Source organism: Hyla sarda, chromosome 6, assembly GCF_029499605.1.
Source record: "Hyla sarda isolate aHylSar1 chromosome 6, aHylSar1.hap1, whole genome shotgun sequence".
Lineage (NCBI taxonomy): Eukaryota > Metazoa > Chordata > Amphibia > Anura > Hylidae > Hyla > Hyla sarda.
Window position 1 is genome coordinate 48,881,613 of NC_079194.1, and position 144,179 is coordinate 49,025,791.

The following is a 144,179-nucleotide window of genomic DNA, read 5'->3' on the forward strand; positions in this document are numbered from 1 at the left end:
TGGTAAAAGTTTAACATGCCTGACCCTTCTCTCAGGAGGCCATATTCTTTAGACCAGTGGTCTCCAAACTGTGGACAACTAGATGTTGCAAACCTACAACTCCCAGCATGCTGTCCGGGCATGCTGGGAGTTGTAGTTTTGCAACATCTGGAGGTCCACAGTTATTCAGACCACTGCTTTAGACAGCTGGCTGAAGCCACCAAAGTTGGTTAGTTTGGGCACCTTAAATAATACAAGAAACTCTGAGGTTTTAAAGAGATATTATTTACTGCTACAATGTAAGTGCAGAAGAGACAACAGAACATCTTTGTTTTACAGGTTGATACACAGTCTGGAAATATCGCAAAATACTGGGACCATCACTACAATAACCTATCGATTTTTATTCACAAAAAAAAAAGTTTACATTTTCAAATATTCCATAAAAAAAAAGAATGACAGCGATTGGGAATTCTGCGATTAAAAAATAAATATTATTCCGAATGAGGAAGTATTTTTTTTTTCTTGTAGCGGTATAATAAATACTATACTTGTTTTCAGCATGGATTAGAGCGCTGCATTGGTTTCGGAATAAAAAAACAAAACAAAAGCAAAGTCCTTTACAGATAATGTAGTTGAGTGTGATAGAAGCAGCAGCCTCACGTGTCCTCTCATTCTTTACACTTGTACCAGTCCTTTGTAGTTGTCTGCTCAGCGCCAGGTGGCTGCTTCACTGCTACTTTGCTTGACATGTTGATGTTGTAGTATTTGTCTGAAAACAAAGATGATGCACCGTTATAGGTGAAGAACTGAAACAAACCCTCTTCCCCCATCATTCGTTTAATTGTGAAGGGTTTTTAGTGGGGTTTTTTTTACCCCTTTTTTTATTTTATTTTAATTTAGCCCTTATTGATGATTAAAAAAACAGTCTTTTCTATTAGGTTTTCAAATATAACCTCCCTCCCTATGAAGAATATTTGATACAGTCCTAATCTCAGTATCTAAAGGCAGACAATGTCATAGTACAACACAAATAGAGAAACATAGCCACACATCCACCATTTGTATTTTGATCTACTTGCTTCTCAGCATAATTTCAAAAACTAACAGGTTGTTAGTATACATTTTGATCAAAAAGTACAAGCCCACTCACCACGTCAAGGCCACCTAGTCAGAGTGGGTTTGTAACCTAACACTGGCGTAGCGCCGGGCAGCGACCACTGCCTCTGAGACACCATGCCCACAGGGGGAATGCCCCACTACTGCCCGACCAAGCCCCTGGCTCTGGGCCACACCACCCCACAGACAAAGCATCACAGAAACAATGGCCGCCACAAAGATTCACACCAGCGTGAACACCTACCATGTGCTCACTGCCAGAGGCCTTTAAGTTGCGAGTGGGCTTGTACTTTTTGATCAAAATGTATACTAACAATCTGTTAGTTTTTGAAATTATGCTGAGAAGCAAAAGTAGATCAAAATACAAATGGTGGATGTGTGGCTATGTTTCTTTATTTTTGTTGTACATTTGTAGTCTCTCCTTCCTTCCATGGCCAGCACTCCACTTCACCCATTCGGCCCAGGCGTTTTTAATTAGCAGGAGACTGCATAAGGGTTCCTTCATACATTCTCCCAGCCTTCTGGCAGGGAGCACATGGTAGGTTTCAAACTGGTGTGGTTCTCTGTGGCGGCCTGTCACAGCGAGCGCTCCGGTCATTACCTCTGGACCGGAGCGCCCGCTGCCTCAGTCCTCAGTCTCTCTGTCAGACGCACTGACCGGGAGCGCGGGTTCCACAGTTTCAGGGACGCGGCTGGCGTGGCGGCTGGGTCCCGCTCACGCGCAGCGTCCCTGCCCGACTCACCTGTTCCTCGGCGCGCGGCTCCCGGCACTCCTGCATCCCGGCGCGTGCGGCCCTGCTCTCTAGGGCGCGCGCGCGCACGCCGGCTTCAGTAAATTTAAAGGGCCAGCACACCGGTAATTGGTGCGCTGGTTCCTCACCTCCCACTGTGTCCTTCTTACATAAGCTGCCTCCCCCTTCCTGCCTTGCCGGATCTTTGTGCCTTGTGCCTCTGAGAAAGCGTTCCCTACTGTGTTGTTTGCCCTGCCAGTTGCCAAACCCGTTGCTACCGTCTCCTCGCCTGTGAACCCTTGCCCTGACCTCTGCTACATCCGACTACGCTCTTGCCTTCTCCCTGTGTACCACGCCATATCAGCAGCCAGAGAGGTCGAGTTGTTACTGGGGGACACGACCTGGTAGTTACCGCCGCATCAAATCCATCCCGCTTTGTGGCGGGCTCTGGTGAAGACCAGTAACTGCTTACAACCGGTCCTCCAGTACAGCCCGCCGCCATCACCTCTCTGGTCCAGAGGATCCACTACCAGTCCTGCCGGTTCCTGACACGGCCATTGTTTCTGTGATGCTTTTTCTGTGGGGTGGTTTAGCCCAGAGCCAGGGGCTTGGTCGGGCAGTAGTGGGGCTGCCTGGACACTGGGTCATTTCCCCCGGTGGGCTTGGTGTCTCGGAGATGGTGGTCGCCTCCTAGCGCTACGCCAGTGTCAGGTTAGGGACTCACTCTGACTAGGTGGCCTTGACGTGTGAGTGGGCTTTTACTTTTTGATCAAAATGTAAACTAACAACCTGTTAGTTTTTGAAATTATGCTGAGAAGCAAGTAGATCAAAATACAAATGGTGGATGTGTGGCTATGTTTCTCTATTTTTGTTAGACAATGTCATAGAGCAGCAGGAAACACTAGCAGAATGCTTGGATGTATAGGGAGAGGTATAAGCAGTAGAAAAAGGAAAGTGCTCATGGGTGTATAGGAAGAGGTATTAACAGTAGAAAGGGAAGTGCTCATGGGTGTATTGGGAAAAGTATTGGCAGTAGAGAGGGAAGTGCTAATGGGTGTATAGAAAGATGTGTTAGCAGTAGAGAGTAAAGTGCTTGTGGTGTGTAGGGACAGGTATTAGCAGTAGAGAGGGAAGTGCTCATGGATGTATATGAAGAGGTATTAACAGTAGAGAGGGAAGTGCTTATGGGTCTATAGGGAGAGGTATTAACAGTAGAGAGGGAAGTGTTCATGATTGTATGGGGAGATGTATTAGCAGTAGAGAGGGAAGTGCTCAGGAGTGTATAGGGAAAGGTATTAGCATAAGCATTTAAGGGACAAAGGTTTCTGCAGTCATTTTAGTAAGTATTACTTTACTGAGAGAGTAGTGAATTCATGGAATAGCCTTCCTGTGAAGTGGTCGCTGCAAATATGTTGATGGAGTTTAAGCATGTATGGGATAGGCATAAGGCTATCCTTCATATAACATAGAGATAGACATAAGACTATCCTTTATATACGATAGGGATAGGCATAAGGCTATCCTTCATATAAGATAGGACCAGGGACTATTGATAGTATTCAGAATATTGGGCAGACAAGATGGGCCAAATGCTTTTTTATCTGATATTTCATACAGAGAGACTGTTGGGACCATGACACTGTCAGTATAATACCAATAACTCCTGGGCCGAAGCCCAAAGTCACTAACACCTCTTCTATCAACCCACCCCCTAAACAAAAAGTGAGGTTAAAACTAATACTGTGATGCACACCATATTCCAGAGATTTGGATACAAACTAAGGTATACAAAGGTATACAACGTAACGCACATAGCAGTTCACCGCATGAATTAGCATCACAGAAGGACTATTAAAATGTAAACTGGCCTCCTCTACATGTTTTGCTGCAAAAACAGCATTATCAAGAGTGAATGGTCATAAAAGCTTTCCAATTCTCCTATTCAATTCCTTTTATGACCATTCACACTAAAGAATTTCTCACACTAAAGAATTTCCGAGCCGAGCAATTCTGGTGCAGCACCCTCCCATTGTTTTCAATGGTATTCTGCTGCACTGTGCACACTGCAGTGTTTCCCCACATGGAAATTCTGCAGTGTGCATGGTGCTGAAGAATTCCGAATTCTGGGCACTGCCAAAAGAATATTTTAATTATTTTGTCGGAATTTCCTGTACACTGCATTGCCATGTATAGGAGACGGCGCATGTCCGCGCGGTCAAAGATCCGATTGCATTTCGTCATGCAGTGTGAATAGGCCCTAAAATAATCCCAGAAAACACTTTTGAGAATAAACTAAAAAATAGCAAACATCTTGGACAATAATAAATGAGGATACATTTTTTAAAATTATCAATAATAATGCACTGGAGATACGTGGTCATTACCTTTAGTGAAGACATAATAGTCAAAACCATCTGGCTTCTGATAATTTGGCAGTGATACAGCAGACACAATGTTATTGGGAACACCTCTCCAGGTTTGACGTACTGTAGTCTCTTGATGGAGTAGACCTAGATATAGACATCAAATGGGCGCTGTCAGATTCAAAAATATTTTTGTCTGTTGTACATCTTGGCAAAACGTTAATCTTTCTAATATACTGCATAAGAAAATGTTATTTCCTTTTTATAGAAATCATGGCTTATAAAAAAAAAAAACACCACTATGGGTCCCCATACCATCCAGAATATAATCCTTTCTGGCTGCAGCATCATGTTTGTCCCAGCTGAAGCACAGGCAGGGACAGAGTCCAGGAAGTGAGGGTGGGACTAGCACTCCTCTGTGCTCACTCCTTTTCTATCAGACTGCAGCAGGCAGGAGGGGGTTACAGAGCAGCATGCAGTGATTTCATAAAGAGACCCAGCACAGCAGGCTCAGCGCTTGCCTTCCTGAGCAGTGGGTGTCAGAATGAGTGAGCAGCAAAACAAAGGGATTTGTGAGCCAAATACAGAAGCTAGACACATAGGGGGACATTTATCAAAGCATTTAGTAGTTTTTTTTTTTTTGCTTAAAATTGTCGCAAAAAAATCGCACGTGCGACTACGCTCTTTTTTCTGCGACTTTTTGCATGTTCAGTGTCCTAAGCAAAAAATAAAAATCTTGCTTACCAAAGCAAAAAGTGATTTTTGATTTGCAGTGGTCAGAGATTTATCAAGTGTGAAAGTCGCAAAAAAAACCTACTAAATTTACTCCAGCCCAGACATGGAGCAGAAAAAGCCACCACCAAAGCAAAAAAAGAAAAAGTGCTTAAGTGAAAGAAATTTATCAACAGGCTGAAAGCAGTTGATAAATAAGTTGCACATAAGCAAAAAAATTGTAAGAAAAAAATTACTAAAAAAAGTATGTCCCCCATAAAGAAGACATAGAACTGCCTTTTTTTTTTTTTTTTTTTTATATAGAAGTGCTGAATCACTTCCAGCTGTGTGCGGATCTGTGCACAACCATGGGGAAGTTCACTTTGCCAATCTAAATCTTCCTGACATCTGTGGAGGAAGATTCCAAAGCCTCAATACACATTAAATGGTCAGCTGGTCCTGCCAGAATTTGGTATGCATTTATTTAATGCAGTGTTTCCCGACCAGGGTGCCTCTAGATGTTGCAAAACTACAACTCCCAGCATGCCTGGGCAGCCTTTGGCTGTCCAGGCACACCGGGAGTTGTAGTTTTGCAACATTTTGAGGCACCCTGGTTGGGAAACACTGATCAAACGCAATGTTTCCTAACGAGGGTGCCTCCAGCTGTTGCAGAACTACAACTCCCAGCATGCCCAGACAGCCAACAGCTGTCAGGGTATGCAGGGGGTTGTAGTTTTGTAACAGCTGAAGGGTCCTTGTTTGGGAAACCCTGATATAATGTGTATGTACAGCTTAATGGCCAGTGTTTGTTAGGGAAGCAATATACTTTATAGGCGGCAAAACTAGCTTTTTTTAATTGCTGTATTTTTTTTGGGGGGGGGGGGGGATAGTGGCAAAACAGAAGGGTCTAGAAACTGCTGCTTATATTTAGACTATTAGGAATTATATGGAGACATTCATATGGACGCACAATTTAGTTTCATATTCAAAAATGCTATTACTATTCTTATCAAAAAAGTGCAGAAATAATTTGTATATTGACAAGTTAGCAAAGTCATGAGCTATTTCATTAAGAGGCAGCACAGTAGTGGTTATTCATTCATGTATCTTATGTCGTTTATTACAATCCAAGTAAATTACCTAGAGGCTGCTGGACAGTAGAAAACGTCCGATGTATCTGGATCCGATGTCTCATTATAGCACGTGGATACCGATACCTTACTGTCTGAACTCTTTGTGTGTAGACGGGGTATTCAACACTAGGGCGCTTCTTCTTTGTGCACCGTTTGGTTTGTTCCTGACGGAATGTGTATTTTTGAACAGTACCACCTATGAAACACAACAGTTATAAGACTCATAGGCAGGAATATAAATTCACGGTATTACATTGTGCCATGTTTCTGTAACTATGTAATAAGTCTGACATATCTAATGAACTGTCCTCTCTTGTCTAATCACTGGCTATGAAGCTTTTCTATGGACTTCTGGCAGCCATTTTTGTTTATCCAGAAATACAATTATGTTTAATCTAGGTACACAAGTTTATTTTTTGAGTAAGTTACCTAATGTAGAAGGTGGATGAAATTATATCATGTAGATGAGCAGATCTAGCTTCCTTTAATTTCCACGTTGAGATTGTAAAGTTAGCATATGAGCCTCCCCTCCTTCTACTGCAGATGAATGAGGCTTGTTTTATCCATATCAATGCATTCACATGATGCATATAAATTTTGTCTCTGATCTTTCTCTGCTCCACTATTTCTTATATCCCCAAGGAAACCTATATTAGTGTTTCTCTTAGAGTAATATAGTTAGTACTGTATCTTAATACCAAAGAAAGTTGTGTTGTTAGTAACAACTTGGCGGAGTGTTTACACATCACTTCCACTTTATTAGATTTTTGCCCTTTCAATGTCATTTAAAGGGGTACTCCCCTGGAAAACATTTTTTTTTAATCAACTGGTGCCAGAAAGTTAAACAGATTTGTAATTTACTTCTATTTAAAAATGTTAACCCTTCCAGTACTGATCAGCTGCTGTATGTTCCAGAGGAAGTTATTTTCTTTTTGAATTTCCTTTCTGTCTGACCACAGAGCTCTCAGTTGACACCTCTGTCCATTTTAGGAACTGTCTGGAGCAGGATAGGTTTGCTATGGGGATTTGCTCCTACTCTGGACAGTTCCTAAAATGGACAGAGATGTCAGCAGAGGGCACTGTGGTCAGACAGATAGGAAATTAAAAAAGAAAAGAACTTATTCTGGAACATACCGCAGCTGATAAGTACTGGGTTAATATTTTTATATTGAATTCATTTACAAATCTGTTTAACTTTCTTGCGCTAGTTCATTTATTAAAAATGTTTTCCAGTGGAATACCCCTTTAATGTGAGGTCCTCTTTTAAGAATTATACCAATATATGATATCTGAACTAACCAACTTCTGTGACTAAATTTATTGTTGGTGTACTGAAGTGTAGTACTAACTTAACCTATTGATGCGTGACTGACATTTTAAAATATTTATATCTAATATTGTGTCATTGATTTTCTTAAATATATCGTGTGTTCATATATTCTTTTAGGATAATCAATTATAAAAAATAGACCTGCATATTTTTGTAATAACTGATACTATAGAACTTATCTGGGTAAATAGTTGGGCCTAGATAAGGGGAATTGCATTGCTTGTATATTTCTGGCAATTCATAATAGTCGTAAATATTTGTATAATTTTTGTTGACCATCATTAATCATCCTAATTGAATAATGATTACTATTTTTCCAACATAATGGAGGCCCTAGGGAGATTACCAATTATGGGTAACAAGCATTCCTAAGAATGCTCAATTTCTCCATAATCAGCCCATGTAAAAGGACCTGTAGGCTTATTTGTACACCTTTTTAGCTGTGTTCTCAACTTTACGCGTTAAATTGCAATTATTGAAATTAAATCCAGAAGCAGATCATAAATACAGGACATATATAAAGCAAATAAAAGAAACGAAAAAAGGATTGACAAGCGGCGCCTCGTGTATTACCCCAAGATATACGTGGGAGGTGTAAGGTGTGGGGGATGTCCCCACGGGGCTTATAGATGGCCGCTCACCTCAATGTGGAAATAACAAGCGTGTAACCCCTATGTTGAGGGGTACCAGCAATGATGCGTCGCTGCTCAGCCAGTGGGTGGCAGGAATCGACCAGGTCGTCCTGTGGATTTGATGAAGAGGAGTGGAAAGGAAACCCCTGAGTACCGGCGCTGCGACTTTAGAGAATGAAGACAATCACGTCCAGGTGGGGTAAAAGATCCTAGGCAGGACAGTTTATTAAACAAGAATGATAGAAAACTATAAAAAAAAAAACAGTGGCTTACGTGTTTCGGGAGGATCCCTCCCTTCCTCAGATCAGGGTACACAAACACAGACTAGCAAGGTTTTTATAAGGCTCCAAAATGGTTGCCAGGGTCAGGGGGAGTGGTTAGCAGCATAATGAACATAAGAGACTTTATACATAAATTATGTACACTAATATGGAATAAAGCATAATCAGTGCTGTAATACATAAGGACAATAAAACATGTAAAGAATAGGCAGAAATATTAGAGTATACACATATATCATGGGTAGTGATGTTTGTAGGCAAACGCCGTGGTCCAGGAAGCAGACCCAGCGATGCCTGTAAACAAGAGCACGTGGCCAGTGTGATATGTAAACATTGCGATTGCGCATGTCAGGGGCCGCTGACAGGGCACGATCGCACTCAGTGCTGTATTAGAATGAAGCGAGCATCCTGGCTGGGTATCCAGGGACGCATCGCTATGTAAGCAGATCACATGTGCCGGGAGCGAGACACAGGCGAGTCCTGACCGCACAGCTTAGTCCTGACCGCACAGCTTATAGGCAGAACATAGTATCACTGTGCGAGGCACGAGCAGATCTAGCCTGTGTCTCGCTCCCGACACATGCGATCTGCTTACATAGCAACGCGTCCCTGAATACCCAGCCAGGATGCGATCGCTGAGTGCGATCATGCCCTGTCAGCGGCCCCTGAAAGGCGCGATCGCAATGTTTACATAACACACTGGCCACATCTGCTCATGTTTACAGGCATCGCTGGGTCGACTTCCGGGACCGCGGCGTTTGCCTAAACGTCACTACCTATGATATATGTGTATACTCTAATATTTCTGCCTATTCTTTAACTTTTTTATTGTCCTTATGTATTATAGCATTGATTATGCTTTATCCCATATTAGTGTATATCATTTATGTATAAAGTCTCTTATGTTCATTATGCTGCTAACCACTCCCCCTGACCCTGGCAACCATTTTGGAGCCTTATAAAAACCTTGCTAGTCTGTGTTTGTGTACCCTGATCGGAGGAAGGGAGGGCTCCTCCCGAAACACGTAATCCACTGGTTTTTATTGTTTTCTATCATTCTTGTTTAATAAACGGTCCTGCCTAGGATCTTTAACCCACCTGGACGTGATTGTCTTCATGCTCTAAAGTCGCAGCACCGGTACTCAAGGGTTTCCTTTCTACTCCTCTTCATCATATATAAAGCGAAGACTGAGACTTCTCCCTTTTGTATTCACACATTCAGGTTTTTAATTGCAATTAATGAACACACCATTTAGACGCTTTCACCCTAAAAGTGAAAGTATTTGAAAATGGAAGAAAATTTCAAAAAGATGTATTTCATCTGAACCTTGAATAATTAAACACAATAATGTTGGTTACTAATAGTGCTAATTCCCTACTGTAAAATTAGAACATTTCTGAAAAAAAATATTTTTGTTGTAGTTACGTTATTTTCTATATCTGCAAATTTACAAGTTCATTTTATTAACATCAATAGATCAATCGGCAACAGTTGTAATAAAATATGTTGTATAATTCTACTTACTTGGTTTGAAAAAATAGACTGATTCTGGTCTTGTTCTAAATCCAGCAACGGGTAGTACAGCAGTCACCTTCCCACTGAGTCCACCAAACCCTTTAATGATTTCTTTTGGATAACCTGGGTCCACAACATCATTGGTAAAACGCCAATAACGGGGACCCTGTCACGATGAAGGAACATAAACAATAAATAAGTACTTTGCATAATATCTGTACTTAAATTTTACTTCTATAAATAAAGCATGCCTTCCAAATGAATTTACTGTGCTCTTCTGTCTTAAATTGTATACCAGCATAAAATTGCCCAAACATAGTCATATATAGCCTTTGGTCGATCTATTAAAGTCTACAGTGATGGAAAAAATTATTTGATCCCCTGATGAATTTGCCCGTTTGCACTGACAAAGAAATGATCGGTCTATAATTCTTCTGATAGTTTTATTTGAACAGTAAGAGACAGAATAACAAAAATAAACAGAAAACACATTTCAAATAAGTTATTAATTGATTTTCATAAAATAAGTATTTGATCAATCAGCGAGATTTCTGGCTGCCAGGTGTCTTTTATACTGGTATAAAATTAGGAGCACCCTCTTTAAAGGGAGTGCTCCTAATCTTGGCTTGTTACCTGTATAAAAGACACCTGTCCACAGAAACAATCAATCAATAAAATCCCGAACTCCTCACCATGGCCGAGACCAAAGAGCTGTCCAATTCTACTTCTAATTCTGCCTTGTCGACCGCACCCTGTTTGGTGGGTTATGAAGGAATCCAGTTGTCTCACTTGATTGCCTTTGATAGGGATATCTCTCCTGAACACTAGCTTACCTTCTCGTTGCTTATTGTGATCTCTGTTTTTTCTGACTATGGCTTGTTATACAATTAACCTGTTGTCTCCTAACTTTGTGCTTTGTGGTCCTCTTGGTTTAACATTCTCTTTCTGTGTGTTTGTTAGCCTTTTGCTTCCATCTCTTCCCCTGACTTGTACTGTTGGCTTTGCTCTAACCATTGATGTCTCTGCACCTTAGGGACTTGCTTCAAGTTGTGGAAGCATCGCCTAAGGCGATTATGCAAGCAGTGTAAGAGGGTACGGGGAGAGCTAAGAGTGCACTCTTCCCTGACGTGACATGACACATACATGACATAAATGTTAATAATAATATGAACATGCTAGAAGATCTGTTTGCCGTATAAAATGTTCGAAAGTATTATTCTACCTTTAAAAACTTGTGCAAAAAAGGTATAAAAATGTATTAGTATCAGTGTTGATACTTTCTGACCTTATATGTTATTGGGCCCCTCACTAACAGTATATACTTTCTTACCTTAAAAAAGAAGGTTTTGCCACCACAGTTACATCTAGTAAATACTGTATCAATTGGCGATGGGATGCCCCATACTTCAGTAATTTTCCGCGGACTTTCTATCACACCTCCTTGATTTAACATCCAAAAGTATTGACCTGAAATTACCCAACATTTTATCATGAGGAATTGTTAAAAATGGAAGCATATAAAGAAGTGTATACAGAAGCAGGCTAAGCTGGGAGCCTACTTTTATGTGAACGTGCAGTGGCCAGTGAAAACAGGGGGTATCTGTAGCATGGACTATGTATACGTTTTTTTGAAGACATATAGCAAAAGCTCAATTTAAGAGTGTTTATTAAAAATTGGTATACGGAGCAGGGGAACAGGAATCAATTAATAAGCAGAAATGTGTCACAGAGTATGCCAATAAAGGGTATACATGGCACACACCTTTTTGTTTTCTTTTTAAGGTTCAAGTACATATAAAGGGCAGTGTGTCACACAAAAAAAAGAGCAAAGGATGTGATTTTTTTGCAAGCTCTCTCTATACCTTCCCAAACCTTCTAGGCCAAAAGGCTCCTGCAAGATTTGGGTATCAATGGCCATAATTTGAGGGAGTCTGTTTTGTTTATGGCTTGGTGCTGACCAAGGAGCCATACATTTATTGGGGACAGGGAGCCAAGGGTGCAGAAAGGTATGGGAACACCTAGTTGTCAGTTTAATTTACAAATGTTCCTAAGACAACATGCTCCAAAATTGAGACAAGGGTTCAGTAATGTTTTTGTTTTCCCTTAAAGTAGAACCTTTGGAAGCAATTCCAAGCATACCTGTTGTTTTAGGTGACTTTTTGGGATAAGCTACCATGTGTGTCCATGAAGAATAGCGCTGTTACTGTTAATTATATAACTGGTATATGGAAGATTTAACTGTTCTGAAATTTCCATTTCCTGGAATTCGTGGCAGCACACAATGGGGTTAATGGATATTAATTAACCTGGAACAGAAGATAGGACAAGCAATGGCATAGAGACAAGCAATTAACATAATCCAGGGTCCGACCCCCCCCCCCCCCATTAAGGCTATATGTACCCCACAGACACACAGTAAGGAAATTAAAATTTCAGAAAAGGTAAATCTTTTCCCAGCAGTGAAAAGTAAAAAGTAAAGGGGGGGGGGGGGGGGGGAAGAATCAACAGCTAATGGCTCCTTGTATGACACTCAAGCCGAAGGCTGATCCCGGAGAGGCTGCAATGTCCAGCCTGTAGTGCTTGGTGAAGGTCGTTGGCGATGCCCATGTAGCCGCTTTGCAGATCTGGTCCAGGGGGAAGTGATATCTCTCTGCCCAAGAGGCCGCCGTAGATCTCATAGAATGAGCTCTCAGGTTTAATGGGGACTGTATTCCCTCTATGGAGTAGCACATTTTAATAGTGTCTCTCAACCACCTCGCCAGGGTAGATTTACTAGCCGCCTTCCCCTTGTTTGGGACTTGAAATTGAAGGAACAGTCCTTCTGACTGTCTGAAATTCTCCGTCTTCTCCAGATAGATCATGATTGCTCTTTTCGGATCCAGAAGATGCATGTTACCTTCCTGAGAGGAGAGAACGGGTAGAACAATTTCTTGATTGAGGTTAGTTTCCAAAGGAACTTTAGGCATAAACCCCGGTATGGTTTGAAGGACCACAGCATCAGCAAGTAGTCTTCAGTAGGGTTCTTTGCTGGATAACGCTTGCAATTCGCTGACTCTCCTGGCCGACGTGATGGCAATGAGAAAGATGGTTTTAAAGGAGATAAGCTTGATAGAAGCCATATCCATAGGTTTGAAGGACTGTTCACCAAGGCATTTGAGAACCAGCGGCAAGTCCCAGGAAGGGATGGGATCATGGTAGGCAAGGACACAGCTTACTGATGGCTCTAAAGAATCTGGAAACCAGTGGGATGTTTATGAATGCTCCATTCAGCTGAGAGTTAATAGCTGTAAGTTGCACCTTATTCCAGGCAAAACCTTTTTTTTAAATATATATATATCAACTGGCTCCGTAAAGTTAAACAGATTTACTTCTATTAAAAAATCTTAATCCTTCCAATAGTTATTAGCTTATGAAGTTTTCTGTCTAACTGCTCAATGATGATGTCACGTCCCGGGAGCTGTGCATGATGGGAGAATATCCCCATAGGAACTGCACATCTCCCGGGATGTGAGTCATCAGAGAGCAGTTAGACAGAAAACAACAACTCAACTTCAGAAGCTAATAACTATTGGAAGGATTAAGGTTTTTTAATAGAAGTAATTTACAAATCTGTTTAACTTTCCGGAACCAGTTGACATATAAAAAAAAGTTTTGGCCTGGAATACCCCTTTAAGTGTAATCGGCTTCAGGCCTTTGTCAAAACCTTCTTGAAGGAATTGCAATAGAGAAGAAACTTCTGACACCAAAACTTTTTGTCTGGAGCAACAGCTAGAGTACAAACCCCATACCCTAGAATAAACTTTTCTAGTTGCAGGTTTTGTGGTTTCCAGTAAGATGTTAAAGGGGTACTCTGCCCCTAGACATCTTATCCCCTATCCAAAGGATAGAGGATAAGATGTCTGATCGCGGGGGCCCTGCCGCTGGGGACCCCCGGGATCTCGGTTGCAGCACCCCGCTGTCATTACGGCCGTCACACCCCCTCCCATAGACTTGCATTAAGGGGGTGGTCCGTGACATCACGATGCTCCGGCCCCTGTATCACCAGTCATTACGCACAGAGCGAGTTTGCTCTGTGCAGTAATGACAGCATCCGGATGGAACATCCCCGAATGAAGAAGGAGATCTTTGCAAACTGGAAGCTCCCAAAATTCCCCCTTCAGAAGCCTGGACATGACTTGAAACCAGGTCCTGCATGGCCAAAATGGGAGAATCACTATGACGTCTGCCTTCTTGTTCTGGATTTTCCTCAGAATTTTGGGGATTAGGGGAATTGGCAGGAAGGCATAAATGAACTCCTGACTCCAATTGATGGATAGACCGTCCAGGAAGGTCGGGTTGTCTGTCTTCAGCAGGGAGAAGTCTTTTTGTTCCGGCGAGTTGCTATCACATCCAACTGTAGCAGATCCATTTGGCTGTTAGTAGACTGAAGACTCTGGGATGCAATTCCCATTCTCCCTGGAGCATGGTGTTCCTGCTCAACCAGTCTGCCCTCACATTTAATGACCCTTTGATGTGAACAGTGGATATGGAGAGAAGAGATGATTCCGCCCAGCTCATTATTTGGGCACATTCCTTCTGTAGCGCCCTGCTCCTAGTTCCACCCTGCTTGTTGTTGTAGTAAGCAGCTGGAAGATTGCCTGTCTGGACTAGAACAGCCTTGTGGGATTGCAGAGGCTTGAAGTGGAATAGAGCCAACTTGATGGCCCTCAATTCTCTCATGTTGGAGGATAGTCCTGCTTCTCTGAGAGGCCAGGCCTGTTGCACCCAGAACATGAGCTCCCCATACTATAGATGAGGCATCTGTAGTTCGGACTATCGGCTGCATACAATCCAGAGACTTGCCAAAGTGAAATCTTTCTGGAGCAAACCACCACGCTAGGTCTTCCTTGAGGGATGGAGGAATATCAATTAGGCAATCGAGACTGTCCTGATCTTTGTTCCATGACTCCAGGATGTGATTCTGGAGACCTCCGATATAAGGAGACAGAGGATTCTCATAGCATATCTGATGGAACAACTGCTTAGAGACAGAAGATAACTTAACATTTGAGTGATGTTCAGTCTTCTTTCGCTGGAGATCCTTAGCTTTATCGAATTCCCTGATGATCCCTGACTGCTATGTGATTTTTCAGAATCGGGATATGCAGGTATGCATCCTGCAGATCTATGGAGGCTAGATGGTCCCCCTGCTGGATGTTGAGCACTGCAGACAGGATCGACTCCATTCTGTCTTCTTGACGAAGTATTGATTCAGGAAGGACAGATCTATAATGAGACTCCAGTTGCCTCCTGACATGGGGACTGTGAAAACTGGAGAGTAATGCCCCTCGCCACACTCTTATCGAGGAACTTCTTCTAGGGCTTTCTTGCAAATAAATTGATTCACCAGATGTAGAATCACCAGACTGGAAGTTCTGCTTAGCAGAAACCTGTCTGGAGGTCGTTATCTGAACTCCAGGGAATAACCTCTTTTTATACTGGCCGCGACCCAGGCATCTGAGGATGTTACAGACCATATCTCTGAGAAAAGAAGAAGCATGGCACCTACTGGAGGGCTGGCATCATTGGTCTTCAACCTTATTGGAGAAATACTTATTTTTTGCAGAAGTTCCCTGGTCTTGTTTTTCTCTGTTTTGCCTTTCCTTGTCTGACCTCCGAATGGAATACTGCCTTCTAGGTGACCTCCTAAACTTTCTCCTGTAAGGCTTGAATGTAGGCTTCTTTTTATGTGGAAATGATTCACCTTTATCTTCACTGAAGGATTTTTAAAAATGTCATTGAGCTTCGGCCCAAACAGCGAAGAGGGATGGAAAGGCAAGGATACAAAATTATATTTAGCTGGAGAATCGCTATCCCACTGCCTAATCCATAGCGCTCTTCTTGTGGTATTAGATAAAGCCATGGATCTAGCAAAGAATTTCAGCAATATCCAATCTGCAGCGGCTTTCATAACCGACATATTGCTTAGGATTTCCTCTCTTGGAACATCCTTCTTGAATATCCTGGAACAGCTGAGAGAGCCCAACCCATAATGCTCTTGGGATAGATGATTCTGCCACCTTGGCTGCAGCGAAGGCTGACAGATAATTTTTCTTACACATGGCATCTGCTTTCCTTTCCAATGGGTCAGGAAGCCTGGAGGAATCATCTGAAGGAAATATTGACTTTTTTTGCCAACTTAGCAGCGGCATTATCTACCTTGGGAGGATTCTCCCAAGATGAACAGGAGGCATGGTTGAGTCTGTAAACTGACTTTAATTTAGCGCCATGGTCTGTGCACTTCTCCAGCTTATCCCAGTCTTTCTCACGCCATTGAGAGATTAACTTGAGAGGGAGGAAAGTAAAACAGATGGTCCTTCACTTTTTTTGACTCCAAAACTCCCTTCACTGCAGAAATGAGTTTAGACACCTGCTCTTTCTACAGGAGATAAAGGTCTTCCATATCTTCCTCCTCCTCTGAATCCAACAAGGTAACAGTGCTAGAAGATGCAGATGATATCGGGGAAACATGGTCCCGGGAAGACTTGAACTATTTTTTGTTCATCACTGAAGAAACCACTTCCATGAAGGCCGAGGTAAGTTACCCTTTAAACCAGCCCAGGAACGCACCTGGTTCCATAGGAGATGGTTGATCAGGGGATAGGCAACCCTCACATATATCTTGCTCCCAAGATTCCGGTGAGGGTTGAGAACATTTCAGGCAGGCAGTGTGCCGAGACTTCCTCTTTCCTCCTAGACCTGACATCCTAAAAAATAAAAGGGGGAAATTATCAGGCAAACAGAACCCCAGAAAGAGGGGAGGTTGGGGAAAGAGCAATACCTGAACCTCTCAGAAGATCTGCTGCCCAGGCAGAGTTTCAGGCTCAGAATGAAAATTCCCAGCAATTTCAAACTTCCCGCCGAGAATTCAAACCTTTCGTTTGCGCACAGCGGATTTGCATCTGTTCACATGCACGGCTTCCTCCCCCGTAGCGCAAACAGCAGCGGAGCTCCTCAAGCAATAAAGCCAGCTCCACGCTGCCTGGCACCCCCAGGAAGCTCACCACATATTCCGGTATCATCAGGGGAGGGAATGGGGCTGAGGGACCAGAAGAACTCCTGGTTTGCAGATGCTGATATGAGGGCCCCAGGTATTTGGCAACGCTCGATTTAGAGGCAACTTGTCTCTAAGGTCCTCTTCAAACTCCAAGAAGAGAAAAAATATACACCTTATTGTGTGTCTGTGGGGTACTTATGGTCTTAATAGGGGCGTTGGACCCTGGATTATGTTAATTGATTGTCTCTATGCCAATGATTGTCCTATCTTCTGTTCCAGGTTAATGAGCATCCATTAACAACATTGTGTGCTGCCATGAATGATCAGGAAATGGCATTTATTACACCTCCATGTTCTATCTCTGAGTTTCAGTTTCCCTCAATGAGTGAAGCTTAGCCTCTACTGTGTCCCTCATACACTGTATACACACACAAAACAGGAGATCCTGCTCCTCCATGTGTCTATAGCACACCCTCAGAAGCAACAGCAGCATGAAGGACATTATAGAAAAAGAAAGTCTATGCTTTGAATCAGGTACATGGCATGAGCTCTAAAACTGCAGGCTGATACTCTCACTGCAGTCTCCCTTTCTGCCTCTAGCTCCCTTCAGACTCCCTTCCCTTTCCTCTCCTACCTTAACTTTCCATAGTTTTCTGTGGTAAATATCAAACCTGATTCCTCAAGAAGAACTTGTGCTGTTTGTAAATTGTTTGGGAGGAGCAAGGAAAGACACCTGATAAGAGTACAAATAGATCTTTTTTTCTGGTAAGATACATTACAAAGTTTCTTTTTACTTGTGCTATTTATTTACACTCTGACCGTTTTAAGCAAAATCTAGGGACTTACCTCGAAACACCACCATAGATCCATTCTGCAGAGTAGTCATCCCATCTGCTGGCTGCCCAATGCACAAATTTTTCTGTGGGTCTAGAGTTTAATATTTACATTGTTAGATAGAAATCCCTTTCTCACTCAATACCTATGCTCTCGGATTGAATATACAGCCGCACATTATTTCATCTAGTTTTTCAGAGAGAATAATAATGTCACACAGTTTTCATCTATCATCACACATATGACAACTAGACTTGTAAGTGGTTCTTGGGGACTGCATGGACTCTTGCAGAATTCATAGATTAAAGGGGTACTCCGGTGAAAACCTTGTTTCTTTTAAATCAACTGGTGGCAGAAAGTTAAACATATTTCTAAATTACTTCTATTAAAAAATCTTAATCCTTCCAGTACTTATTAGCTGCTGAATGCTACAGAGGAAATTCCTTTCTTTTTGGAACACTGATGACATCACGAGCACAGTGCTCTCTGCTGACATCTCTGTCCATTTTAGCAACCATGCATAGCAGATGTATGCTAAGGGCAGCATGGGGGCTCAGTGGTTAGCACTGCTGCCTTGCAGTGCTGGGGACTTGGGTTCAAATCTCACTAAGGACAACAATAAATAGAGCGTTATTATTATTATAATAACGTCAGCAGAGAGAACTGTGCTCGTGATGTCATCAGAGAGCATTCCAAAAAGAAAAGAATTTCCTCTGTAGTATTCAGCAGCTAATAAGTACAGGGAGGATTAAGATTTTTTAATAGAAGTAATTTACAAATATGTTTAACTTTCTGCCACCAGTTGATTTAAAAGAAGAAAGGTTTTCACCGGAGTACCCCTTTAATGTTGTAATATTTTTCAATATTTGTTTTATCATTTACATAGACCGAGAAAGACTGTCCATAAACCCATATTGATTTAAGTCTTCAGGAAAGTGGAGAGAGGGGCTACAGGCTGAGCCATCATAGACCATCTGAAGGAATGAGCCCAGAATAGCATTGGACAGCCTGCATTATAGGGTATATAAATGTGAAAGTGTAGAAGATGATTTTTTTTTTTTTAATTAAAGCCAATTGCAAACCTGTATAATTTGTAAATGTACGCTAAATGCAATGCATTAATAATTGGGTTTGAAAGTATCCACAACTGTTAACTTTTCCCTCTTAAATCTAAATCCAATATAGCATTAAGGCAGAGTTTCCACATGGCAGTTTTTAAGCCAAAGCCAGAAGTGGATCCAGCAGGAAGATGCATAAGTCCTACCTTTATATTTCTATTCCTGTTGAATCCACTCCTGGCTTTGGCTCAAAAAACTGCAGTCTCTTTTATCCAAGAAACTGCCAAGATAAAATCCAGCCATAAATGTAAAAGAGGTTTCTGGAACTTTTCAGATGCTTCGGATTCTGTCTTAATTTGTGCTCAGCAATTGGAATACACAGTTATGGTGGCTGTTACCAGTTTTCTGATGGTTTATGAATGTCTAACACCATGGGTCCACCAGTAACCATGTAAACAGAGATGTTTTTGCAGTATAGACACTGAACTGGAGCAGAAGGGTACATAATGAAGAACTAGGCATGCTTTTGGTACATTAATACATTACAATTTTTCACACGGCCTAGCCATCAAGTGGGAGAAAGGAAAACATCTGTTGGTGCAGCTTGATAACCTTACAGAAGGCTTTAGCTGTGAGGTGTAAAATATGCTTTGTCTGTGGACCAGCGTCTTTTTCAAGACTTAAAAAGAATGCTAATCAAATTTTCAAAGAGGCATCGTATGTGTTACAAGGAAGCATTCTGCATCATCTCTTTGGCAGCAGATGTCTACCACCGTGTTTGGGTCCACAAGCAGCACCAACAAAAGTTTTCCTGGTCATTTGAGTCTGAGATTAAAAGCTGTCAGTTCCTGTCTTCAAATATAACAAAACGTAAATGAGATCAGTTGGGTTTGCTGGTACCTGTTTTTAAAAAGTTCTTACATAGTTAGTACGGTTGAAAAAAGACCCATGTCTATCAAGTTCAACCAAAGAGGAAGGGGTATGGGTATCAACAGAATCCATGATGCATTTGTCAACAAAGTCTTACACAAGATGGACATTTCCGTATCACCAAATATAATACAGTTATAGAGTGAAAATATTTTGAAATAGTTAAACTATGGAAAAGAATAATGAGAGTGAACTTACCATTTGCGCTTTTGATTGTATTAAATAGCAGTTGCCATTTTGATGGCCTATGTATAGTGTAGGTATGCACTCCTGTTATATTTGGCATTGGGTAACCATTCATCCTCCGATTTATTTCTTCCACAATCTGAATAATTCTTGCTCCTGGTTGTGGATTCCCGTTGGGTATCACATATGGGATGCTGGTGGGAATGTTCCTATCATCTGCATTAGGCTGCTTTACGTCTGGAGAGGGTGTACTTACAAGTGGATATTGTTGCTGCATCTCTGTACATATCTGGATGATATTTTTGAGGTCGTAATCTGATATTCTCAATTTGATTGCTTCATCTTTAAGCAAGTCACAAACATGATATGGGTTAGTTGTAGGTTTGTTGGTTTTAGTATCTTCCATGTCTTCAGGTTCCATTGGCCTGCTTGTAGTATAACCTCTAGGCTTTGGTGTTTTTGTTGGGCGTGCAGTCTTGGTGGAGGTCTCAATGTCATCTTTACCTGTAGGTTTAGTTGTTGTCTTTATCGCAACTCTTTTGGTTGGAGTTGGTCTTGGTTTTCTAGGTCTCATTGTAGTAAACTCAGGCTCCTCTTCAGGTATTTGTGTTGTCTGATAAACAGGTTGCTCAGTTGTTATTTTTTCCTTTGCTTCAGCACTTGGCCCTTTAGTGGTGATTTTTGGTAAAGTAGTCTGATCTGAAATCCTTGTGGTTGTTTCTGTTATGACTGTAATTTCCTTTTGGGTTGTAATTTCCTTTGTTTGTGCTTGTTCACTTTTCTGAGTAGTAGCTGCAGTAGAGAAAGGCATCGTATTAGTATTTGCCATGAAATGGCCAGCGCTTTGGTCAAGTGGGTTATCGGTAAACTCTGAAGGGACATTTTGCCATGTGCCAGTCGCTTTATAAGAAGTGAAATATTTACCGTTATCAGTGATCGGAAGTGATTGTTTTGTTGGATCCACTGGATTGGTACTATAGGACGGGGAATTGGTTGTTTCCTGTGAGACTGTTGTAGGGGATTTACCACTAGAATCTGTTGTGCTTTGATCTTGAGGAGTTTTCAAAGTGCTCACTGTAAAATTAAAAGAAGGTTTGTGTAAATTCAGATATGTGGTGCTTGTATCTATTTCACTTGTGTGCTTAGTATTTGTAACAATAGTCTCAATTATTGAGGCTGTATTTATAGGCACATTTTGTGCAGTACTACCATCTAAATCTTGCCTACCTATACTGCTTTCCTCATAGTCTTGTATTTCACTTGTGGTATGAGGAAGCGTTGAATGTGTATGTAAACCCTGTGATATAGTGGTACCCATATTAGACAAAGGCTTGTCACTAGAAGGATCTGCAGTTCCTCCAGTTGCATAAAGTTTGTCTAACAATTTAAAAGATGTGGAAAGCGGTGTATCATTCTTGGTTGGGGCTATGGTGGATTTTGCCATGTCTACGATTGTATAAGTGGAGTCAATAGCTATTTCTCCTTGGTTGCTGAGCTGTGTTGTCATAGGATTGGTTTTATCACTTATTGAAACTTCTGCATTTCTGGTCACAGAATCTGACTGGTCAGCAGTTGAATCTCTATCCAACATGGTAGTAAAGCCATCAGCACCCTCAGTAGTAACAATGGCTTCTTCTGCAACTATTGTGGAGATGCTAGTTTGCAGCTGGTCTGCTGTGGTCTCCCCTGTAACCAACCCATACTTGAGAGTATTTTCCTTTGACACAAATGGATGGTTGCTTGTTTCTGACAACGACATTCTTGAAACTGGGCTTGTTTCTTGAGTGTCTTGGGTGCTAAGCAACATAGGAGCTTCAGTAATTGTTGACATCTGTTCTTTACTTAATGGCAATTCTTCAGTACCTACTGCTACTGTGCTAGGTCCAACAGGGGTTATCATAGGTTCCTCACTGGACCCAATGGATAAAGTAGGATTAATAGTCCTTGCTGTCTCTCCCGTTGATCCACTAACCGTGGGGACATTGGATAATGGCTGGTCACTGATATCTGTAGATGTACTCTCAGACTGCTCTTTACTGACCTGACCCAGAGTGTGTGGCCCTTGTGTCGTGTGTAGTGTTCCAGCCACTGAAGGTGTTGGATTATCAAGTGAAGAAGAACTGAACATGCTACTCGTGTCTGTTTCTGTAGGGGCTAAAGTTGTTGAAGATTGCGTACTGTCAGTAGATGTACTCGTCTGGTCTTCGGTGGGTGTTACCGTGGACATTGATGTCTCTACAGAAGAGACGTCTACTGTTTCTCTGGACACTACACTAGATGTGACTCTATCAACTGCTGTTACACTAGAAAATGTTTCTTCTAGAGGTTCAGTATTTGTTTCTTTAAACAATGAATCTGTAGGTGACACATCTGTCGTTTGGGATTCTGGGGCATCCGATGGTGTTGGTTTGTCTGATGTAGCAAAATGAAATAGACTATCTGTAATTCCTGTTAAGGGTATAATTGTTGGGTCTTTTATAGTTTGTACATTTATTGTTTGTTTCTCATTGGGATCTTTTGAAGTATCATAATCCGTGTCACCGGTAGGTGATACTGTATGACTATCGGATTCTGGTTTAGACACTGTTGATAAAATATCTGTCTGTATGTCATTGGGCAAGGAAGTAGGGTGCATAGAGCTACCATGAGGGTGCTCTGTAGCATCTGACACCAACAGGGATTGCATGGTGGTGCTGGCTATGCTTTCCAGCTCCATTGTAACATGTGGGGTTTGATCTGGCATTTGGGAGGTGTCATCTATTCCTTCTGTCTGTATTTCATTTGTCGTTTTGGTTTCTAAAACAGAAACTTCTGTGTCAGATATTGTGCTATAAATATCTTTAGTGTTTATTGTAGCTGTAGTAGGAGTTAGTGCTTGCTCACTAGAAGATGAATGAGGACTACTATCACTTGATGTTGTCGTGCCTTTCTTTACTTCCATATTTTCCTCAGTTGTGGCTAATTCTATTGAGGTTATTTTTGTGGGGAGCAAAGTTGACTGTATATCATCTGCGTTTTGTGGTTTAGTGATATCTGTGGTCTGTAAAGTAATTGTTTGTTCTGCATTAGATGTTACTGTATTGTCTTTAAATGTATCTGTAGGATCACTTGATGTTGCTGTGGTGACTTTTTCTTCTATATTTTCAGCAGTTGATGCTAATTCTACTGTAGTTATTTTAGTTGTAATTAGAGTTGACTGTATATCATCTGTGCTTTGTGGTTTAGTGATGTCTGTGGTTGGCATTGTTATTGCTTGTGCTGTGTTAGATGTTATTATATTGTCTTTTGATGTATCTGTAGGATCACTTGATGTTGCGGTGCCTGTTTCTGTATTTTCATCAGTTGTCGCTGATTCTATTGCAGTTGTATCACTGTCTGATCTATCATCTGTGCTTTGTGGTATAGTGATGTCTGTGGTTGGCAATGTAATTGCTTGCGCTGTGTTAGATGTTATTATATCGTCTGTAGATGTATCTGTGGGATCACTTGATATTGCCGTGGTGCCTGTTTCTGAATTTTCAGCAGTTGATGCTAATTCTAATGAAGTTATTTTAGTTGGGAGTAAAGTTGACTGTATATCATCTGTGCCTTGGGGTTTAGTGATGTCTGTGGTCTGTAATGTAATTGTTTGTTGTGCATTAGATGTATCTGTAGGATCACTTGATATTGCTGTGCTACCTTTTCCTTCCATGTTTTCAGCAGTTGAAACTAATTCTATTGTAGTTATTTTAGTGGGGATTATAGTTGTCTGTATATCATCTGTGCTTTGTGATTTAGCTATGTCTGTAGTTGGCAATGTAATTGTTTGCTCTGTATTAGATGTTATTATATTGTCTTTTGATGTATCTGTAGGATCACTTGATGTTGTTGCGATGCCTGTTTCTATATTTTCAGCAGTTGTCGCTGATTCTAAGTCAGCTGTTTTACTGTCTGGTACAGTTGACTGTATTTCATTGTCTTGTTGTTTAGTGATGTCTGTGGCTGGCAATGTAATTGTTTGTGCTGTATTAGATGTTATTGTGTCGTCTTTGGATGTATCTGTAGGATCACTTGATGTTGTTGCGATGCCTGTTTCTATATTTTCAGCAGTTGTCGCTGATTCTATGGCAGCTGTTTTACTGTCTGGTACAGTTGACTGTATATCATTGTCTTGTTGTTTAGTGATGTCTGTGGCTGGCAATGTAATTGTTTGCTCTGTATTAGATGTTATTGTGTCGTCTTTGGATGTATCTGTAGGATCACTTGATGTTGTTGCGATGCCTGTTTCTATATTTTCAGCAGTTGTCGCTGATTCTATGGCAGCTGTTTTACTGTCTGGTACAGTTGACTGTATATCATTGTCTTGTTGTTTAGTGATGTCTGTGGCTGGCAATGTAATTGTTTGTGCTGTATTAGATGTTATTGTGTCGTCTTTGGATGTATCTGTAGAATCACTTGGTGTTGTGGTCCCTTTTCCTTCTGTATTTTCATCAGTTGACACTAATTCTATTGTAGTTATTCTAGTGGGAATTATAGTTGACTGTATATCATCTGTGGTTTGTGGTTTAGTGATGTCTGTAGTTGGCAATGTAATTGTTTGCTCTGTATTAGATGTCACTCTATCATCTTTAGATGTATCTGTAGGATCACTTGATATTTCTGTGCTGCCTTTTTCTATATTTTCAGCAGTTGTCACTAATTCTTTTGTAGTTATTTTAGTGGGGAGTAAAGTTGTCAGTATATCATCTGTGCCTTGTGGTTTAGTGACATCTGTAGTTGCCAATGTAATTGTTTGCTCTGTATTAGATGTTACTGTATTGTCTTTTGATGTATCTGTAGGATCACTTGATATTGCTGTGCTGCCTTTTTCTTCTATATTTTCAGCGGTTGTCGCTGATTCTATGGCAGCTGTTTTACTGTCTGGTACAGTTGATTGTATATCGTTTTCTTGTTGTTTAGTGATGTCTGTGGCTGGCAATGTAACTGTTTGTGCTGTATTAGATGTTATTGTGTTGTCTCTGGATGTATCTGTAGGATCACTTGATGTTGCTGTGCTACCTTTTCCTTCTTCCATGTTTTCAGCAGTTGACACTAATTCTATTGTAGTTATTTTAATGGGAATTATAGTTGACTGTATATCATCTGTGCTTTGTGGTTTAGTGCCATCTGTGGTCTGTAATGTCATTGTTTGCTCTGTATTAGATGTTACTGTATTGTCTTTAGATGTATCTGTAAGATCACTTGATGTTGCTGTGCTGCCTTTTTCTTCTATATTTTCAGCAGTTGACGCTAATTCTATTGTAGTTATTTTACTGGGGAGTAAAGTTGTCAGTATATTATCTGTGCCTTGTGGTTTAGTGATGTCTGTGGTCTGTAATATTGTTTGTTCTGTATTAGATGTTATTATATTGTCTTTAGATGTATCTGTGGGATCACTTGATGTTGTGGTGCCTTTTCCTATATTTTCATCAGTTGTTGCTAATTCTATTGTAGTTATTTTAGTGGGGAGTAAAGTTGACTGTATATCATCAGTGCTTTGTGGTTTAGTGACATCTGTGGTTGTTTGTGCTGTATTAGATCTTATTATATTGTCTTTAGATGTATCCGTAGGATCACTTGATGTTGTTGTGCTACCTTCTCTTAATTCTATATTTTTCACAGTTGTAGCTAATTCATTTGCAGTTGTTTTACTAGGGGGCAAAGTTGTCTGGTAGTCATCAGTGTTTTGTGGTATAGTGATGTCTGTGGTTTGTGATGTACTTGTTTCTGCTGTGTTAGATTTTGATGTATCTGTAGGGTCACTCGATGTTGCTGTGGTGCCTTTTTCTATATTTACATCAGATGTGGCTAATTCTGCTGTAGTTATTTTAGTTTGGATTGTAGTTGTCAGTATATCATCTGTGCCTTGTGGTTTAGTGACATCTGTAGTTGGCATTGTTATTGTTTGCTCTGTATTAGACGTTATTGTATTGTCTCTAGATGTATCTGTAGGATCGCTTGATGGTGTTGTGGTGCCTTTTTCTACTTCCATATTTTCAGAAGTCATTGCTAATTCTTTTGCAGTTGTTTCAATGGCAGGTGAAGTTGACTGGATGTCTTTGGTGACTTGTTGTCTAGTGGTGTCTGTGGTTGGCAATGTTATTGCTTGTGCTGTATTAGATGTTATTATATTGTCTTTTGATGTAACTGTAGGATCATTTGATGTTGTGATGCCTGTTTCTGTATTTTCAGCAGTTGTCGCTGATTCAATTGCAGTTGTATCACTGTCTGGTACAGTCGAGTGTATATAATTTGTGCTTTGTGGTTTAGTGATCTCTGTGGTTGACAATATAATTGCTTGTGCTGTGTTAGATGTTATTATATTGTCTGTAGATGTATCTGTAGGATTGCTTGATGTTGCTGTGGTGCCTGTTTCTAAATTTTCAGCAGTTGACGCTAATTCTATTGTAGTTATTTTAGTGGGGATTAAAGTTGTCAGTATATCATCTGTGCCTTGTGGTTTAGTAACATCTGTGGTCTGTAATGTAATTGTTTGCGCTGTATTAGATATTATTGTATTGTCTTTAGATGTATCTGTAGGATCACTTGATGGTGTTGTGGTGCCTTTTTCCATATTTTCAGAAGTCATTGCTAATTCTATTGCAGATGTTTCAATGGTAGGTGAAGTTGACTGGCTGTCTTCGGTGTCTTGTTGTCTAGTGATGTCTGTGGTTGGCAATGTAATTGTTTGTTCTGCATTAGATGTTATTGTATTGTCTTTAGCTGCATCTGTAGGATCACTTGATGTTGCTGTGGTGCCTTTTTCTATTTCTATATTTTCAGCAGTTGAAGCTGATTCAATAGCAGTTGTTTTACTAGGCAGCAAAGTTGAATTTACATCATCAGTGTTTGGTTGTTTAGTGGAATCTGTGGTCTGCATTGTATTTATTTGTTCTGTGTTAGATGTTACTCTATTGTCCTCTGATGTGGGATCACTTCTCTCTACTGAAGGAGACTTATTGGTCTCCACTGTTGACAGCTGATCTTCTTCTACAGTTGAGGGCATAGAAGTTGTTGGCTTTTCAGTAAATTGTACATCTGCAGCTTCAGACAAAGTCTCTGTTGTTATGGTGGGTGTTGGTTGGTCTGCTGTTGACTTTAAAGCTTCCCCTATTTCTACACTCGTAGGAACAGGTGATTTATCTTGTGTGGGTAACTTTTCTGTGCTTGTTGTGCCAATTGATGGAGTCCCTTCTTGTAGATATGTGGTCTTATATATGGACTCTGTAGGTTTTGCATCTGGTGAAACGGTGACATCTATAGACACGGTGATGTCTGGGGAATGTGTACTAGTTTCTTCTATGTTTATAGCTTCTTCCTTTGGTGTTTCTTGTGTAATAAAGTCCTTTGGAAGTGGAGTGCTGTGTATCTGAGCTGTGCTCTTTTCATCTTCAGTGACCATTGCTGGGGAACTAAATTGTATTGTCTTTTCAGTAATAGAATCTACATTATTTATACTGGTTAAAATGGCAGTCCTGTCTGTAGTAGACTCTATCACTTTCATGGTGGTGGTGAAAAGAGTTCCTACTTGACTTGTAACATCTTCTGTCAAAGGTTTATTTTCTATTGTCGTGCTTGCAGATGTTTCACTTGTTAACCTACTCTCTCTTGTATCTTCGGTGCTATGCATGCTCGAGCTTGTTTTAGCCACTGTTGGACCTATGCTTTTAATATCTGTTCCTATAGTTTGACCTGTACTTTGTTTTGGTGTGGTTTGCATGGATGTTATATCAAATGGTGTTTGTTTTTCCTTTAACGTCTCAAATGTTGAAAGTATTTTCTTCTCTGTTGGTAGGTGCATCGCCTCAGATGTCAATCTAGATTGCTCTGAGCTTGTTTCGGACTTTCTGAGGCTTTCAGCTGTTGTCCCAGCTGTGGATTGTACGGTTGGTTTCCCAGTTGGAAATGTTTCTATGGTATCCATTGTGTCTGGCGGGATTGTCTTTTCATCCCTAGGGGTATTTTTGTCTATTTCAGTTTTTGAGTCTTGACTTGGCTCTGTTGGTACCAATGTGCTTAACATTTTATTTGCATTGTTTTCTGTAGGAATTATGCTGTTCTTTGATTCTGTGCATGTTGGGCAGGGATCGGTGCATGTTGGGCAGAGATCTGTTGTAACAGTAGAATGAGCTGGTGGAGGGGATGATTTATTTTCTTCAGTAGAATGTATTGTCGGCAATGTTACTAAATTTTCTGTCAGCGATGATGTGGCCTCTAGACTGACCACTCTTGGTTCTAATGTTCTACTATCTTCTGGTGTTGCTCTTATAGATTCTGTACTGCTTTCAACAATTGTGGAAGTTCTTGCTGTTGATTCTGCAGTTATGTCTTTACTTATAGGATATGGTGATGTTTCCTTGTTTATTTCATCATGCGTCTCATCATTTAATAAAATGTCTGTATTTGATGTGCTTTCTATACCATATTTACCATCAATTGTTTCTGTTGTAGCAATCTTCGTCAAAATCGGTGGGCTTGTAGCACTGGTTCTGGTATTAATCTTGGATCCTTCATCTTGGGATGGAATTGTGGTTACATCATTTATGTTTCCAGCTACTGTACTATGTGTTACAATATCTGATGCTTCCATCTCATTCATTGCAGTTGTGTGTTTAGTATCCTTACTTTGTGGCGTATCTGTTGATGTGCTTTTTGCTGTGGTTATATCCTCTGTTGTTGGGCTTTGAGTGGAGGCTTTCATCACATTTGTAGTTTTCTCAGGTTCTTCTTTAGTTGGCAGAATACTGGCTGTAGTAGGCTTTGCCTTGTCTGAGGTTACATCAGGGTTTCCTGTTGGTGACGTTGTTGCATTTATTGTCTCTTTAGTCGAATTTGTTTCTGCTGTAGTCGGTGATGCTGCAGTTGTTGAGTTGACCATCAAAGTCCTCGTTGGTGTCGTTGTTGGTAAAAAGTCCATTCCGCTGCCGTTGTCTCCAGAGCCTTCATCTGGAAATGTGGGTTCAGGGGTTAAAGGTGAATCTTTGTCTTTTCTTTTCTTTGGAGGCATCAATGGATCTTCTGGAGGATCTTCTTCTCGAATAGAAAGAAAACATGTTGTTATGGTATGGATTTCGATTTTCTTGTTAAACAAATAAATTTCATATGCTTTATTAATTGTACAGTGTTCTATTGAAACCATATTAACAGTTAGTTTTCATTATTTAAATATATTTTAGTCTTTATAACTTACCGGGGAACTTCTTTTTTTTGTCTAAAAGGTTTTTCTTATTTTTGCCTGTTAACCTTCTGGAAGTGGATTTACTTCTGGAATGTGAGGATGATGACTGGGAAGAACTTTGGAACTCACTCTCTACAGTTTCTAAAATGAGCGGTTAAATTAAATGTATTAACAAACTAGAATATTTATTGTATGTATTTTATATATTGCAACAAACACACCACAATTTAAGCCTATGTTTACATATCCATATTATGTACATTTATTTTTTTTTCCACCTCTGAATTGCACTGAATTCAATAAAATATCGCCTGGCAGTAAACAGGTAGTTACATTTTTTGGTAGGGATAAGTATCTGATCCCAGGGGGTCCAATCAATGGGACCCCCCCCCCCCCCTTAACTGGATCTAGCTCTCTAAGAAGAACATGTACTACAGATGGCACATGCTCAATTAATTACAATGGGACTGCTGGAGATGCCAGAGTACAGCACTCTAGTCTCTTCCTGCTACAATAGAGAATGAATGGAGTGTATGCCGTAAGCAGTAGTGTTGCTCGCGAATATTCGCAATTCGAATATTATTCGCGAATATCGCATATTCGCGAATTCGCGAATTTCGCGAATATAGCGCTATATATTCGTAATTACGAATTTTCATTTATTTTTTTTATTTATTTATTTTTTTTCTTCACAGTACACATCACAGTGATCACCCCTCTCTGCTTCCAGCTTGTGTGGTGTAAAGAAGGCTGTAATACTACTGTGTGAGACTGGCGTGCGAAAATTCGCATATGCGAAAATTAGTATATGCTAATTTTCGCATATGCGAATGTTCGAGTATGCGAATTTCCTATATGCTAATTTTCACATGTTAATTTTCGCATACACGAAATTTCGCATATGCGAAAATAAAACGAGAATATAACGAATATGCGAATATTCGCGAATATATGACGAATATTCGACCATATATTCGCGAATATTCGCGAATTCGAATATGGCATATGCCGCTCAACACTAGTAAGCAGCACATGCTCCTCTCAAAAAGCCAGATCCTGTTCAGGATGTCATGAGGCATCCCAGTGTTCGGACCCTCCCCCAACGATATAATACTTAGTTGATTTTAACCTTTAAAAATTGCAAGCCAACTTTTCACAAAATGTTTCATAAAACACATGAAAGATGCCTGAAAAAGTGCAGACAAAAATCTTTAAAATAAAAAACATGCATTAAAACACTTCAAAAAGCAACACAAAAATGCTTGAAACTTTAAGGCTCAGTTTACTCATAAGACAAGTGTATTTTTAAGCCTCAAAATACACTGTGTGAACATTGCCTTACAAGTAAATTCACGTAAATTATAATGTTAAAGATAAGCATCTAACAAACAAGGTGCTCACCTTGTTGTTTCTGCCTCCTTTCTTCCACTGACAACCTCCATTATAGACATATAAATAGTGCTGCTTCTTTATTTGAAAAACACATTTATGGAGAGTAACCTTGAATGCATTGTGTTAAAGTTGTACTCAGGAGGGGTAAAAATTCTATTCAACTGGTGCCAGAAAGTTAAATAGATTAGTAAATTGCTTTTATTAATCTTAATCCTTACAGTACTTATCAGCTGCTAATTTATCCAGAGGAAGTTGTGTAGTTTTTTCCAGTCTGACCACAGTGCTCTCTGCTGACACCTCTGTCCAGGTCAGGAACTGTCCAGAGCAGGAGCAAATCCCCATAGCAAACCTCTCCTGCTCTGGACAGTTCCTTAAATAGACAGAGGTGGCAGCAGACAGCACTGTGGTCAGACTGGAAAGAACTACACAACTTCCTTTGGAGCATACAGCATCTGATAAGTTCTGGAAGGATTAAGATTTTTTAATAGAAGTTATATACAAATCTGTGTAACTTTCTGCCACCAGTTGATTTGAAATTTTTCCCCTTAAATATATCCCTTTAAATAGGAGGACGCAAAACAGTAAATGTATTGTAGGGTCCTCTAATAGAGGCAAGTACAACATCTGAGGCTCCAATAATGTAGTAGGTTGACCACCACAGTTTGGAAAATACCTAATCTGATATATATACTCTTTCCTTTTTATTTACTCTTATGACTTACCTTGTCTTTCTTCCTCAGAGTCAACCTTCTTTTTTATTTTTGAAATTGCTTTTGTATTTGGCTTCCTTTTAGGGTTCTTTCCTTTCCCAGGTTTTGAAGGTTCTGGTGAAAAAAAAGTGGCGCGTCAATACAGTTTCGCTTTCATGATCTCAAATCGAAGTGTTAACAGTAACGCTGGGCATTAATTCCACTAAGGCTATGTTCATACGGCAGAAATTCTGTGACTCTGCACAAATTCCCAAAGCTTGCTGCAGAATTTTATGCAGTTTTGCAGAATGGGAGTGGAATTTGAGCGTAATTTCGGCATAATTTCTGTGTGCTCAAAACACAGAATTCTGTCAGAATTCAAAGCCCCAATTGACTTCTGCCCGGAATTCTGCAAAATGTTAAGACATGTCCAATGTTTGTGCAGAATCCAGAAATTCTGCCATGTGAATGGGACAGTGGAATCCACATTCAGATACAAGATGCAGTAAATTTAGCAGAATTTCCTAGCTGAATTTTTCTACCAGATTCCGTTAGGAAATTACATAGCCTAAAAGAGTTTCCTGATCCTATAAAGCAGTCGTCTCCAAACTGTGGTCAACGAGATGTTGCAAAAACTACAAATCTCAGCATGCCTGGACAGCCGAAGGCTGTCCTGGCATTCTGGGAGTTGTAGTTTTGCCACAGCTAGATGTCTACAGTTTGGAGACCACTGCTTTATAAAATTAGGAAACCATTTAAAGGGGTATTCCAGGAAAAAAACTTTTTTTTATATATATCAACTGGCTCCAGAGAGTTAAACAGATTTGTAAATTACTTCTATTAAAATTTTTTAATCCTTTCAGTACTTATGAGTTGCTGAAGTTGAGTTGTTCTTTGCTCTCTGATGACACCTGTCTCGGGAACTGTCCAGAGTAGAAGTAAATCCCCATAGCAAACCTCTTCTACTGTGCAGTTCCCGAGACAAGCAGAGATGTCAGCAGAGAGCACTGTTGCCAGATAGAAAACAACAACTCAACTTCAGCTGCTGAGAATTATTGGAAGGAGTAAGATTTTTTAATAGAAGTAATTTACAAATCTGTTTAACTTTCTGGAGCCAGTTGATTATATATATATATATATATATATATATATATATATATATATATATATATATAGTTTTATCCTGGAATACCCCTTTAAGTGCAATCCTTGCCTAACATTACTGTCAGCACCTGGCCACCATGTTTGTTCATGAATGCTTTTCATACCATCATCTTCATCTGTAGGCCTGTCCTTTTTCCTATTTGGACTGTTGGGATTCGGCTTCTTTTTCCCTTTGTCTGAAGGTGATGGGTCCTCGGGAGCATCATCTTAAAAAAAAATTTAAATTAATCAAATAATAATAATAATATATAACTGTGAAAAGCTTCAATTATCTAGCTCCAGTTATGTATATATGGTCTTCAGTTCTGAATTAGTTTCTATAATCATGTAGTCATGTGGTCGCTTTCCATCCATTTACATCGTATTGATCTAGTCTATATCTTTAATACTTTTGTATCTGTGTATGTTTAAAAAAAAAGGCAAATCATGTGTACAATACATCACATAGGTATCAATTTGTCCTTTTAAACATATATAGATCTAAATGTATTGAAGGTATAGAGTAGATCAATGTACATAAAGATTAGAATAAAAAGTGATACAGTGTTCCCACACACCTCCGGCTAGTCTGAACTATGTTGTATTCATTTTGTCTGATGATTTATGTTATTGTTATGTGTAATACTGTACCATAAGCATCTGCCCATCTCTGTAGGCTACCATATTGCCTCAAGAGCCATCTTGAATCAGTAAACTAGCTCAAGAATAAAATTTCCTTTCCTGATCGTCCTACCCAAGCAAAATATAAAGCTTGTGCTGCCTACGGACTCCAGGAAATAACTATTTTGATAAGTACAGCAGCAAAAGCTTCTTATCGTGCTTCCCACAGACTCCAGGAAATGAAAATTTCTGAAAGTAATTTTTTTGGTAATATAACTACTGTTTTTCACTTTTTTTTCTTGCAGGCTGAACTTTAGGGTAAGTTCATACATAGCATATGGGCAGCAGATTTTCCATCCAGATTTGTGCATAGAAAATCAGTATCAGAATAAAGTAGCAGCAAAAGGGGATGAGATTTCAACAAAACCAGAATTTTTTTCTTATCCGGGATTTCACCTGAAGTCTAGAGAGTCAACTCATATTGATTGGTTGCAGATTTGTTGCAGATATTTTCCCAGAGTCTTTAATGGGTAAGTCAAAATATGCAAAAAAATATTTAGATTTTAACAATTTATTTTTCCTTAGGAAATCTAACCAAAATTTGCAAGATTTTCTGCAGATTTTCCTTCGGTAGATTTCCTTGCAGATTTCTGCGGATTTGCTGAAAACTTTTTCCACATCAAATTCGCTACAGGGGAACTTACTCTTAGGAGGCTTTCCTGTATCGTCATGATTATCGCCTTCCTTTCCTATGGGGGATTTGGGTTTTCCTGGGTTATTGTCATCATCGGGGTCTCTTTGATTTGGTGCTGGAAACAAATTTACATTCATATGTGCAGAATAGATATAGGCGTAAGGCTAGGTTCCCCATTTCTGCCCCTGGGGCATGAATATGTTGGGAAACTGTCAAAATTAAATATCTGGTGCGGAAATTCTGTGGTGTGCAGGGTGCAGCAGAATCCTATTAAAAACAATGGGAGTCTGCTGCAACAGAATTTCTGCACCAGATTCAGCTAGGAAATTGTGCCATGTAAACAAGGCCCAGGTCTGTAGCGAGTCAATTTATGTTGGTCAATTTGGAGATATTCTCCTTTAAATGAAGTCAATACCTGCAGTAAAACCAGAAGATTTTAATAATTTTTATTTTCTTAGGAAATCCAACCAAAATTTGCAAGATTTTCTGCTGATTTTTCTTCAGTGGATTTCCCTGCAAATTTGCTAAGGAAAATTTCCACAGCAAATTTACTTCAGGTGAACTTACTCTTAGGAGGCTTTCCTGTACTGTCAGGATCATCGCCTTCCCTTCCTTTGGGGGATTTTGGTTTTCTTGGTCCACCGTCATCATTGGGGTCTCTTTGATTTGGTGCTGAAAACACATTTAAATTTAAATGTGCAGAATAGATAAAAGTGTATATTTGTAAGGCTAGGGTCACCATTTGTGTCTTGGAGGATATGTTGGGAAACTGTAAAAAAAAACATGCCAATGTATCCATGACCGGGCAGGCATGGGCCCCAACTATCTCAATGGCCTAAGTGTATTCAGCTAGAGACTAAATTCGGGTCATTTTCCAATGATTTACATGTCTTGGCGACGCTTCTCCGCCCGAACCAAAACATTTATGCTCAGAAAATGTCTCAAACATAATCACCTCGGGGGAGATTTATCAAAACCTGTCCAGAGGAAAAGTTGCTGAGTTGCCCATAGCAATCTATCATATGACTAAGAGCGCTTACAGTGCTTGAAACGCGTTACTTGTTCCTTCCTTGTCCTATGGATTAAACCTGATTTTACCTGCATTGAGCTGGATCCGATCTCCTTCATTTTCCCAACCTATCATATCACATCTTTCCTTTTTAATAAGGCCTCTGCAAAATGAAAGAAGTAATCTGCTTGGTTGCTATGGGCAACTTTTCCTCTGGACAGGTTTTGATAAATCTCCCCCTCCTGACTACAATTGGGCCATTGAAATGAACGGAGCCTGTGCCTGTCCTGGTGAGGACACCCCTGAAGTGGACTTGAGCCTCAATGCATCAAATGGCTTCCCCAAGATCTTATTGAATTAGATAATCATTTTAAATATGTGTCCTATTATATTATGTACAGTGTAGTTATTTTGATTTACTGCCCACCTCATGTTTTTTGATTGTCTTTTTCCCTACCTTGTACCTGTGATCATAACAACTGATTGATTTTTATTTCCTTTTATCTGTATGGTCACCTCTGAGGAAGGGCTTAGCCTGACACATTGCTATATGCTGTACAAAATCATGGCAAAACAGGCTGGATTTTCTGTTCACGAGCAATAGTGACAGGGCTTATAAAAGTGGAATTCACTGAGCATACAATTCACCTGGAGTGCTGATTTATTGTTGTCTCTTTAAAGGGGTATTTTGCCCCTAGACTTCTTATCCCCTATTCAAAGGATAGTGGATAAGCTGGGGACCCCCGCGATCTCGGCTGCGGCACCCCAGACATCCGGTGCACAGAGCATGCAGGGTGGGTGCTCATGGTGTCACGCCCATGCCCCCTCAATGCAAGTCTATGGGAGGAGGCGTGGCCGTGAAGTCACGAGCCTCCAGCACTGCACCCGACGCTCTAAACGAATGCCAGGTGCAGCAGGGAGATCAGACATCTCATCAGACATCTTATCCCCTATGCTTTGGATAGGGGATAAGATGTCTAGGGATGGATTACCCCTTTAACCCTTAGGGTAGGTTCACACATAGAATATGAGCAGCAGATTTTCCATCCAGAATTTTGCATGGAAAATCCGCAGCAGAATTCAGTAGCAGTTCAGTTTGGAGATAGTCTCCGTTTAATGGGAAAATAAAAATCTCCATAAAAATCTGAAAATTCAAAGTATTTTTTTCCTATGAAATCCAAGCAAAATTTGCAGATTTTCCTCCTGTGGATTTCCCTGCAAATTTCTGCAGATTTGCTGGGAACATTTTCCACAGCAAATTCGCTTCAGGTGAACTTACTCTTAGGAGGCTTTCCTGTACCGTCAGGATCATCGCCTTCCCTTCCTTTGGGGGATTTGGGTTTTCTTGGTCTACCGTCATCATTGGGGTCTCTCTGATTTGGTGCTGAAAACACATGTACATTCATATATGCAGAATAGATACAGGTGTCTTGTTGTAAGGCTATTTATGCCTCCGAGGCATGGATATGTTTGGAATCAAAATTTTCTGAACACTTAGAGATGGTGCCAGGGGCTCATGACATCACGCTCCACCCCGTCAATGCAAATCTATGGGAGCGTGGCGACTGCCACGCCCCCTCCCATAGACTTGCATTGACGGGGTGGAGCGTGATGTCACAACATTTTGTTCCGAACACTGAGCAGCGGAGTACCCCTTTAAATATTATTTTTTGCACAAATGTACTCCTGTGTCCAGCTGATGTGGGAATGCGTGGGAGCATTTTACCCTTCTTTACACAATCCAAGGACTTTTCGCAAACGTATGACCTATTTCGCAACATAACATATTTTGGCAGCAACTTGAAAAACCGCATCCTTGTCCAGCAGGTTGTACATTGCGCAAAAATTTGTGTTAATGCTAAATTCCTCCCTATGTGTACACAGTGGCGTCTCCAGCATTCAATTTTAGGGGGGGCACATGGGGGGCCAGTGACAAAAGTGGGGGGGCAATTTTAAAACGTGTGTATGTGTATATATATATATATATATATATATATATATATATATATAAACACACAATGATTTTTTTTCCGTTTTTGCCATAGATTTTTGGGTAAATGACTGATGTCATTATAAAGTAGAATTGGTGGCGCAAAAAATAAGCCATCATATGGACTTTTAGGTGCAAAATTTAAAGAGTTATGGTTTTTAAAAGGTAAGGAGGAAAAAACAAAAGTACAAAAACGGAAAAACGCTCGGTCCTTAAGGCGTTAAAACTTTTGGACACTACCATCAACTTTGATATCGGCATCTAAAGTGTTAATGTCAGACATCAGCCTGATTGGGGATGTCTGGCATTAGCCGAGGGTTCTAGCTAATGATTTATACAACACAGTGGGAGCGGGCACTGTGCATACACATACGCCTTGTGTCCTTAGGTCTCATTTACACGGATGGATCCCCAGCATATTTTACGCTGCGGATCCCCTGACAATGCACACATCATGGCTGCTCTCGGCCTAGTTCAGAGAGCAAGAGGAGCGGCCATGATGTGTGTGAGTATACACATGAAAGTGTGTCTGCTCGTAGCGGAGGATAGCCGCCATTATGAGCAGGCACAGATAGAGGCAGCACTGTAGGGTCCATTGTCGGCGGATCCGCAGCGTAAAATACACTGTGGATCCACCCCTGAATGAGCCCTTAGGATACGCTCACACGTACAGGATCTGCTGCATATTTTCTGCAGCTGATTTTGCTACCTATTGAAGCTAATGCGTTGCAAAATCAGCTGCACAAAATATGCAGCAAAAATATGCAGCAGATCCTGTACATGTGAATGTACCCTTGAGGGGTTAATGAGGGGTTAATGTGTTCACATGTTGTCCTTCCAGAGGGGTCACTTTCCCTCCTCCAGTGTCAACAGGTCACCAACAGGTCACATTACCAGAACAATTTATGGAAAAATCACGGCAAAAATTGCGCTGTTTTACCGCGATTTACGAAAAATCGCGGTAAAAGCGCGCAATTTTTGCCGCGATTTTTCCCAAAAATTGTTGTGATAATGTGTCCTGTTGGTGACCTGTGGACACTGAAGGAGGGAAAGTGACCCCTCTGGACTGCTATCATACACATTACTCAGCCCCGGGATATACTGCTGATCAGGGGGGAGAGAGGGAGGACACGGGACATCACTCACCATCACATGATGAAGCAGTGGCTCTGCTGTGTGACCTGTCAGATCTCGGCCCGTCCTCTCCTGTGCTGGGGGCGGAGCCATCAATGTATCGGGACATCCCTATTTATTTTAAATTGGGGGGGCCCAAGGGGGGGCACGGCCTGATCTAGGGGGGGCCATGGCCCCCTCTGGCCCCCCCTAGCGACGCCACTGTGTGTACATAGGCACATGCCCATCTGCATAGGCTAACTAAACACAAAGGAACCCAGGTAAGTCTGGGACCAATTATATATATTCACATTTACCCTGAGAACCTAGGTCCAGGGCACTAAGGTCCCATTTAGAGACTTACTACCATAAAACTTAGCTTTTAATTAATTAACGTAACTAAAACCTGGTGAATTAGTAACTGTTAAAGTTAGCGCCTTTCTAATCTCTATATATGGATTGATTATTAGGACCAGCCGGTCATAGCAACATAGGAAGCAATCTAACTTCTATTAACCTATTTAGCTGGTGGGGCCTACAGGCTCTTCCACCTTCGTAATAGATGTAATTGAGTGGTACCTTTTGGCTTTTACCACCCACTATTGGTGGGGCCTACAGGCTCTTCCACCTTACAAAAGTGTGTAGAAGAGTGGTGCTGCAGGCTATTATTCCTTTCTGCTGGTGGGGCCTGCAGGCTCTTCCACCTTATGTGTCCAGATGAGTGGTACCACCGGCTATTACCAGTCCCTGCTGGTGGGGCCTACAGGCTCTTCCACCTGATCAGTAGGTATAGGTGAGTGTTGCCCAAAGGCAATTACCACTCACTACTAGTTGGGCCTAGAGGCTCTTCCACTGAGATTATCGCAATCCACTATCTTAGTATTGAAATATGTTATTAAAGGCAGATTAGACACAATAAAAAACATATTATTTGCCCCCCCTCTACAGGTATCGGTGCCACCACACCATCTTTAGGAGGAAATTGAGGCAAACCACCTACCATGTGCTCCAAACGGGTATTTATGGGATGCCACCTACTTCGTCATCATTCTGCACCCTGTAACCACTCTTCTACACACATTCATAAGGTGGAAGAGCCTATAGGCCCCACCAATAGTAGGTGGTAAAAGCCAGAAGGCACCACTCAATTACATCTATTACGAAGGTGGAAGAGCCTGTAGGCCCCACCAGCTAAATAGGTTAATAGGAGATAGATTGCTTCCTATGTTGCTATGACCGGCTGGTCCTAATAATCAATCCATATATAGAGGATAGAAAGACGCAAATTTTAACAGTTACTAATTAACCAGGTTTTAGTTACTTTAATTCATTAAAAGCTAAGTTTTATGGTAGTCAGTCTCTAAATAGGCCCTTAGTGCCCTTGACCTAGGTTCTCAGGGTTAATGTAAACATCTGCATAGGCTACATCTTGACTTGAGAGTCATCTTGAATCAGGATACCAGCTCAAAAAGTAAAATATCCTAATTACTACTGTTTTTCACCTTTTTTCCCCAGCAGTATAACTTTTAGTTCACACATAGGGGGAGATTTATCAAAACCTGTCCAGAGGAAACGTTGCCCAGTTGCCCATAGCAACCAATCAGATCGCAGGTCTCCTTAAAAATGAAAGAAGCATTCTGATTGGTTGCCATGGGCAACTGCACCATTCTTCCTCTGCACAGTTTTTGATCTCCCCCATAGTGTAATAGCAGCAGATTTTCCATTCAGCTTTGTAAATGGAAAATCTTCAGCAAAATTTCAATAAAACTGGAAATTTTCCCCCCCAAAAAATGAATTTTTTAAAGTCCAGATCTTTTAGTCTATAATGAGTCAATTTATGATGATCGGTTGCAGATTTGCTGCAGATATTTCCTATTGACTTTAATCAAGATCGGCAATAAAAGATTTAACTTTTTTTTTTCCCTTATGAAATCCAACAAAATTTGCAAGATTTTCTGCAGATTTTCTTCAATTGGATTTCCCTTCAGATTTCTGCGGATTTGCTGAGAACATTTTCCACAGCAAATTCACTACAGGTGAACTTACTCTTAGGAGGCTTTCCTCTATTGTCAGGATCAACGCCTTCCTTTTCTTTGGGGGACTTGGGTTTTCGTGGTCTACCGTCATCATCAGGGTCTGAAAACACATGTACATTCATATGTGCAGAATAGATGTGTCTATTTGTAAGGCTAGGTTCACGATTTGTGCCTCTAAAGCATGGACACGTGAAGAAAGGCCATGATCACATGGCGTAAAATATGCGGAATGTCAGCACAGAAAACAAGTACGGACTGGCGCTAGGACCGCTTTAAAATGCACGGTCTCATAGATGGCAATGCTTTTCCATGCGAAATAGAATATCATTTTATATTATAAAATTATTTATAATATAATAAATAGAATAATCTATTCTTTTTGTGGATGCCGGAATGAGGATTTCCGCAGCAGGTATCCCAGTGAAATTAATAGGACTGCTGAAACGGAATGTTCCATCGTGTGAACATACCCATACTGTCAAAATGACATACTGATGTATCCCTGATCAGGCTGGCACGAGATTCATTTCAATGGCCTGAGCGTAGTCAGCTAATGACTATGGGGGAGATCTATCAAAACCTGTGCAGAGGAAGAATGAAGCAGTTGCAACCGATCAGATTGCTTCTTTATTTTTAAGAGGCCCTTTTAAAAGTGAAAGAAGCGATCTGATTGGTTTCTATGCGCAACTGCCCCATTCCTCTGCACAGGTTTTTATATCTCCCCCAATATTAGGGTAATTCTCCCAAGCTTTGGCTTGGATTGAAAAGTGACGGAAATCATGGCTCTCCGGCCAAGCCAAAACTTGTATGATCAAAAAATGACCAGAACATGGGGAAGGTGGGGGTAACATGTAGGTGCACCAATTTTAAAGGGGTATTCCAGGAAAAAACTTTTTTTTTATATATCAACTGGTTCCAGAAAGTTAAACAGATTTGTAAATTACTTCTATTAAAAAATCTTAATCCTTTCAGTACTTATGAGCTTCTGAAGTTAAGGTTGTCCTTTTCTGTCTAAATAATCTCTGTTGACACGTGTCTCGGGAAACGCCCAGTTTAGAAGCAAATGCCCATAGCAAACCTCTTCTAAACTGGGCGGTTCCCGAGACACGTGTCAACAGAGATTACTTAGACAGAAAAGAACAACCTAAACTTCAGAAGCTCATAAGTACTGAAAGGATTAAGATTTTTTAATAGAAGTAATTTACTAATCTGTTTAACTTTCTGGAGCCAGTTGATATATATATATATATATATATATAAAAAAAAAGTTTTTTCCTGGATAACCCCTTTAATAAATGTCGCAGTGCATTTGATACATTTTGTGTAGGTACGCATTTTCTGAAATTTCAGTAACTTGTTGTGAACAATTTTGGGACTTTTTTTTATCCCGTTGTGCAAACATTTGTGACTTTTCTACACACACACACACACACACACACCACAAAGCTAAGTCTGGGCTAGTCTGCTAAAAAAAAAAAAAAAAGTGCGAATGAAAAAAAAAATTGTAAACCAAAAAGTCACAAAAAAGAGCCGTGTAGCACCAACTGTGAGACAAATAGTATGCACACAAAAACAGCTCTAAAGACAATAATAAATGCCCCCCATAGCCACTATCTGACTACGCTAGGGCCATTGAAATAAATGGGGTCCTGTCCAATCATACATGTGCCGCCATGTCATTTTGACATTTTCTGGACATATCCGTGCCTCTTTGGCACAAATCTTGTTTTAAATGAAGCCAAATGTGGAATGATATTTGAGGCTAGCCAAATACACGTTACTTAGCCAGACACAGTGACGCCCACATAACCAGGTAAGGTAATCCTGGCCTTAGTCACAAACATGATGGTTATATCATTACAGGGAATCTGTCAGCTCTGTATCATAAGGTAAAGGTAAATCCGCCGGTATCAATGTGTTGTGTTGTATTGCACAGAGATAAGAATAAAATGTGATGCAGCGTGATAGTGTCGGCCAATAGGCCCCAAAACAACTTCAATAGCTTTTGGTCAACAGTTTTTCCTCCCGACCCCACTACACATGTATACCCAAGTGTGAACATGTTTCTAATGCAGAGAATGAAGAAAGCAGTAATCCACTAGAACACAGGGCTCGTTCACACAGCCGCTGCAGTAAAGGAATCTCTGTCAGTCCATCGGAAGGACGGGTGTTTAGTGGAGAAATAAAATACTGCACATCCAAGTTTTTTTCCCCTCTGGTCCACTCCTGTAATACACCATAACACCGCTCTGCAACCACTAGTGGATCTCCTCCAAGGAGCACCTCAGTCACCCATGCACTCATTCCAATACCTGCAACTCCATCATTTTTACTCTGCTAATGCCCGATCCCTACCAATACATAGACCCCTCACCAAATGTTAGCATTTATGCACTCTGCAGGAAGTCCTGCCCCACACTATTAGTGTATTGTACCCTCTGGTGCTTGATTCATACTCAACTAAACCACTCCCGTATAGGCTTGGCTGGGAAACTGAACTGGGCCACACAATTCCTGAGGTAGCGTGGACTGAGGCTCTGACCCGATGCCACCGTACCTCCATCTCGTGCAAGGCCCAGGAGTCTAACTTTAAGGTTTTGTACAGATGGTACAGAGTACCGACGCTCCTGGACAAATTTTATCCTGGAACCCGGACACGTGCTGGAGGTGCAGGGGACCTGGCGGCTCGATGCTTCACATCTGGCTGTTATGCCCCCCCAGTCTCTCAAACTTCTGGAGACAAGTCCATGAGATAGTATCCCGTATTACATCCATCTGCTTACCACACACGCCTGAGACTCTACTCCTCTCCATACTACCACAAGACTTGCCTGAGGATATGGCCAAACTGATCTCCTTCCTCCTCCTGGCAGCCAGGGTTGGGATACCCCGTCTGTGGAAATCCTGCATCCCCCCAATGCCTCATCCTTGCTTCGGGAAGAGGCGCACCTTCACAGGATGGAGGAGCTACTAGCAGACTCCCCTGCCCAATTATCTAAATACACCTCAATTTGACTTCCCTGGACCTTGTTCCTCCATTCCCCAGACTATACATCCTTACACTTAGACAATTGATTATTGATGGCCTCCCTCCACACCCTGCCTGACAGTCCCACATTTCTCACTGCACTTAACTGGACATGTTCCCTATCGAACCGGGTGTCCTGAATGTCTGAGCACAACTCCCCCGTGAGGTGAGTTCACCTTTTTATCTCTGCTTACCTCCCTACACCTTTACATCATCTTTTGCCCGTCCAACCCCCCCCTCTTCTGTCCCCTTTAACTATCCCTATCCCCCCCCCCCTGCCTTTCCATCCCGGCTGCTCTCAATCTCTGGTTTGATTAGTGCCCATGACATGACTGATTCCAATGTGAACTCCTATACAAACTGTAGGTATCCCTTTTTTCGCACGCTCCCATTTCTGTGACGTGCTTGTACACTAACAGTGTTAGTGTAATGTAATAATGCATCACTTGTACTTACCTCGCCTCTTGATGGTTATAGGCCTACTGTTCCAGACTACTGTTTTACCCTTCTATGTTTAGTGAACGCTGGGGTGTTAACCCCCATTTCTTGATTTCTACCTTTGTTTTATATTGTATTGTAAACTAATAAACTTGTATTTTGAAGAAAAAAAAAACATACACCCGACAGACTCCATTCACATTCAAGTCAATGGGATCTGTCAGGACCCGTTGGTTTCAGTTGTTCTCCGGCCCATCCAGGGTTTCGCACAAAAAGTAAAAAAAAAAATGAACAGATACAGAACAGGTCAGAGCACAACAGCAGTGTAAACGCCAGTCTTATCTCCAGGGAGAACAAAAAGTTTGTGCATTGAGGTTGTGTATGCCCCATTCTACTTTCCCCAACATCATGTATTAGCAGGATATCGGAAAGCCGCCATACACATAATATAGCCATCTGGCTTTGGAAAAAAAAAAAAAAAATATAGCCATCTGGTTCTGCCAAAATTGTCATGCTCAGCCGGCTTTTCTCCAACGTGCATGGGCACCTTAAAAGGGGTACTCCGCCCCTAGACATCGCAGGAGGTCCCTGACGCTGGGACACCCCCAACTCCCCCCCCCTCCCCCCCCCCCCCCCCCCCGCGCGATCTACGTGCAGCACCCAGTGTTCTGAAAGTTATTTTCAGAACGCTGGGTCTGGGCAGCAGCAGGACCCCCGCGATCAGACATCTTATCCCCTATCCTTTGGATAGGGGGGGAAGAGGTCTATGGGCAGAGTCCCCCTTAAAGTTAGCTATAGAAGATGGAAGATATTACAAAAAAAAAAAAATGTTCTTGAAGATTATTAAAGAGGTTGTCCAGGGAGCAGTAGGTACAGCTTCTAAAATGAGAGGGAGCGAATGCCAGTCACCATCATTGTGTGTGGGCAAAACCACCCCATGACCAAAGGCTGCACAGTGTTTCCAATGTTGCAACAGCATTGCGCAGCTAATGGACATCATGTACGAACGTGGCTTCACTCATACGTGATAGTCGTGACTGGCATCTGCCCTCTCTCGTCTCAGAAGGTAAAGTGCACTCTCAAGATGGGGCAGGGGGCGGAAGTAGGCACCAGAAAGCAGATGGACAACTTCTTTAAATGTGATATAATATTTAGCAATGGATGTATTTTTCTTCATGAATATATATCAAGTAATAGAATATGGATTGCTTATAAATACACCTATTATTTAATGATAGGAACATACCATCTGTATCATCCCCCAGTCTCTTTGGCTTCTTCCTTGCTGGAGAACGTTTCCTTGTGCTCCTTTGGTTGGACAGAGATCTGCTATCTTCCCTATTGGCTATGGAAAGAGCAAAGTCAACGTCAGTCTTTATACCAGTGTTTTCCAACCAGTGTGCCTCCAGCTGTTGCAAAACTACAACTCCCAGCATACCCGGACAGCCATTGAAAGTTGTAGTTTTGCTACAGCTGAAGGCACCCTGGTTTGGTAACACTGCTTTATAGTGATGATAATAATAAAAATAATGATAATATATTTCATTATTAATAATATTTATCATTAATAATAATATTATTTTGTGGGTGTATTCCCCCAATTTTTCCCCCCACCGCAAAAATGTTATTTTTTTTAAATAAAACGTGCACCACAAATTACCGGCTGCACAATTAAAAAAATAATAATTTAAATAAATTTGTAATTTTTATTTTAGCTTATAGTTATGTTTTAATTTACCCCTCCCATCCCAAAAATGTATTCATTAACATTTATTAAAAAAAATATTTCATTTTAGGAAATAAGAAAAAATATTATTGCTCTTTATTTCTGTGAAGACCACATTGTCAGTGTAGAAATGGTTTTGTGAGAACATTTCTAATCACCTTTTTCTAGGTCAGATTATTCCAGACTCACAGTGGTTTTCCATGATTTTGGAACTTTTAAGCTATATGTCCCCTTATACCATGTAATGTATATGTTTATGTACTACCAGTCTGATAGATTGTCGTTTGTTTATTTTTTTTTCATGCCCCCATAAGCTCAGCATTTTTCTGGGATACTAATTACTGTAGTCTCAAGACTTTCCCATCTTCCTGTGCGGCTCGAGGCAACAGCTGATCACACAGCTAATGACGCATTCCGCCCATCTCTACGTCCCACTGTGCCTGTGTTGAATGCGTCCACACTAACTGCAGATCGTGTTGATATTAAAGGGGTACTCCGCTGCTCTGCATTTGGAACAAACTGTTCCGAACGCTAGAGCCGGGAGCTCGTGATGTCATGAGGGGGCGGGGCTATGACGTCACAAGCTCCCGGCACAGGCTCCAGCGTTCGGAACAGTTTGTTCCAAACGCTGAGCAGCTGAGTACCCCTTTAAGTGCCAATGGGGGAAGCAGTCAACACAGGCACGATGGGACATAAAGATGGGTGCCACAGGTCATCAGGGGGCTGGCTTGTCAGGACAGACGAGAAGCACAGCTCCCTGTGATCACACAGGAATCCGGGAATGGCTCGAGACGACAATAATTCCAAGAGCAGAAGAATGCAGAACCTAATGGGGGGGATTTAAAAAAAAAAAAAAGGTTGATCCATCACTGACTGGTAATAAATGAATATATAAAACATGTATAAGGTGTCATCAGGGGCACATAGCTTAAAAAACCAAAATACCTCTTTTAAATTACCCATTAGTAGGTATAAACTTGATGTGAACATGCCTCTTTTGATGGTTTTCCAAAGGTAATGTCGGGCCCATCTGTTTTTCGATGCTCAGTGTTGCACGTTTGTTGCACAAACTGATCGAAACATGTCGGGAACCCTTAAATCAGGGCCAATGAGTTAATTGGAATTTTATGAACAATGAAACTGATTATCTCCTGAATATGCACAAAGCAGACTAAACTAGCTGGGATGAGGCTCATTGTCTAATGACTTATTGGGCAGTTGTAAATGCAATGCACAAGGTGATACAAAAGGGGGGATGGCACAGCGAGCAGGACTAGACTAGAAAACTTCATGTGTATCTAGGAGAGCACTGTCACCAGCCAGGGACACAAGAAGCCTCCTACTAGCCAGGACCTTGTATCCACCACAAACACTAGCCCAGCTGGTTGACTAAAGTGTCTAGTTAGTTTCTACAAAAATACTAGAGAAATTGTCACCTTAAAAATTCTATCAGATGCATATACAAGTCATAGTTTAGTCGTCATGTTGCAATAGTCTAGACTATTGGTCTTCAAACTGAGGCCCTCCAGATATTGCAAAACTACAACTCCCAGCATGCCCGGACAGCCAACGGCTGTCCGTGCATGCTGGGAGTTGAAGTTTTGCCACATATGGATGGCCACAGTTTGGAGACCACTGGTCTAAACACACATTGGATCAGGTTTGCAGACCTACCATTGTTAGCATCTGAGCGCTCTTCTATATTTTCTTCAATTTCAAGAGAGCTTGTTTCTTTGGGTTTCTTCTTGTCTTTAGGGTTTGGTCCTGGTAATAAAAACAATGATACTTGGTTAGTAGTCAGTATAAAATGTTATCTTTAGATACTCATATATTCACGTCACTGTGTAGCCTAAAATTTCATAATATTAATACAATTTAGGGATCTAGCAGGTGTCATCTGGACTATTCTATATTCATTTTGCTTGATGATCTATGTTTTTGTTATTTGTAACACTGTACCATAGGCACGTTCCCTTCTCCATAGGCTACATCTTGACCCAAGAGCCATCTTGAATCAGTAAAACAGCTCAAAAAGTAAACTATCCTTTCGCAATCTTCCTACGGCAGAACAATAACAAGCTTGTGCTGCCTACGGACTCCAGGAATTGAAAATTTCGATAAGTGCATTTTTGTATTCCTGATCATCCATAAGTTTTTATTGTGCTGCCTAGAGACTCCATGAAATACAAATTTCAGTAAATAAATTTTTGTAATATCATTGCTGTTTTTGACAGCCTTCCCCACAGACTAATCTATACGGTAAATTCACACACAGTTTATGAGCAGCAGATTTTCCTTACATATTTGTGCAAACAAAATCTGCAGCAGAATAAAGTTGCAGCAAAAAGGGATTAGATTTCAAACAAAACAAAATGTGTCACAAAAACCGACATTTTTCATCAGGGCATTGATCTTAAGTACAGATTTGCAAGTCTGTAGAGTGTAGATTTATGTTGATTTATTTATTTATTTTAATATTCCTGTGGTTAGGGTGTGATGAGGGCAGATGGAATTACCCTAGGGGCAGATGGCATTAACCCCTTGTGTTCGTGACGCCAGGGCATAGTTTATCTTCTACACCATCCGAAGGAATATCCCTGGATCCTGGGCTAGGCACGGGGCCAAATAATGAATCAGACTTAAGTTATGGAACAACGGCAGCTTTACGGAGTCAGACAAGTGTAACAATCTATACAGCTTGGTTAGGCCCACAGAGGTGACCAGTGACTTCAGAGACCTTAGGGCTTGCTGGGACTTATAGTGGATTTGGACACTGTAGGAAGGCTGCCTGACAGAGCAGCAGGTGTACAGGGGTGCGACTCCTGTACTTGACCACCACATTCCTTATTGACTTTAAGTGAAAATCTGCATTAAAATCCGAAGATTTTAATCATGTCTTTACCTTAGGAAATACATCCAAAATTTGCAAGATTTTCAGCAGATTTTCCTTCTGTGGCTTATCCTGCAGATTTCTTTGGATTTGCTGAGAAAATTTTCCACAGCAAATTCGCTACAGGTGAACTTACTCTTAGGAGGCTTTCCTGTACCGTCAGGATCATCGCCGTCCTTTCCTTTGGGTTTTCGTGGTTTATTGCCATCATCGGGGTCTCTTTGATTTGGTGCTGAAAACACATTTAGATTCATATTTTGCAAAATAGTGACAGAATGGTACTTGTGTTTAGCCACAATGCTGCTTTTGTACCAGCGGAGATGGACAGTAACTTCTGAGGTTTTCCCATACACAATATGAATGGCTATAGGCGGCTCTCTAATAAGGCTAGTTAGGACTCGTTGGCATCTAATTCACACCCCTAACAATGTAAAATGAAAAGTGATGCGAACAGTATGCAATTTATATAATTCATTTTTATTACCACTTTGACACCTTTTTAATTATGAGTGTCAGTAAGGGCCTCAGGTTTGACTTTCTCCTAAGGCCTCTCAAAGTCTTGAGCTGCCTCTGGCTATAATAGATAAGCACCTCTGATGTTCAACAATCACACAAGTTTTTTTTAATATAATTGATAGCTAAGAAATGAATGTGACTTAGCTAGATATAGTACAGCATTATAACCAGATAACCCTAGCCTTAGTGACAAACGTAATAGTTATATCATCAATATACACTTGTTTTACATGCAAAATAATCCTTAAATTCTTTTTTTTTTTTTTTTTTTTTTTTTTTAGTGCTTTATGTCTGTTTCTTGTTAAAGGGGTACTCCAGTGGAAAACAGTTTTTAAATCAACTGGTGCCAGAAAGTGCCACCTGAGTACCCCTTTAAAGAGGACCAGTGGCTATCCCCCAAAAGACAAGATAGCATTTTCATTAAAAAGCTTAGTGTACCCAGATCACACAACTTTTAACTGTTTTTTGATACTCTCTTCTGTTCCTGAGATATGAGGGTTTATAGTTTAGGGAATCAGTCGAATGGACTTCATTTTAAGAATGGGAGTGATGGGCAGGATTATACAGTCAGGTGATGTGAGGCATGCAAACCCCTCAATGTACAACATTCACACCCCCTGATGGTATAATCCTGTCTATCTTTGTGCAAATCAAGTCCTTTCATCTAGTGTTTTAAATCATTTACAGATGAAAAAACACATTAAGTGCACAAATAAAAAAAATAAAGTTTGGTAGTTTTTTTTGGGTATAAGACGCCCAAAAAGAAATTCTACATGTGAACCCATGGAATCCAATATAAATCGATGGGGAAATAAACAGGACATAATGTGAGGCATTAGGTTAGGTTTCCACACAGGTTTTTTCTGGCATTGTTCTTTTTATACTGCCACTGGAGTTTTTGAGCTGAATCTAGAAGTGGATTCAGTAAGAAGTAGTATAAGTCCTTTCTTTGTATTTCCCATTCCTTTTGAATACACTTCTGGCTTCAGCTCAAAAATTACTGTAAAAAAAGCCTGTGTGGAAACCTAGCCTAAAACAGACATAAAACTATGTGTGGAGTCAAGATGTAAAAACCTTTAGGAGGTGAATTGGGGTCATCAGGGTCATCTCCAGTTCCTTTAGGCTTTTTAGGGTTTTTATCTTTGTCATCGGGAGTTGGTTCTGTTGATAGAAAAATAGTCACATGAGGATTGATTTTTTTGTAAGGTGTCTGTTTGTGTTGTGCACTGCATATATGACTAGTATGACAAACGTTAGAAACGTTATATGAATAGAAGAGCCTGACTTAGGCTACTTTCACACTGCCATTGCGCCCCGTCCTTAAAAGGCCGTTAGGCCCTTTTTTTTCAGCCTTTAACGGCCGTTATCGGGACAGGCACAACAGGCATTAACGGGTCCCGATGGATCCCATTTACTATAATAGGGTCCTTAAGACGCCGTTATTTTGTAGTGGGAGAAAGACGGCGCAAGCAGTATTTTTTACTCCCGATATTCCCCCCCCCCCGGCTTCCCCGACAGCTGTCACACTGCCATGTCCCAACGGCAGTGTGAAAGAATCCTTAGTGTAAAATACACAGATATCACGTTAGTTTATATGTGTGTAACTCCACACATTGGGCAATTGTTTCCTACAGCAGAGGTTTATCATAAGCAATGATCCCGTATTATGTCCATAGAACTGGACATTATTGAAAAGCTTAGACACCAAATAATAATCCATCTTCTACATCAGTAAAAAAATTAAATAGAAAGTGTAGAAACACTAAGTACTCTAAAACCTCTAAAGAGAATAGTAAACTCAGGGCCCAAGTCCTGCAGGAACGCAAGACTCAAGTCCATGGCAGGAACACTGTTGCCATTAGCAGGAGTCCTGCAGGACCAGAAATCATGGGTGAGTTTTCACAGGTTTTTTTCCCCAGGACTTGATCCCTAAGTAAACTTATATGCAGACCTGGAATCAGGGGGTTGAAGACTTTGTCCATCCCTAGAGATGACTATTTATGGTGTATACTTCAGCGCAAGTTAGTGTCCTCAGTAGCTGAGCACTTAGGGCTTCAGTCTTTGTTTCAAACTCAGAGCCCAAAATTGCACCCAGGCAGATTTCTATCTACACCACACTAACCACTAAGATCAGTGCAGGAAGAGGAAGTGGATCAGGATCAGCTTCCTGTGCCTAAAACTGGCTGAACAGCAATGAAGCCTTATTTACCCTTGACCATCCTTAAACAACATAAAAATCAACCTTTTTATACTCCATTCCCATCCTAGACCACACAGGAGAAATAATATTACCCCTTGACTACTCTAGAACACCAGGGAAATGAACCACTTATCTTCACCAGCCAAGATCACCTGGGGATCTATTCCTTACACTAGACCACGAGAATAACAATCCCTTTTACTAACCTAGACCACCAGGGACAAATAATCCCTTCATCCCTCAAGACCACCAGGGACATTAATCATATGCTACCATGATAGTGGTTGTATTTCGAATAGGTTTGCACATGTGGACCAAGGAATGATAGAAATTTAATGGAACTCAACTTAGGGCAAATACATTTCTATGTTTTTTTATTTTCAGTAGATAAATACTATTTAAGGGCTTGTAAAACAAGCTAAATCTCTAGGAAATCTACAGTTAATACACAATAGACCAACCGGATTATTTAAACATGATAACCGTGACCCACTGAAAGGGTTATTCTCATGTATAAAGCGATGACATATCTCTTGGATACACCATCTCTTTATGAGTGATGAGAGTCCGGCACCTTTATCAGGTCTATCTCGGTCTTTAGGGTCATCTCCAGTTCCTCTACCCCTTGTGGGGTTCCTATCTTTGTCCTCAGGAGTTTTCTCTGGTGATAGAAAAGCAGTAACAAGTTACATTACTATTGATTTTTATTTCCTCTTGTTCTAAAGAGCAAAACAACTGAATGTAAAGAGTGCTTGTATGTTGATGGGTTATACGTTGCATGTATGTCTACTTTGGGTGATCTTTTTGTAGGCACTGAGTGGGAGATTTATCAAAACCTCTGCAGAGCAAAAGTGGTGCAGTTGGCCATAGCAACCAATTAGATCGCTTCTTTCATTTTTCAGAGGTCTTTTTTTTTTTTTTTATTAAAGAGGAAATCTGATTGTTGCTATGGACAACTGCACCACTTTTGCTCTACAGAGGTTTTGACAAATCTCCCCCTGAGTATTTTACTTCAGAAAAGGCAGTGGCACAAGTGGTTGAGCACCCAGGACTTGTGCACTTATCCCAGACGGGGAGCCGAAATAAAACCACTGATCTCAAAGATCAGTGTCAGAAGAGAAAATGGATCAGGATCAGCTTCTTGCACCTAGAGCCTACTGAACAGCACAGGAGCCTGGACAGATTAGTTTCCCTTCACCGTCCTAAGGCAAAGGGTAAAGTTAACCCTTTCCTTATTGTAGACCCAAGAAAAATAAATCCTTAAACCACGAGGTATGATAATTGACCCATCAGGAATATGAAACGTTTTATTCAAACTTTTAAAGTGATGACATATCTCTTGGATACACCATCTCTTTATGAGTGATGAGAGGACAGCACCTTTATCAGGTCTATCTCGGTCTTTAGGGTCATCTCCAGTTCCTGTGCCCCTTGTGGGGTTCCTATCTCTGTCATCAGGAGTTGGCTCTGGTGATAGGAAAACAGCAACAAGTTACATTACTATTATTTTTACTTTCCTTATTTTGTTGTTGTTTGTACTCTTAAGTTTGATGATCTTAATGTAGATATAAAAGTAGATTTTTATACTTACTGTAAAATCTGTGTCTTAGAGCCTCTATTGGGGGACACAGGAACCATGTGTATATGCTGCTTGCCGCTAGGAGGCTGACACTAGGCAAAAAGCTAAAGAAAGTCGGCCCCTCCGGGCAGGATATACCTGCCCCCTGGCTCTGAGCAACTCAGTTTAGTCCCAAAGCAGAAGGAGAACCGACCAGAAAAAAACAGTCCGAACAAACCCAGACAAACCAAGGTGACCGACCACAAAAAAACACCCACGCACAACAGCAGCCAAAACTGGCTGGCCACAAACAAACCAATGGGCAGGTGCTGTGTCCCCCAATAGAAGCTCAGAGAATGAGATTTTACAGTAAATATAAAAATCTACTTTTTTTGAGTGCTTCATTGGGGGACACATGAACCATGGGATGTCCCAAAGCAGTCCCTGGGGAGGGAATGATCAGCATCTCAGCCAGAAAAAGAACTCAGGTGGATGGAGGGGTTAACGGGCCATGCAGCAATGCACTGTGCCCCTAGCTCGCAGAGGGGGGATCAGGCAGCGCCATGCTCCCATTGCCTCATGCTAGAAAAAACAATAAAGGAGAGAAATTCTATCTAGAGACTGAAATTAGGAAAAAAGCTAAAGAAATAAGACCAGGTCTGGAGAACTACTGCTGACACTAAGCTAAAAACTGAGTTGCTCAGAGCCAGAGGGCAAGTATATCCTGCCAGGAGGAGCCAACTTTCTTTTGTTTTTTGCCTAGTGTCAGTCTTCTAGTGGCAAGCAACATATACCCATGGTCCTGTGTCCCCCAATGAAGTGCTCGAGAAAAATGTGCATCTTAATATCATAGACGGGGCAGTGTCACAAGTGGCTGAACCCCCAAGCCTGTACCCTGATCGCAAATTAAGAACTCAAAATGATACCTACACAGACCTCTATATACACTATGCTGATCTCTAAGATTCAGGATCAGCTTCCTGTATGTAGAATCTGCTGAACAACGCTAAAGCCTGGACAGAGATGTTTCCCTTCACCATCCTAAAACAACAAATAAAGCAATCTGTCCCCTACATAGATCATAAGGGAAATTAACTTATCTTCCTATATCAAAGACTACATAAGAGAAATAATCCCCTAAATCATGAAGTGTAATATTACCAATTGACTACACTAGACCACCAGGGAAATGAACCTATTCACTACCATAAACTGCCAGGGAAATACTCACCTTTACCAGACTAGATCACCTGGGTTATTAATCTCGTCATAAAACTAGACCACCAGAAACATTTCCCCTTTCTCTAACCTAAAGGGGCAAAAATCAGAGACATAAAGAAAAAATCTTTATCCCTCGAGACCACCAGGGGCATTGGGGGAGATTTAGCAAAACCTATGCTAAGGAAAAGTGGAGCAGTTGCCTATAGCAACCAATCAGAACATTTCTTTCATTGATAAAAAGGCCACTGAAAAATAAAAGAAGCAATCTGATGGGTTGCTATGGGCAACTGCTCCACTTTTTCTCTACAAAGTTTTTGATAAATGGCCTCCATTATTGCTTATCCATTTTTGTGAATGTTTGAATAACAGACACTATTATGGGATTTAAAACATCATATAGTACTAGAGATATTTACTGTTAAAGGGGTATTCTGGCCAAAGACATCTTATCCCCTATTCAAAGGGAGGGGTTAAGATATCTGATTGGGACCCCGCGATCTCCATGCAGCACCCGTATTCTATTCCGGGCTTCTGCTCTAGTCTCAAAAACCTCTGTGTTTCCGGGACTGGAGACCCCTCGCAAAGTCACACCACGCCCCCTCCATTCATAGAATGGAGATGGGGGGGGCGGTTCCAGCGGCAGGCCCTCCGCGATCAGACATCTTATCCCCTATCCTTTGGATTGTCTTTGGCTGGAATACACAATAGACCACCAGAATAATTAAAACTTCAAACCCAGAAACCTCAAAGGGTGTATACTAATTTATAAAGTGATGACATATCTCTTGGATACACCATCTCTTTATGAGTGATGAGAGTCCGGCACCTTTATCAGGTCTATCTCGGTCTTTAGGGTCATCTCCGGTTCCTCTACCCCTTGTGGGGTTCCTATCTCTATCCTCAGGTGTTGGCTCTGGTGATAGGAAAACAGCAACAATGGGGAATTACTATTGGTTTCTATTTTTTATTATTCTTTTATCTTAACAAAACATAGAGGGTGCTGGTATATTGGTAGGTTGTTTGTTCGCTACATGTATGACTACTTTGGATGATCTTTTGTTGGCAGCAAAAAAATGATTTTAGTTGAGACAGAGGCATTAAAATTTAGAGCCCAAAATAACACAAACATAGACCTCTATATACACTGTGCTGATCTCTAAGATCACTGCAGGAAGAGGGAATGGATCAGGATCAGCTTCTTGCGCCCAGAGCTGACAGAACAGTTCTGGGGTTGGAAAGATTAGTTACCCTTTATTTCTATAACAACAGGAATTACCACCCCTTCCTTGCCATAGATCTTTAGGGGAATTAACACCTTCTATATCCTAAACTATACAAGATAAATTATTATGAGGTCATGAGGTATAATGTTAACCCCTGACTACACTAGAACACCAGGGAAATTAACCTCTTCACTACTTAAAGGGGTTCTCCACCATATGGTGAATATAGTACTTACCTGGCAGACAGTAATGGACATGCTTAGGAAGGATCTGCGCTTGTCTTGGAGCTAAATGACTATGTTGTGAGATTATCATAATGCTGTGGCTATCTTTTTGTGAACTGGCTATTTCCTGTTAGTTTCCTTCCTCCAACTACAAGTCCCAGAATTCCTTGTTTGTAAGTGTGAGGTCACTTTTCTTCCTCCCAGACATAAGCCACCCCACCCGTTGAAGCACAGCTGAGCTCCCATGCTGTTCTGTAAACAATAGACCATTTTTTTCTAACCAGGAACATAAAACGGTGTATACTTATGTATAAAGTGATGACATATCTCTTGGATACACCATCTCTTTATGAGTGATGAGAGTACGGCACCTTTATCAGGTCTATTTCGGTCTTTAGGGTCATCTCCAGTTCCTCTACCTCTTGTGGGGCTCCTATCTCTATCATCAGGAGTTGGCTCTGGTGATAGGAAAACAGCAATGTTAAATTTATTTTATTATAAAGAAGAAACCAACTAAGCATATAGGAAGCTTTTATGTCAGTAGGTTGTGTGTATGCTGCAAGTATGATGAGTTTGGATGTTCTTTCTGTAGAGGTAAGAATTCCTTTTGATCTCAAGGTTAAAGTTAACATTACACCCACAAAGACCTGTATATACACTGCGCAGCACTAATTTCTAAGATAGCCTTCTATATCCACAGGCTACTGAACAAGCCTGGAGCCTGGAAAGATAAGTTACGATTCACCAGCCTGAAATGATAGGGAAATTAACCCCTTCACTACCATAACTCAATAAGGAAACTAACCCTATCCATAATGTAGACCACATAACAGAAATACATTTATAATTCATGGAGGTGTAATATTACCGATTCATTACACTAGAGCACCAGGAAAATTACCCCCCCCCCCCCCCCTCATAAGTGCAGATCCTTAGACCACCACTAGACCACCATAACAATTACTTGTTCACCAATCTAGATCATCTAAAACCAAACAATTTCTTTGCGCCAACCAGACCACCAGGGACATTATTCCTTACAGTTAATTGTTGGGCCTGTTCTAAGCAGTCTTACCACCCATATCATGTTCCCATGACAGTCATTCCATTCACAGGAGATGTCACATCACTACATTTCGTTGTAGACATGTGCAAATTGTAACTGAATATGTAGGGTACATAAAATTGCAATATTGTTTAATTTTCAAGGACACTATTATGGGCTTTTACAACAGGATTGACCACTAGAAATATTTACACATAATACACGATAGACCATCAGGATCATTGATATTTAGCACACCATGACCCAACAGAAATATTAAAAGGGTTAATTCTCATGTATAAAGTGATGACATATCTCTTGGATACACCATCTCTTTATGGGTGATGAGAGTCCGGCACCTTTATCAGGTCTATCTCGGTCTTTAGGGTCATCTCCGGTTCCTCTACCCCTTGTGGGGTTCCTATCTCTGTCCTCAGGAGTTTTCTCTGGGGATAGGAACACAGCAACAAGTTACATTACTATTGATTTCTATTTCCTTTTTCTGCAAAAAGCGAAACAACTGAACATTTAAGGTGCTTGTACGTCGATAGGTTATATACATCGCATGTATGACTACTATGGATGATCTTTTCATAGGAAATTGTTTTTCAGGCATGGCAGACATTTTAAAACAAGAAAGATATCTTGGCCCACACAAGAGAAATAATAATATAATAATAATAATTTAATATCTTGGACCACAGAAATAATAATATAATAAATAATACCCTTAGTCATGATATTATACCTTGACTCCACTAGAACACAAGAGAAATGAACCTCTTAGATCATTTCTCTGGTAGATTATAATAGCTATCTCACCAACCAAGATCACCCGGTAAAATAATCCATTCATTACATTAAACCCCCAGAAAAAATAACCCTTCACTGACCTAGATCACCAGAGACAATCCCTTCACCTCTCCAGACCACCAGGGAAACCAACCCTTAAAGGTTGGAGCTGGAGTCGCGCCGGGAGCTCATCAAGGCCCCGCCCCCTCATGATGTCACACCCCGCCCCCTCAATGCAAATCTATGGGAGGGGGCGTGACGGCTGTCACGCCCCCTCCCATAGATTTGCATTGAGGGGGCCGGGTGTGACGTAATGAGGGGAGGCACTATGACATCACGAGCTCCCAGCACCGGCTCCAGTGTTCACAACAGTTTGCTGAGCAGCGGAGTACCCCTTTAAGTCAATATTTGGGACTTGCTAAGTGCTATGTGATATCACATGATCATAATTGCTCCTCTTGGCATGTTACTGGGATGGTTATATTCACTGTAGACTTCATATCACTACACTCAAATGTAAGACATAGGGCTTGTATGTGGACCAAGAAATGGTGGCAGTGCAATGTATCCGAACTTGTAGGGTAAATATAATGCAATATTGTTTGATTTTCAAATGACGGACACTATCATTCTACAACAGGATGGACCACTAGAAATATTTACTGATAATACACAATAGACCAGCAGGATTATTGATATGTAACGCACCATGACCCAACAGAAATATTAAGGGGTTAATTCTCATGTATAAAGCGATGACATATCTCTTGGATACACCATCTCTTTATGAGTGATGAGAGTCCGGCACCTTTATCAGGTCTATCTCGGTCTTTAGGGTCATCTCCAGTTCCTTTACCCCTTGTGGGGTTCCTATCTCTGTCCTCAGGAGTTGGCTCTGGTGATAGGAAAACAGCAACAATGGTGAATTATGATCAATTTCCTTTTCTTATTATCGCAAAGAGCAAAAAAACTAAACATACAGGGTGCTTGTATGTTAGTAGATTCATTGTTTGTTCAATCGCTATAGGTTTTATTGCATAAAGCAAACCAACTAAACATATAGGAAGCTTTTAGATCAGTAGGTTGTGTGTATGCTGCAAGTATGATGAAGTTGGATGATATTTCTGTAGAGGTAAAAATGTTATTTTAGGTGAGTTGGTGCCACAGTCGGTCGAGAATTCCTTTTGATCTGAAGGACAACTGTAGTGGAACACTTTGATATATGCCCTTGCCCCGGGCCACAAAAATAAACAAAATAAACTCATACATACCTTCCTACAAGCCCCCGTTGGTCCGGCACAGGCCTCACGGTCCGGCAGTGCTGGCGTCATTCCACTTTCTGGGGACGGGGATGCCGCAGAGCCGTCGGCGTATCACCGGCCGTAGTGATGTCCCACCCCGGCCTGTGATAGGCTGAGCCCACTGTCATGTAAGGAGCTCTGGCCGGCTTCTTACATGACAGTGGGCTTAGCCTATCACCGACCGGGGCGGGACATCGCCACGGACGGTGATACGCCGACGGCTCTGCGGCGTCCCCGTCCACAGGAAGTGGAATGACGTCAGCACTGCCGGATAGTGAGGCCTGTGCCGGACCAACGGGGGCTTGTACGAAGGTAGGTATGAGTTTATTTTGTTTATTTTTGAGGCACGGGCACGGGCATATATAAAAGTGTACCACTACACCCACAAAGACCTGTATATACACTGTGCAGCACTAATCTCTAAGATAGCTTTTTATACCTACAGCCTACTGAACAAGCCTGGAGCCAGGAAAGATAAGTTACGATTCACCAGCCTGAAATAATAGGGAAATCAACCCCTTCACTACCATAACTCGCTAAGGAAACTGACCCTATCCATAGTGTAGACCACATAAGAGAGATAAATCCATGAGTCATTATAAGGTATAATATTGCCCATTCATTAGACTAGAACACCAGGGAAATTACCCCCCTCCACCCCCCACCAATGCAGATGCTTAGATCACCATTAGACACCATAAAAATTACTTGTTCTCTAATCTTGATCACCAAAGACAAATAATCTCTTTGCCCCTTCCAGACCACCATGGGCATTATCCCTTACAGTGTCTTGTTGGGATTTCCTAAGCAGCCTATGACAAATGCCCCCTTAAAGGGGTTATCCAGGAAAATATTTTTCCTCCAGAAAGTTAAACAGATTTGTAAATTACTTCTATTAAAAAAAATCTTAATCCTTTCAGTACTTATGAGCTGCTGAAGTTGAGTTGTTCTTTTCTGTCTAAGTGCTCTCTGATGACACATGTCTTGGGAACCGCCCAGTTTAGAAGCAAATCCCCATAGCAAACCTCTTCTACTCTGTGCAGTTCCCGAGACAAGCAGAGGTGTCAGCAGAGAGCACTGTTGCCAGACAGAAAACAACAACTCAACTTCAGCAACTGATAATTATTGAAAGGATTAAGATTTTTTAATAGAAGTAATTTACAAATCTGTTTAACTTTCTGGAGCCAGTTGATATAAAAAAAAAAAATTTTTTTCATGGAATACACCTTTAAATTGTTACCGTGACAGTCATTCCATTCACAGATGTCATGTGACTACATTCAGTTATAGACATGGGAATTGTACCTGGGGACATGAAGGTGGTAGCCTATGAATGAAACTAAATATGTAGGGTACAAATAATGGAATATTGGAATATTGTTTCATTTTCTAATGACAGAAACAATTATTCTACAACAGAATCAGCCACTAAAATATTTACTAATGCACCATGATATCTAATGCACCATGATATCTAATGCACCATGATATCTAATGCACCATGATATCATGTATAAAGTGATGACATATCTCTTGGATACACCATCTCTTTATGGGTGATGAGAGTCCGGCACCTTTATCAGGTCTGTCTCGGTCTTTAGGGTCATCTCCAGTTCCTCTACCCCTTGTGGGGTTCCTATCTCTGTCATCAGGAGTTGGCTCTGGTGATAGGAAAACAGCAACAAGTTGTTACTATTGACACAAGAGAAATAATACCCCAAATCATGAAGTGTAATATTACCCCTTGACTACAATAGACCACCAGGGAAATTAACCTCTTCACTACCCTAGTCTACCAGGAAAATTATCCATTTCACCAGCTGAGATCACCTGGGATATGTATCTATTCATCACACTAGACCACAAGAATAACAACCCCGCTAACTAACCTAGACCGCCAGAGACAAATAATCCCTTTCTACACTGATTCCCAGTTATAAAGTGATGACATATCTCTTGGATACACCATCTCTTTATGAGTGATGAGAGTACGGCACCTTTATCAGGTCTATCTCGGTTTTTAGGGTCATCTCCGGTTCCTCTGCCCCTTGTGGGGTTCCTATCTCTGTCATCAGGAGTTGGCTCTGGTGATAGGAAAGCAGCAACATGTTAAATTATTATTATTTTATCTTCTTCCCTTATGTATCGATAATTGTGTAAGGACCTATGGGAGATTGTGTATGGATGATTGTGTCCACCTACTGGTTTCCTTTCTTTACCTTTTGGACGGGATTCAGGGTCATCGTCTCCATCCTTTGGAGTCTTTGGCTTCTTGGACTTATTATGTTTGTCTTTAGGTGTTCGGTTTGGATCTGTAAATTGTAAACCAGACTCTATTAAAGTGGGAACAAATTGTTTTAATATCTGCCCTTTAGATTTTCTGGGTTGCAAGCTTAAAGGGGTACTCTACTACTATAAAACGAATCCCCTATCTGCAGCCGTGTCTGCACACACTCCAGGCGTTCTCTATGGGAGCACCAGACATGCACAAGCATTGTACTGGTTTATCGCATGCCCGACACCGCCCCATGCACAGGTAAATACAGGCCAGGTTTTGGAGATTGAGGGAGTCTCAGAGGTCAGACTTCCAACCATCAGACACTAATACCCTATCCTGTGCATAGGGGATGATGTTTATATTTGCAACCCAGAAAATGTAAAGTGTGGATATAGAAACTTTTGTTTCCGCTTTAATTTTTCACGTATAATTTTTCAGGAAAAACTGTAGGTATGGTTTATTTCATTTTATTCGTCTATGAGCGGTATTATTTTGAAACTAGTAGCAATATCTTGTCCTTTTGTCTAATTGGAAATAAACACATTGTTTGACATGTATTGGACAATATTCTCAAGATTGTATTTTTTTTTAATTTATTTACGCCATAACTTTTGGAGTCAATTTATTTTGTACGTTTAGTTAACGAGAAAAAAAAAAAAAAAGACTGTGATTTAACTTAGGAAACAAGACATTCTTCTTAGTGACTCCAAAAACATACCCATGTCTTCTACTTGTTTGGAGACCAGAGGAAGCTATCAGATTTACATTTATATATTCATCCTTCAAACCACATGACGTCTTTTATTTATTTATTGACCAAGTATATACATTGAAGTGCATAAAGCTAGATACAAAACTAATACAGTAATTGCTTCATTATCATTTAGGTCTCCAGTGAGCAGCATCCTCCTCCTTCTAATCCCACCTACTATTAGTGATCAGAGCCCTGGAACCCTGGAATCAGCATATTATAAAATGCTGTCACATAAGAAAGGACGGAGCATATATACAGTACTTGGGTTGAATGGCATTGCACGTAAGCATTTAGGTTATGGTCACACTTTGCAGTTGTGCTGCAGTAATTTAGCTTTTTTACAAAATTGTGTTTTTAATGCGATTTATAAATGCATTAATTAAAAAAACAAACAAAACAAAAAACACCTTACTATGGCACAACTACGATAGTGAGTTTAAACAAGAATTATTCACAGGCCTTGGAAAATGGACATAAAGTAGTACACTACTGATGGAAATTAATTAAAAATTAAAATTTCTAAAATTGTGATCACAACTAAATGCAGCCGTATTAAGTTGCATTTAGTATTTTTTTCTTTTTTTTTTTTTTAACAAAAAGTTGTTAAAAAAAAAAAAAAAAAAAAAAAAAAGACTGTATACCTCTAGGGTCTTTATCTGGATTGTCCGGATCATCCTCATTTTTCCTTTGATTTTTCCTAAGTTTTTTAGTTTTTTTGCTTCCCTTCACACTTGATGAAGAAGATGAGGAGGAGAACGAGGAAGAAGACTCATTTTCTTCTGACTCTGTAAGCAACATTTATCAACAAACTATGATGCCAGAAGATTGGTTTTTATATCTGTATGCATGAAATGGAATATATATGTGCAAGTTGATCCATGCTCGTAGCTTCTGGATAAATGGCGCACACCAGACAAAGTCCAGTAAAGTGCAATTTATTCCATGGTGTAAAGGTACAACGTTTCAGTAGCCTCGCGCTCCTGAAAAAGGTGGCATAAGGCTACTGAAACTTACCTTTACAACATGGAATAAATTGCACTTTAATGGACTTCTTTGTCTGGTGTGCTGCATTAATCCAGAAACTATATATATATATATATATATATATATATATATATAATTATTACCTTTTTTTTTCTCGCGGAAGACCTATTCTTCACACTGATGTTAATGTTCACTGCGTGTTCTTTGTCAGTGTAAACATACCCTGAGATAGGTCCCTTCTGAGACATGTGTATTGCATCTGGAGCATCTTACTAGCCTCAAAAATTCAGCACTGCAGTAATCCTAGCTTCTTATGTCCAGGTTAAGGGGGTACTCCGCCCCTAGACATCTTATCTAAGGTAAGATGTCTGATCGCTGGGGACCCCTGCGATCTCGGCTGCGGCACCCCAGACATCAGGTGCACGGAGCAAACTTTGGTCTGTGCCGGATGACTTGCAATGCGGGGCAGGGGCTCGTGACATCCCAGCCACGCCCCACTAGTGATGTCACTGTCACACACCCTCAATGCAAGTCTATGGGAGGGGGCGTGACGGATGTCACGCCCCCTCCCATAGACTTGCATTTAGGGGGCGGGTGTGACGTTATTAGGGAGCAGGCCTATGACGTCATGAGCTCCCGGCACCGGCTCCAGCGTTCGGAACAGTTTGTTCCAAGCACTGAGCCACAGAGTACCCCTTTAATAGGGGTCCGTAGATAAAAAATAAAAGAGTTATGTCTCTTAAAAAAGCGAGAAAGAAAAATTCTCGCCCCCTCCCATAGACTTGCATTAAGGGGGAATGGACGTGACATCACGAACGGGGCATGGCCGTGACATCGTGAGCCTCCGGCGCTGCACCCGACGCTCTAAATTAATGTTGAGTGCAGTAGGCAGATCTCGGGAGTCCCCAGCAGCGGGACCCCTTTCGATCAGACATCTTATCCCCTCACCTTTGGATAGGGGATAAGATGTCTAGGGGCAGAGTACCCCTTTAAGGACCAAGGCAACACTCAGAATGACAGAGAGTGCGCTGTGGTTGAAGGAAGTAAAAAAGTGGAAGCAGTGGCACCTAGTGGGTAGAGTGGCCAAAAGGCTGGTATAGAGGATCTATGTTCAAACTGATTTATGTGGTGATTTGTAAGTTAAATTTGAATTGCTACTCTTAAAGGGGGAACTCTGGTACTTAACTTCTTATTCCCTCTACACAGAATAGTAGATAAGTGTCTGTTTGGGGGGACCCCCCACGATCTCCTGCCCGATGCCACGGCTTTCCAAATGCAAGAAGCAATGTCGACCACTGAGATGCATCTCTATAGGAGAGACGGAAATACAGGGCGGCTCTCCCACAGACAGTGCATGGATGGGAGGTGTCGACCAATGCCTCTCCGTGCACAAGGAGAGTCGGTGTTCTGAAAACAAATCCAGAACATCGGGGCGCCATGCAGGAGATCGCTGGGGGTCCTACCTGTGGATAGAGGATAAGTAGTTAAGTACCAAAGTCTCCCTTTAAAGGAAATCTTTTATCATTTTCATGCTGCAAGAACCTTGAGTAATCGGGGTGATCCCCAGGGTCTCTTCCTGTTTATGTGTAAGAAGCAAATCAGGGCTAGTGGGGTGCGAAGAAGCCACCAGGGACTGCCCCCAATTATTCATGGATTAGACAGTATGAAAGTGATGATTAGGTTCCCTTCCATCCAGGTGCAAAAAGGCATCGATTATATCCTAATGCACATTATAACTATACATGAACTTTTAAACAGAAAATGCAGTGTGAACCAAACCTTAATAGAATATCAAAGATAAATATATGTTTACCGTAAAATACTGAAAGCAAAGACTATGACTAAAAAAGTGGACAACCTCTAAATACAGTATAGGAGATGCAATGATTGTATTAAAAGGGTACTCCGCTGCTCAGCGTTTGGAACAAACTCTTCCGAAGGCTGGAGCCGGCACCGGGAGCTCGTGATGTCATAGCCCCGCCCCTCATGATGTCATGCCACACCCCCTCAATACAAGTCTATGAGATGGGGCGTGACGGCTGTTACGCCCCCTCCCATAGACATGCATTTAGGGGACGGGACATCATGAGTGGGCGGGGATATGGTGTCACGAGCTCCCAGCGCCGGCCCCAGCGTTCAGAAGAGTTTGTTCCAAACACTGAGCAGTGGAGTACCCCTTTAAAGTGTTTTTGTCAAGTCAATGAAGTTCAGGGGTGCAGAAAGTCCCTACTTTAGTCCTTCTGAAGACAACATTTAGGGTATGTTCACACATTAGGAAAATGTGAGGAATGTCCGCCTCAGAAAACACGTACGGACATTCCACACATTTTAAAGTCCAGTGGGCGTTATGACCCCTTGGAAATGTGCTGCCTCATAGACGCCAATGCATTTCAAAATGAAATCCGCAAAAAGAATAAACAAGTCGGAAGTGCGGATGCCGGAATTGGGAAATTCCATCATGTGAACAGTGCAGCAGAATATAAATCAATGGGAAATTGATTCTGCTGCAGATTTCAGTGCGGAATATTTCTGCGGAATTTTGAGAAGTGGTGTTCAGCACCCCCGAATTCAAGTCCTGGAGACTTTTGCACCCATGGTTTTAACCCTTTTCCAGGCATTGTATAAATGCCCTAATTTAAAGCAGCACTGCCCCATGACAGTGGTACTTTAAATGTTGCACTACCTTCAATTTCTTCTTCTGACTCAACAACTACCTTCTTCTTTATAGGAGTTTTTGGGGACTTTTTTGATGGACGTTTTTTATTTTTTGGTGGTGACCGCCTCTGATCGAAATCTAAAAATGCATCAAAGTAAGACAGTTATAATTATACATAGACTTTATATAAATTATACACATAACCAAGATTACATTTTACCTGTACTAGTGTGTGCACATGTTTTACATCGTTGTATCCTCATTTCACAAATCCTTTTTTACTGACAAGGAGAGATACCTTATTCATAACTACCGTATATACTCGAGTATAAGCTGAGTTTTTCGTGCTGAAAATGCCCCCCTTGGCTTATACTCGAGTGAACTTTCCGCCTGTCAATTCCTTCTCAGTGGTCTTCAACCTGCGGACCTCCAGATGTTGCAAAACTACAACTCTCAGCATGCCCGGACAGCCATCGGCTGTCCGGGCATGCTGGGAGTTGTAGTTTTGAAACATCTGGAGGTCCGCAGGTTAATGACCACTGAGAAGGAATTGACAGGCGGAAAGTTCACTCGAGTATAAGCCAAGGGGGGCAGACCCCCTTTAGATTTCTACTCACCTCCCCTGGGTGGGAAGGAAGGGTGAGCTGGTCAGGGCCATCTATGCTGCAGGGACCATCCGGTGGGGAGGGTTAGTCATTTTGAGCTGTCCATCTTCACCGGGAGGCCCTCTTCTCGGCTCCGGGCCCAGCCCCGAACTAGCGACGTTGCCTTGACGACAATGCACAGGGATGTCCGTGCGCAGCAGACGTCCTTAATGTCCCTGCGTATAAACGTCCCTTTGCGTCGTCATCAAGGCAACGTCACTAGTACGGGGCTGGGCCCAGAGCGGAGGAGAGGGCCTCCCGGTGAAGATGTACAGCCCGGAACGACTAACCCTCCCCACCGGACGGTCCCTGCAGCATAGATGGACCGGACAGCTCACCCTTCCTTCCCACCGAGGGGAGGTGAGTAGAAAACTAAAGGGGGGTCTGGATGATGACGAAGGCAGCAGTGGTTTTCAACCTGTGGACCTCCAGATGTTTCAAAACTACAACTCCCAGCATGCCCGGACAGCCGATAGCTGAGTTGTAGTGTTGCAACATCTGAAGGTCCGCAGGTTGAAGACCACTCGGGATTGACAGGCGGGGAGTATGACGAGGGTGATGGTGACAGGGTGATGATGACCGAGGTGTTAATGACGGGGGTCTGGATGATGACAGGGGGGGATGATGACATGGGGGATGATGTATTTCCACACCGAGGCTTATAGTCGAGTCAATAACTTTTCCTGGGTTTTTGGGGTGAAATTAGGGGCCTCGGCTTATATTCGGGTTGGCTTATACTCGAGTATATACGGTATGTAATGTGTTGGGGGGGGGGGCTCAGCTAATACAAAGTCAAATAGCCATGGGGTGCAACCAAATGTTCCCCAATAGGAGAACTCAGAGCAAAGCAACCAGCAAAAAACATCAATAACTGGCACACACCAAACTGTGGTCATCAAAAAACAACAAAAACTATCTTTATTGCATCAAATTAAAAAGATGATGATTGAGCACAATGTAAAACAGAGAGGGCAAGACACCCATGAAAAAGATAATAGAATACAGTAAATGTGGGCTTACACACCATATACATACAGAAATACTAAAACACATGTATTGCACTAAAACACATATATTGCACTAGAAAACTATTACACAAATATAGTCTTTCAAGTCCAGGGTTTTAGTGCAATACATGTGTTTTTGTATGCCTGTATGTATATGGTGTGCCAGCCCTCATATACTGTATTCTATTATGTTTTTCATGCGTTCCCTGAGGTTGAGTGTCCTGCCCTCTCTGTTTTGGAGTGTTCTCAATCAGCAGCTTTTAAATGGTTTTAATCATATGTCCTATGTATCATCTCTGATCGTAATAAAGATTGTTTTTGTTGCCTTTTGAAGACGACAGTTGGGTGTATACTAATAATTGGCATTCTATGCTTTTTACTTTGATTTGAGACCTATTTATTCCTAGAAATATGTCCTCTATCCATTCCACATAAAATATGCACAGTTTGTAGAATGTAGATAAAGTTACTAGTCAAAACAGTTCAAAGGGTTGTTTCATTAAAAGTGGTGGTGACCGGCCCCTTTGCAGTCTATGGAGTTGCAGCCTAAGGACTTTCAAGGGGGTGGTCACCACTTCTGAGACTATTTCCTCTGGAGACCACCCAGAGTCCAATTTAGGCCCTGATTACTGTATTGGGTGCTAAAACTAAGGTCACCAATAATTTGTGAGAGGATTTAGAAAGGCCACTTATCCTCTTTATCCTCTTTTTTTGCTTATTTTAGTGCTAGATGAGGTTTGGTTTCTGCAGTTATTAGTCAGCAGACCGTGAAAACTAATCATAGAAGACCTAGGAGGGAAGAATGAACTGACTTGTTACGGAGGTGGCTCCTATTACAGTACCGCACTGGAATTCAGTCAGATCTTCAAGAATGATCCATTCTTTCTCAAATGTTTATCAAAGGGACTGCATTGGTCAGGCTGGATTTTATACACCAGTCGCAATGGGGCCAAATGAAACACCTAAATTCAGTTTTTGAAAGCTGGGGCCCAATACTTTCGTCTATATAGAGTATTTTTAAGCTATTTTAGTGCAGAAACACTACGTATGCAGCTTAGAAAAAAAAAAAAAAACAACATATTATTGTTCATGGTAAAATAAAAAATTGTGCAAATGCCTGCCTACTTACCTTATCTTTTTGCAAGTAATTTTTTTCTAACATTTTCTCTAAATCTGCTAGAGACTGGCAGGGGTTTGAAGTTAATTTCAACAAGACTTTTGACATTAGGGCACAGAGATCCAAGTCACTTACAACATGACTCGAATCTATGTTCTTTGGGTCTGTGCACCCAAACACGCCCGTTTTACAAAATACCTTCTTCTTCGTCGTCATAGTCTACATAATTCCTCTGCTTCTTCTTTCTTGGTCTTTTGGGATAATAATATTTTGGATTCTTTTTATTCTTTTTTGAGAGAATTTTTTTACGACTTGCAGATGGTACTTTTCTCTCATAGGGATCTAAATTGAAGTGAATACACGCTCTTATTTGTAGAGTCAACACGACTGAGCAAAAACAGTCAACCATGCTGAAACTAGATCAGATAAGATCATAACTTATTTTTTTATTGGACAAGAAATGTCAATAAATAAAGAGTAAAATGGAGAATATAATTTAACAATTAAACATATTAAAGAAACTTCAAAGCAATGTTATATTCCTTGTGGCCAGCAAACCCAAAACAAGAGAAAACCTTTAAGGGTAAGTAAAAAAAAAAAAAACTTGATTTAAGCCAAAAAAATTCAAAAAATTTATTTTAAGACCTAGAGGCTATCCATGGCAAATACAAAAGGGGCATTTGCTAAGTGGGGTGTTTTCATATGCCGTGCTAATTTGAAGCTCCACCCATTTTCAGTTTACAAACAGGTGCACTTCCTATGGCAAATCCCGTGGCCATTGCGCTCAACTTAAAGATCTAAAACAGCTAAGCAGGCGTAGAATTCTACGACTTTTGCTGTCACAAATCATGCAAGTTGCATTTGGGAAGGGCATGCCCCCTGCAGACCCGATCCATGTAAGCTGTCACCCCTTCCAGTTCTCTTTCAGGCTCCCTCCCTCCTTGGCCCAAGTGGTGTATTTCTTAAAAATGTGTTAATTACTGCTATAAAAAACATTATTTTTTGCATAAAATATGCAACTTTTGAGTTAATACGCTACTGGCTCAGCTTCCTTTATGTCCCTTATATACTGCAGTTTATTACTTGTTGTATTCCAAATCTGTGGGTTGTGGTTGTAGAATGATCTAAGTAGGCATGCTTCCAGGTTCTGGAGATATTACAATGGTGCCAGTCTATGAAACCATTGAATATCATCGCAGAAAAGGTACCTTCATATTCATCATCATCATAATCTTCATCTTCTAGAGAAATTATTTTTCTATTTTTCTTCTTTCCTGGTCTCCTAGGGATCCTTTTTCTAGGTTTTTTTGGTGAGCCCAATGATGATGTCGGACTGCTCTGTGAAGGGTCTATAAACAATTATAAACTGTTTAACCCATGTTCTCATTTTGAACATTTTTTTTTACATGTAGAGGTATTCCTAAAGTTGACAAAATTATCGAAGGGAACTAGTCATGATGTACATTCAGTCCTATCTCTGGGCAGCATTGTATAAGAAGAAAAGGTTGAGCAAGTTTACGTATAGTTTTGTGGGAAAAGATTCCATATAACTTGTACTTAATTCCTTTAAAGGAAAACTGTCAGCTTTCTCCCCCCGCACTAACCAGTGGTACTGGCTGGTAGTGCGGAGGACGCTGATCAGTTTCATGCTTACCGTGCCCGGATCCGCCGTGCCGTTCTGCCGTAATCTTCTATTTTCGGTATATGCTAATGAGTTTCTAACTGGCACTCTGACGTCAGTGCCGCCTGCCGCAGCGCCACCCAGCTCATCAATATTCCTCCCCTCCCTCTTCTCCCCGCTCTGTAATGAAGAGAAAGGGGAGGAATATTGATGAGCTGGGTGGCGCTGCGGCCCGGCACTGACGTCAGAGTGCCAGTTAGCCCGTCCAGTGCCAGTTAACAACTCATTAGCATATACCGAAAATAGAAGATTACGGCAGCACGGTGCGGTGGATCCTGTTCTTTTTAAAAATAGGAGTCCAGTGGGCTGGAGTTCCTTTTAAACTCTTTTTGGACTCTTAAGCAAGGATAGAGCAGGGATTTAAAGGAATACAGTAACAAAGTAAACATTTAGCTATACAGAATATTTCCACAGAAAACTACATACTGTATGAATCTGCAGAACTACTTCTGCTCAGTAAGATGCTGTCTACAGATCAGACACCATATTCAATGAGACAGGTTTCCTGTAACATACACCCCAACTATTAGTGTATATTATATTCTGGGTCTTACATGTACCATCAAATAAGATAATGCTTGCTGCTTTTTTTTAAAAATTTTCAGTGTAGCATGTGCAGTATTCTTTACCTCTTTGCAAGCATTTGCGCACAGCTACTGAATATTGCCAGGTATGCCTGATGTGGTTTTCTTTAACTTATTAATTGGAAATGGCAAAACAAAGTTCTCCCTACACAGGCAAAATTATCATAGGTATCACAAATACGGTGTGGTGTTGATAATTCTAGCACACAATGTGAAAGCCTATATACTGTAGTGGCTCTATATCCAACATTTCTAAAGATTTCATCTCTGGTTGCTTTGGGTACTTAGACTTATATTTTGCATAATTTAGTCAATTTAAAGCCATGCCTCTTTCTTCCCACACATATGAAGTTGTAAAAGGTGTCAGAATATGTGGAGAAGATTTGATAAATGAAGCTAAGAGATAAACACCAGTATACAGAGGTGGTATTACATCTAAGCCTTTTCCTCCCAATAAGCATACAAATGCAAAGGCTTCACCCCTGGTTGCCTTGAGTACTTAGAATTGTATTTATGACCATAATGTATAGTAAAGTCAATTTTTCGGAGTATCCTGTTGAATTTAACATGCTGATGACATTATCATGATTCTGATTTTTAACCAGCATTATATGTCATCACTGAAGAGTACCTTCTGTGTCCTCTCCAGGACTTAAATTATTTCTCTTCTTTGTTGTTCTTCTTGGGATCCGTTTATTTGTTTTTTTAGAAGGTTGAGCAACATTTGGAGTTGACTTTGAAGGGTCTATAAAGTAAAAGTAAATTCAATAACCTAGCTTCACTATTCATTACATTGGGTAGATATGTAATACGCTTTGATAAAGTGGCACAGGTTTGTTTGCAGAGAGTTGAATTAATATATGCCTTAACTGTATGGTCAGAAATCTGGTGTTAGCCTTAAAGGGGTACTCCGGTGGAAAAACAATTTTTTTTTGTTTTTTAAATCAACTGGTGCCAGAAAGTTAAACATATTTGTAAATTACTTCTATTAAAAAACCTTAATCCTTCCAGTACTTATTAGCTGCTGAATGCTACAGAGGAAATTCCTTTCTTTTTGGAGCACTGATGACATCACGACCACTGTGCTCTCTGCTGACATCTCTGTCCATTTTAGCAACCGTGCATAGAAGATTTATGCTAAGGGCAGCATGGTGGCTTAGTGGTTAGCACCGCTGCCTTGCAGTGCTGGGGCCTTGGGTTCAAATCCCACTAAGGACAACAATAAATAAATAAATAAAGACTTATTATTATTATAATAACATCAGCAGAGAGCAGTGTGTTCATGATGTCATCAGAGAGCATTCCAAAAAGAAAAGAATTTCCTCTGTAGTATTCAGCAGCTAATAAATACAGGCAGGATTAAGATTTTTTAATAGAAGTAATTTACAAATATGTTTCACTTTCTGGCACCAGTTGATTTAAAAAAGAAAAAAAAATGTTTTTCCACCGGAGTACCCCTTTAAGGAGGTTCTACCACCATAGACACCTAGGGGGAGATTTATCAAAACGTGTCAAGAGGAAAAGTTGCTGAGTTGCCCATAGCAACCAATCAGATTGCTACTTTCATTTTTCAGAGGCCTTTTTAGAAATGAAAGAAGCGATCTGATTGGTTGCTATGGGCAACTCAGCAACTTTTCTTCTGAACAGGTCTTGATAAATGTCCCTCCTATTCCCTATCTTCAAGTTCTCCTAAAATCTCTGAGAATAGGACTCCTGAACAGGACTCTGAATAGAAATGCAAAGCGTAGACCCGGCTGCTCCATTCTTTGTTGATATGAGTGTTGAAGATAGCCGAGTATAGTTCTTGGTTCTCCTCAATACTATTATAGACACTGAATAGAGCTGCAGTCAGGTTAATAAGACTGGGCTAAATAAATGAATAATTAATAAATCTGTCCAGTCAAGATATGTTATCAAATATTATTTTCACGCCCCCTCCCATAGTCTTGCATTGAGGGGGTGGGGTGTGACATCATGAGGAGGTGGGGCTATTACATCACGAGCTCCTGGCGCCAGCGTTCAGAACAGTTTGTTCCAAACGCTGAGCAGCGGAGTGCGCCTTTAAGAATAACTAGAAATTAAAGCACATTTACCCTGTCAAAGAGCTTGATTATACTCTGCATATGTGAAAGTCTGCATACATAGCATATATCCTGCAAATTGTTGTGCAATTTAGACACAAAATGTATCAATCAAAAATTCCCCCAAATGTGTGTGTATATAATGTGATATATATATATATATATGTGTGTGTGTGTGTGTGTAAATACTTTATGAAAAGAAAAGGCAAAGAGAAACAAATCTAAAAGTTACAGAAGAGCCGATACGAGAGTCTAATCCTATACTACTGGCTTTATTTTACAGATGCTTTCGACACATCTGACTAAAAGACTCTTACTAAAATAAAGCCATTATAAGTTACCTGTTTTATCTAGAGGCCTTTTTTTAGCTCTGTCTGGGAATGCTTCATCTTTCTGAATGCGATCTGCATTAACATGAACAAGGTGATACAAATAATAAACACAGCAGAAGTATAGAAGTTACACATATGTATCCTACATACATAGTGAAAGCCTCTTTAACCCCAATGTTACATTTGTTTTTGTATTTTAATAACTAACATTCGGTAAAAATAGAATAAAAAAAAAAAGACATCTGCACCTATCAAGTGATACAAATATTCCAAAACATTCCCATATTACATTCTGGCTGAAAGAAAAATGAATCCATCTGACATGAAGTCATAGACACTCCGTCCTAACAGTTTAAAGAGGAGAGGAAGACATGGAACAGTTAGGAAAACATTAAGGCTAATTTGTAATGTAATTTTCTCGTATTTATTCTGGGTGTTTCCCTAAATTATACAAACCCCCTTATCAAGGGAACGGTCCAAATGGCTGTTCCCGAGTCTGTGTACAAACTGAATATTTATAAAAATATGTGCGGATTGAATGTAGCATTACGGTATTTACACAGTACAAGGAGGGGCCTGATTTATAGCTTTCCCAAAAAGCAAGTCACCAGAACGGCATACGGAGTATACAACATGTTCCACAGCAGGGGACAAGAGCGATTCATTAGGATGAGTCAATATTATTAAGAACAATCTGGTGCCAAATCAGTCCCTTTATTTCAGGGAATAAGCACCTCTAGTGCATCATAAGAGGCGACGCAGAACTCATTGGACCCTCTGTTCCGCACATAAGTGGTTCTCCACCTTTATACTATGGTTCACACAGGTCCTCATTGACCAAAACTATTGTGCACATGTAACAACTATTATAGAATTACACATTTTGATAAGTTATGTAATGTGCGAGCGTTCCTATTAAATAATACAGCAATGAAAGTCACAGCGTAAAGCTAACACGTTTGTATCCCTGCCCATTGTTCATCTACGGCAATGTATATAAACTGGGGGAGATTTATCAAAACCTGTCCAGAGGAAAAGTTGCCCAGTTACCCATAGCAACCAATCAGATTGCTTCTTTCATTTTTGAAAAGGCCTCTGAAAAACTAAAGAAGCGATCTGATTGGTTGCTATGGGCAACCTTTCCTCTGGACAGGTTTTGATAAATCTCCCCCATGTCCGTAAATCAATATGGTTCTTACATATTTGTCACAGTAAATGATTTCTGGTCTTCGAACAAAATATAAGGCAAAATAAACTGGTAGGATCATAGAATTCCCATTCCTTTATAGAAGAAACAAAGTAATCCAACAGCCATATGACCTATTTTAATCACAAAATTGTTGTTCCCCTTCTATTAAAGACATAAAAACTCACAATGCTCCCGAAATAACTTGAAACTGACAAAATAAATAATGAATACAAATTTTATGAAAATTCACGGAAATCAGACATTTCTTATGAATTGTGGTTCAACAGAATCATTAAAAAATAAACAATTAAACTGTCCTGGACAAAAATGATGGTCCCTGAACTTAAAGGGTTACTCTGGTGGAAATCTTTTATTTATTTATTTTAAATAAACTGGTGCCAGAAAGTTAAACAGATTAGTAAATTACTTCTATTAAAAAAATCTTTACCCTTCCAGTACTTTTTAGCAGCTGTATAATACAGAGTAAATTATTTTCTTTTTGAATTTCTTTTTTGTCTTGTACACAGTGCTCTCTGCTGACACCTGATGCCCGTATTAGGAATTGTCCAGAGCAGAAGAAAATCCCCATAGCAAACTTATGCTGCTCTGGACAGTTCCTGACACGAGCAGAGGTGTCAGCAGAGAGCACTGTGGTCAGACAGAAAATAAATAAAAGAAAAAAAAGCATTTCCTCTGAAGCATACAGCTGCTAAAAAGTACTGTAAGGGTAAAGATCGTGATATCATGAGCGGGGCGTGACCGCGATGTCACGAGCCTCCACCCCACATCGCCAGTCATAGGGCATGGAGCAAAGTTCGCTCCGTGCACCGGATGTCTGGGGTGCTGCAGATGAGATTGCAGGGTCCTCAGCAGTAGGGCCCCCGCGATCAGACATCTTATGCTCTATCCTTTGGATAGGGGATAAGAAGTCTAGGGGCTGAGTACCGCTTTAAAGAAAAAAAAAAAAAAAAAAGCCGACATATCCATGAAACCAACATCTTCATGTTAGACCTATACCTCTTTCTTTTTCAGGTGGACATCCAGCAGACAGTGGGCACTGGCAGAACCTGCTAGTGCTAGGACCAAAGTGTCAATATAAAACAATGGGACTCTGATGCAACAGAATAATTCTGAGCTAAATTATTCCACAGGATTCCACTCAGAAACTCAGCTGTGTGAATGAGAACATAGTATTGCATCTGCCTTAGCAAAAAAAAAAAATTAATAGTTAACATCTACCTGTAGTTCCCTTACATGGTAAAACATTACTGCTTTAGGGTGCGTTCCCACAGGGTGTATACGCAGCGTATTTGACGCTGCGCAAAATTTATGGCAGCAGCGGGAAATATGCTGCGTATTCCTTGCTCACTATACACACAGGGCTTTCCGCCGGCAGCCCTATGTGTGTAGTGAGTTTTGGAGGCGGGGCCACGCGTCGCCGGCACACGGCCCCGCCTCCAAAACTCACTACACACATAGGGCTGCCGGCGGAAAGCGTATTTCCCGCTGCTGCCGTAAAATTTGCGCAGCGTCAAATACGCTGCGTATACGCCCTGTGGGAATGCACCCTTAGGTAGTTTCTTTTTTTGCTCCCTTTTACTAGATTCTAATAACTGGTTGCTTCCCCTGAAGCCACGATTGTTTCACATTGACAGTTCAGCACATTTGACCCATTATTTTTCAGAACTGTTTATGTATATTGTAGAATTTTGAGGATAACCTGTTGATTTCATGTCTTACCATAGCACATTTACTGGGTTGATGTAAACTATTTTTTTTTAGAATTAACTGGTGACAGAAAATTAAACAGATTTGTAAATTACTTCTATAAAAAAATCTTAATCCTTACAGTACCTAGCTGCTGTATACTACAGAGGAAATTGTGAAGTTCTTTTCTGTCTGACCACAGTGCTCTCTGTTGACACCTCTGTCCATGTCAGGAACTGTCCAGAGCAGGAGAGATTTGCTATGTGGATTTGCTCCTACTCTGGACAGATCCTGACACGGACAGAGGTGTCACAGAGAGCACTGTGGTCAGACTTCAAAGAACTACACATCTTCCTGTGGAGTATACAGTGGCTGATAAGTACTGGAAGGGTTAAGATTTTTTAATAGAAGTCATTTACAAATCTGTTTAACTTTCTGGAACAAGTAACATAGTTCATAAGGTTGAAAAAAACACCAGAGTCCATCAAGTTCAACCTATATCCCCAATGAGTCCCTACTGAGTTGATCCAGAGGAAGGCAAAAAACCCTCATACTAGAGGTAAAAATTCCTTCCCGACTCCAAAAATGGCATCAGAATAAATCCCTGGATCAACGTTCTGACCCAGTGGATTTAAAAAAAATAAAATAAATTGTACCCCTTTAACTATTTTATATTAGCTACAGACCATATCTGATAAAACCCATGCTGTTCAACATTTTACATAAAACAGTTTTTTTTAAACATTCACTGTATTGTGTTGAGTGATATCCTTGGCAAAATCCAAACATACAGAGAATTCCACTTGGCTTTTTTAACAGTAACCCCCGTCCAAACATACTGGTTTAACTGTTAAGGACACTTTTTTTTTTTCCAAGGACTTGACCCCTGGTTAAGACGCTTTGTAAAGATATGCCTTCACATGCAGCAAGTTTTGTTGCAGAACTTTCTGCAATTATCCCATTCATCTGAATAGAATTTGCAGGAATTCACCTTCTTAAAGGGGTAGTCCAGTGGTGAAAAACGTATCCACTATCCTAAGGATAGGGGATAAGTTTGAGATCGCGGGGGGTCTGACCGCTGGGGCCCCCTGCGATCTCACTGTACAGGGGCCAGGCTCTCCGGCCAGATAGTGGGTGTCGACCTCCGCACGAAGCGGCGGCCAGCACGCCCCCTCAATACATCTCTATGGCAGAGCCGGAGATTGCCGAAGGCAGCGCTTCGGCTCTGCCATAGAGTTGTATTGAGGGGGCGTGTCGGCCGCCGCTTCGTGCGGAGGTCGACACGCCCCCTTCCCGCGGCTGTCGGGGATTCGTACAGGAGATCGCAGGGGGCCCCAGCGATTGGACCCCCCCGCAATCTCAAACTTATCCCCTATCCTTAGGATAGGGGATAAGTTGTTCACCACTGGGTCACCACTGGACTACTCCTTTAAAGCGTTCACCTCCTGGCCAAACCCTCTGCAATTGCAGTACCATGGCAAATCAAAGCTTATTCTACTACAACATACTGTACCCTATCTGATAGTAACAGAAGGAGTAAAATATATTACTGAATCATCTGTGATAAACATAATATGGTTGCCTCTACCTTCTGGTATGTCTTCTGGTATTCGGTCTTTTGGCTTCTTGGTGGGTTTCAGAGGTTTATCTCTTTCATCAGGATCCGTCCGATCTCGGGATGGGGGAGGAGTTTGCGGAGGCTCTGTTGGTTCTTTGGTAGAAATATTAATAGATGATCAAAAGACGTATGGATGGGTAAATGGCACTATTTGAAATAGTAACAATAAAGGACATAAAGACTTCAAGGAAGTGAATCACAGTTACATTAAAGACAACCTTCCATATTGACAAGAAAAAAGAGATTTGCAAACAAAAGGCAAGAACTTAAGATGGTTGTCATTCAAGATGCTAGGAAAGCTAAGAGATGTAATGGCTGCCATTTTGGTTGTCTCCAAGCTAAGCCAACCACAGGTTGTATTGAGAAATCATATATGTAATATAAGTGTCCTTATTATTTAAATAAAACAATTTGACATGTCACAAAGTCATGCGAAAAGTTTTAGAGCATCTCATAGAACCAAAAGATTAGTTATGGCCAAATCCAGTAGATCCTTTTTCCCAACATCAGCTGTGTGGGATTGGTTGGCCTGACTTGTCTGTGACTCCACTTCACTAGGATGTGGAGTCACAGACAATAAATATGTAAATTAAGGGGGTGAAGCCCCGCCTCCTGCATACGATTCACCGAATTTAGCAGAGTATCTTCTGGGGGAGATGTCTCAGGACCTACTGGTCATATTTAAAGGGGTACTCCGGCGCTTAGACATCTTATCCCCTATCCAAAAGATAGGGGATAAGATGCCTGATCGTGGGGGTCCCGCCGCTGGGGACCCCCGTGATCTTGCACGCCGCACCCCGTTTAAAATAAGTCCCCGAAGCGTGTTCGCTCGGGGTCTGATTACTGTCGATCACAGGGCCGGAGCGTTGTGATGTCAAGGCTCCGCCCCGTGTGACATCACACTCCGCCCCCTCAATGCATGCCTATGGCTTGCATTGAGGGTGGCGGAGCGTGACGTCACACGGGGCGGAGCCTTGACGTCACAACGCTCCGGCCCCGTGATCGACAGTAATCAGACCCGGAGTGAACACGTTCTGGGAACTGATTTTAAATGGGGTGCGGCGTGTAAGATCACGGGGGTCCCCAGCGGCGGGACCCCCATGATCAGGCATCTTATCCCCTATCCTTTGGATCAGGCATCTTATCCCCTATCCTAAGCGCCGGAGTACCCCTTTAAGTAAGTGACCCCTCGTTGGACTCCTGTTCACCCACATTTTAACCCAGTGTATTGGGTTTAGTATGGGTAAACAGGCTGATTGTTTTAAATTATACTGGGAACAATTTATTAAGTCCTGTGCAGAGAAAAAGTTGACCGGTTGCCCATAGCAACCAATCAGATTGTTTCTTTCATTTTTCAGAGGCCTTTTTTGAAAATTAAAGAAGCGATGATTGGTTGCCATGGGCAACTGCTCTTGCACTGTCTGTATTGAGGATTTTCCTTTAGGAAATTATGATTATTAGTCGATTTTCTTTTTCTAAGCACATAGGGATAGATGTATGTAAACTAGTGGAGTATGAGTGTTTGCTCTCCCTCGAATTTACAGTATCATACGAATATAAGTGGATTTTACTTACTGACACAATGTTCTTTGTAGTCCGAGCAGCATCTGCCAAATCTTTCACAGGTCGGATCACAATCGCAGGCCTGTCCTCTGATGAAGCCCTCATGACATCGGCCTTTGCACGAACCCTCTGTGTGTAACGTACAGTCAGTCAATATCCAGCTCTCGCACCCTTATATCATACCTTATACTGGGCCCTCCTGTATCTTGTCTCACTGCCTAACTATATCTTATACTTTCTAAACTTTAGGGGAAATGCCCTTAAAGGGGTACTCCACTGCCCCAGTGTTCAGAACATTTTGTTCCGAACGCTGGGTGCGGTCTGGAGGGATCGTGATGTTACGGCCACGCCCCCTCGTGATGTCACCCCCCCCCCATGCAAGTTCATGGGTTCATGGGAGGGGGTGTTGTGGCTGCCACGCCCCCTCCCATAGACTTGCATTGAGGGGGTGTGGTGTGACATCACAACCCCTGCAGCCTGCACCCAACGTTCAGAACAAAATGTTCCGAACACTGGGGCAGTGGAGTACCCCTTTAAGAGTGTATTTACATGTACAGTATCCTGCCCATATTCAATGCGCAGGATTTGAGGCTGCAGATTTCAATGTAAACTAAATGACTGAACAAAGCTTTAAATCTGCAGCTTCAAATCCTGTGCATATTTCTAGGTGTGAATAGACCCTTAAGGGGCATCCCCGTCCCCTAAATTTACTTTTCTGGCCCCTTCATCCTGTTTGCAGTGGCCGTAGGTGGTCAGAAAAGCCAAAAGTTGCTGAAGCGGGGAAGTTGTGCAATTTGCGTAACTCTCATTAATGGAAATTTATCAAAACTGTGCAGAGGAAAAGTTGACCAGTTGTCCATAGCAACCAATCAGATCTCTTCTTTCATTTTTTAAAGGGCCATTCAAAAGTGAAAGAAGCGATCTGATTGGTTGCTATTAGCAACTGGTCAACTTATCCTTTACACAGATTTTGATAAATCTCCCCCATTGACTTTAGTGGGAGTTGCACAAACAGCGCAGCTTACAGGGCTATGCCATTTGTGCAACTACCAGGGTTATGTAAACAGGGTTTTACAGTTTACAGGGTTGTGCTATTTGTTTAACTTCCATTAAAGTCGCTGGGACCTACACAAATTACGTAACTTCATCGCTTTAGCAGCTTTTGGTAATCCCAACCACCTCCGGCAGCTGCAAACAGAATGGAGGGGGCCAGGAAAGTGAATTTAGAAAATAGGAACACCGCTTGGGTAGGGTCACATGTAGCACATATGTAGTGGGTTTACCCCAGCAGAAATTCTGCTTGCGGATTTCTACTGAGGAATTTGTAGTCCGTAATTTATAAATTTGTAAATTACTTCTTCTAATTTGTAAATTACTTCCATTAAATAATCTTAATCCTTCCAGTACTTATTAGCTGCTGAATACTACAGAGGAAATTCTTTTCTTTTTGGAACACAGAGCTCTCTGCTGACATCACGAGCACAGTGCTCTCTGCTGACATCTCTGTCCATTTTAAGAACTGTCCAGAGTAGGAGAAAATTCCCATAGCAAACATATGCTGCTCTGGACAGTTCCTAAAATGGACAGAGATGTCAGCAGAGAGCACTGTGCTCGTGATGTCAGCAGAGAGCTCTGTGTTCCAAAAAGAAAATAATTTCCTCTGTAGTATTCAGCAGCTAATAAGTACTGGAAGGATTAAGATTTTTTTTATAGAAGTAATTTACAAATCTGTTTAACTTTCTGGCATCAGTTGATTAAAAAAAAAAGTTTTCCACCGGAGTACCCCTTTAAATGTAATGGTCCTTATCATTGGTATGCTACAGTATATGTCAGCGTACTCTTTGTTTGTAAAATGACGTATACCACCAATGTATGGGCAAAATGTCATGGGAATGGGACCTTACTAGCTTTAAAGGGGAACTCTGGTACTAAAAGGGGTACTCCACTGGAAAACTTTTTTTTTTTTTTTTCAACTGTTGCCAGAAAGTTAAACAGATTTGTAAATTACTTATATTAAAAAATCTTAATCTTTCCAGTACTTATCAGCTGCTGTATGCTCCACAGGAAGTTCTTTTCTTTTTTGAATTTCCTTTCTGTATGTCCACAGTGCTCTCTGCTGACACCTCTGTCCATGTCAGGAACTGTCCAGAACAGGAGCAAATCTCCATAGCAAACCTCTCCTGCTCTGGACAGTTCCTGAGACAGACAGACAGAGGTGTCAGCAGAGAGCACTGTGGGCAGAGAGAAAAGAAATTGAAAAAAGAAAAGAACTTCCTGTGGAGCATACAGCAGCTGATAAGTACTGGAAGGATTAATATTTTTCAATAGAAGCAATTTACAAATCTGTTTAACTTTCTGGCACCAGTTGCTTTAAAACATTTTTTTTCTCAGGGGAGTACTCCTTTAACAACTTATCCCCTATCTACAGAATAGAAGCTAAGTGTCTGATTGTGGGGGTCCGATTGCTGGGGCCTCCCGTAATCTCCTGCCCGAGCACGAAACAGTGGCTGACTCGTCCTCTCTGTGCATCTCTATGGGAGAGCCAGAGTACTTGGGGAAGTGGTGGGGGTGTCAGCCACAGTTTCGTGCTGGGGTTGACAGAGCTTTGTGCATGGGAGAGCCTGGGCACCGGGCAGGAGATTGCAGGGGATTCCAGCAGTCTAACCCCCTGTGATCAAACACTTATCCCCTATCCTGTGGATATCCTGTGACAATATATGGAGGGAGCAAGTTGACCTTGCCTCATGCACAGGAAGATTTGGACACTGTTCCAAAGATCGTGAGGATAGGGGATATACACTTTAAAATGCTAGATAACCCCTTTAAAAAAACCCTGCTAAAAACAAGCAAAACAAAAACTATTTGGGCAGTTTTCTTATTCTCTTTTTGCTTTTGTTACATTTTTTTGGGTCCGTTATTTTGTAGTTGTTGTTTGAAATACAAATAGTTGTTTTAGGCTGGAACTCCACTGAGTTTTTTTTTTGCAAAAACGGCGTCAAAAACGCCAATTTTCCCGGACGGCGTTTTTGCAGCGAAAAAACGCCGCGTCCAGATGTTAGCTGCAAGTCAATGGTAAACTGCAAAATGCCAGATTCACTTGGCGTTTTTCAGTTTGGCGTTTTTTAAAATCCTTTTGGCGTTTTTCAGCAATTTCGGGCTCAGAGGCTGGATTTTCAAAATGCCCGACAAAACCTAGTTTGGTGTTTTATGCCCTGAAATCGTGGCGTTTTCATCCCATAGAAGTCTATGGGAGAGCAAAAACGCCAAGAAAAACGCCATGTTGGTTTTAAATTTTGCATTTTTGCAGGCGGTTGTTATTCTTTTTTGGACTTTAGCGATCCAAAAAAATTATGGAGATACCTTTTTTATTAAAATTTCGTAGGGTACCATAAAAAAAAATTAATAAAAAAGATACAGTAGTGATGGAAAAAACTGTATCTAACGAAATGTATCTTTATTACGAAATGTTTATTAATTTTTAAACAGGGATCAATTTATGTGAGCGGGTAAAGCGCTAAAAATGTAGCCGACAATAATAAAAATGTAGTGTGTGTGTTTTTCACTTCTTTTTTTTTGTTGCATTTTTTAGGTAGTACTACTACCCCCAGCATGGAAAACACTGTTCCATGATGGGAGTAGTAGTTACCTGTACTTATTGACAGGTCGCCCGTTGCAATCCTCCTGTACAATGTATTGATGCGGCGGCCGCTCTTCTCTGGTCCCCTGAACTGAAGTATATATACACATATTCATATTTCCCGCAGAGCTGTGATTGGTCAGACAGTTCCAGCCAATCACAGCTCTCTGTGAGAAATCGGAATGTGTATATATACGGCCGTGCAGGGGACCATAGGAGAGCGCCGGCCGCTGCATCTATACATTATACAGGAGCATCACAGCGGGTGTCAGGAGTGATACCCGCAGTGATCTTTCCTTAACTACAAGTACTACTACTCCCAACATGGAGTACACTCTGCCCCATGCTGGGAGCTGTAGTACCTGCATTAATAGACAGATCGCAGCAGGTGTCAGAAGTTACACTCACTGTGATATGTCTATTAATGCAGATGTCTATTAATCCAGCATGGAGCAGAGTGTGCTCCATGTTGGGAGTAGTAGTGCCTGCTAAAGGACACATCACAGCGGGTGTCACTACTGACACCCGCTGTGACCGTCCTGTCTATAGCAGAGATGGAGCGGCTGTAAACATCGCTCAAATCCCTGCTCTGCACTATACTCCGGGCCGGCCATTCACTCATTCATCTTTTCCTCAGAGCTGTGATTGGCTGAAACCATCCGGCCAATCACAGCTCTGGGCGGAAAATATGAATGGCCAGTGATGTGAATAGAGCAGAGATGTGAGCGCTGTATAGAGCCACATCTCTGCTATATTATGGACGATCGCATCGGGTGTCAGACTGACACCCGGGGTGATATGTCTATAGTACAGGTACTACTACTCCCATCATGGAACAGTCTTGTTCCATACTGGGAGTACTAGTACTACATAAAAAATTTGGGGGGGGAAAGAGAAAAAAAAAAGTTAAACACACAAACTTTATAAAAAAAATTATTTAAATTTTGTTATTAAAAAATAAACATTTACTTAAATACATTTTTACATCCCTACTGCATCCTTTTTTATTTTTTTTTGGTACCCAACTATTTTGTAAAAAAAAAACGCAAAAGGGGCCAAAAACGGCAAATTCCACACAAAGGTAAAAACGCCAGAAAAAAAACACCAAAATGCAGGGAAAAACTGTGGCAGTTTTTCTGGCGTTTTTTCTGGCGTTTTTATGCCACAAAAATCGCAGGGCAAAAATCTCAGTGGAGTCCTAGCCTAATGGCTCAAAATTAGTGTAAAATACTGTGTGTGAACAGAGCCTCAGACTGTTTAGTTTCCCTTGACGCCAGGGTTTCCCAACCATGGTGCCCCCAGCTGTTGCAAAACTACAACTCCCAGCATGTCTGGACAGCCAAAGGCTTGTAGTCTTCCAGCTGCTGGAGGCGCCCTGGTTGGGCAGCACTGCTTTATGCTGCCTTGCTGTTGAACAGCATTGATAAATCTAGTCCAATACCGTCACTTAAAATATGGCTGTCTTGGATATCATGCAGCTTGTTGATCTTAGAGGTTACCTGTTGTGCAAACCTTCTTGTAGTCCGTACAACATTCCAAATAAGACATACAGTTATAATCACAATGGCACGGATCCGATCGGACATATCCTTGACCACATCTCCCAACGCAGGTTCCTTCACCTATAAGTGAACACAAACATGGCCTATTACCGCAAAACAATCAGATGAGTTGTCTATATCCAGAAGCTACATGTTAGATTAAAAATGATTGTTTTCAATAAACTAAAATGTGCTATATATATATATATATATATATATATATATATATATACACACACTGTATGGGAGAGTGCAACCATGGCAACCAATCAGATCGCTTCTTTCCTTTTTCACAGGCCTCTTTCAAAATGAAAGAAGCAATCTCATTGGTTGCTATGGGCAACTGCACTACTCTTTCCCTGCACAGGTTTTGATAAATCTCCCCATATGTGTGTATATACACACATATATATATATATATATATATATATATATATATATATATATATAGATAGAAAAAAATCCCAGAAAAAAAATGTCAATGCTGAACCCACATGGTATTTTCTATGCCGTTTTTTCTCTCACATGGAGAGAGAAATGTCAAGATTTCTTGACAAAAAACATGTAGTAAATTTGGAAAACTGCCTCCTAGCCAAAAAACACAGAAAAACACCAAAGATGAGTGAAATTCCTTGTTCCATAAATCCCTATTGAGTTTCATCTGGCCGCTGCGTTTTTTTTCACACAAAAAAACATTTAGCAAAAATGTTTGGGTGTTTTTGCCAAATGGAAACTTAGCTTTAAATGCCACATGACGTATTTTTACACCATGTTTCTTTTCCACATGTTAACTGAAAGTAAAAAGGGATTTATTAAATATTTTACCCACTTTATGTTTTTTTCTTTGAAGTTTTTTCACTCACTTTGGCTTTTTTCTGTGGTTTTGGGCTCTGTGGCACTTTTCCACAATTGCAGCACATTTGAGACTATGATTTTTTTTTCTTTTTTTGGACAAGATCTTGTAGTTTCTCTCCCATAGAAGTTTATGGGAGAAAGAATCGCCATAGAAATGCCATGTGAGTTTAGCATTGGCGTGTTTTCTGACATTTTTCCCCCCAATTTCCTTAAGTCACATGATGAAAGAATCACACGACTTGTCATGATAACAACACAGGGGGAATAAAAAAAATAAAAAAATAAACACCAAGACTAAAACCTGCTATTTTTTTACAAAACTATCACAAAAACTATATATTGGGAGTGCAAAATAGGGCAGTTTTTTTGTGGAGTTTTCCCCACAGAAAAAAACGCCAGGAAAAAAAACTATTGAAAACTTGTGACCAAAACCACACATGGTTTACCTCAACTTCTAAAGTTTTTGTGTGAGGTTTGTGAGGTTTAAGTGTTTCCCCTTTAGGCTAGGACTACATGGCGGCATAGGCCTTGACATGTGGTGCCGTGTTGTGCTACCTAGATTGTGCTGCATCACAGGTAAGGCCTCGCTCACACTGCCGTCGGACTTCCCTATTCAGAGTTCCATCGGCAATCCGGCAAGAATGGTTGTCACATTTATGTTGCATTTTTTAAGTCCATCACCAAGGCCATTGCTTCTTCTCATACCTTAGTTTGCATATAAACACCGACAGGCATCTGCCTCCAAAGGCTTAAAGGAGTACTGTAGTGGTATATAACCCACATGTGAAGGATAGGGGATAAGATATAGATCGTGGGGGGTCCAACCGCTGGTACCCCCTGCAATCTCCTGTACGGGGCCGCGTCAGTGCGCAGGAAGGGGCGTGTCCATCCCCAGCATGTTGCGACAGCCGCCACGCCCCCTCCCATAGACTTGCATTGAGGGGGAGGGAAGTGATGTCACAAGGGGGTGGGCGTGAACACGGAAGCCCGCACACAGTGTTCGGAACTCAATGTTCTGGACGCTGGGGAGTGGAGTAACCCTTTAACTAATTGGAGTCTATACCTAAGGCCTTCTTAGGGTATGTTCACACTACGGATTATGAATGGAATCTCCGCTCGCAGAATTCCGCGAGTGGAGATTCCATTCTGGCGGCTGCCGCAATACTTGGGCGGTAGGACCGCGCGGCATTGTGCCGTCACCATTGACGACTATGCAGTGTTCGCGGACTTCCGCGCAAAGAATGAACATGTTCTTTCTTTACGCGGCACAATTTCGCAGCTGAAATTCCGCAGTGTGAACGGGTCTTGCGGAAACCCATTCACACTAATGTTTATGTTCACAGCACGCAATTCCGTTCACGGAATTCCGCGGTAATTACGTAGTGTGAACATGCCCTTATACACATAGTTGGGACTAGCTCATAATTGTCAGCCCATATTTTTGGGCAGGTTACTTTATACCACAGTAGCCATTATTTTTGGCACTTTTAAGGCATTATCAGAAAAAAGCCCAGGGTAGGAAACCTTAAACTAGCAATCAATAGGAATGTAATGGTGATTTCAATTTAGCAAAATAAACCTATTAGCACAGTTGTCAGCCATGCTTATCTTCAATTAATCCACCATAAATAAACAGTCTGGAAAACCTCAGATGTCTGTGTTTTGTTAGGAAACCTGCCAGCTCTTACAGACATTTTGAAACATGAAAGTGTTGTAGCTGTATATGGCCAACGTCAATCAGCCTAATCCCGGAGCATTTCTTGACATCTTCTACAAAGAGATGTCCTACTTTCCAGTAAAACCTGTGTATGTGTTTTTAAAGGGGTACTCCACTGGAGAAAAAAAATAATATATATATATATATATATATATGCATAGAATCAAGTGCAGCACTCCATGAGTTGAAAAAAATGTGAAGTTTTATTCCATCAAAAAAAGTGAAAACAGCAGCGACGTTTCGATCCTCTCCAGGATCTTTCTCAAGCCTGGACAGGATCGAAACGTCGCTGCTGTTTTCACTTTTTTTGATGGACTAAGGGACTTGGTTTTTATGAGTGGCCTACACCCTGCACTTTAATTCTTTTTTCAACTTAAGTGCTGCTGTATTTGTTTGCCTTTTCATATATATATATATATATATATATATATATAAATATATATATATATATATTTATTTTATATTTAAATCAACTGGTGCCAGAAAGTTATACAGATTTGTAAATTAAAAGCATGTAGATACATAAATGAAAGTCCGGCACAGCACTGGCAAGCAAAGGGTATGCAGTGGTCTGATTGGATCCGTATGTAGGAGCGCAGTGAGACACTGAAGGTGCAAAATGGGGTGCAGGTAAGGAAAGGCACGAGTCACTGTGTAATCAAAGCAGTAGAAGAAAACCGCACTCATCCGTCAGTAGTGCACCGATGCTTTATTACAAAAGAACCGTGGATATGAACACAAGACAGCAGGATACCGGCAGGAAAGCCAGGGCACACACACGTGTAGTAACAGCTGTTTCACGGGACTCAGAGTCTGACGAAGCGGGCTGAGTCCCGTGAAACAGCTGTTACTACACGTATGTGTGCCCTGGCGTTCCTGCCGGTATCCTGCTGTCTTGTGTTCATGTCCACGGTTCTTTTGTAATAAAGCATCGGTGCACTACTGACGGGTGAGTGCGGTTTTCTTCTACTGCTAAGATTGGTAAATTACTTCTATTTAGAAATCTTAATCCTTCTAGTACTTATCAGATGTTGTATGCTCCAGAGGAAGTTCTTTTCTTTTTGAATTTCCTTTTTGTCTGACCACAGTGCTCTCTACTGACACCTCTGTCCATGTCAGGAACTGTTCAGAGCAGAAGAGGTTTGCTATTGGGATTTGCTCCTACTCTGGACAGTTCCTAAAATGGACAGAGGTGTCAGCAGAGAGCACTGTGATAAGACAGAAAGGAAATTAAAAAAAGAAAAGAACTTCCTGTGGCGTATACAGCAGCTGATACGTACTGGAAGGGTTAAGATTTTTATCTAGAAGTCATTTACAAATCTGTTTAACTTTTTGGCACCAGTTGATTTAAAAAAAAAAAATAATAATAATGTTTTACAGTGGAGTACCCTTTTAATAGAGGGGGTGGTAAACTGCTGCCATACTACTCTGGAAGCGGCTTATCTCCCCCGTAGAACAAAAGGATCAGGCATGTTAAAATCCAACTGTGTGATCCTTCTCTTCCTAGACCAGTTGTCTCAAACTGTGGCCCTCCAGATGTTGTGAAACTTCAACTCCCAGCATGCCCGGACAGCCGTTGGCTGTCCGGGCATGCTGGGAGTTGAAGTTTTGCAACATCTGGAGGGCCACAGTTTGAGACCACTGCCCCAGACATACGAGTATGGAAGTCACCATACACACTACATAGTTGGGTTCGGCTGATATAAATACAATGGAGGAGATTTATCGAAACCTGTCCAGAGGAAAAGTTGCTGAGTTGCCCATAGCAACCAATCAGATCGCTTCTTTCATTTTTCACAGGCCTTTTCAAAAATGAAAGAAGCAATCTGATTGGTTGCTATGGGCAACTCAGCAACTTTTCCTCAGGACAGGTTTTGATAAATCTCCCCCAATATGTGTGGTTAGCTTGAGTCAAGTGTGGTACCCAATAAATATACTGTATATTTTAACTGAAACGTGGAGTAGCCCTTTAACCAGGAAATGATGCAACAAATAAGTTTGCACTTTACTGCCATCAATATAGACAGTGGCTTATCACATTTATGGATATTGAGGGGTATTTATCAAAGGATTTATGTCTCTTTTTTAACGTAACTTTGGCGCAATACTTCGGCGCAGTGTCTTTTTGCGCCAAAGTTTGGCGCATCTTCTCCACTGTCATTTTTACAACTTTCTCAAAATCACACGCTCCTGTGTGTGATTTCAACTTTAGTCAGTAATTCATCATTTGCGCCAATCAATCTTTGGCGCAATTTTGGCACAAATCCCGTTTTTTTGGCGCAAATCACCGCCAAGAAATTTTTCACTTGGAAAACACATGTAAAGGCGTCAAAATACATTAAAAAGGGCTGCCCAGTACTATCCTGAGGAACCTTCACCCTCCGTTGAGCCAGCATTGGACATGGCCGCACAGGTTCAGGAAAGGTAAGCACTAAAGCAGTGGTCAGCAGAGGTAAGCACTTGCAACATCTGGAGGTCCGCAGGTTGAAGACCACTGCACTAAAGTAACCAAAAAATAAATAAATACCCAAGTTGAAAATAAAATCCAATTCACATGGTGGCTATAAACCCCACAAAAGAAAATACCTCATGTCGCCTGCTGATATACTGCAGGAGGGACTCCGAAATGGCTGCACAAGGGGTAAAATACGCGTCCTCTGTGGCGGTAGGTTCTGTGTAAAAGGCGCTGTGAACGGCTGATTTCAACATTTGAGCCAAAATTACCAACAACTGCACCAAATGATAAATTTGGTGCATGTCCACGAAAACCAAAGTGAAAAAAAAAGGGTAAAAAGAAACTGTCAACAGGCAAAATTGATAAATACCCCCCCCCCCATTGTCTTACAACACTTTACAATTTTAAAGGGGTACTCCGCCGAAAAACACTTTATCCCCTAGCCAAAGGATAGGGGATAAGATGTCTGATCACGGGGGTCCTGATGGCCGTGGTGGGAACACGGCAGCTAGAAGCTTCCGTATTTGTGATGTCACGCCACGCCCCCTCCATTCATGTCTATCGTAGGGGGCGTGATGGCTAGTACATAGCAGTCATGCCTCCTCCCATAGACATGAATGGAGGGGGCGTGGTGATTGTAGTTGCCAGTCATCCAGCACGGAGTGGAGTTTGCTCCATGCACGGATGACTGGGGTGCCGCGCCAGAGATCGCGGGGGGGGGGGTCCTGTCGCTGGGACCTATCCTTTGGATAGGGGATAAGATGTTTTTCTGCAGAGTGCCCCTTTAAAGAAAACCCAGTGGGACAATTATCAAGGTATTTAGGGCCTTTTTTTTTTTGGCTTACTTCATGTGCACAAAAAGGAGCCTGTGCATTTTTTGTGTGCGACTTTTGTAGGTAAGCAAAAAGTTGCAAACAGCCTTACCTAAGCACAATTCCATTTTCACTATGGAATTTAGGATGTGCGAATGGTCGCATGTAGACAAAATGTTTAAAAAAAAAAAGGGGCAAGTCTGCTCTAGGTCTGGCATGGGGTACAAAACTTCCGTACGTGAGCAAATTTTAAAAGTCGCAAAGCAAGTCTCACAAAGTCTCAGCTGCGACTTTTTAGTTTTGCTTATGTGCTCCAAATTTATCAACCCCCTGTGTTAGTATAATCAATACGGAGCCCATATTCAAAACTAAAGCAAAAAATTTTTTTTTAAATTACTTCGGAACTTGCTTACCAAAGCCAACAATTATGAATGTCCCCCATAGTCATTTAATCTGACTCACACTCAAAATTGTAATATGCTACAACCTGTCTGAAATACAATGGAAGCATCAGAGGCCACCAAGGTAAAGAAGGGAATGGGTGGATTACAGTACTAAGGCTGCATTCACACCATGAGCCTCTCGCGGCTGCACCCATTCAAGTCATTGAGCCGAACAGAGTCGGCTATTGACTCAAGTTGGGTAATTTGCCAACCGTATCCTGCTTTTAGCCAGACTGAAACCCATGGTTAGATCTGTTAGTGCAGTGTCTTCTTAACCTGTTAAGGACCAAAGGCGTACCTGTACGCTCTGAGTCAGCTCCTGTTCTATAACCCGGGGCCACTGATCGAGGTTTCACCCTTTAGACGCGACGTTCAAAGTGAAAGTAAATCATTGCCGGTTAGCTCAGGGGGCTGATCGGGATGTCTACGGTGAAATCGCGGCATCCCGAACAGCTGTGAGACCTTGTCTCCGGGTGTCCGATTGCCCCTGTATTGCCCGTCATTATGTACAGAGCGAGTTTGCTCTGTACATAATGACGAGTTTGTGCTGAAGCCGAGATCCCAGGGGGTCCCCAGCGGTGGGACCCCCTCGATCAGACATCTTATCAACTTTCCTTTGAATAGGGGATAAGATGTCTAGGGGCAGAGTACCCCTTTAAGGGGGGCCGGGATGTTTTTCTTGAAAGTTATGGGTACAAGATCTGAATGTTATTCCAGGGATTTTTTCTACTTTTCCTTAGGGTTGCCACTTGGCCGGTATTTTACCAGCACAGCCGGCATTTTGACCACCCTGACGGTATTTTTATATTAAAAATACCGGCAATGCTCTTGGTGGGTTTCCCAAAAACTCTTCCTTCTGCATCATTTCCTTACGGGGAAGAAATTGATTTGCAAGTCCATGCTAATCTCCGATTACCATCCCCCTCCATCTGAATCCTTCCGACTAACCCAAATCTTCTCTTTTCTTACTTCCCTGGTCCCTTCTACTGCCCTCCTTTCTCCCACTTCTTATGAGGCTTTAACTTTATACTCACCCCTCTGTGCAGGCTCCCTTTCCCTACTTTACTCCCCTTTCAACCAGCCATCAAGTGAGACTAAACTCCCCTTTATGTCGCAGTGGGAGTAGAACTTCAATATAGACCTCCCTCTCCCATCGTGGCATGAATGTTGCACCCAACTGAGTAGAGGTAGTTGGCAGGTGTCGCTGGCTGAGACGGCTTAAAAGATACTACACCGCTCGTATTATGTTCCCGCCAGGCTCCATGCTATATATCCGTCGCGCCCCCCCCCCCCCCCCCATTGTTTCAGAGGATGCACTGATGTAGGGGACATGTGCCACATATGGTGGACTTGCCCTAGAGTCTCTGATTTTTGGACCCAAGTGATGTCTCTGATCTCTTCAGTGACGTCTAGAACTATCCCTTGTGAACCAGCAGTGTGCCTCCTGGGCCATAAACCTGATAGGATGCAGAATGCAGTCTTTCGCCTTACTCAATGTATATTGTTGGCAGCCCGTATTAATATTGCCTCCAAGTGGAAGTCACCTGACTTATCTATATCTATGGTGGTTACACGTGTGAATGACATTATGCTCATGGAATGATTGAATGCTATACGTGAGGACTCCATGTTATCATTTGAGAAAGTGTGGGACCCATGGTTGTCTTCTTCATATGCTCCCGATGTTACATATTACCTCTCTTTGTAAATAACTGACTAACGTGCTTGTCTAGAAAGTATGATGACACACGCTGGAACACTTGACATGGTTTTGCTGACCCTGACCTCCTCCTTTTCCTTGAGCTCTTGGTACCTCTCCCCGTTTTCCTAGCCTCACCCTACCTCTGTTCCTCCTCTCCTCCCCCTCTCCCTAGTGTATCTGCCGCCGGACGTACTGATTTCATTTCTGCCTTTTTCTAGTTTATGTACCGTGATTACAACTATTAGCCATGATAGCCAACTGATGAATGTCATACCTTTCTCGTATTGACATATCATTTCTGTTATGTCATTGACCTGAGCTTTTTCTTTTATATTGTATCTGTACCGAGATGTTATGCATTCTTTTTGAGTCAATAAACTTTCTCATTTTGGTATTTCGCCAACCAATCCTCCAACTCCCGGAATGTAGCACCATATACTATACCAGTGTTTCCCAACCAGATTGCCCACAGCTGTTGCAAAACTACAACTCCCAGCATGCCTGGACAGCCGTTGGCTGTCCGGGCATGCTGGGAGTTGTAGTTTTGCAAGAGCTGGAGGCACCCCTGGTTGGAAAACACTGATCTATATACTATATACTACTATATAGTCCAACATGCTGGGAGTTGTAGTTTCCATTTGGGGCAGCTGCTGAGCCACAGGCTCTATCAGGGCATGCTGGGAGTTGTAGTTAGCAACTAACTGCAACTCCCGAATTTAATTAAAATAAGCGATCAAAAAGTCACATCAAAACAAAAATGGTACTGTTAAAAACTACAGATCGGGGCGCAAAAAATGAGCCCTCACACAGGCCCATATAAGGAAAAATAAAAAAAAGTTATAGGGATAAGAATAGCACAACATTTTATCACAAATGTGTATCCTGTGAACTTACACATTTTTAATTAATTATGCAAATTAGCGGGCCGGTATTATTTTGCAAGAAAGGTGGCAACCCTACTTTGGGGTCAGGAAGGAAGTTTTCCCCTTTAAGATCATTTTAGGCTGCGTTCACATGATGATTTCTCCATCCGACTTGAGTAAGCGAGTTTACAACTTAAAATCATATAAAATCATATATAAAGTCGGATCCATTGACCTCCATAAAAAAATCGGATCCATTACACACATCTGATTTGATCCGCATCCGATTTCACACAATTTTTGTTCAGGTCTGAAATCGTGGTCAAACCCGATTTCAGACCCAAACAAAAATCTTGTGAAATCGGATGCGGATCAAATCGGATGTGTGCACTGGATCCGATTTTTTAATGGAGGTCAATGGATCCGACTTTATATACGATTTCATACGATTTTAAGTTATAAACTCGTTTACTCAAGTCGGATGGAGAAATCGTGATGTGATCGCAACCTTACAAGTGCTTTTTAATTCTGTTTTTGATACAATGTGTAAAGACAAAACTGTATTCAAATAAAGAGAAGTAGAGAGTTTCTCCATGTACTTTCCCAGTGTTTACACTCCTGACATTGGCTTCAAATACAGAATAAGCATTCGGCAAAATATATGAAAGCAAACCATACACAAGACCATTGGCAGCTGCCTTGCTCTGGATCAACACTGCAGGATTATAGGAAGGACTTGATAGACCTGGTTCTCTTTTCCGTCTCATGAACTACTGTATGTAACTTAAAGGAGTACTCCAGCGCAAAATAACTTATCCCCTATCCAAAGGCCCCCCGGGATCTCCTGGACGGGGCTGCGGCAGTCTGCCGGAAGTGAAGTTTCGTCCCCAGCAGAAAGCCGCGGCAGACACTCCCCCTCCATGTATCTCTATGGGTTTCATGGAGGGGGCGTGTCGGCCGCCGCCTTTCCTGTATATTGCTGCGGCCCCGTACCGAAGATCGCGGGGGGCCCCAGTGCTCGGACCCCCCGCGATCTGTAACTTATCCCCTGTCCTTCGGATAGGGGATAAGTTATTTTGCACTATAGATGTCCTTTAATATACTCGACACATGCCACCTCATGTTGTACAACAATAGTAGTTCAAGGTAATAATAGTTGTAAAGTTTAGCACAATTATTGCAGGTTATTTAAAGGGGTACTCCACATAAGATGTCTGATCACGGGAGTCAGCACCCAGCGTTCTGAAAATAATGTTCAAAATGCTTTTAAGATATTTAGGGGCAGAGTACCCCTTTAAAGGGAGTACTCCCCTGGAAAACATTTGTTTTAAATCAACTGGTGCCAGAAAGTTAACCAGATTTGTAAATTACGTCTATTAAAAAATCTTAATCTTGTATGTACTTATCAGCTGTGTTGTATGCTCCACAGGAAGTTCTTTTCTTTTTGAATTTCCTTTCTGTCACGACCACAGTGCTCTTTGCTGACACCTCTGTCCATTTTAGGAACTGTCCAGAGCAGGAGAGGTTTGCTATGGGGATTTGCTCCTACTCTGGACAGTTCCTAAAATGGACACAGATGTCAGCAGAGAGCACTGTAGTCAGACAGAAAGGAAATTCAAAAAGAAAGGAACTTCCTATGGAGCATACAGCAACTGATAAGTACAGGAAGGATTAAGATTTTTTAATAGAAGTAATTTACAAATCTCTCAAATAAAGAAGGAGCCGACACCACCTCTATAAGCACTAGGATATAGTTATATATTCGGTTACCCTGTATCTTCCCTTGCAACTGCTGGAGGGACTTCAGTGGTGCTCTACGTCAAGGCAAGTCCAATCAATGTATAAGTAGCAGAGAAATAGGAAAACGGAGCAACTCACCACACCGACCCAGGTATTCTTTGCAAGTGGTTTGTGGTTTCTTTATTCCATGTCTTCAAACATAGAAAACAAGCAGGGGAGAGTGAACGTAGGACGTGGGGGTATCCTCTCTGTAACAACCAAGAGGATACCCCCGTGTCCTACGTTCACTCTCCTCTGCTTGTTCTTTATGTTTGAAGACATGGAATAAAGAAACCACTTGCAAAGAATACCTGGGCTGGTGTGGTGAGTTGCTCTGTTTTCCTATTTTTCTGCCACTTATACTTTAATTTACAAATCTGTTTAACTTTCTGGCACCAGTTGATTTAAAAAAATTTTTCCAGGGGCGTACCCCTTTAAGCCTGGTCCTTGACATGGAACAAGATTGAAACAATGGGCGTCTGTGATCAACATGGTACACATTAATTGCACCTGAGTTACATGTGAAGCCTGCACATACAGCTTTGTGGGGGAGATTTATCAAGACCTGTGGAAAGGAAAAGTTGCCCATAGCTTTGTGGTGTCCCAGTATGGGATGATGTGGCCCCGTACTGTCCTCCTGCCCTGTCAGGCAGAGTCCCTTCATGTCCCCAGGGCTCCCCTGCAGCATACCCCCATTATGGATATAGGTTTGCCTCATTTAATGTACTGTTGCTTTAATGTTTGTACCACATGATTGTTACCCAGAGGGCTCCACTGACCAGGTGACCCCCCAAGTGACCTATGGGCTCCTTGCACAGCCCCCCTATATAACCAGGGGAGGGGCTGTAATCTCTCTCTTCTGCTGTATGCTGAGGTCCAGTGCAGTCGTCTCAGTGTCCAGAGCATTGGAGGCCTCAAGCCTAAAGTCCTGTAGCCACAAGTCGGTCATCAGTAAGTCAAGTCATCTTATTGTCAGTCACCATCTCTGTCAAGTCAAGTCCATCTGTAGTCACCGTGACCTGCACTAAAGTCAGTCTAACTACTGCAAGTCCCAGCAAGCCTGCTAGGTCCCCCTGTGTCACTGGTCACCTCCCTGGGATATTTGGCTGTACTGTAAAGACTATATCACCTGTCCTGCCTCAGTAAAGCTGCTGTTATCCTTAATCTGGTGTTGGTGTCTTCATTGCCCCTGCCTAACCCAGGATCAGTGGTATTACCTTCGGGTGGTTAAGGCTAAACCACGCCCTGGCATAACGGCTAGAAGGGGTTAATACCATCTGCCCCTTGGCCCATAACATCTGCCCTGCATCTACCCTGCACCTCACACCCCGAAACGCCACAAACCAATCAGATCGCTTCTTTCATTTTGCAGAGGGCTTGTTAAAAATGAAAGAAGCGATCTGATTGGTTGCTATGGGCAACTGGGCAACTTCCCCTCTGGACAGGTTTTGATAAATCTCCCCCTATGTGTCTATGCTTGTGATCCTGGGAAATAACCAGAGGGCCTGTTCTGTCCTCACACACTGCAGAGGAGCAGCATAGACACCATTGTCCTGTACAAAAGAGAAGTATTAGGGGGAAGAAGCCTTGTATTTAAAAGCCACAAAGGCTGAAGTTGCTAAATCGGTGGTCTCAAACTGTGGCCCTCCAGATGTTGCAAAACTTTAACTCCATATTATCACTGCTATTACTACTACTCCCATACTATTACTGCTATTACTACTACTCCCATACTATCACTGCCATTACTACTACTCCCATACTATTACTGCTATTACTACTCCTCCCATACTATCACTGCTATTACTACTCCTCCCATACTATTACTGCTATTACTACTATTCCCATACTATTACTGCTATTACTACTATTCCCATACTATTACTGCTATTACTACTCCTCCCATACTATCACTGCTATTACTACTATTCCCATACTATTACTGCTATTACTACTCCTCCCATACTATCACTGCTATTACTACTATTCCCATACTATTACTGCTATTACTACTATTCCCATACTATTACTGCTATTACTACTATTCCCATACTATCACTGCTATTACTACTACTCCCATATTATCACTGCTATTACTACTACTCCCATACTAGTACTGCTATTACTACTACTCCCATACTATCACTGCCATTACTACTACTCCCATACTATTACTGCTATTACTACTCCTCCCATACTATCACTGCTATTACTACTCCTCCCATACTATTACTGCTATTACTACTATTCCCATACTATTACTGCTATTACTACTATTCCCATACTATTACTGCTATTACTACTCCTCCCATACTATCACTGCTATTACTACTATTCCCATACTATTACTGCTATTACTACTCCTCCCATACTATCACTGCTATTACTACTATTCCCATACTATTACTGCTATTACTACTATTCCCATACTATTACTGCTATTACTACTATTCCCATACTATCACTGCTATTACTACTACTCCCATATTATCACTGCTATTACTACTACTCCCATACTAGTACTGCTATTACTACTATTCCCATACTATTACTGCTATTACTACTATTCCCATACTATTACTGCTATTACTACTATTCCCATACTATTACTGCTATTACTACTACTCCCATACTAGTACTGCTATTACTACTATTCCCATACTATTACTGCTATTACTACTATTCCCATACTATTACTGCTATTACTACTACCCCCATACTATTACTGCTATTACTACTACTCCCATACTATTACTGCTATTACTACTATTCCCATACTATTACTGCTATTACTACTACTCCCATACTATCACTGCTATTACTACTATTCCCATACTATTACTGCTATTACTACTCCTCCCATACTATCACTGCTATTACTACTATTCCCATACTATTACTGCTATTACTACTCCTCCCATACTATCACTGCTATTACTACTATTCCCATACTATTACTGCTATTACTACTATTCCCATACTATTACTGCTATTACTACTACTCCCATACTAGTACTGCTATTACTACTATTCCCATACTATTACTGCTATTACTACTATTCCCATACTATTACTGCTATTACTACTATTCCCATACTATCACTGCTATTACTACTATTCCCATACTATTACTGCTATTACTACTACTCCCATACTATTACTGCTATTACTACTACTCCCATATTATTACTGCCATTACTACTACTCCCATACTATCACTGCTATTACTACTACTCCCATATTATCACTGCCATTACTACTACTCCCATACTATCACTGCTATTACTACTATTCCCATACTATTACTGCTATTACTACTACTCCCATACTATTACTGCTATTACTACTACCCCCATACTATTACTGCTATTACTACTACTCCCATACTATCACTGCTATTACTACTATTCCCATACTATTACTGCTATTACTACTACTCCCATACTATTACTGCTATTACTACTACTCCCATATTATCACTGCTATTACTACTACTCCCATACTAGTACTGCTATTACTTCTACTCCCATACTATTACTGCTATTACTACTACTCCCATATTATCACTGCTATTACTACTACTCCCATACTATTACTGCTATTACTACTACTCCCATACTATTACTGCTATTACTACTACTCCCATACTATCACTGCTATTACTACTATTCCCATACTATTACTGCTATTACTACTACTCCCATACTATCACTGCTATTACTACTATTCCCATACTATTACTGCTATTACTACTACTCCCATATTATTACTGCCATTACTACTACTCCCATACTATCACTGCTATTACTACTACTCCCATATTATCACTGCCATTACTACTACTCCCATACTATCACTGCTATTACTACTATTCCCATACTATTACTGCTATTACTACTACTCCCATACTATTACTGCTATTACTACTACTCCCATACTATCACTGCTATTACTACTATTCCCATACTATTACTGCTATTACTACTACTCCCATACTATTACTGCTATTACTACTACTCCCATATTATCACTGCTATTACTACTACTCCCATACTAGTACTGCTATTACTACTACTCCCATACTATTACTGCTATTACTACTACTCCCATACTATCACTGCTATTACTACTACTCCCATACTATTATTACTGCTATTACTACTACTCCCATACTATTACTGCTATTACTACTACCCCCATACTATTACTGCTATTACTACTACTTCCATACTATTACTGCTATTACTACTACCCCCATACTATTACTGCTATTACTACAACTCCCATACTATTACTGCTATTACTACTACTCCCATATTATCACTGCTATTACTACTACTCCCATACTATCACTGCTATTACTACTACTCCCATACTATTATTACTGCTATTACTACTACTCCCATACTATTACTGCTATTACTACTACTCCCATATTATCACTGCTATTACTACTACTCCCATACTATTACTGCTATTACTACTACTCCCATACTATTACTGCTATTACTACTACTCCCATACTATCACTGCTATTACTACTATTCCCATACTATTACTGCTATTACTACTACTCCCATACTATCACTGCTATTACTACTATTCCCATACTATTACTGCTATTACTACTACTCCCATATTATTACTGCCATTACTACTACTCCCATACTATCACTGCTATTACTACTACTCCCATATTATCACTGCCATTACTACTACTCCCATACTATCACTGCTATTACTACTATTCCCATACTATTACTGCTATTACTACTACTCCCATACTATTACTGCTATTACTACTACCCCCATACTATTACTGCTATTACTACTACTCCCATACTATCACTGCTATTACTACTATTCCCATACTATTACTGCTATTACTACTACTCCCATACTATTACTGCTATTACTACTACTCCCATATTATCACTGCTATTACTACTACTCCCATACTAGTACTGCTATTACTACTACTCCCATACTATTACTGCTATTACTACTACTCCCATACTATCACTGCTATTACTACTACTCCCATACTATTATTACTGCTATTACTACTACTCCCATACTATTACTGCTATTACTACTACCCCCATACTATTACTGCTATTACTACTACTCCCATACTATTACTGCTATTACTACTACCCCCATACTATTACTGCTATTACTACAACTCCCATACTATTACTGCTATTACTACTACTCACATATTATCACTGCTATTACTACTACTCCCATACTATCACTGCTATTACTACTACTCCCATACTATTATTACTGCTATTACTACTACTCCCATACTATTACTGCTATTACTACTACTCCCATACTATTACTGCTATTACTACTATTCCCATACTATTACTGCTATTACTACTACTCCCATACTATTACTGCTATTACTACTACTCCCATACTATTACTGCTATTACTACTACTCCCATACTATTACTGCTATTACTACTACTCCCATACTATTACTGCTATTACTACTACTCCCATACTATTACTGCTATTACTACTACTCCCATACTATTACTGCTATTACTACTACTCCCATACTATCACTGCTATTACTACTACTCCCATACTATCACTGCTATTACTACTACTCCCATACTATTACTGCTATTACTTCTACTCCCATACTATTACTGCTATTACTACTACTCCCATATTATCATTGCTATTACTACTACACCCATACTATCACTGCTATGACTACTACTCCCATACTATCACTGCTATTACTACTACTCCCATACTATCACTGCTATTACTACTACTCCCATATTATCATTGCTATTACTACTACACCCATACTATCACTGCTATGACTACTACTCCCATACTATCACTGCTATTACTACTACTCCCATACTATCACTGCTATTACTACTACTCCCATACTATTACTGCTATTACTACTACTCCCATACTATTACTGCTATTACTACTACTCCCATATTATCATTGCTATTACTACTACTCCCATACTATCACTGCTATGACTACTTCTCCCATACTATCACTGCTATTACTACTACTCCCATACTATCACTGCTATTACTACTACTCCCATATTATCATTGCTATTACTACTATTCCCATACTATTACTGCTATTACTACTACTCCCATATTATCATTGCTATTACTACTACTCCCATACTATCACTGTTATTACTACTACTCCCATACTATTACTGCTATTACTACTACTCCCATACTATTACTGCTATTACTACTACTCCCATATTATCATTGCTATTACTACTTCTCCCATACTATTTCTGCTATTACTACTACTCACATATTATCACTGCTATTACTACTACTCACATATTATCACTGCTATTACTACTACTCCCATACTATTACTGCTATTACTACTACTCCCATACTATCACTGCTATTACTACTACCCCCATACTATCACTGCTATTACTGCTACTCCCATACTATTACTGCTATTACTACTACCCCCATACTATCACTGCTATTACTACTACTCCCATACTATCACTGCTATTACTACTACTCCTCCCATACTATCACTGCTATTACTACTACTCCCATAGTATCACTGCTGTTACTACTACTCCTCTCATACTATCACTGCTATTTCTACTACTCACATATTATCACTGCTATTACTACTACTACCCCCATACTATTACTGCTATTACTACTACTCCCATACTATCACTGCTATTACTACTATTCCCATACTATTACTGCTATTACTACTACTCCCATACTATTACTGCTATTACTACTACCCCCATACTATTACTGCTATTACTACTACTCCCATACTATTACTGCTATTACTACTACTCCCATACTATTATTACTGCTATTACTACTACTCCCATACTATTATTACTGCTATTACTACTACTCCCATACTATTACTGCTATTACTACTACTCCCATACTATTACTGCTATTACTACTACTCCCATACTATTACTGCTATTACTACTACTCCCATACTATTACTACTACTCCCATACTATTATTACTGCTATTACTACTACTCCCATACTATTATTACTGCTATTACTACTACTCCCATACTATTATTACTGCTATTACTACTACTCCCATACTATCATTGCTATTACTACTACTCCCATACTATTACTGCTATTACTACTACTCCCATACTATTACTGCTATTACTACTAACCCCATACTATTTCTGCTATTACTACTACTCCCATATTATCACTGCTATTACTACTACTCCCATACTATCACTGCTATTACTACTACCCCCATACTATCACTGCTATTACTGCTACTCCCATACTATCACTGCTATTACTACTACTCCTCCCATACTATCACTGCTATTACTACTACTCCCATAGTATCACTGCTATTACTACTACTCCTCTCATACTATCACTGCTATTACTACTACTCCCATACTATTACTGCTATTACTACTACTCCCATATGATCACTGCTATTACTACTACTACCATACTATCATTGCTATTACTACTACTCCTCTCATACTATTACTGCTATTACTACTACTCCCATACTATTACTGCTATTACTACTACTCCCATACTATCACTGTTATTACTACTACTTCTGTGTAATGTCACTAGGCTTCTATAATACATGTAAAATTATTTTTTCATTTTGTGACATGTTCACACAGTGTTTTTTCAAGTGTAAAAATGTGTCCATTAAATTGTGTCTGCATTTTTTTAACCATTAGGCTAGGTTCACACAGAAAATTTCCGCCCTGATATTCCGAGTGTGGCCAGCGCTGACTGAATAAGTCGGCACTAGGACCGCGCGGACACTGCAGTCTCCAATAGACTACATTGTGTTCCGCGAGTATTTCCGCCTAAAGAATGAGCAACGCCATTCAGGCGGAAATTTCCAAGCAGATTTTCCTTTCACAAATTCCGAAGTGTGAATTTGTGAATGGAAACCCATTCACTACACTAAACATTTTAGTAAGCGGAATTTCTGCCTGCAATTTCAAAGCGGAATTTCAGGCGGAAATTCCGTAGTGTGAACCTGGCCTTAATGGAAGCATTTTTGCTGCCGTGTAAAAGGTGCATCTGCATTTTTTACAGATTGTGCGCCCAGACAACCAAATTCCCATAGACTAACATAGAGCACATTAATGTTAAAAATGCATTTGTAATTTTGGGGTGCATTTTTACAAATGAAATATGTGTGGAAAAAATAACACTTTGTGCACAAAACCCTACATCTGGCCATTGTATTTTTGAAAGACAAAAGATTGTGCCAATCAATGCCACCAAAACCACTAGCAAAACACCCTATAGGGGGAGATTTATCAAAACCTGTCCAGAGGAAGAGATGCTGAGTTGCCCATAGCAACCAATCAGATCGCTTCTTTCATTTTTCAGAGGCCTTTTCAAAAATTAAAAAGAAGTGATCTGATTGGTTGCTATGGGCAACTCAGCAACTTTTCCTCTGGACAGGTTTTGATAAATGTCCCCCTATGTGTAAAAACCCATCCTAATGTAGCTGTCCCATATACAGCATAAACAGGTAAGGCATAACAGTGTGCATCCTGTAGTGCAGTGGTCTCCAAACTGTGGACCTCGAAATGTTGCCAAACTACCAACAGGCCCGGACAGCCAACTATATTCTGGGAGTTGTAGTTTTGCAACAACTCAAGGTCCACAGTTTGGTCTATTCACACGGCAGAATTTCTGCTTGCGGAATTGCGCCTCAAATTAAGGCCCATAGACTTCTATGGGATTCTGCACTCCCATTTACACTTCTGAATTTCCGCTTGCGGAATTCTGCTAGCGGAATTCCTCAAGCGGAAATTCAGAAGTGTGAATGGGAGTGCGGAATCCCATAGAGGTCTATGGGCCTTAATTTAAAGGGGTACTCCGGTGAAAACCTTTTTTCTTTTAAATCAACTGGTGGCAGAAAGTTAAACATATTTGTAAATTACTTCTATTAAAAAATCTTAATCCTTCCTGTACTTATTAGCTGCTGAATACTACAGAGGAAATTCTTTTCTTTTTGGAATGCTCTCTGATGACATCACGACCCCACTGCTCTCTGCTGACGTTATTATAATAATAATAATAACGCCTTATTTATTGTTGTCCTTTGGACTCAAGTCCCCAGCACTGTGAGGCAGCAGTGCTAACCACTTAGCCACCATCCTGCCCTTAGCATACATCTGCTATGCATGGTTGCTAAAATGGACAGAGATGTCAGAAGAGCACTGTGATGTCATCAGTGTTCCAAAAAGAAAGGAATTTCCTCTGTAGCATTCAGCAGCTAATAAGTACTGGAAGGATTAAGATTTTTTAATAGAGTAATTTACAAATATGTTTACCTTTCTGCCACCAGTTGATTTAAAAGAAAAAAGGTTTTCACCGGAGTACCCCTTTAAGGCGGAATTCTGCCATGTGAATAGACCCTCATCCTTTTTGTAAGGATAGCTGTGTAATGCATTAGATAATTGACAATGGACTCCTTTGCCTCCAGCCATAACTTATTTCTTCTTTTTTTTTAAGGTTACATGGCTATTATAGGCCTTGTTTTGTACTGGATAAGCTTTACTATATATGTGTGTGTGTAGAGATATATATATATATGTGTGTGTGTGTGTGTTGTATGTTGGTTTGTGATTACATGTGAATGCTTTGTTTTTGTGTAGGTTATTTTATACAACATTCTACAATCAATTCTTTGGATCAATACAGTGCATCTCGAGAACACCGCAACCATCATCACTACAAAACAATTCGATTTTCTTCCATTTTAGATACTTAGAATTCTTGTCATTGTAAATTTAGTTTGTCTAATAAATTTTCTCTTACTTTGAGATGACACTGATGGGACGGAAATGATAAAGAAGAGGATTAGGGGGGCGCTGTAGATCTTCATTTCAATGGTAATTAACACCTGGGCATAATACCTTTATTTCAAAAGCAAAAAAAAAGTTTATAAATGAAATAATAGTCACAAATACAATAAATATTAGAAAGTATAACATAGTAATATAGTAAATATACATCCTATAAATATCTACTATAATAAATATATCATATAAATATCTAAAATAGTAAATCTATCATATAAATATCTAATATAAAAATCTAATATAATACATTACTAATATAAATATCTCATATAATAAATATCTAAAATAAATATCTAATATAGTAACTATAGATCATATAAATATCTTATATAGTAAATATACCGTATAAAAAGCTAAGATAATATAAATATCTAGTATAATAAAAATATAATATAAATATCTAATATAAAAAAATATCATTTAAATATCTAATATAGTAAAAATATTATAAATATCTAATATACATATTTAATATAGTAAATATATATCATATAAATATCTTATATAGTAAATATAACATATAAAAATCTAAGATAATATAAATATCTTGTATAATAAATATATAATATAAATATCTAATATAAAAAAATATCATTTAAATATCTAATATAGTAAAAATATTATAAATATCTAATATAAATATTTAATATAGTAAATATATATCATATAAATATCTAATATAGTAAATATACCATATCAAAATCTAAGATAATATAAATATCTAGTATAATAAATATCTATTATAAATATCTAATATAAAAAAAATATCATATAAATATCTAATATAGTTAAAATACAATAAATATTTAATATAGTAAATATATGTCATATAAATATCTTACATATTAAATATACCATACAAAAATCTAAGACAATATAAATATCTAGTATAATAAATATCTAATATAAATATCTAATATAAAAAAATATCATATAAATATCTAATATAGTAAAAATATAATAAATATCTAATATAAATATTTAATATAGTAAATATATATCATATAAATATCTTACATAGTAAATATACCATATAAAAATCTAAGATAATATAAATACCGTATCTAATATAATAAATATATAATATAAATATCTAATATAAAAAATATATCATATAAATATCTTATATAGTAAAAATATAATAAATATATAATATAAATATTTAATATAGTAAATATATATCATATAAATATCTTACATGGTAAATATACCATATAAAAATCTAAGATAATTTAAATATCTAATATAATAAATATCTATTATAAATATCTAATATAAAAAAGATATTATACAAATATCTAATATAGTAAAAATATAATAAATATCTAATATAATAAATATATAATATAAATATATAATATGTTGCATTCTGCTGCACCAGTGATCAAATCATCTCTATCAGTATATGGTATATGGTTTTCCCGCTCACCTTGTTTGGGAGATGTACAGGAAATTTGGCTGGGGAGAATATTTCTAAGCTTATATAGTCCTGGAAATATTGCATCTTTGTCTGATGAGTTAAAAAAAAAAAAAGTGGAAAGTGGGTGTTGACTACTCACTTAATGAAAGTTAACTTTCCAGAAGTGCTGGAAAATGTAGCAGAATAACTAGAATTGAGCAATAGGGTGAATCACTTTTAGTAAGTCACCATCTGAAATATTTCAGTAGTTTATTGATCTGAAAATAAGGATTCCCAGAGCTATAAAATGCTGATAAGGTGTAAAAAGTCTTTGATTTCTTCTATTTTTGTTTTATATTTGTCACACTTTACTGTTTCAAAACCGCAGTGGAATTAAGATGAAAAAAACTATCCAACACCAACTAGTTCTAAGTGAAAAGGTGAATTAAAGGGGCACTCCGCTGGAAAACATTTGTTTTTAAATCAACCGGTGCCATGAAGTTAAACAGATTTGTAAATGATCATAACACACAAAAAGCGTAAGCCAGAGAAACCGGCACTGCCTCAAACCCATGAAGTCGAGTAATTACCCGCACATGTGAGGGGCACAGGTGTGATAGTGTCAGATCTAGGTAGCGCTACACGCCGCAGAAACTGTAAAATGTGCAGCACAAAAAGAAGAAAAAGTGGAGTGCTCACCAATCCAGTAGTTAGATCCACGGATCGTATCTCGCCCCTAGGCGCTTCGTCAGGCCGCTTAGGCCTGACGAAGCGCCTAGGGGCGTGATACGGCCTAGGGGCGTGATACGGTCCGTGGCCCGACGTCTGAACTCCCCCGGATCCATCTGCAGCCTCCCTGCTCGTGACTGACCCGGTCCATGGATCAGCTTCCAATGCCTATCTAACTACTGGATTGGTGAGCGCTCCACGTTTTCTTCTTTTTGTGTTGCAGATTTGTAAATTACTTCTATTTAAAAATCTTTATCCTTCCAATACTTATCAGCTGCTATATGCTCCACGGGAAGTTCTTTTCTTTTTGAATTTCCTTTCTGTCTGACCACAGTGCTCTCTGCTGACACCGCTGTCCATTTTAGGAACTGTCCAGAGTAGAAGAAAATCCCCATAGCAAACCTCTCCTGCTCTGGACAGTTCCTGACATGGACAGAGGTGTCAGCAGAGAGCACTGTGGTCAGACAGAAAGGAAATTCAAACTCATCCTCACTCCTCCACTTTGTCTAATGTCACTCATCCTCACTCCTCCACTTCATCTAATGTTACTCATCTTCACCCCTCCACTTCATCTAATGTCACTCATCCTCACCCCTCCACTTCATCTAATGTCACTCATCCTCACCCCTCCACTTCATCTAATGTCACTCATCCTCACTCCTCCACTTCATATAATGTCACTCATCCTCACTCCTCCACTTTGTCTAATGTCACTCATCCTCACCCCTCCACTTCGTCTAATGTCACTCATCTTCACCCCTCCAGTTCGTCTAATGTCACTCATCCTCACCCCTCCACTTCGTCTAATGTCACTCATCCTCACCCCTCCAGTTCATCTAATGTCACTCATCCTCACCCATCCACTTCATCTAATGTCACTCATCCTCACCCCTCCAGTTCGTCTAATGTCACTCATCTTCACCCCTCCACCTTATCTAATGTCACTCATCCTCACCCCTCCACTTCATCTAATGTCACTCATCTTCACCCCTCCAGTTCGTCTAATGTCACTCATCTTAACCCCTCCACTTCGTCTAATGTCACTCATCTTAACCTCTCCACTTCGTCTAATGTCACTCATCCTCACCCCTCCAGTTCGTCTAATGTCACTCATCTTCACCCCTCCACTTCGTCTAATGTCACTCATCCTCACCCCTCCACTTCGTCTAATGTCACTCATCCTCACTCCTCCACTTCATCTAATGTTACTCATCTTCACCCCTCCACTTCATCTAATGTCACTCATCCTCACCCCTCCACTTCATCTAATGTCACTCATCCTCACTCCTCCACTTCATCTAATGTCACTCATCCTCACTCCTCCACTTCGTCTAATGTCACTCATCCTCACCCCTCCACTTCGTCTAATGTCCCTCATCCTCACCCCTCCAGTTCTTCTAATGTCACTCATCTTCACCCCTCCACTTCGTCTAATGTCACTCATCCTCACCCCTCCACTTCGTCTAATGTCACTCATCCTCACTCCTCCAGTGTCGGCAATAGAATCCGAAAACGTCACTGTATTGAATCTCTCTACCAAAATATTAATGGGGTACTCTGCTGCTCAGCGTTTGGAACAAGCTGTTCCAAACGCTGAAGCTGGCGCCGGGAGCTTGTGACGTCATAGTCCTATCCCCCTCATGATGTCACGCCCTGCCCCCTCAATGCAAGTCTATGGGAGGGGGCATGACACGCCCCCTCCCATAGACTTGCATTGAGGGGGCAGGGCTATGACGTCATGAGCTCCCGGCACCGGCTCCTGCATTTGGAATAGTTTGTTCCAAACGCTAAGCAATGGAGTACCCCTTTAACATCAGAACAACTTTCCCTCCTGTTCAAAGGTCGTAATTATGTTCTGGATCAACAATTCGATGCGTATAGGAAATTATAGGACGTGAATAGATTTATATCTTCATTGACAGTGAAAAAAACATTTTTTTCGGGAGGATCCAGATAAGGGTAGTGGTCAGTGATATTACAACACCCTCAATCAGACAGGTTCAATGGAGATCCCACTCAGTTACACCTTACGGGAACAACTTGCTCTTATGGAACTGAATGAGTTACAGGACATTGAAGGGTCCAACCCTGAAACATTAGTCACGTCAGAACGCATTCAGATAAAATATAATTATATATTTACCCTATGAATTCTCATGAGAATTGTATGGATTTTTTCCAGCATAAAGTAGAAACAAAAATATTTGAGTTGGAGAAGATGATTAAATCCTGTCCAGTTACCCGTTCCAATATGACCCCTAGAGACCTATGGAAGAACTCCAGGAATATACCGAGATCATAAGAAAATCTTCTGATAAAGGAGGCTCAGAGGTCATATTGGACCACAAGTCTGGAGCATGCTAAATGATTCCTTTACATACCAAAAAATGAGTTCAGATCCCATTAATACAATGCAAGAGAAATTGTCATGTATTTTGCAGGAAGGTGTCCATCTTGGACTTTTTTTCAGAAAGGATGAGGGATTATTTACAGGTGAAGAATCCAGTCACGCCAATCTTTCATTCTTTGCCCAAGCCTCATAAGGGTATGTTCATACTACGTAATTCCCGTGGAATTCCATGAGTGGAATTCCAATAACGGAATTACGCACTGAGAACATAAACATCAGTGTGAATGGGTTTCCGCGAGACCCGTTCACACTGCGGAATTTCAGCGGCGGACAATTACCCTGCTGAAATTGTTCTGCGCAAAGAAAGAACATGTTCATTGTTTGCGCGGAAGTTCGCGAACACTGCATAGCCGTCAGTGGTGATGGCGCAGTGCCGTCAAAGTATTTCGGCGGTGGCCACCAGATGGAATCTCTACTCGCGGAACTCTGCAAGTGGAGATTCCGTTCACAATCCGTAGTCTGAACATACCCTAAAGATATTTTTTCGCCTCCACTGCACCCAATAGTGATAAGCATGCAGGGACCATATTAAAATTCTCAATATTTCAGTAAAATATGGACAAATATCCATCCTATCTTCGCGAAATTCGCATATTCGCTATGTTTGTTCTTTTTTTTTTCATGCAAAAATTCGTAATGAAATTTGCATAGTGCGCATGCGCAATTATGTCTTTCACCTAAAAGAAGGGAGGGATCAGTGTCCAGTCTGGAAGTGCCAATATTCGCATAAATATTCTCATTTAAAAAAAAAGAAAACACGAATATTCATCATTACGAATATATATCACTATATTCTAAATATTTGCGAAATCGCGAAGTGCCGATATTCACGGTAAAAATTAGCATTTTGAATATTCGCGCTCAACACTAGCACCCAATAGTGGCTGGAATTGTGTGAATCAATGAAAGGTTGTCTATGTGGCTGGATAGTCTGTTGCAGCCCCTAGTGACACCTGTACCAGGATATACAGTATACAGAACACAAAAGATTTACTATCGCTACAAGATTTGAAATGGAGCATAGATTCAAGATGGATGTTACGCCTAGCGCTCCGGGTCCCCGCTCCTCCCCGGAGCGCTCACGGCGTCTCTCTCCCTGCAGCGCCCCGGTCAGTCCCGCTGACCGGGAGCGCTGCACTGACATGGCCGTCGGGGATGCGATTCGCACAGCGGGACGCGCCCGCTCGCGAATCGCATCCCAGGTCACTTACCCGTCCCGGGCCCCTCCTGTCATGTGCTGGACCAATGATTGGTGCCTGGCCCAATTAGCTTAATTGGCTTCCACCTGCTCCCTGGCTATATCTGATTACCTCCCCTGCACTCCCTTGCCGGATCTTGTTGCCTTGTGCCAGTGAAAGCGTTTAGTGTTGTCCAAAGCCTGTGTTACCTGAACTCCTGCTATCCATCTTGACTACGAACCTTGCCGCCTGCCCCGACCTTCTGCTACGTCTGACCTTGCCTCTGCCTAGTCCTTCTGTCCCACGCCTTCTCAGCAGTCAGCGAGGTTGAGCCGTTGCTAGTGGATACGACCTGGTTGCTACTGCCGCAGCAAGACCATCCCGATTTGCGGCGGGCTCTGGTGAACACCAGTAGCCTCTTAGAACCGGTCCACCAGCACGGTCCACGCCAATCCCTCGCTGACACAGAGGATCCACTACCTGTGAGCCGAATCGTGACAGTAGATCCGGCCATGGATACCGCTGAAGTGCCGCTGCCAAGTCTCGCTGACCTTACCACGGTGGTCGCTCAGCAATCGCAGCAAATTGCCCAACAAGGACAGCAGCTGTCGCAGTTGACCGCCACGTTACAGCAACTTCTGCCTCTGCTACAGCAGCAACCATCTCCTCCGCCAGCTCCTGCACCTCCTCCGCAGCGAGTGGCCGCTCCTAGCCTCCGCTTGTCCCTGCCGGACAAATTTGATGGAGACTCTAGACTCTGCCGTGGATTTTTGTCTCAGTGTTCCCTGCATATGGAGATGTTGTCGGACTTGTTTCCTACATAACGGTCTAAGGTGGTGTTCGTAGTGAGCCTTCTTTCAGGAAAGGCTTTGTCTTGGGCCACACCGCTCTGGGACCGCAATGATCCTGCCACAGCCACAGTCCAGTCCTTCTTCGCTGAGGTCCATAGTGTCTTCGAGGAGCCAGCCCGAGCTTCTTCTGCCGAGACTGCCCTGCTGAACCTGGTCCAGGGTAATTCTTCAGTGGGCGAGTACGCCATCCAATTTCGTACTCTTGCTTCCGAATTATCATGGAATAACGAGGCTCTCTGCGCGACCTTTAAAAAAGGCCTATCCAGTCGCATCAAGGATGTGCTGGCCGCACGAGAGATTCCTGCCAACCTGCAAGAACTTATCCATTTGGCCACCCGCATTGACATGCGTTTTTCTGAGAGACATCAAGAGCTCCGCCAGGAAAAAGACTTAGATCTCTGGGCACCTCTCCCACAGTATCCGCTGCAATCTACGCCTGGGCCTCCCGCCGAGGAGGCCATGCAAGTGGATCGGTCTCGCCTGACCCAGGAAGAGAGGAATCGCCGTAGGGAAGAAAATCTTTGACTGTACTGTGCCAGTACCGAGCATTTCTTGGTGGATTGCCCTATTCGTCCTCCACGTCTGGGAAACGCACGCACCCAGCTCACGTGGGTGTGGCGTCTCTTGGTTCAAAGTCTGCCTCTCCACGTCTCACGGTGCCCGTGCGGATTTCTTCTTCAGCCAACTCCTCCCTCTCAGCCGTGGCCTGCTTGGACTCTGGTGCCTCTGGGAATTTTATTCTGGATTCTTTTGTGAATAAATTCCGCATCCCGGTGACCCGTCTCGTCAAGCCGCTCTACATTTCTGCGGTCAACGGAGTCAGATTGGATTGCACCGTGCGTTACCGCACAGAACCCCTCTTGATGTGCATTGGACCCCACCACGAAAGGATTGAATTTTTCGTCCTCCCCAACTGCACCTCTGAGGTCCTCCTCGGTCTGCCATGAATCCAGCTTCATTCTCCCACCCTTGACTGGACCACCGGGGAGATCAAAAACTGGGACTCTGCTTGCCACAAGAGATGCCTCTCCCCCCCTCCCAGTCCCGTCAGGCAAGCCTCAGTGCCTCCTTATGGCCCCCGTCCTTGTGTCACCCTGCCCTGTGCCAAGCTTCACCCTCTGCCCTCCCTCCCCATTCCCACTCCTGCTGTACTGCCTGCCTTTGAGGAAACCCTCCATTCACTCCCGGTGTCCTCGTCCCAGGTAAAGCAGTTGTCGGACAAAAAAAGGGGGAGACCTAAGGGGGGGGGTACTGTTACGCCTAGCGCTCCGGGTCCCCGCTCCTCCCCGGAGCGCTCACGGCGTCTCTCTCCCTGCAGCGCCCCGGTCAGTCCCGCTGACCGGGAGCGCTGCACTGACATGGCCGTCGGGGATGCGATTCGCACAGCGGGACGCGCCTGCTCGCGAATCGCATCCCAGGTCACTTACCCATCCCGGGCCCCTCCTGTCATGTGTTGGCGCGCGCGGCTCCGCTCTCTAGGGCGCGCGCGCGCCAGCTCTCTGAGACTTAAAGGGCCAGTGCACCAATGATTGGTGCCTGGCCCAATTAGCTTAATTGGCTTCCACCTGCTCCCTGGCTATATCTGATCACCTCCCCTGCACTTCCTTGCCGGATCTTGTTGCCTTGTGCCAGTGAAAGCGTTTAGTGTTGTCCAAAGCCTGTGTTACCTGAACTCCTGCTATCCATCTTGACTACGAACCTTGCCGCCTGCCCCGACCTTCTGCTACGTCTGACCTTGCCTCTGCCTAGTCCTTCTGTCCCACGCCTTCTCAGCAGTCAGCGAGGTTGAGCCGTTGCTAGTGGATACGACCTGGTTGCTACTGCCGCAGCAAGACCATCCCGCTTTGCGGCGGGCTCTGGTGAACACCAGTAGCCTCTTAGAACCGGTCCACCAGCACGGTCCACGCCAATCCCTCGCTGACACAGAGGATCCACTACCTGTGAGCCGAATCGTGACAATGGATCTCTTGCAATGTAACGTCGATACAGTATATATTGTCATTCCTCATGATAGAACAATCATTTAATTTCAAGAAATACAGTAACTATTCCACTGATTTATGTAATTGTATTTTGGAAGTTACACAATTATTTTTCTTTCAATTGATCTTTTCTAACAGATTATCAACAACTATGAAATGCATTATTATTATAAAACTGGCTGATTTTTACAGTTTTTTTTTTTTTTTATCAGTGAAAAAAAAATAAAATTTTACTGTTCATGACACTCCCTGAACATGGTCCAGTTTCTGTGAAGTTTTGCTCTGTATTCCGTGGATTAAAGAAAGAAAAGAGGCAGAATCTGTACTTTCTCTCCTTTTATACTCCATACCTAATTTTGGTTCATAAAAAATAAATAAAATAAAAAAGTAGAGAATATTAAGTTTATTGAATATTGAGCTAATATTCTTAATACTCTTAAGCTAAATGTTTTTTTTTTTTTATGACATGGATCCTGCTATATCTGACATAGGGCTAACATAGAATTCTACAGGGTGAACATCATACCAATAGTCAAACATGGTGGTGGCAGTGTGATATTGTGTAGATATTATTTTGTTTTTAAGTTCTACTTGCCATAGTTGTCAGAGCTGTTAATTTTACTTTTTAGCAGGATAATCTGAAGGAGAATGTTTAGTCTTTATTCATGATCTAAAGCTGTAGCACAAGGGGTTCATATAGCAAGACAACAATCCAAGTGGATAATATAGAGAATTCTTGTCACATAAAGCAGGAAATAGTGCAGCCATGAGCTAACACAGAACCACTTTTCCAGTCTACTTGCCTATCCACCTTAGACAGAGGATCCACAACTAGACGGCATTCCCTGCTATATAAGATGCAGGGGCGTCACAAGTCAAAAAATGTAACAGAACTGTGCAGAGGTCAGGGAAACAAGTCAGGACACGAAGGGTATACAGGCAAGAACAGACAAATGGGAAACCAGGATTATATATGACTGCTGCAGGTTTACCAGGGATAAAGGTGAGTGAACATGTGACTGCATTCAGGACTCTATACAGATGAGAATAAACAGGGCGAGGATCAAACAAGACTAAGCAGAAGTACAACACTCAAGGCAAGGTGCAAAGCAAGAAAAACAATGGATCAGGACCTATACCGAGGTGGCCTAAGAAGAATCTTATTGAGTCACTGTGGTACAACCAGTGGGAATAAATGCCTAAAGCCCTTCAGTGCACTTGAACTAAAGCAATTCAGCAAAGCAGACTGGACAAGATTGCTTCAAATTATTAAAAGTGTAGTTTTACTTTGTGTCCTAATCTTTAAAGAAATATTCCAGTGTGCCACATTCTTCATAAATAATGCTAGGGCTGGGGGGGAGTTAAACTTACCTACCACGTTCTTGCAGGTCCCACTGAAGTTGTGGAGCTGTCCCTCTAGTCCCCTAATGCTTGCCTCTTCTGCCTGCTTCTAAGACAAGGTGCATGTTACGCCGTGCGCTCCGGGTCCCCGCTCCTCCCCGGAGCGCTCGCTACACTCTCCTCACTGCAGCGCTCCGGTCAGATCCACTGACCCGGGGCGCTGCGATACCGCCTCCAGCCGGGATGCGATTCGCGATGCGGGTAGCGCCCGCTCGCGATGCGCACCCCGGCTCCCGTACCTGACTCGCTCTCCGTCAGTCCTGTCCCGGCGCGCGCGGCCCCGCTCCCTAGGGCGCGCGCGCGCCGGGTCTTTGCGATTTAAAGGGCCACTGCGCCGCTGATTGGCGCAGTGGTTCCAATTAGTGTGATCACCTGTGCACTTCCCTATATCACCTCACTTCCCCTGCACTTCCTTGCCGGATCTTGTTGCCATCGTGCCAGTGAAAGCGTTTCCTTGTGTGTTCCTAGCCTGTGTTCCAGACCTCCTGCCGTTGCCCCTGACTACGATCCTTGCTGCCTGCCCCGACCTTCTGCTACGTCCGACCTTGCTTCTCTCTACTCCCTTGTACCGCGCCTATCTTCAGCAGCCAGAGAGGTTGAGCCGTTGCTAGTGGATACGACCTGGTCACTACCGCCGCAGCAAGACCATCCCGCTTTGCGGCGGGCTCTGGTGAAAACCAGTAGTGACTTAGAACCGATCCACTAGCACGGTCCACGCCAATCCCTCTCTGGCACAGAGGATCCACTACCTGCCAGCCGGCATCGTGACAGTAGATCCGGCCATGGATCCCGCTGAAGTTCCTCTGCCAGTTGTCGCTGACCTCACCACGGTGGTCGCCCAGCAGTCACAACAGATAGCGCAACAAGGCCAACAGCTGTCTCAACTGACCGTTATGCTACAGCAGTTACTACCGGAGCTTCAGCAATCATCTCCTCCGCCAGCTCCTGCACCTCCTCCGCAGCGAGTGGCCGCTTCTGGTCTACGACTATCCTTGCCGGATAAATTTGATGGGGACTCTAAGTTTTGCCGTGGCTTTCTTTCCCAATGTTCCCTGCACTTGGAGATGATGTCGGACCAGTTTCCCACTGAAAGGTCTAAGGTGGCTTTCGTAGTCAGCCTTCTGTCTGGAAAAGCCCTGTCTTGGGCCACACCGCTCTGGGACCGCAATGACCCCGTCACTGCCTCTGTACACTCCTTCTTCTCGGAAATTCGAAGTGTCTTTGAGGAACCTGCCCGAGCCTCTTCTGCTGAGACTGCCCTGTTGAACCTGGTCCAGGGTAATTCTTCCGTTGGCAAGTATGCCGTACAATTCCGTACTCTTGCTTCAGAATTATCCTGGAATAATGAGGCCCTCTGCGCGACCTTTAAAAAAGGCCTATCCAGCAACATTAAAGATGTTCTGGCCGCACGAGAAATCCCTGCTAATCTACATGAACTCATTCACCTAGCCACTCGCATTGACATGCGTTTTTCCGAAAGGCGTCAGGAGCTCCGCCAGGATATGGACTCTGTTCGCACGAGGCGTTTCTTCTCCCCGGCTCCTCTCTCCTCTGGTCCCCTGCAATCTGTTCCTGTGCCTCCCGCCGTGGAGGCTATGCAGGTCGACCGGTCTCGCCTGACACCTCAAGAGAGGACACGACGCCGCATGGAGAATCTCTGCCTGTACTGTGCTAGTACCGAACACTTCCTGAAGGATTGTCCTATCCGTCCTCCCCGCCTGGAAAGACGTACGCTGACTCCGCACAAGGGTGAGACAGTCCTTGATGTCTACTCTGCTTCTCCACGTCTTACTGTGCCTGTGCGGATATCTGCCTCTGCCTTCTCCTTCTCTACTATGGCCTTCTTGGACTCCGGATCTGCAGGAAATTTTATTTTGGCCTCTCTCGTCAACAGGTTCAACATCCCGGTGACCAGTCTCGCCAGACCCCTCTACATCAATTGTGTAAACAATGAAAGATTGGACTGTACCATACGTTTCCGCACGGAGCCCCTTCTAATGTGCATCGGATCTCATCACGAGAAGATTGAACTTTTGGTCCTCCCCAATTGCACTTCTGAAATTCTCCTTGGACTTCCCTGGCTTCAACTTCATTCCCCAACCCTGGATTGGTCCACTGGGGAGATCAAGAGTTGGGGGCCCTCTTGTTCCAAGGACTGCCTAAAACCGGTTCCCAGTAACCCTTGCCGTGACTCTGTGGTTCCTCCTGTAACCGGTCTCCCTAAGGCCTATATGGACTTTGCGGATGTTTTTTGCAAAAAACAAGCTGAGACTCTACCTCCTCACAGGCCTTATGATTGTCCTATCGACCTCCTCCCGGGCACTACTCCACCCCGGGGCAGAATTTATCCTCTGTCCGCCCCAGAGACTCTTGCCATGTCTGAATACGTCCAGGAAAATTTAAAAAAGGGCTTTATCCGTAAATCCTCCTCTCCTGCCGGAGCCGGATTTTTCTTTGTGTCCAAAAAAGATGGCTCTCTACGTCCTTGCATTGACTACCGCGGTCTTAATAAAATCACGGTTAAGAACCGCTACCCCCTACCCCTCATCTCTGAACTCTTTGATCGCCTCCAAGGTGCCCACATCTTTACCAAACTGGACTTAAGAGGTGCTTATAATCTCATCCGCATCAGAGAGGGGGATGAATGGAAAACGGCATTTAACACCAGAGATGGACACTTTGAGTATCTGGTCATGCCCTTTGGCCTGTGCAACGCCTCTGCCGTCTTCCAAGACTTTGTTAATGAAATTTTTCGTGATCTCTTATACTCCTGTGTTGTTGTATATCTGGACGATATCCTGATTTTTTCTGCCAATCTAGAAGAACACCGCCAGCATGTCCGTATGGTTCTTCAGAGACTTCGTGACAATCAACTCTATGCCAAAATAGAGAAATGTCTGTTTGAATGCCAATCTCTTCCTTTCCTAGGATACTTGGTCTCTGGCCAGGGACTACAAATGGATCCAGACAAACTCTCTGCCGTCTTAGATTGGCCACGCCCCTCCGGACTCCGTGCTATCCAACGTTTTTTGGGGTTCGCCAATTATTACAGGCAATTTATTCCACATTTTTCTACCATTGTGGCTCCTATCGTGGCTTTAACCAAAAAAAATGCCGATCCCAAGTCTTGGCCTCCTCAAGCGGAAGACGCCTTTAAACGGCTCAAGTCTGCCTTTTCTTCGGCTCCCGTGCTCTCCAGACCTGACCCATCTAAACCCTTCCTATTGGAGGTTGATGCCTCCTCAGTGGGAGCTGGAGCTGTCCTTCTACAAAAAAATTCTTCCGGGCATGCTGTTACTTGTGGTTTTTTTTCTAGGACCTTCTCTCCGGCGGAGAGGAACTACTCCATCGGGGATCGAGAGCTTCTAGCCATTAAATTAGCACTTGAGGAATGGAGGCATCTGCTGGAGGGATCAAGATTTCCAGTTATTATTTACACCGATCACAAGAACCTCTCCTACCTCCAGTCTGCCCAACGGCTGAATCCTCGCCAGGCCAGGTGGTCTCTGTTCTTTGCCCGATTTAATTTTGAAATTCACTTTCGGCCTGCCGATAAGAACATTAGGGCCGATGCTCTCTCTCGTTCCTCGGATGCTTCTGAAGTTGAACTCTCTCCGCAACACATCATTCCTCCTGACTGCCTGATTTCCACTTCTCCAGCCTCCATCAGGCAAACTCCTCCAGGAAAGACCTTTGTTTCTCCACGCCAACGCCTCGGAATCCTCAAATGGGGTCACTCCTCCCATCTCGCAGGTCATGCGGGCATCAAGAAATCTGTGCAACTCATCTCTCGCTTCTATTGGTGGCCGACTCTAGAGACGGATGTTGTGGACTTTGTGCGAGCCTGCACTATCTGTGCCCGGGATAAGACTCCTCGCCAGAAGCCCGCTGGTTTTCTTCATCCTCTGCCTGTCCCCGAACAGCCTTGGTCTCTGATTGGTATGGATTTTATTACTGACTTACCCCCTTCCCGTGGCAACACTGTTATTTGGGTGGTCGTTGATCGATTCTCCAAAATGGCACATTTCATCCCTCTTCCTGGTCTTCCTTCAGCGCCTCAGTTGGCTAAACAATTTTTTGTACACATTTTTCGTCTTCACGGGTTGCCTACGCAGATCGTCTCGGATAGAGGCGTCCAATTCGTGTCTAAATTCTGGAGGGCTCTCTGTAAACAACTCAAGATTAAATTAAATTTTTCTTCTGCATATCATCCTCAATCCAATGGACAAGTAGAAAGAATTAACCAGGTCTTGGGTGATTATTTACGACATTTTGTTTCCTCCCGCCAGGATGACTGGGCAGATCTTCTACCATGGGCCGAATTCTCGTATAACTTCAGAGTCTCTGAATCTTCCTCCAAATCCCCATTTTTCGTGGTGTACGGCCGTCACCCTCTTCCCCCCCTCCCTACCCCCTTGCCCTCTGGTCTGCCCGCTGTGGATGAAATTTCTCGTGATCTTTCCATCATATGGAGAGAGACCCAAAATTCTCTCTTACAGGCTTCATCACGCATGAAGAAGTTCGCGGATAAGAAAAGAAGAGCTCCTCCCATTTTTTCCCCTGGAGACAAGGTATGGCTCTCCGCTAAATATGTCCGCTTCCGTGTCCCTAGCTACAAGTTGGGACCACGCTATCTTGGTCCTTTCAAAATTTTGTGCCAGATTAATCCTGTCTCTTACAAACTTCTTCTTCCTCCTTCTCTTCGTATTCCTAATGCCTTTCACGTTTCTCTTCTTAAACCACTTATCATCAACCGTTTCTCTCACAAATCTGTTCCTCCCACTCCTGTTTCCGGCTCCTCGGACATTTTCTCCGTCAAAGAGATTCTGGCATCCAAAAAGGTCAGAGGGAAAACCTTTTTTTTAGTGGATTGGGAGGGTTGTGGTCCAGAAGAGAGATCCTGGGAACCTGAGGACAATATCCTAGACAAAAGTCTGCTCCTCAGGTTCTCAGGCTCTAAGAAGAGGGGGAGACCCAAGGGGGGGGGTACTGTTACGCCGTGCGCTCCGGGTCCCCGCTCCTCCCCGGAGCGCTCGCTACACTCTCCTCACTGCAGCGCTCCGGTCAGATCCACTGACCCGGGGCGCTGCGATACCGCCTCCAGCCGGGATGCGATTCGCGATGCGGGTAGCGCCCGCTCGCGATGCGCACCCCGGCTCCCGTACCTGACTCGCTCTCCGTCGGTCCTGTCCCGGCGCGCGTGGCACCGCTCCCTAGGGCGCGCGCGCGCCGGGTCTTTGCGATTTAAAGGGCCACTGCGCCGCTGATTGGCGCAGTGGTTCCAATTAGTGTGATCACCTGTGCACTTCCCTATATCACCTCACTTCCCCTGCACTTCCTTGCCGGATCTTGTTGCCATCGTGCCAGTGAAAGTGTTTCCTTGTGTGTTCCTAGCCTGTGTTCCAGACCTCCTGCCGTTGCCCCTGACTACGATCCTTGCTGCCTGCCCCGACCTTCTGCTACGTCCGACCTTGCTTCTGTCTACTCCCTTGTACCGCGCCTATCTTCAGCAGCCAGAGAGGTTGAGCCGTTGCTAGTGGATACGACCTGGTCACTACCGCCGCAGCAAGACCATCCCGCTTTGCGGCGGGCTCTGGTGAAAACCAGTAGTGACTTAGAACCGATCCACTAGCACGGTCCACGCCAATCCCTCTCTCTGGCACAGAGGATCCACTACCTGCCAGCCGGCATCGTGACAGTGGAGGACATCGAGGACTTACCCACTCAGCCAATCACTGGCCAAGATGAGACACTGGACAAGGTGCAGAACAAGGACTTACCCACTCAGCCAATCACTGGTCAAGATGAGACACTGCTGTGGCCGTAAGTTACTGCCCAGGAAGTTACTACCAGAAGTAGTAGCAACAGGGGCTGTCTGGGGGGGGGACTGGGGTAGGTAAGTTTAACTTTTTTTTTCTTTTTTTTTCTCATCAGCCCCAGCATTTTTTTTTAAATTGCAGCACACTGGAAAACTCCTTTATGGCTGCTATAAAGTGCTACAGTGGTATAATGTACCGTACAGATTGTCAAACATATTTTCTATTGTCTCTAGGATTTGCTGGAAAGGTGGGCCCACTACTCCATGTCTTCTTAGAGCATCTTTACTGTTTTTCTTTTATATAAGCTATTTTCCTCTTCAATAACTTATTGTAGTCTACACATTATCTTTCACCTGAACTCAGATTATTGTCACTGGGTACAGATGTAGTCCCAACTTCACACAAAACTGTACTATGTCATGTATTTACAGCAGCTACATCCTCTATAGCCGAGCTGGAATTCACCTAACATTCCCTCTATATCTATCATTATCGGGTAAGTGAACACCAATGACAGGTATGAATAGGTGCTGCTTGTAACCAGCAGAAATAGAATAAATTTTTTATACTCATGGGACTTGGTATAACTCTCCTACGGTAGGTCTACACTCACACATTGGACTGTAATATTGTGTGTCACGTTGCCAGTTTAACTCGTGTCTTAGTGTATTTACACAATTTGGATCTGCTACTGATTTGAAGTGGATCTGCAGGAGGATTTCCGCAGTGGATTATGTATGTGTGTGTAATGTCCCAATACAGAACCCAGCCCTGTACTACACTTAGGCCCTCAGGTTGAGTCCCTCAGTGACCTCGGGGCTCTCCTGCAGTGTCTCCCCTGCTCTTAGTACAATGTTATGTATTGTAACAGGTATATGGTCAGCATGCTAATGTATAGACAGTATAAAGGACCTTTGGAGGACTAATGCAATTGTCTAAAGGAGATATCGTTTGGGTGGTTCCCGATACCCAAAAACCACCCTGGCATCACGAACATTAGGGGTTGATAACACCTTGCCCCTGGGGTTAATACCATCTGCCCCATCCACCTACACTGCTACACCACATGGTCCCGCCATTGACCGTGGCTCACCACATGTGAACATACCCCTAAAGGAGTATACCACTGGAATTTTTTTATTATTTCAACGCGTCACACTGCGATCATATTGTCTCGGGCCGCAGCACTGTCCCGCCTTTGCCGATGATACGCTGAGTGCAGTGTCATGTAATGGGCCCATGCAGCAGGGAGAAGATGGGGCTCAGGCTCCTTACATGAAACTGCGCTCAGCGTATCACACATCACACATACATAATCTGCTACAGATTTTGTTGCTACCCATTGACTTCAATAAGTCTGCAGCAAATCTGCTGAAATTCTGCAGCAAAAATATGTAATGGATTATGTACGTAATGTACGAGGAAGATTAGTTAAAGGGGTTATCCACCATAAGGTGATTTTAGTATGTGGTGGCTCAGTATGGGAGGTGTTACCCCGTACTCCTGCTGCCCTGTCAGACAGTCTCCTTCAGTGTCCCCAGGGCCCCCTGAATTAGTTTCCCCATTGTAAATATGTTGCACTGTATAAAATGTGTTATCACTTTAAGAGTTATACCATGTGATATACCATGTGAATGTTACCCAGGAGGTACCAGTGACCAGGGGATCCTAGGGGTGACCTATGGGGTCCCTCCTAGTCTCCACCATGTAAGCCCTGGGAGGAGCTTCTCTCTCTTTACACCAAGTCTTTGCTGGGGTCAGTCGTGCCTAGTGTGTGGGTCCAGAGTATTGGAGGCCACAAGTCAAGTCCTGCAGCCACAGTCAAGTGCAAGTAAGATAAACCTGCAGCATTTTCTGTCATCAGCCAAGTACCTACGGTGTCTGAAAAAGGCTACTAAATAATAAAGATAATTGAGGCTCATGATCTCTGGATAAAGAATACACTTGTTTATTAATGGTAAAAATAAATCAAATATTATTGATATCAAACTGATAATCCGGGATCACAGGGCCCTTGTAAATCCACGCTCCGAACCAGCGGTACGGAACATCATACTGCGCCCCCCTGCCATCGGGGCTGCTAAGGAGACGGGAGAATCCAACGTTCTCCCACCATCGGGGCACGAGAGGAGTGTAAGGCTGCGATCCACTGTAAAGATCCATCAAGCCGCCAGAAGCAGTGGTGAGAGATACTATAACAACATTTATATATCTGTTATATCTGGACATTGACTTTATGTTACAAGCACACTTTGCCACAAAACTGAACTTTCATTGATTTTATTTTATTTTATTTTTGTTTGTGAATCAATGGACCTTTTTCTATATATATCGGAACACCAGTACACAGGACATTATCATTTTATGAATTTTTTACTTTTTCACTTTATTACCTTTTTTTATATTACTATATCATTATTTGATATCCCACTAGGGCCCAGTGGGATTATCACTAGATAGTGCCAGTCTAATGTGTTAATCTGCTATTATTTTAATATTTATATTTAATTAAAAAATATTTTAGGACCAACGCTGTTACATTTCAATTTATTTTCACCCTCATCATTATGCACCATTTGGTGAGGTCCTAGAGGTATAAGCTATTTTTCGGCAATTTATTGTTATTTTAGTTGCCAGTGGGGTCCGGCTATAGCTTACAATTAGCTCGGTCCTTCTGTTGTGAGCTGCACCTAATTTTAAGTAATCTACAAATCTGTTTAACTTTCTGGTACCAGTTGATTTAAAAAAAAATAATTCCACCGGAGCACCCCTTTAAGGTCTCTGAGTCACTGATCACCTCCTTGGGCACTGTATAACCTCAGTAAAGCTACCGTTGTCCGTAACTTGGCATCAGAGTCATTATTGCCCCCGTGCCAAGCCCAGGATCCAGCTGTAGACCTACGAGTGGTTATAGACTAAACCACGCCCTGGCGTCACGAATACAAAGGGTTAATGCCATCTGCCCCTAGGGTAACAACATCTGCCCTGCACCTCACACCCTGCCACCACAAGTACGTAACTGCCAGACAGTAATAGACATACTTAGGAAGGGTCTGTGCTTGTCTTGGGGCTAAATGGCTATGTTGTGAGATTACCAATTGGCTTTCTTTTTGTTGGAGTTCATTCTCTTAAACTACAAGTCCCAGAATACCTTGTTTGTAAGTGTGAGGTGACTTTTCTCCCTCCCACACATCATCCTCCCCCACCCACTGAAACACACCTGTGCTGCCTTACAGGAAATCTGTTACCAGTGTCGGCTTGGGGAACGGGCGGAGCTTAGTGACGTCACCGCTACCGCTGCTGTTCTCCAGCAGCGGGAGCCAGCAGAGAGCAGTAGTGGCTTGGGGCAAAGATCACATAAGAATTACCAGACCACCATGAAACACAGGTACAGACACTATATTATGAACAACACTAACTTTACAGCCCCTGTACCATAATCACATTTTTAACAAATCCCGGAATACCCCTTTAAGTTTGGAGATAAAAGTTAGCAGCTGACATAATTTAGCTGTCCTCCTCTCACTCAAGGTCAGCCCAAGCTGCAAAACTGTCCTTTCTAAAGAGGTCAGGCACAGCTCAGCAAGAACTGTCAGGGGGTTAAAGGGGGGGTATTCCGATATCTTTGCTGGGATCCCCACGGCTTGTCAGAACAGTTCACTCCAGTCCCTATTCCCCCCCAGGAAGAGTTTAAATGCAGCACCAGTCATGTGCACACACTGTCACTTTATTCAGAATGTATGCCACTGCCGAAAATAGCACAACAAGTATTTTGTACCACGTCATTATAGGTTAGATTTAACCCCTTCTTTGCACATTTCAGTGTTTCTGCTCTGCATTTTAAGGTTGTTGTTTTACTGCACTTCAACTGCCTATTTTACTTTTAGAGTTTTGGCCTCTGCCTATGTCTGCTCTATGTCTTCGTGTATGGGGATGAAAAAATGTTTAGACATAGCTTCAAGGGGAGAATTTATCACTATTGTCTGTGGTGGACGTGTTTTGCTGTGAAAGTGCTGACGTGCGTCAAATTTATGAAATGGCACAGAGAATGTGATAAATACACAGCAATACACAGCTAGGAAAGATTACCTCAGCACAGTCAATTTCATACTGAAACGAAAAGTGTCTGTGTGTTTCTGTATTGCATTGCTGACCCTCTGTTGACTCCCTATAACTTTCTTATTTTTCGATATATGGGGCTGTATGAGTGCTCATTTTTTGTACCATGACCTGTAGTTTTTAACAGTCCCATGTTTGTATATATGTGATGTTTTGCTCACTTTTTGGGGATGTTTTTTGGGGATAGCAATTTTGTACTTTGATATTTTTTAACATTTACATAAACATTTTATTTTAGTAGTTTGTATATTCCGCATATGATGATACCAAATATTTTTATTTATTTGATTGTTTTACTTTTTTTTGTAAAATGGGAAAATAGGGTAATTTATTTTTCTGGGTGGAGGGGCTTATTCACATTTACTAAAACTCAGGGTATGCTGGGAGTTGTAGTATTGTACCATATGGAGAGCCTGGCTGCTTGTCCTGGGACATACACGGGGGGGGGGGGGGGGCAGGGTTAAGAATCACACCGACGTCAGGTTACAGATAACTGTCTTTTACTGAGCAGGTGTAGATGGTACAACACACAGTAAGGAGCAGAGTAGAAGGGATGCAGTGTAACCCTTGGGAGCCCTGTTGCCTTTCTGGGACTTATGGTGCTTTTCACCCACTTGAATTACAGAGATTTGAAATTTGAGACTTGAAGATATCCCATGCTGACTAGGGTTCTGACAAGGTCCAATTACTATCACTGCCAGAGGTTGACTCGCCACTGTACAGGGAACTGTTGCAGAATGGCGGGGCTGACTTGAGAAGAAATTTCCTGTAGATTCACCACACACGACTTCCACCTCCTTTCCACACTGTATCTCAGCACTGAACAAGAACTAGGCTCTAAAGTCAACTGGGCCAACTACTCTCCCCCTATACTCTATACTGGAGAATTTAGGCAGGCAGGGTTGACTGGTTAACACTGCATCTCTTGCTTATAGGTACAGTACATAAATAACATAAAATACGGTCAATATAATAAAGTGCATGAAAATAGTGAACATAGTAAACATTTTAACAGTGGGCCCAACAAATGTGCAGCAGCCATGCCCGAGGAGATCTGCAGCACACAGGACAGCCTTTGGTGCTGGGACACCACAGAATAACTTCTTGCTTGCTTCTTTGTACAGACCTTCCGAAGCCACCCAGGAAGAAATTTAGGTCATCTCATCTCCAAGGCACATGCTCTCAAAGGAACAGGAGGGACATTTGAAATGGGACACTAAAACACTTCTACAAAATAGACTTTAAACCAGTGCAGTTATGACATCACAAGGGCACTTCCCGTGTGCACCCATCAATAAGGCTTCCTTTCAGCTTGGTGAGAAACCACTCCTGAGGTGGGTGCTCCTTCGAACAAAAATATTTTCTTCCAGATTTCTTGCTTCTAAATTTAGGAATTAAACTTGTAGTCAATCAACTTCTGGAATATTTGAATAGGAAGGCACCTTAAAAAGAAATCTCCCATGTTAACAGATAGGGTGAGACATCTCTTCCTGTATTTGTTCCTGACTCGAGAGAGACTCTCCAAACTGAGAAACAATATCACCAGTTTGTTATGAAATGCAGAGTCTGAATGCAGAGAGCTCTCAGCACCCATGGCATTGTGTCCTCTACAAAACAGGGGGGGGGGGGGGTACATTTTAAGTCCCTGCTAGTGGGCATTCGGAGGCAGATGGGAAAAAAATGTCATCCTACTTCTCCAGAGCCAAAGATTATTGGTTTAGTTGGACAGCCTTGACACAATGTTCTGCATGAACCAACGTTTGATGAAAAACTTCATCAAATTTCAATACGGATAAAGTGTTTTTGTTTTATGTTTTTCCATCATTGAGACTGGCTAAGCTGAAGTTGTTTAGACCCGGAAGAGTTGAGCTTGAAGAAGAAGTTGAACTTGAGTAGAAGTTATGTGTCAGATCACAACCAGATATGGAGATCCAGATATAGATGTGACAGAACGCCAAAGTACGGATGTTACATTCTGTTCTTTCTTCAAGGAAGATGATCCTTTTCATCTAGATGGATTGTTAGCGGGAGATCATAAACTGACAATGGTTTGTCTAAGGAGGTCATAACCACTTTATTGTGTGCCCATAGGCCATCCATGTCTATAGTTTACAAAAGAGTGTTGAAGTTTTTCTCAGCCTGGTGCCTATAAAATTCAATTACATCTCCATCTGTTCCTGCAGTTTTCAGTTCCCTTAGCATGGTTTTGATGAGGCCTAAAGTTTCCCATTCTTGAGATGAACTTTAAAGGGATACTCCACCCCTAGACATCTTATCTTCTTCTTTGGATAGAGGATATGACGTCTGATCACGGGGGTCCCGCCACTGTCCAGCCCATACTTACCCCCCATCCCCACCCACACCCCTGTCCACATTCCCCATGCAGCACCAAGCATTTTAAAGCATTAGTTTAGAACGATGGGTTCCTGCAGCGGGGGTCGCGACTTCAGCAGGAACCCAACGTTCTAAACATACTGTTTAGAATGCTGGGTGCTGCGCAGAGATCACTGGGGGGCCAAGCAGCAGGACCTCCGAGATCAGACATCTTATCCCCTATCCTTTGGAGATAAGAGTTCTAGGGGCAGAGTACCCCTTTAATGCTATTAATTCCCTGTCTGACGGTATATTCTCCAAGCAACCTCTCATCAGATTTTTTTTGAAGCATTTTTAACCTTTAATCCCTGGTAAATAGTCCGGTGTCATTTGTTCAAGGTCTTAAGGAATCTGTGTAATATCACGTTTCATCCATTGCTCGAGGCTACTATGCATTACCTTACCTGGAGAATTATATTCCTAGTTACATTACCAAAGCCAAGAGAGATGGAGAGCTGCCAGCACGGTGTTCTGTAGAGATTGTTTCCTTAAAACGTTATTGCAGGATTTTTGTTTTTTTGAATGTGAGACCGGTCAGCAAAGTTAGTCTTACTAATATACAGTGGGGGAAAAAAGTATTTAGCCAGCCACCAATTGTGCAAGTTCTCCCTCTTAAAAATTTCAGAGAGAGGCCTGTAATTTTCATTATAAGTAATACCTCAACTATGAGAGACATAATGAGAGGAAAAAAAGCCATAAAATCCCATTGTCTGATTCTTAAATAATTTATTTGCAAATTATGGTGGAAAATAAGTATTTGGTCAATAACAAAAGTTAATCTTAAAGGGGTATTCCAGGCAAAACCTTTTTTATATATATATCAACTGGCTTCGGAAAGTTAAACAGATTTGTAAATTACTTCTATTAAAAAATCTTAATCCTTCCAATAGTTATTATCTTCTGAAGTTTTCTGTCTAACTGCTCAATGATGATGTCACGTCCCGGGAGCTGTGCATGATGGGAGATTATCCCCATAGGAATTGCACAGCTCCCGGGACGTGAGTCATCAGAGAGCAGTTAGACAGAAAATAACAACTCAACTTCAGAAGCTAATAACTATTGGAAGGATTAAGATTTTTTAATAGAAGTAATTTACAAATCTGTTTAACTTTCCGGAGCCAATTGATATACAAAAAAAGTTTTGGCCTGGAATACCCCTTTAATCCTTTGATATATACTCTTTTTTGGCAATAACAGAGGTCAAACGTTTTCTGTAAGCCTTCACAAGGTTTCACTCACTGTTGCTGGTATTTTGGTCCATTCCTCCATGCAGTTCTCCTCTAGAGCAGTGATGTTTTGGGGCTGTCACTGGGCAACACAGACTTTCAACTCCCTCCAGATCTACTCACCGTAAGCGACATCAGGATTCTATCTTATTCTTACAATTCACAGATCTGTTCTGCACAGAAGTGACAGATACTTCAAGAGCCGCGAACATGATGACACTGTTGCACAAATAAACACAATAAACTATTTTAAGGCTTTCATAGAGACATACATGTTAGTGACAGTCAATGTCCCAAAGACACAAATGAATTGAAAACAGTTGTTTCTGCTTTGTGTGTTTAGTTGACAAACGTTGGTCTTATTTTAGACATTTATTTATAAGTTATTAGAGACATAACACAAATGGAAGTAAGAGAACAAAATGGGGAGATTTATCGAAATCTGTGGAGAGGAAAAGTCAACGAGTTGCCCATAGCAACCAATCAGATCATTTTTCAAAGGTCTTATTAAAAATGAAAGAAGCAATTTGGTTGCTATGGGCAACTGGTCAACTTTTCCTCTACACAGATTTTGATAATGGAGTATTGTGGCGAAAAACTACTTATCCCCTATCCAAAGGATAGGGGATAAGTTATTGGGGTCCAACAGCTGGGACCCCCGCGATCTCCTGAACGGGATCCCAGAAGTCTGCCGGAAGTGGCCTTTCCAACCCCCGCAGGAAGCCGTGGCCGACACAGCAAAAAAAGGATTGTGCCAATGGGCACAACCAGTTTATATAAGTCCTGATGCGTTCCCTGATTAGTTCGAAATATAGAATAGTAAGATCATAAGGTAGCATGAATTGCAAAAATAGTACCAAGGAAAGTACAGCTTATCCCATAAAAATTTAGCCCTGACAGAATGGCGTTGGCCAAAAAATAAAAAAGTTATTTACGTCAGAACACGGCAACACAAAAAAGGGAGAGAAAAAAAGGATTTTGTTGTGAAAAGTAGTAAGATCATACAAAGCTATATAAATTGAGTATCACCATAACCGTACAGACCCACAGAATAAACTTAGTAATAAACTACTTAGTAATTTAGTCATACATTTCTAGTAAGAATAACAGATGAACGGCACAACACAGAGGTGTAAGAAAAGATGTTCAAGTAATGTTCCTTCATAGGGAATGTTTAAAACAACCTGTGAAGCTCTGGTGAGCTTTATGCCCAAGTGGGTAAGAGGGTCACAGTTTACCCCTAAAGGGTCTCTTACAAAATTCCTACCTGATCATTATTTTGAGTCATAAGGATCTTAAAGGAGAACTCCTGCCAAATGAAATTACCTTTCTATAGCTGCACATGATAAAGTTATATAACTTTGCAATGTGAAGTGTAATCTTTGCTGAGCATATACCCTGTTTCTCTCCAGGAAGTCCAGGAGATGTTATCACACTGATGACTAGTATGGTGTCGGATGGGGTAATGTGTGAAATTAACTTTATCGTGACGCCAGGGCGTGGCTGACCTATACACCACCCGAGGTAGACCAGCTTCACCTGTGCCAGGCATGGGGCTAATAATCACTCTGACGCAAGGTTACGCTTAACTGGCTTGCTTTACTGAGGTAGACAAGGTGTTAAAGTCCATACAGCTCAGATTGGCACCAAGGAGATGCAGGGTGAACTTATTAACAGACTGACTTTACTGACTACTTGGACTGGACTTCAGCAGAATCCCCAATATGTTTAGTTCCAACCGTCAGGCTTTGACTTTCACCCACTGTGCAGGGGCTAACTTGAAGAAGCGTAGTTGCAGGACTGGGCCTCAGGTCTCCTTCAGGAACACACTACAGGCTCCTCAGACTTCATTAACTTTACCTCAGTTTGGCCCCAAGAGAGAGAGCTGAACCCTGACCTCACTATATAAGGGGACAATTTAGAGCGATCCAATTGGGTAGATAAGTCACATATTCCCTTTGCATACTCCCCTAACAACAAAGGTCCTTAACAACAATAGATTTCTTAAGGCAACAGTGCATAGAAATACAATATATATTAACTCTTATGTAACATGACATTAGTAAGTGCAATATAGAAAGTTCTAAGGAGAGGGGATCCATGACGGACATTGAGCATCATCGGCCACACAGGATGGGCAGGAGTACAGAAGAGTACGTGATTTCTGCACTGGGTCACCACACTAGTGTCTACCATAGACCGCACTTCACACTCCCTTCTCCCCTGCTCAGATAGCTGACAGCTTCAGTGTGCTGTATTTGAGTGTCGCTGATTTGGCTGGAGGGCAAAACAACCCCTCACTGCTCACAGCAGCCCCTTCCTGCAGCTCTCTCAGGAAACAAGCCCAGTGTGTGGAGTTTTTTGCTGAAGGATTATAAAAGGCTGTTAACCCCTTAAGGACTCAGGGTTTTTCCGTTTTTGCACTTTCGTTTTTTCCTCCTTACCTTTTAAAAATCATAACCCTTTCAATTTTCCACCTAAAAATCCATATTATGGCTTCTTTTTTGCGTTGCCAATTCTACTTTGCAGTGACATTAGTCATTTTACCCAAAAATGCACGGCGAAACGGAAAAAAAATCATTGTGTTACAAAATCGAAGAAAAAACGCCATTTTGTAAATTTTGGGGGCTTCCGTTTCTGCGCAGTGCATATTTCGGTAAAAATTACACTTTATCATTATTCTGTAGGTCCATACGGTTAAAATGATTCCCTACTTATATAGGTTTGATTTTGTCGGACTTCTGGAAAAAATCATAACTACATGCAGGAAAATTTATACGTTTAAAAATGTCATCTTCTGACCCCTATAACTTTTTTATTTTTCCATGTACAGGGCGGTATGAGGACTCATTTTTTGCGCAGTGATCTGAAGTTTTTATCGGTATGATTTTTGTTTTGATCGGACTTTTTGATCACTTTTTATTCATTTTTTAATGGTATAAAAAGTGACCAAAATACGCTTTTTTTGACTTTGGAATTTTTTTGCGCGTACGCCATTGACCGTGCAGTTTAATTAATTATATATTTTTATAGTTCGGACATTTACGCATGCGGCGATACCACATATGTTTATTTTTTTATTTTTTACACTGTTTTATTTTTTTTATGGGAAAAGGGGGTGATTCAAACTTTTATTAGGGAAGGGGTTAAATGACCTTTATTAACACTTTTTTTTACATTTTTTTTGCAGTGTTATAGGTCCCATAGGGACCTATAACACTGCACACACTGATCTCTCATCCTGATCACTGGCGTGTATTAACACGCCTGTGATCAGTGTTATCGGCGCTTGACTGCTCCTGCCTGGATCCCAGGCACGGAGCAGTCATTTGCCGATCGGACACCGAGGAGGCAGGTAAGGGCCCTCCCGGTGTCCTGTCAGCTGTTCGGGACGCCGCGGTGGTCACCGCGGCGGTCCCGAACAGCCCGACTGAGCAGCCGGGTCACTTTCACTTTCGCTTTAGAAGCGGCGGTAGATGTGTGGTATTAGCCGCGGGTCCCGGCCGTTGATGAGCGCCGGGACCGACGCGATATATCGCGGGAGCCGGCGCAGGACGTAAATATACGTCCTGCGTCGTTAAGGGGTTAATGGGGGCTGTTGGGGTCTGATTTTAAAACAAATCAGCTTGGATGCCTATGGAGCCATGGTGAGCATATATATATATATCTTATTAGAGTTGTGTTTTGTTTTTTTACCACTTTTGGCTGGATATATCCTTTAATCCAAGCCGATTTTAACCTTAAAGCGTACCCGTCAGATCCAACAAAAATTTTTTTTTTCATATATCACTCAGTACCTAATCCTGACCATGTACATGTAATTTTTATGTGTCTAGCACCTTTATTTACTTTTTTATTACAGTTTTAATTTAGCTCACTAGTCTGAATTCCTCTCAAAGGGAGGGGGCGTGGCCTCACTGTGCAGGTCTCCGCCCCCTCCCTCAGTATGCTGTCTGCTCACATCTCCCCTAGCATTGTCCTCAGCTGTCACGCCCCCTCCCATAGGCTTGCATTGAGGGGGGGCGGAGCCTTGACATCACAACACTCCGGCCCCGTGATCGACAGTAATCAGACTGATTTATCGGGGTGCGGCGTGCAAGATCACGGTGGTCCCCAGCGACGGGACCCCCGTGATCAGGCATCTTATCCCCTATCCTTTGGATAGGGGATAAGATGTCTAAGCGCCGGAGTACCCCTTTAAAGGGGTATTCCGGCCATAGGCATCTTATCCTCTATCTAAGAGAAAGGGGATAAGATGTCTGATGGTGGGGGGCCCGCTGCTAGGACCCCTGCGATCTCTGTGGAGCACGAGGTGAAGTGGCGTGACATCACGTTTCCAATCCCACAAAACTCAGAGGTTTTCGAGATTGGAGCAGCAGCCCGGCACATAATGCCGTGTACTGCACGGAGATCACAGGGGGTCCCAGCGGCGGGCCCCCCATGATCAAACATCTTATCTCCTATCCTTTGGATAGGAGATAAGATGTCTATGGCCGGAGTACCCTTTTAACAATATATTTGGTGCCTCCTTATACCGGTTTGTATTGAGTTATTCCTCTTTATCCCTCTACTATGAACAATTTTGATAACTACAGTGATGATAATATATTAAGTTTGTTATCATGCTAAATGTGACACTATCACTATAGTAAATAACACACATTAAAAGAATCCCACAAATACCTGCTGTTTGTTACCTTGTAAAATTACTTTTTTTTCTCTCCCCATTTTGTTGGTATATTTTATCCATAGTCACTGAAATATCAAATAGAAGTATAAAACATCGGAATAACCTATATGCAAATAAAATAACATAGCAAACAAAATGATATGAAAAATGTTTTTTCTAATGTCATGTTTTGGCAGCAGCAAATACCCGGATTAATGATTTGTAATACTTACTAATGTTCTGAATAAATATCATATTAGGGAAGATCATGTCCCTCCAGTATCCTGAATGTCTCTTTGTCTAGCCAACATGGTTTCTTAGGAAGCTTGGTATTTCTTCACTCCTGCATAACACGGCAATGACTAAAGTCTGGAGTTCACATTTAAAAAAATATTTGTTCATCTTCCTAGAACATACAATATGATAAAAGCATGCGACTGTAATACAGATCTATGTATAATTTTAAGGGGATAGGTAATGAAATTAATTAACCAATTATCTATTTATTTAATTAATTAGTAAGAAAAGGGAATTATAATTTGTTTTAATTTAAATGGGCACTGTTAGAAGCAGCAACTTTAAAAAAAAAAAAAATTATTTCAAAATGTATTGAAAACATATGGCAAGAAAAACAGCCAGCATAAGAAAGCTCAGTATAAAACAATCCGTAGGAAAGTAGATACAGTCTAGGGCAAGGTGAGCCAAACATAGTGAACTAAATAAGAAAAAACAAAACAAGGAAGAACCCAAAAGGGCAAAGAAGAGGAGAGGGAAGAAGGATAAGGAGCAGAAGGGGTCCAGAGGGAAGAGGGAGGGGAAAAGAAATATAAAAGGAAAAAGGAGTGTGAGACTAGGAGACTAGAGGGCTAAGGACACAAGAGAGATCACTGGGGAGGAGATATGGAGGTAGGAAGCCCAAACAGCAGAAAACGGGGAGAGGCAGCAAAATCCATCCAGAGGCGCCAGCACTTAATATATTGTTCCGAGGACCCATTCAAGTCAGCTAGACATTCCTCTAGGCCCTGGAGACAAAGGACCTCCCTAAGCCAGTCGGTAGTAGTAGGGAGGAATGTGGATTTCCAACGTCTCGGTATTACTCTCCTAGCAGCCGCCAGAAGTACGCCAACAAGACTTTTCCGCAAGGATTCAGAAGAGCCAGGTAAGGGTGGTTTCACACCACATTTTGTACTTACGGTTCCCATATACAGCTGGGAGGAGGGGGCGGGGCTTAATCGCGGCGCCCGCACTCAGCTGTATAGGGGAACCGTATTTAATGCATGTCTATGAGCCGACCGGAGTGAACCGCAGCCTCCGGTCGGCTGCGTTTTAGGCCGTATGCGGTTTCCCGACCGCAGGCAAAAACGTGGTCGACCGCGTTTTTGACTACAGTCGGGAAACCGCATACGGCCGAAAACGCAGCCGACCGGAGGCTGCGGTTCACTCTGGTCGGCTCATAGACATGCATTAAATACGGTTCCCCTATACGGCTGAGTGCGGGCGCTGCGATTAAGCCCCGACCCCTCCTCCCAGCCGTATACGGGAACCGTAAGTACAAAACGTGGTGTGAAACCACCCTGACATAGATAAAAGGAGAGCCTGTGGGGTACTCACTACCTGGGTGCCAGTGAGATCTCTAATTAATGCCCGGACAGAGGACCAGAAGTCGGTTAGCAGGGGACAGGAGAACCACATATGTGACAGAGTACCCAAGTCTTGGCCACACCTCCAGCAAACATTGGGGACCGATGGGCAGTAGCGATGGAGCAGGGCCGGGACCCTGTACCATCTCGAGAGTATTTTATAGTTAGTTTCTTGTGAAGCTACCGCTTTGGAAGCCTTGTGGCAAAGCATGAACAAGGTTACCCAGTCCTCAGTGCTGGGGGTGTAGTCAAGCTCAGAAACCCAACCCCGTTGATAGGGGAGCAGAGCGCGAGAGTCCCTGGAACGGAGCTTGGCGAAAAGTAGGGATATCGTATGGGTGGGTCTAGCAGTGCTCAAATAAAGTTAGCAACTTTTTTTTATATATTGTACATCTTGACAAAGCATTAACATTTTTAATATACTTCATAAGAAAATGTTATTTCTTTTTCATAGAAATCATGGCTTATAAAAAAAAAAAAAACACTATGGGTCACCATACCATCCAGAACATAAGGGGAGATTTATCAAAACCTGTGCAGAGGACAAGTTGGCCAGTTGCCCATAGCAACCAATCAGATTGCATCTTTGGTTTCTCAGAGACCTATTTAAAAATGAAAGAAGCGATCTGATTGGTTGCTATGGGCAACTGCTCCACTTTTCCTCTGCACAGGTTTTAGAAATCTCCCATTATCTTCATCTCAGCTGAAGCACAAGCAGGAACAAAGTCCAGGAAGTGAGGGCGGGACTAGCACTCCTCTGTGATCACTCCTGTCCTATCAGACTGCAGCATGAACACAGAGAGAGGAGGTTACAGAGCAGCCTGTAGTGATCAGAAGAAGAGATACAGCACAGAAGACTCAGGGAGGAAGTGAAGGCTCACTGCTTGCTTCGGCCAAAGGCTGTCTGGGCATGCTGGGAGTTGTAGTTTTGCAACAGCTTGAGGCACCCTGATTGTGAAACACTGTTTTAGGCTCAAATTGCTCACATCTTTTACCATTACACAGGCATTTTGGATTCATATACTGTATGCCTTGCCATCCAGTTGACATTTACTGTACTGGGTACAAGCCTGGTATGCAGCATATTTCCCACTGCACAGGTGATTTCTTGCAGCCTCTTGTATGTGCTGTGTGTGATCCTACTCTTAAAGGGCCGGAGTGGAATTTGATCTAGCAGCATGGCGGCAATCCTAAGCCAAGCAGTAAAAGTCAGAGGTCACTTGATCGGAGTGCTGCTGAATTGAGCTCCAGTCCAGCCCTTTCATATAGCATAATTCATGAGGTGGGGTAACGGGGGAGGGATTAGTGGGGCTCTATAGCAAAAGCAAGGCAGGGGGCATTCTAATTTTTGCTATGGAGCCCCATAAAGTCTTTTCAAGCCCATGGGCAGGAGTCCTTTCCACTGTGGAGATGCCTCACCACTCAGTGTTCAGGAGCAGGGACTCCTGCTTTGATAGGTGTCCCTGCTCAGCATGGTTATTTTTAATGACTATACAGTTTTATAGTTGGTTATAAATTATTCAGGACCAGGACTCATTTTTCCACACTTCTCCGCACCATTACCTGCTAACTCAATAAGCTTAGAAAGGGCCTATGGAAAAGGCTTGTCCCTGTCTGTTCAGTTTCAGCAGAAAATAATTTATATACGGAGATGAAAGGATGAAATACGAGGAGAAAATCCTAACAAGTGTAAAGAAATGGGTGGGTGAGTTTGCGGCCAGGCTTTGGCTCAGAGTTAGATCCTTGATGATTTCATTAAACTATCATTCACTGGTGATGACTGCGCTCGCTGCTCAGAGATAAACCAGAAGGGTTTGGAAAGATTGGGATCTGATAGGAAATATTTAGTGTCATAATTAGATATATTTTAGGCCAGGACACAGGTGATATATGCCTGTAAGGGAATATAAATAATATTACATTGAAAGTGGACCTGTCAAAAAAACTAAAACTAAATGTTTGACTTGTGCTAAGTGCTAAGTGCGCACGTCTCCCGACCATCAATGTGATCAGTCTGGGACGGAACATTCATAAAATAATGATAGATAGATAGATAGATAGATAGATAAAGAGACACATAAATGGATAGATTGATAGATACATAAATGGATAGATTGATAGATATATAAATGGATAGATAGATAGATACATAAATGGATAGATTGATAGATATATAAATGGATAGATAGATAGATACATAAATGGATAGATTGATAGATACATAAATGGATAGATAGATAGATACATAAATGGATAGATAGATAAAGAGATACATAAATGGATAGATAGATAGATACATAAATGGATAGATAGATCAATAGATACATATATGGATGGATAGATAGATACATAAATGGATGGATAGATAGATACATAAATGGATAGATAGATAGATACGTAAATGGATGGATGGATAGATAGATAGACAGACACATAAATGGATGGATAGATAGATACATAAATGGATAGATAGATATCCAATAAAAACAGCACCTCCAGAAATGTGTAGAAAAAAAGAAATCGGGGTGCCCGCATATTTTGAACCTCGGTCCACTGGTTCCTCAATGCATACAAAAATATAGAAGCAGCACACCACAAGTAGAATTCAAAGGAAATGTGAATTTATTCCATGATGTGAGAGACTACGTTTCTCCAGCCTCGCGCTGGCTTTCTCAGCGTGAGGCTGGAGAAACGTAGTCTCTCACATCATGGAATAAATTCACCTTTCCTTTGAATTCTACCTGTGGTGTGCTGCTTCTATATTTTTGTATAGATAGATAGATAGATAGATAGATAGATAGATAGATACGTAAATGGATAGATAGATAGATAAAAAGATACATAAATGAATAGAAAGATAGATAGATAAAGAGATACATAAATGGATAGATAGATAGATAAATGGATAGATAGATAGATAGAAAGATAGATAGATAGATACATAAATGGATAGATGGATAGATAGATAAATAGATAGATAGATACATAAATGGATAGATAGATAGATAAAGAGATTCATAAATGGATGGATAGATAGATACATGTATATAGATAGATACATAAATGGATAGATAGATACATAAATGGATAGATAGATACATAAATGGATAGATAGATACATAAATGGATAGATAGATACATAAATGGATAGATACATAGATAGATACATAAATGGATAGATACATTATAAATGTATAGATAGATAGATACATGTAGATAGATAGATAGATGCATAAATGGATAGACAGAAGAAAAACAGATATCCGCAGCACACGATTAAAAAAAAAAAAAGCAAGGTTTTATTCCATAAACATATACGTGTCGGTAGCACCGTTTCAGCTAGCTCTCCTAGCCATTTCTAATTCACTGTACATGACAATGTTCTTATGTCTTTGGCTGTATTCAGACCTCTGTGTCAGCGATGTAAACTCAGTACCAAAAATAGAATTGGATCAGGAGAATGCAGGGAAAACCGTTCCAAAACATTTCTTTTATAAAGAAATTACGCTGGATCAGTTCCCGTGTACGGCGCTAAATATACAGCTCTTACGTGGAGGTGTATTACGGAAGTGAGGAGGACATGATAGGGTGCCTCCAGCTGTTGCAAAACTACTATTCTCAGCATGCCCGGACTGCCAAAGGCTTTTGCAATGTTTTGCAACAGCTGGAGGCACACAGGTTGGGAAACACCTGTCTTTTATATTGCTATCCAGCAATTGGCTGACAAGGCCACAATGGGCATAACATGCGCCCAAGACTGACGTTGGAGAACACTCATTTTTCAGAGTTTGTTATTTTTCAATTTTGTTCTTTCTTAACCCCCCCCCCCCCCCTGTCTTAGTGAATTTCAATTTTTCGCTTATGGTTTTTTTCCCCCTCCATTTATGTCTAACATCCATTACCATACAATGTGTATCAAAACCAGAAGAAAAAACTATTTGGGAGTTAAACACTGTATGACATGTCAACTTTGTTCTGTGGGTCAGTTTTATTACAACAGCGCCAAATTTGTATACTTATTTTTTTGTTAAAAAAAAAAAAACATAAATGTAATTTAAAAAAAAGTTGCATTGCATTATCATATTATGACCTTTATAACTTTTTAATCTTTTCTAGCTATGCACAATGAACTGTAATATTTATTGCTACCGTTTTGGAGTAGATGGGACGTTTTTATTTAATATTGTCGGATGTGACAAACAAAAAGGGGGGATCTGTCAGCTTTATTTGCTGGTAAGAGCTGCTGACACCATTGAATGGTAAGAAAGAAAACTGTACCTTTCCTGGAGCTGATGGTGGTTGCCAAACTTAGAAAATCACCATTTTATTTTTCAGCAAAGTGTCAAGGAGGTGGAGCCAAGCTGCTCAAGTGTCAAAACCTGGCATGCCTCCTCACTCACCCTCAACGTTGCCTTAAACTTTGTAAGTCTTCCTAGGGGACTTGTACAAACAATCATTCAATTGCTTATACAGTACACTGCAATACTATTGTATTTTTTGCGCCATGATCTGAAGTTTTTAGCGGTACCATTTTTGTATTGATCTGACTTTTTAATCTCTTTTTATTCGTTTATTCATGATATAAAAAGTGACCAAAAAAATGTTAAATGCTAATTATTTTGCTCGTACACCATTCACCGTGCAGTTTAATTAACAATATATTTTTTTAAATTTGCACACACTGATCAGTGCTAAAACACTACACACACTGATCTTTTACATTGATCATTGTTATCCCATAAGATAACATTGATCAATGATTATGCCGTTTGACTGCTCATGCCTGGATCTCAGGCACTGAGCAGTCATTCGGCGATCGGACACGCAGGAGGCAGGTAGGGATCCTCCTCGTGTCCTCCAGCTGTTTGGGATGCCACGATTTCACTGCAGGGGTCCCAAACAGCCCACTGAGCTAACCAGCATTACTTTACTTTCACTTTAGACGTGGCGATCAACTTTGAACACCGCGTCTAAAGGGTTAATAGTGCACGACACCGCGATCGGTGCCGCCCCCTATTAGCCACGGCTCCCAGCCATTGTTAGAGAACGGGAGCAGACCCAGGGCGTACAGGTACACGCTGAGTCCTTAAGTGGTTAAACCTGCAATGTGCTTTCTGACCTCGCCAGCAAAAGAGTTTCTCTAGTAGCTAGTGTTTGTATCTGTATTCCTGATCATCTGGTATTTTTGACTTATTGGCTTGGCATTCTGACCTTTCTCCCGTTTTTGCGACTTGGCACTTCTGATAACTCCTGGTATTGACTCGGCTAGTGGACTATGACTTATTGTGTGTGTTTGTATAGATATTATTTCTGTTAGTCTGTGTGCTCCCTTACTGGATCCTGACCTTTGTCTGTATTGTAGTTTATTTTGTTGACAGTGGCTTCCATCACATATTTAGGGAGGGAATGTCACCGTGGTTGCCGATACGCTATTTAGGGCAGATAGGCAAATAGGCAGGGACAGAGAGAGTGGGTGAGATCAGAACTGCACTCCTTCCCTGCCCATATGTGACAAGAGCCCTGCTTGTTCTCATTGTACAGAGCCCTGCTTGTCCTTAAAGTACAGAACTCTGCTTGTCCTCATAGCAAAGAGCCCTGTTTGTTCTCAGTGTACAGAGCCCTGCTTGTCCTCAGTGTACAGAGCCCTGCTTGTCCTCGGTGTACAAAGCCCTGCTTGTCCTCAGTGTACAGAGCCCTACTTGTCCTTAGTGTACAGAGCCCTGCTTGTCCTCAGTGTGCAGAGCTCTGCTTGTCCTCAGTGTACAGAGCCCTGCTTGTCCTCAGTGTACAGAGCCCTGCTTGTCCTCAGTGTACAGAGCCCTGCTTGTCCTCAGTGTACAGAGCCCTGCTTGTCCTCAGGTACAGAGCCCTGCTTGTCCTCAGGTACAGAGCCCTGCTTGTCCTCAGTGTACAAAGCCCTGCTTGTCCTCAGTGTACAGAGCCCTGCTTGTCCTCAGTGTACAGAGCCCTGCTTGTCCTCAGTGTACAGAGCCCCGCTTGTCCTCAGTGTACAGAGCCCTGCTTGTCCTCAGTGTACAGAGCCCTGCTTGTCCTCAGTGTACAGAGCCCTGCTTGTCCTCAGTGTACAGAGCCCTGCTTGTCCTCAGTGTACAGAGCCCTGCTTGTCCTCAGTGCACAGAGCCCTGCTTGTCCTCAGTGCACAGAGCCCTGCTTGTCCTCAGTGTACAGAGCCCTGCTTGTCCTCAGTGTACAGAGCCCTGCTTGTCCTCAGGTACAGAGCCCTGCTTGTCCTCAGTGTACAGAGCCCCGCTTGTCCTCAGTGTACAGAGCCCTGCTTGTCCTCAGTGTACAGAGCCCTGCTTGTCCTCAGTGTACAGAGCCCTGCTTGTCCTGTAAGGACAAAAATATACAAATTTTTTAACCAATGTATATTACAAATATACATATAATGGTATTATCTACATTATATAAAATGTTTTTGTTTACACTTTAAATGTCCAGCATCAGAGCAAGTAACTGCCATGTATAGAGCAGGCCCATGCTCATGAGTCTGCACTTTTCTGCTTTTTCTTGTACGGTGAAACCTCTTTGCCTACCCCGTATCTAGACAAGATTTCATGTATCAGATTTTTAGTCCACAATACATTATGAATAGTGACCATTTTCTTTTACCACCCATTTTGACCATTTTTAATGCAATTTTGGGTGGTTTTGTTTGGGTGCAGACATGTAAACTATTATGGCACATGAGAACATTACCGCTACATATTAAAAGGTTTAAAGGGGTACTCCAGTGGAAAACTTTTCTATTTAAATCAACTGATGCCAGAAACTTAAACACATTTATAAATTACTTCTATTAAAAAATCTTAATCCTTCCAATACTTATTAGCGGCTGTATACTACAGAGAAAGTTCTTCTTTTGGGATTTCTTTTCTGTCACGACCACAGTGCTCTCTGCTGACACCTCTGTCCATTTTAGGAACTGTCCAGAGCAGCATATGTTTGACATGGGGATTTTCTCCTGCTCTGGACAGTTCCTGAAATGGTCAGAGGTGTCAGCAGGGAGCAATGTGGCGGCGACAGAAACTAAATCCCAAAAGAAAAGAATTCCCTCTGTAGTATACAGCTGCTAATAAGTATTGGAAGGATTAGAATTTTTTAATAGAAGTAATTTACAAATCTGTTTAACTTTCTGGAGCCAGTTGATTTTAAAAAAAAAAAGTTTTCCGCTGGAGTACCTTTTTAACACAAAGGTAACCCTGCATCAAAAGGGTCCGAGCTGCACATGAATGAGTAAATTTCAGTTCTATAAAAGGGACAGCTGAGGGGCGACTTTACCCAGAGAGATCTAGTTAATATTCTTTTTTATACCCAGCCTGGAACCATTACAAGGGGCGTCCATTACGTCTAGACGAAAGAGATTTTTCACTGCAAGAGCCGTAAGATTACAGAACCCTCTGCTGCGGGATGTGGTGATAATTCATGAAAAACATGTGAAAGGGGTTTGGATTTATTTTTGGAAACATCATTTCTAAATGATATTTGTATATGACTTTGATGTGAGTAGGTGATACAACATATTATTCTAACTGGTTCATAAGTGTCAGAAAACATACATTGCCGAATACCTGCCAGTGATTTATTTATAATGAAATCAGAACTTCTCCCAATTAGGTAACAAATGGACCCGGAATAATAAAAGAAAGTGTAAGAAAGCTTATAAACAAAAGGTGCAAAAAAAACTGACTTTATTTTTCAATAACAATGGTTTAATTTTGTTAAAATGTGACAACACCAACACACACATATATACGGTGTCGGTGGGATGACTCGAGAAAAAAAAGTTAACAAGTCATTGAAATAGCATTGTGAAAACAGAAAATAAAAAGAACTAAACTTAGAAAACAATTATCATAATAAACATTTACTAATAAACAGATTTCACAAAATAATCCCTCATTTGGGTTGGTGGAAGTTGACAGAAAAAGAAGAAAGTCATCATCCCAGTCATCTTAGAATGCAGCACTGCAAAAAAAATAAATAAATATACACACACACACACACACACACATATATATATTTTTTTTTTTTTTTCTTTCCAGAAAGTATTTTTATATTATCTAAAATATTAATAAAATTAGTAAATTAAATAAATTCATAAAAAAAACTAAAAAATAAAGAATAAAATTCATATTTGGTATCAATGCAATAATGATGACCCACAAAATAAAGATAAAATGTTATTTTTACTGCCTGGTATAAAGTGGGAAAAAAGAAAAAAAAAGTTGGAATTGGGGATGATCTTAAAGGGGTAGTCCAGTGGTGAAAAACCTATCCCCTATCTTAAGGATAGGGGATAGGTTTGAGATCGCGGGGGGTCCGACCGCTGGGGCCCCCTGCGATCTCTCTGTACGGGGGCCAGGCTCTCCGGCCAGATAGCGGGTGTCGACCCCCGCACGAAGCGGCGGCTGACACGCCCCCTCAATACATCTCAATGGCAGAGCCGGAGATTGCCGAAGGCAGCGCTTCGGCTCTGCCATAGAGTTGTATTGAGGGGGCGTGTCGGCCGCCGCTCCGTGCGGAGGTCAACACGCCCCCTTCCTGCGGGCTGTCGGGGCTCCGTACAGGAGATCGCGGGGGGCCCCAGCGGTCGGACCCCACGCGATCTGCAACTTATCCCCTATCCTTAGGATAGGGGATAAGTTGTTCACCACTGGGTCACCACTGGACTACTCCTTTAAGGCAGCTGGGACTATAGTCCCCAAGGAAACAATTGGTAACAGACTACACCATGAAGGACTGAAATCCTGCACTGCCCACAAGGTCCCCCTGCTCAAGAAAGCTCATGTACAGACCCGTCTGAAGTTTGTCAATGAATATCTGAATGATTCAGAGGAGAACTGGGTGAGAAGAAGTGTTGTGGTCAGATGAAACCAAAATCCAGCTCTTTGACACTAACAGAACTCCCTGGGGGAGATTCTCAGATAATTTTGCGCCCATAAAAATCTATTTTGGGCCAAAATTTTGGCGCGGAAAGTATCAACCAAATTTTCAAAGAGCTTTGTGCCGCGGTTTAACTATTCACGTCAGTTTTGTAAAAGTGGGCGTGTCCATGTATATTGTCTGCTTCACATGATATTTTCAAAGGTCTGAGAGTCCAGTTTACATCAAAAATTTCACACCAGCTCTTTGATAGTGTAGAAATCACAGAAATGGTTGTAGTTTTATTGTTTTTTTTTTTGTTTTGTTTTTTGTTTTTTTTGGGAAAAGGTGTTATTTACGTAATTATTTAAAAAAAAAATTATTATTATTATTGAAAAATTTTATTAAAAAATATACTTTAAAAAAATGTTTTTTCTTCGTCACTGCACCTCCACTCATATTTAAGCTCAGAAATGTTTTATTTATACAGTTATTGCTTGTCTGGGCACTAGTAATCATGGAATATTTTGTGAGATGTTTTCGCCAGAATTTTCTGGGATGTAAAATCTGGCGCAAAAATAGAAATTTTAGCAACAAAATTAGCGATTTTGGCACCAAACTCTGCAATTTTGGCGTAAAAAAATCCAATATGGCTGCAACTAAAAAAAAATTGGTAATATTGTGAATAATATCCCTGGAACAGAAATTACAGTAGTTTTTGAGAATCTCCCCCCACTGTGTTTGGTGGAGGAGGATGAATGCTGCCTATGAGTGCTGTGAAACATGGAGGTGAAAACATTACGCTTTGAGGGAGTTTTCTGCTAAGTGGACAAGACAACTTCTTTGAATCTAAGGGATGATGGATTGGGCCATGTACCATCAAATCTTGGGTGAGAACCTCTGTCCCTCACCCAGAATGACAATGACCCAAAACACACAGCCAAGGCAACAAAGGAGTAACTCCAAAAAAAGCACATTAAGGTCCTAGAGTGGCCTAGTCAGTCTCCAGGCTTCAAGCCCCTAGAGAATCTGTGGAGGGACCTGAAGGTTGGAGTTGTCAAAACATCAGCCTCAAAACCTTTTTGACTTGGAGAGGATCTGAAAGAAGATTGGGACAAAATCCCTCCTGAGATGTTTGCAAACCTGGTGTCCACCTACAATAAATGTCTGACCTAAGTCATGTTTTACAAAGAGTTAAAGGGGTACTCTGGTGAAAACCTTTTTTCTTTTAAATCAACTGGAGGCAGAAAGTTAAACATATTTGTAAATTACTTCTATTAAAAAATCTTAATCCTTCCAGTACTTATTAGCTGCTGAATGCTACAGAGGAAATTCCTTTCTTTTTGGAACACTGATGACATCATGAGCTCAGTGCTCTCTGCTGACATCTCTGTCCATTTTAGTGACCATGCATAGCAGAGGCATAGCAGAGGCATAGCAGAGGCATAGCAGAGGCATAGCAGAGGCATAGCAGAGGCATAGCAGATGTATGCTAAGGGCAGCATGGTGGCTGAGTGGTTAGCCCTGCTGCCTAGCAGTGCTAGGGACTAGTGTTGAGCGGCATAGGCCATATTCGAATTCGCGAATATTCGCGAATATATGGATGATTATTCGTCATATATTCGCGAATATTCGCATATGCGTTATATTCTCGTTTAATTTTCGCATATGCGAAAATTCGCGTATGCGAAAATTAACATATGTGAAAATT

The 144,179-nt window shown here is 41.7% G+C and overlaps 1 protein-coding gene across 5 annotated transcripts; it reads right to left on the reverse strand.

Annotated features, from left to right (window-relative positions):
- Positions 1–433: 433 nt before the first annotated feature.
- Positions 434–103,831, reverse strand: PRG4 (proteoglycan 4). 5 transcript variants are annotated; one of them, XM_056523641.1, is made up of 31 exons: positions 103,743–103,831; positions 83,216–83,338; positions 78,092–78,208; positions 76,487–76,609; positions 72,012–72,074; positions 70,221–70,334; positions 67,523–67,666; positions 64,584–64,694; positions 61,558–61,701; positions 60,104–60,196; positions 56,151–56,237; positions 55,118–55,204; positions 51,901–51,987; positions 51,095–51,181; positions 49,395–49,481; positions 47,941–48,036; positions 46,589–46,678; positions 44,435–44,533; positions 39,733–39,822; positions 32,385–32,486; positions 31,150–31,251; positions 29,048–29,176; positions 21,067–28,887; positions 20,764–20,913; positions 19,852–20,631; positions 17,678–17,758; positions 11,126–11,262; positions 9,805–9,961; positions 6,044–6,232; positions 4,214–4,339; positions 434–751 (listed from the first exon to the last, which is right to left on the reverse strand). In XM_056523641.1, the coding sequence occupies exons 1-31, from the start codon at positions 103,807–103,809 to the stop codon at positions 651–653; spliced, it is 11,784 nt and encodes a 3,927-aa protein (XP_056379616.1). In that variant the 5' UTR covers positions 103,810–103,831; the 3' UTR covers positions 434–650. The 5 variants fall into 5 exon arrangements, with proteins under 5 accessions (XP_056379616.1, XP_056379617.1, XP_056379618.1 ...); XM_056523642.1 differs by lacking the exons at positions 51,095–51,181; positions 51,901–51,987; positions 55,118–55,204; ... (4 more) ...; positions 70,221–70,334; positions 72,012–72,074 and having other exon boundaries at positions 20,764–28,887; XM_056523643.1 differs by lacking the exons at positions 51,095–51,181; positions 51,901–51,987; positions 55,118–55,204; ... (5 more) ...; positions 70,221–70,334; positions 72,012–72,074 and having other exon boundaries at positions 20,764–28,887.
- Positions 103,832–144,179: the final 40,348 nt, after the last annotated feature.

Bases quoted from the DNA above. Each gene is read 5' to 3' on its own strand.
- PRG4 (XM_056523641.1), bottom strand. From the start codon at position 103,809: ATGAAGATCTACAGCGCCCCCCTAATCCTCTTCTTTATCATTTCCGTC. The intron at 51,988-55,117 runs GTGCCGTACTCT...TCCTATCACCAG, and splicing joins CCGAAATAGACCTGATAAAG to AGCCAACTCCTGATGACAGA. The intron at 11,263-17,677 runs GTAAGTCCCTAG...GGGTAATTTCAG, and splicing joins ATCTATGGTGGTGTTTCGAG to GTCAATACTTTTGGATGTTA.